The sequence below is a fragment of the Coptis chinensis genome, chromosome 5, assembly GCF_015680905.1.
Source record: "Coptis chinensis isolate HL-2020 chromosome 5, ASM1568090v1, whole genome shotgun sequence".
NCBI lineage: Eukaryota > Viridiplantae > Streptophyta > Magnoliopsida > Ranunculales > Ranunculaceae > Coptis > Coptis chinensis.
In genome coordinates, this window is record NC_141460.1 from 97,399,065 (window position 1) to 97,540,713 (window position 141,649).

The 141,649-nt window shown below is 35.8% G+C and overlaps 15 protein-coding genes and 1 pseudogene across 52 annotated transcripts; 7 read left to right on the forward strand and 9 right to left on the reverse strand.

Moving 5' to 3' along the window:
• Positions 1-15,970: 15,970 nt before the first annotated feature.
• Positions 15,971-17,018, reverse strand: LOC147500674 (germin-like protein subfamily 1 member 18). Its single transcript, XM_086562286.1, has 2 exons — positions 16,860-17,018; positions 15,971-16,700 (listed from the first exon to the last, which is right to left on the reverse strand). Exons 1-2 carry the CDS (start codon positions 16,975-16,977, stop codon positions 16,150-16,152), a joined length of 669 nt encoding a protein of 222 aa, XP_086418412.1. The 5' UTR covers positions 16,978-17,018; the 3' UTR covers positions 15,971-16,149.
• Positions 17,019-35,051: 18,033 nt separating this feature from the next.
• On the reverse strand, positions 35,052-38,405 carry LOC147500675 (chaperone protein dnaJ 20, chloroplastic-like). Its single transcript, XM_086562288.1, is given in 3 exon segments — positions 35,052-35,482; positions 37,896-38,147; positions 38,150-38,405. Coding segments are annotated over 3 exon segments (618 nt in total). The 5' UTR covers positions 38,369-38,405; the 3' UTR covers positions 35,052-35,335.
• Positions 38,406-39,831: 1,426 nt separating this feature from the next.
• On the reverse strand, positions 39,832-47,432 carry LOC147500676 (RNA recognition motif (RRM)-containing protein). 10 transcript variants are annotated; one of them, XR_015196473.1, is made up of 6 exons: positions 46,290-47,432; positions 43,808-44,327; positions 41,564-43,109; positions 41,219-41,342; positions 40,986-41,061; positions 39,832-40,696 (listed from the first exon to the last, which is right to left on the reverse strand). XR_015196473.1 is itself a non-coding variant. In XM_086562287.1 (3 exons), the coding sequence occupies exons 1-3, from the start codon at positions 47,299-47,301 to the stop codon at positions 41,894-41,896; spliced, it is 2,748 nt and encodes a 915-aa protein (XP_086418413.1). In that variant the 5' UTR covers positions 47,302-47,432; the 3' UTR covers positions 39,832-41,893. The 10 variants fall into 10 exon arrangements, 1 of the variants encoding a protein (XP_086418413.1); XR_015196470.1 differs by having other exon boundaries at positions 39,832-40,254; positions 40,555-40,696; positions 41,219-43,109; XR_015196468.1 differs by having other exon boundaries at positions 41,219-43,109.
• An 8,344-nt stretch (positions 47,433-55,776) lies between these two features.
• Positions 55,777-60,169, forward strand: LOC147500677 (importin beta-like SAD2). The gene is made up of 10 exons (XM_086562290.1): positions 55,777-56,014; positions 56,164-56,299; positions 56,390-56,474; positions 57,622-57,771; positions 57,985-58,147; positions 58,231-58,415; positions 58,510-58,683; positions 59,583-59,728; positions 59,817-59,941; positions 60,025-60,169. The coding sequence occupies exons 1-9, from the start codon at positions 55,925-55,927 to the stop codon at positions 59,867-59,869; spliced, it is 1,182 nt and encodes a 393-aa protein (XP_086418416.1). The 5' UTR covers positions 55,777-55,924; the 3' UTR covers positions 59,870-59,941; positions 60,025-60,169.
• On the forward strand, positions 60,025-69,751 carry LOC147500678 (importin beta-like SAD2). Its single transcript, XM_086562289.1, has 13 exons — positions 60,025-60,205; positions 61,134-61,293; positions 61,396-61,437; positions 61,526-61,644; positions 61,747-61,945; positions 63,116-63,247; positions 65,778-65,881; positions 66,668-66,847; positions 67,253-67,392; positions 67,490-67,629; positions 67,754-67,917; positions 68,655-68,781; positions 68,852-69,751. The coding sequence occupies exons 1-13, from the start codon at positions 60,146-60,148 to the stop codon at positions 69,007-69,009; spliced, it is 1,725 nt and encodes a 574-aa protein (XP_086418415.1). The 5' UTR covers positions 60,025-60,145; the 3' UTR covers positions 69,010-69,751.
• A 1,466-nt stretch (positions 69,752-71,217) lies between these two features.
• On the reverse strand, positions 71,218-72,155 carry LOC147500679 (uncharacterized). Its single transcript, XM_086563668.1, has 3 exons — positions 72,053-72,155; positions 71,416-71,870; positions 71,218-71,271 (listed from the first exon to the last, which is right to left on the reverse strand). The coding sequence occupies exons 1-3, from the start codon at positions 72,153-72,155 to the stop codon at positions 71,218-71,220; spliced, it is 612 nt and encodes a 203-aa protein (XP_086419794.1).
• A 5,596-nt stretch (positions 72,156-77,751) lies between these two features.
• On the forward strand, positions 77,752-81,559 carry LOC147500680 (uncharacterized). 2 transcript variants are annotated; one of them, XM_086559406.1, is made up of 4 exons: positions 77,752-78,870; positions 79,267-79,506; positions 80,382-80,534; positions 81,231-81,559. In XM_086559406.1, exons 1-4 carry the CDS (start codon positions 78,862-78,864, stop codon positions 81,387-81,389), a joined length of 561 nt encoding a protein of 186 aa, XP_086415532.1. In that variant the 5' UTR covers positions 77,752-78,861; the 3' UTR covers positions 81,390-81,559. Both variants share the same exon structure in this region; 1 of them encodes a protein (XP_086415532.1).
• Positions 81,560-88,352: 6,793 nt separating this feature from the next.
• On the forward strand, positions 88,353-92,411 carry LOC147500681 (cystinosin homolog). The gene is made up of 8 exons (XM_086562303.1): positions 88,353-88,760; positions 88,850-88,982; positions 90,266-90,355; positions 90,455-90,579; positions 91,083-91,125; positions 91,272-91,389; positions 91,500-91,549; positions 92,131-92,411. The coding sequence occupies exons 1-8, from the start codon at positions 88,642-88,644 to the stop codon at positions 92,275-92,277; spliced, it is 825 nt and encodes a 274-aa protein (XP_086418429.1). The 5' UTR covers positions 88,353-88,641; the 3' UTR covers positions 92,278-92,411.
• Positions 92,412-92,546: 135 nt separating this feature from the next.
• On the forward strand, positions 92,547-97,605 carry LOC147500682 (cystinosin homolog). 11 transcript variants are annotated; one of them, XM_086562295.1, is made up of 9 exons: positions 92,547-93,026; positions 93,117-93,290; positions 93,375-93,507; positions 94,757-94,902; positions 95,211-95,335; positions 96,207-96,249; positions 96,356-96,473; positions 96,626-96,675; positions 97,227-97,605. In XM_086562295.1, the coding sequence occupies exons 4-9, from the start codon at positions 94,813-94,815 to the stop codon at positions 97,377-97,379; spliced, it is 579 nt and encodes a 192-aa protein (XP_086418421.1). In that variant the 5' UTR covers positions 92,547-93,026; positions 93,117-93,290; positions 93,375-93,507; positions 94,757-94,812; the 3' UTR covers positions 97,380-97,605. The 11 variants fall into 11 exon arrangements, with proteins under 11 accessions (XP_086418421.1, XP_086418420.1, XP_086418426.1 ...); XM_086562294.1 differs by having other exon boundaries at positions 94,813-94,902; XM_086562300.1 differs by lacking the exon at positions 95,211-95,335.
• A 256-nt stretch (positions 97,606-97,861) lies between these two features.
• LOC147500683 (uncharacterized) lies at positions 97,862-100,241 on the reverse strand. Of its 2 annotated transcripts, XM_086562305.1 has the most exons (3): positions 99,818-100,241; positions 98,788-99,771; positions 97,862-98,303 (listed from the first exon to the last, which is right to left on the reverse strand). In XM_086562305.1, the coding sequence occupies exons 2-3, from the start codon at positions 99,763-99,765 to the stop codon at positions 98,088-98,090; spliced, it is 1,194 nt and encodes a 397-aa protein (XP_086418431.1). In that variant the 5' UTR covers positions 99,766-99,771; positions 99,818-100,241; the 3' UTR covers positions 97,862-98,087. The 2 variants fall into 2 exon arrangements, with proteins under 2 accessions (XP_086418431.1, XP_086418430.1); XM_086562304.1 differs by having other exon boundaries at positions 98,788-100,226.
• Positions 100,242-103,971: 3,730 nt separating this feature from the next.
• Positions 103,972-109,996, reverse strand: LOC147500684 (SNF2 domain-containing protein CLASSY 4-like). Its single transcript, XM_086562306.1, has 4 exons — positions 109,788-109,996; positions 107,740-109,668; positions 106,503-106,661; positions 103,972-105,986 (listed from the first exon to the last, which is right to left on the reverse strand). Exons 2-4 carry the CDS (start codon positions 109,630-109,632, stop codon positions 104,064-104,066), a joined length of 3,975 nt encoding a protein of 1,324 aa, XP_086418432.1. The 5' UTR covers positions 109,633-109,668; positions 109,788-109,996; the 3' UTR covers positions 103,972-104,063.
• Positions 109,997-112,528: 2,532 nt separating this feature from the next.
• On the forward strand, positions 112,529-114,173 carry LOC147500685 (scoulerine-9-O-methyltransferase 2-like). Its single transcript, XM_086562308.1, has 2 exons — positions 112,529-113,299; positions 113,502-114,173. The coding sequence occupies exons 1-2, from the start codon at positions 112,529-112,531 to the stop codon at positions 113,796-113,798; spliced, it is 1,068 nt and encodes a 355-aa protein (XP_086418434.1). The 3' UTR covers positions 113,799-114,173.
• Positions 114,161-115,360, reverse strand: LOC147500686 (ATP-dependent DNA helicase 2 subunit KU70-like). The gene is made up of 4 exons (XM_086562310.1): positions 115,294-115,360; positions 114,878-114,980; positions 114,613-114,802; positions 114,161-114,521 (listed from the first exon to the last, which is right to left on the reverse strand). The coding sequence occupies exons 2-4, from the start codon at positions 114,925-114,927 to the stop codon at positions 114,489-114,491; spliced, it is 273 nt and encodes a 90-aa protein (XP_086418436.1). The 5' UTR covers positions 114,928-114,980; positions 115,294-115,360; the 3' UTR covers positions 114,161-114,488.
• Positions 115,361-115,368: 8 nt separating this feature from the next.
• LOC147500687 (glyoxylate/succinic semialdehyde reductase 1-like) lies at positions 115,369-120,161 on the reverse strand. 16 transcript variants are annotated; one of them, XR_015196479.1, is made up of 5 exons: positions 118,140-118,857; positions 116,674-116,837; positions 115,909-115,968; positions 115,492-115,584; positions 115,369-115,413 (listed from the first exon to the last, which is right to left on the reverse strand). XR_015196479.1 is itself a non-coding variant. In XM_086562309.1 (5 exons), the coding sequence occupies exons 2-5, from the start codon at positions 119,211-119,213 to the stop codon at positions 115,604-115,606; spliced, it is 312 nt and encodes a 103-aa protein (XP_086418435.1). In that variant the 5' UTR covers positions 119,214-119,262; positions 119,893-119,960; the 3' UTR covers positions 115,492-115,603. The 16 variants fall into 16 exon arrangements, 1 of the variants encoding a protein (XP_086418435.1); XR_015196483.1 differs by having other exon boundaries at positions 116,775-116,837; positions 118,140-118,854; XR_015196481.1 differs by having other exon boundaries at positions 116,674-116,735; positions 118,140-118,850.
• Positions 120,162-123,125: 2,964 nt separating this feature from the next.
• Positions 123,126-124,655, forward strand: LOC147500688 (scoulerine-9-O-methyltransferase 2-like; annotated as a pseudogene). Its single transcript, XR_015196476.1, has 2 exons — positions 123,126-123,990; positions 124,200-124,655. The product of XR_015196476.1 is annotated as a scoulerine-9-O-methyltransferase 2-like (transcript).
• Positions 124,656-124,782: 127 nt separating this feature from the next.
• LOC147500689 (ATP-dependent DNA helicase 2 subunit KU70-like) lies at positions 124,783-132,468 on the reverse strand. The gene is given in 21 exon segments (XM_086562307.1): positions 124,783-125,146; positions 125,256-125,445; positions 125,521-125,623; positions 125,976-126,099; positions 126,178-126,210; positions 126,212-126,271; positions 126,598-126,658; positions 127,847-127,908; positions 129,402-129,549; positions 130,055-130,115; positions 130,118-130,133; positions 130,300-130,343; positions 130,432-130,565; positions 130,653-130,711; positions 130,800-130,883; positions 130,966-131,083; positions 131,174-131,279; positions 131,747-131,861; positions 131,954-132,067; positions 132,159-132,236; positions 132,307-132,468. Coding segments are annotated over 21 exon segments (1,893 nt in total). The 5' UTR covers positions 132,376-132,468; the 3' UTR covers positions 124,783-125,032.
• Between the last annotated feature and the right edge of the window lie 9,181 nt (positions 132,469-141,649).

The following is a 141,649-nucleotide window of genomic DNA, read 5'->3' on the forward strand; positions in this document are numbered from 1 at the left end:
ACATTTAAATGCACCTTATCAATTAACAAAACAAACAATTTGATTAACTAACCTATGCAATTAATAATCTTGTTGTTTACTCTTTAGGAAGTATATTAGGTGTGAGTTACGATTGTTCTTTCAAATTAAAAATTTTTGTTACGTAAATTTTAATATGATTTTGAATTTGAAAATTGACAAACTAAACTAACAGTACAATTGTTTTTCTGCATTAAAAAAAACTAAAAAGAAAAAAAAGAAAATTTGACAAATATTAAACTAAAGCTAAGAAAAAAAGTAAAAAAGATACATGTATACTCTAATTGAATTGTGTTGAAAATTTGTAATGCTAATCAGCTCACCCTGGAATAAATTCCTGGCTTCGCCACTGGGTCGGACCCATATAGTAGTTACTCTACGTAGTAATCACCCGATTGCATTGACATCATATTGACATCATATTCCTAATCACGTTGAATTATACCGGAATTGTTAGGTTAATAGAGTTGAAAAATAATTTTTATTTATTTGGCATTTATATGAATTATTAACAATCAATATTATGGAAGACTGGAACAGTGGAAGGATTAGGTAGTTAGTTTCTTTATTGAAAAACAACTTTCATATCTTTTTGAAAGATGCAGTGTCCAAACGGTAGAAATTAAAGGGTGGGTCAATATGATTGCTGACAAGAATTTGTTTTATTTCAAATTCTTTAATGATGAAGATAGGCAAACTATCCTCAACTATGGCCCTTTGTTCTTAGAAGGCATAATTTTCGTAGTGAGATCTTGGTCACCTGTTGTTGATAGACAAAAAAACAAAATCGAGGCCCTCCCTGTATGGATCAAGATAAACCTCCCAAAGTAATTGTCCATTTGCATAGACAATGCGATGGCCAAAATAACAAGAATCAATTATGCAAGGGGTATGTGTGGTTGTGGATATTTCCCTCTTTTATTTCAGTCAATCTAGGAGAAGGGAACAATGTTGATATAAGTTTGGACTATGACTGGTTCGTGAGCAATGTAAAACTTGTAACAGCTTAGGGCATACATATGAAAATTGCCCAAAAAACAAGGATAAGCAGGATGCCAAGAAGATTAAAACTGTCCAAACAGAAAAACCAGCTAGAGTACTAATAAATACAAATTTACTAAACTAAATATTAATGCATAAACACTAATATCTAATCTAATAAACACGTGTTTACATCAATACTCTACTCTCTCTTTCTCTCTTGATACTATCAAGTAATATAGATATAGTAAATGTTTGATCAACTCTTAAACTATCAAGAATTATAAAATTCAACTAAATAAAATCAAGAGGAAAATAGTGAGAGTAATATTATGTTGAGAGATTTCTATTCTACTATTATACTAATGATTATATTCTTAATATAATTTAAATAAGTAATTAAAATATGATATGAGAATGAAAAGAAACTAGAAAGAATGATAATCCACCTAATAATTAGTTTCATGCAAAATCGAATTACTCATTGAAAAGTAATCATTTTTAGGGTTTCCCGCAATGTTCCAACCTAAAGCCTCAAACTTTATCATCCCTAGTAACAACCTACATCTATATAGTTATTATTATTAGCATGTAGGATAATTACAACTAAACATCTCTGTTATAATCATAATAATCCTTAGTTTAATTCAATATATATTTTATCTCTAAACATGCCTAAGAAACTAAACCTATTAAAACATACACAATGAATAATTCTAATTTAACAATATATTTCTCATTATGCTTCATAATCACTCCCTCTAATGGGAGGATTAGCCTAATATCATTGGAATAACCTCAATAATATGATTAAAAGAAAACATTATGCTATATGAAAGAATAAAGATGGAAGCTTTATTAAAGGTGAAGGAAGAAGATGGTCATGGTGGCTAACCCTAATTCTAACCCTAAAAACTAAACTAAACTAAAGTTGGATAATACAATGGATACCTAAACTTGAAGTTAACCATTACTTTTATAGAGAACAAATAGGGTTTACATGTTGTGGTCGAAATTCTATCTCTCCATAGGCTCATGGGCTTCAAAATCACACTAGGGTCCAATACATAGAATTTAACTTAAGCCAAGTTTGCAGCGTTTTATTGTTTCACCCTTTTTTGTCAACTTTATACTATATCATATGGGTCGAGACCTAAACCATTAGAAAGTTATTTCCAAGACGGTCATTTTGATATAAATAAGGCCTCAATCAGAACTCTAAGTCCAAAGATATGTCAATTTGAAGTTTTGTTGACTTTTCAGCAATTTTCTATAGGGATTGACTTTCGCTTGATTCCTTTGCCTTGGACTTTTTCTTCCTAAATCTTGGCTTTTTTCCATGATTCTCACCTAGTAATTAATTTACCTTCTTTTCACGCATAATTGACATCATTTCAACACTTATTTAACTCAAAAACCTGAAATACGCAAAAACAAATAAATTATAAACTCACATTATTAATAACACAATTGGCTTAAATGAAATACTATTAAGGAGTTTAAACTATAGTTTTGGTGCTTATCAAGTACAGAAGGTACAACAGAGAAAGCAACAACAAAGATATACTCCTAAGAAGAATGCATAACAGGGGCAAACTAGTTGTTTAAGAGATTATTATGGAAGAACATTAATTGATGAAGGTCAGTACAATGATATGATGCACCAGTTATTATAATTAATGACAATGAACAACTTGAAGCTACTGCTCAAGGTGCTAATGTAGTGCAAGAAGCAACTGAAATTAGAGATAAATCCAACTACAATTACAACACAAATTATAGAGGGACAAAATCCAGAAAAAACACGTACATGATGGAATTCAAAAGGAAGCTCAAATCATAGTACATGAGGAACTGCAAGCATTTAAATAGATTTGAGGTGCTGGCTTAACATAATGAAATAGAGTTTGAACACTCAGAGGAAGTCAACAAGCTTGCTTTAATTCCATTCACCGGAATCATAAATGCTGATAATCAAGAAGAAACATTCGAAGAGGTTATGACAGAATTAGAAACATCTAAAATGGTAGTTTACACTAATGAAGGTGATGATGAAATCCTCGAAGGAGATATAGAGGATAGAAGGAACTTTGCGGTGAAGAGAGGGGAATTTCAAGAGGATCGACAACTCCTCTGCTAGTGAAGAGGAGATTGAAAAGGAATACTTCTCAGATCACAACCCACCTTCTGAAGAGGAGCATGATGTTGCCAGAATGTTGAATTTCACACCAATGACTATAGTGAAGTCTAAGAATTTATCAGAGTTACCTGATTCCTCTGGTTTACTAGACAGGAAAAAACTAGCAAGAAAGGAGAAAAATAAGGGCAGGCCTAAGGGGGCAGGTAAAAGTTCCTCTAAAATATTTTCTTAATGATAAATAAAATTGCAGTTTGGAATGTTAGGGGGATTAACTCATCACAAAAGGCAAAAGAAATTAATAAAATAAAAATAGAGAATCATTTAAGTCTTTTTGGTTAGATTGAAACAAAAGTTAAAAATGATAATTTTGAGTTTATCAGAAATATGTGCTGCCCAGGGTGGAAATACACTGAGAACTATGATAGTGATTCTAATAGTAGGGTGTGGATTTGCTGGGATTCAAGTTATTTAGAGGTCACTAAGATTGTATAGAGTAAGCAACATATACATGTTTTAGTGAGAATCCTATCTTCATTAAAAGTGTATGAACTTTCAGTTGTATATGCAAGTAATGATCCCAATGAAAGAAAGGTTATATGGAACAATATCAAAGGAATGCATAACAGGTTAACCATACCATGGTGCCCCATGGGAGATTTCAACAATGCATTGTACTCTAATGAAAGAGTTGGTTGTGAACCAGTTCATTCGAAGGAGATTGAAGAGTTTATGGATTGCATAGTCACCACTGGCCTTGCAGACATGAAATTCTCAGGTTTTTTTTACACATGGTCAAACAACGCAGTAGGATCACACAGGAAGACGTCAAAGATTGATTGAGTTCTCATAAATGATGCTTGGAACAACCACTTCTGTATTGAAGCTATCTTTGCGCCACCTGGAATCTCATACCACTCTATAATGTTCGTACATTGGTATGATTCTAAGAAAGTGCATTTCCCTTTTAGATTTTTGCAATATATGGTTTTTGCACTATAACTTCTAGGAAGTTCTTACATCGGTATGGCAGAAACAATGTTTTCATCTTATATTCCAAGCTAGATGATTTGAAGAAATTAAGTTTTGAAAGTTTGGTTTAAAAGCAAGTTTTCTAAATTTCATGAAAGAGTAAACAAATCAAGAGCAGTCATGTATGCATTACAACAACAGTTGCAAGATGGTCTAGTTAACATTACACTTGCGAATAAAGAGAAAGAGGCAAGGGAAACATATATTGATTTATCAAAGATGGAGCAAGTAGACCTAAAACAGAGAACTGATTGTGATTGGATGGTGTTAATTTGGAGATCGATGTAATGCCTATTTCTTTAACGCCATAAAAGAAAGAAAATGCAAAAATTGTATTTGGTCAGTTGAGAACTCTCAATGATACAAACCAAGTTGCAACAAAAATTTTAAACTTCTATCAAAAGTTACTGGGGCATCAAGATGAAGCAGATATCAATATTTCTCTTAAGAACTCAAAATAACAGGCACTATAAAATAGCATCATAAGGTAGTTCCTAAGTTGAAAGTTTCAAAAGTTGAAATTATTAAAGCACAATTTGATATTGAGGACAATAGTGCACCTGGACCAGATGGATACAATACATTCTTTTTTAAAAAATGTTGAACTATTGTGGGATCTAATTTCATCAAGGCAGTCAAGTACATGTTCATTTTCTATTCCAAAATACAGAACCTTTACTTTCATCTATTTAATCCCTAAAGTGAAGAATCCATCGAAAGTAGGTGATTATAAGCATATCTCTTGTACTAATGTCATTTACAAGTGCTTTACTAAAGTCATAACTAACAGACTTAAGCATGTAATACATGACTTAGTGGCTCCTAGCCAATCTACTTTTGTTCTAGGTCGGAGTATCCAAGACAATCTGCTTTTAGTTTATGAGATGCTCATAAGCTACTTGAGGAAACATGGCACCCCAAGATGCACTATAAAAGTGGACCTTCAGAAGGCTTTTGATTCATTTCACTGGGACTTTATCTCATTCATGCTTGACAAGCTGAACTTCCTCAACAAGCTTAAAACTTGGATCAAAGCATGTTTTACTACTCGTTTTTATTCTCTTATCTTCAATGGATCGAGAACCTCTAGGCTTCTTTCCAGGAAGACGGGTCTTGAAACGGGGTGACCCAATGTCACCTACCTTTTTGTGTTGGTCATGGAATCTCTAAACTCTCTCTTACATACAGGCTTGCCTAGTAGGACTATCAAGCTACATCCATCTTGCAAGAGAACAAAAGTCACTCACTTATGTTTCGTTGATGATGTTCTTATATTCATAAAGGGACATATGGATTCTATATTGGCCTTGAAAGGCATTCTAGTTGCTTTCTCTCAGGCAATAGGGCTGCAACTGAATCTAAACAAATCCACCATTCTCACTGGTGGAATTTCACATGAAGATGGAACTCAATTAGCTAAACTGCTAGGTATGCAACTAGTCATCACTCCTCCCATTAAATACTTGGGATTACCTTTAGTCTCCGCTAGAATCAGTATCAAGGATTGTTTACCCTTGATTGAAAAAATCACTATGAAGGTCGAGAATTGGAAGAATCGATTCCTAAGTCATGCCGGAAGACTACAACTGATTATTTATATCTTAGCCTCCTTCCACATTTATTGGGCAAAGACTTTCATCTTTCAAAAAAGGGTTTTGGTTAAAGTATCTCAGATTTGCGCAAGATTTTTATGGAATGGATCTCAAATAGGGAAGAAGAGGCACCAATCAAGCAGGGAGAATATCCAATATCCTAAACAGGAATGAGCACTTGGAATACATGATCCTATCATTTGGAATCGAGCAGCTTATTATGGTCTTATTTACAAACTTGCATGCAAAGAAACAAGATTGTGGATCGCATGGACTTGGGCTGAACATATTAAAGAAAAGTTTTTTCTAGTCTATGTCAGTGCCTAGGGATTGCTCATCATGTTCTTGGAGATGTATCCTGAACAACAGAAAATATGCTATGAAGCTTTTTCGAGATACCATAGCAACAGGTAATTAGATTCTTCTATGGCATGATCCATGGTGTGGAGAGGAATCATTGATCAACCTCCAAGAAGCAAGAGATAACTGGAATTTTCCTTTGAATGCAAAGGTTAGTATTCTTATTTCAAACAGCCAATGGAATTATCATGTTCTAAATCTCCAGGAAGCAGGCATCAAGAATATTATCTTAGCTACATATATTAACAGTTACTTGAATGAGGACAGGGTGGTATGGCTGAACTCACCTTCTCGAGTTTTTACCTCAAAAGTAGCTTACCAGGCATTAAGAAGAAAACGCGACAAATCAAATTGGGGCTCATTGGTATGGGGAAAGCTAGTTCAGCCAAAATATTCTTTTAATGGGTGGCAACTCTTCTCCGAAAGTCTACCTACACAAGATAGACTTATCCATAAGAAAGTCCTTACTACATATTTATGTTGTCTCTATGACTCTGCAAGGGAAAACACAAAACACGTACTTGTTCTTTGATTGCCAATACTCCAAAGATGTGTGGTCAGCATTAAGCATGAAATTGGCTTAGGAAGGGCAGTGAAGGCCTCTAATGGAGAGTGGTGTGATATCATCAATATTTGCAAGAAACATACACCGTTAGCAAAAATATATAAGGTTTATGTATGCGCCACAATATGTCATATTTAGAAGGAGAGAAATGGTCGAAGGTTCAAAAACTGCTCCAACTCTCAGAGGCATATTACTAGCTCTATTCTCAAAGAAACGAAAGTTTACTTGGGAATAAGGATAGACACGATCATTGATACTGCAGACATCAGGAACTTGTTGGACATACATGATGTTCAAGTTAAATTCAATATAAAGGTCCTTACTCATTGCAAATGGAAGCTACCTCCTCTAGGATATATAAAATTAAGCACAGATTGATCCATGAAACAGGATAGTGTTGGGTATATATGGAGGGTTAACTATTAACAATCTCGGCAATGTTATATTTACTTATGCAGGAGGAGGTCATAAACGATCTGTGTTGTTTCAGGAACTAAAAGCAATTGAAGTGGGACTTCATCTATGTCAGCAACATAGATTACTCAAGGTTAAAGTTTGTACAAACTCTCTACGAGCAATACAAATACTCAATGGCACAGAAGCATCACCATGGTACTACCTGCAGCAACTCAATTGCAGCGATTAGATATGAAAGCTCATGTTTATAGGATATGATGTTATCTTCTCGCATACCAGAGTGCGGATTACTTAGCTAGTAATTGTAACACTTTTAATGATCATTATGTATATCATGGCCCCCCCTCTAGACAATAGATTAACTGAGCTTGTAACAGATGATGTAAGGGGAAATATATTTAAGATCAAAATACAAGTAAGGATCTGCCTAACCCTATTAACTCTTTTTCAAAAAAATAAAAAAATAAATACTCATTATTTTCATTTGTTGGGTAATTCTTTCTAATAAAGTATTGATTATAATGTATAAGCTCTTACTGTTGTTCTTTTTACTAATTTGTCGAAATATCATCACTAGTCACTTCGTCACTAAGCCCTCCTGGAGAAAATTCCCAGCTCCGCCACTGCTCAAAACTCACCAATCCACCACCACCCACTAGCCAAAACGTACTCCATGACTCTTCTCTGATCACTATATATTTGAAAATTCGACAGTAATGGGCTCATTCTTATCTTTTTTTCATTTCTAGTTGATCTCGATCACTTGCTTAAATCAGGTGGCTTTACTATCTAAAATCAAGGATCAAGCTTCTTTCGAATCTTTAAGCATAGCGTTGCTTAGTTCGAATCAAGGAAATTTTTTGCTAGTGATATGGAGGAAGATTGAGGTCAATATGAATTACATGGCTGAATGTTTAGCTATATTGGAAATTAAAGTGTTGAGATGGCTCTCCTTATGAATTGGACGGACTTGTGGATTGAGTCTGACTCAGTGGCTGCAGTGGCATCCTTCAGAACTGGTAAAGTCCCTTGGAAAATTTGGAGAAGATGGGAAAAGTGTCGTGCTAGTGTAAACCAACTTATGATTACTTCAACCTGGCGAGATGCCAACTTCTCAGCAGACCAGGCAGCAAAAAAAACAACCAATATGGAAAATGAAGGTTTGTTTTTGTACTATGCCAAGCCCCCATGGATTTATAGATGGGAGGCAAGCACAAGCACTTATTTTAGGTTCGACTAACAGGGGATGTGCACATGATTGTTGGAATGTAGAAGACCTACCTAGTAGGGATGCTACAACTCCTTAATGATGTAAACCTTCTACTACATGATCACTTGGATTCTATTTTCTTTCCTATTCTTTCATCCTTTCTTCTCTACTCCATGTAACCCTCTTCGATCTTATTCTTTAATACAATTTCTCGGCTCACTTAGCAAAAAAAATACAAAGTTACTTAGTTATAATGCCAACTTTGTAGCTTGATCAACTCACCATTTCCTTTGTAACCAAATTGAGTTCCCTCGTTATTCTAATCACCCACCACCTAGTCTGGCCTGTAAGTCAATCCATGCAAACATATGGGTGCTCTAATGATCTTGATTCTGGAGTACATTATACATTATAGTCCCATCATCAAGTAGCTGGTCATGTAATCGTAAAATATAGAGTGTGACTTATAACCGAGATCAATTTTGTGGGCTAGCATCCATACCACAACACCAAATTCACATGTGATGTTTCCAAATTTCCAAGGAAGATATTTCCTACGTCTTTACCTATGTACTTTAGCATGTGTTTTACATGCTAGTTTGTGCGCGCGTGTGTGTTTCTAACTTTCTATAGAAGTTTAACACAATGACCTAAAAATACAACAAACTTCGGTGTTGTTTTACAATAAATGTAATGTATTTTTTTTTTCTTGCCTAAAAATACATAGTATTTTCAGTTTTTTACTATTGATACAATAAATCTAATTTGAGGGAATGTCAATTGGCAGTTAGAAATGGTCACATGAGTTGCACTCTTCTCTTGTGTTTATCTATTTGACTAAAATACCCTAAAAACAAATTTATTCAAATTTCATATTTGAAGAAATTTTCAGACTCCACAATCTAGCAACAGAAGTCATTCTCAGTAACGTGAACTGAGACTCTGAGAGTAGTGGCCCTTCAACAGTATGATTCTTCAGCACCACTACCTCCATAGCTATACTTAACCCGTATGCACATTAACTCCGTACCAATTACAAAGATCAAAATGAGAAGCAACATTCCAGGACAAGTGTTGGAATTCATCCGACCCCTGACATACGAAATTGTCTGTTCAAACCGGTACGAAACCGAATTCATGTCATTTCATTTTCCGAGCTATGAGCGTACAAGGCGAGAGGTAAAATGCATTCCACATCTCCCAGCAATACTTCCAACTACTGTATCAAAAGCAGCACAACCTATCTAGAACAATTACTACGTAGGAGTGGGAAATAAGTATTGCAATGACTACGGAGATGCCACCATAAATGACTATTTATAGAGGATATACCTTCATTGACCATATCCTGGTCAAATTTATGGTACTGAATTTACTAATTGTTTGATTACATGCTGTTGATAAATAGATTTAAGGTTTACTTTGATGCAATTCGGTGTTAAATGCATTAACTTCATTGAATGAATTTTGTTATTGAGGTTTCGATGAAGGTAATATCTTAGCCGGTTTTCTGGTAGGGATATGATTTACACCGTTCTTTTATATCCACAATAATTAAATTTCGTGTGGGTATCCATAAAGAAATTTGAAAATTTAACCTGTTTTCGAGGGTATTATCATCATATTTGTTAAATGAGATCGGGTGCAACTCACATTACCATTTTTAATGGAAAATTCGCTTGCCATGCATTTTTAGGCAAGAAAAAAAGTATATTGCATTTAACGTAAAAAACACCAAAATACATTGTAGTTTTAGGTCATTATGTCTGAAAGTTTAATCAAAATCTTATATAGATCGTTCCTCGATCTTGTATCTCCTCAATGATGTTAGCCAGTTGTTCATCTAGAGGGGTACAAAAAAACGTAAGTGTCTTAACAGGGACTTTCACAAGTTGGTTATCAAACTAAATTTGTATCTGATTGCAAAATAAAAGCTAATTAACAGTAGTTAATTAATATTAATAGCATAAAACTGTCAGATAAATATTCTGAAAATGAATCGCCCTCCACAGTCTGTACAAGTAGCTGACAAATGAATGGATAGCCCGATTATTTTGAAGTCCTGTTTTCACTGTGTGAGCACGTCTTCTTCGGAGTCCATTTTTGCTGCAATTTACTGTATGGCTAGTTTGCTTCTGGCCAAATAAAACACTGCCATCTGGATGAGAAAACAGACCAAGAGTTTTACTCCGTTTTTCATCACAGTGACTATGCAATTTAATGTCAGTCTTTTGTCCCTAGGCCCACCATAAATCAATTGTTTTGACTTTTGGTAATTCTCATGGAAGAAAACAAAATGTGCTCCTGTGCAACTCTCACGCCCCAAATTTGACCCAAACTGTTAGACTAAACATTTGCCAATTGCTCCACATTAGGACTAAACATTTTTTCAATCATTTTTTTAATAAAACCACAAGTTCACTAATGAAGAGGAATGGGGAATAGAAATTTCCAAAACCAAAACTTAAAAATTTTAGTAATATATTTTTTTTAAGACCATTCAATTTTGATTTGTATTCTCGACATAAATTCACTAATTAAAATTTAAACATACGGTTTAGATGTGTGTGATGGATAGCAATGTTTATACAAAGAGTTGTCTTTTATAAATAAAATAAAATAAAAATCCACGCACTAATGACAATATACTCAATTTTCACCGTTTTGTTTCATTTTATCTCTCGCAATAGTATTACCAAAATCCATCAATTATAAATGGTATTGGGGGTGTCAATGGATCGGTTTGGGTCGGATTTTGAAAAATCCGAACCCGAACCAATAAGAAAATTGGAAACCCAAAACCGAACCGAACTAATAAAATATATTACAAATCGAAACCGAACCGACCCGAATCGAAAACTATAAAATCAATTAAATCTAAAATTAAATCGATTAATTTTAGCCACACAATTGATAAACTTATACAAAATTAATCATAAATATTACTAAAACGTCATCTTATCGGTCCGATGGATGGCAACCCCGAAACCAAACCAATATCTTATCGGGTCGGTTCAGTAGAGGGAAAACCAAATTACCAAAATCCAAACTGTTTTTTATCGATTTGGTTCGGGTCGGTTATCGGGTTATCGAAACCCATTTGACAGCCCTAAGTGATACTACAAAAAAACATTAATAATAATTAAGTATCGGAAATTGAAAATGGAGGCATGGAACTAGTCTCAAACTTTGACTCTCAACTAGGGTTGGTCACTTGGATTAGAATTTTTGGGCTTGGTTTGACTAATTTAACATTTTTTTTTGTTGCATATTTTTTTGCTTTAATTAATATTATATTGATATATAATCAAATTACAACGAGAAAATCGACAAGCGCACTACAAAGTGCATTGCGAGTTCCTTTATTTGCAATTGCAAATCCTACTCTGAAAAACAAACTCATTTGCGAGTGCCCCTTTATTTTAGTTTTTTTTTTAAATAAATAAAAAGTAATATCCAACAAGTATCAATATTATACCGTGTCCGACACAAATATGGTGACCAATGAGAGTTAGGTGTTGTAGTTTTAAAAAAAGTTATCAAATTTGATATGCAATTGTTCATATCAAACTCAAATGAAAAAAGATGGTAAAATTGATTATACAATTTACAATTTTATAAAATTGTTCATAAAATTGACATGTTTACAATTTTATAAAATTGATTATATTATTTGGTTATGCAAATCATGATAAATTATGTTATATAAAATTTTAATTTCATTTTTTTTAATTACTACACACCTCATCTTTAATATATAGAAAAACGAGGGGTCGAGTGAATAGTAAATGTGTGTGGATGTAGGGGTATTTTAGTCATTTCACATTTTTTAAATTATTTTTTAAACTTTTGAGAGATAAAATAATAATTTAACATTTATAAGCTTAAAAAAAAATCTGTAAATCCCACGTGCACAGTAGCTAGTTTCAATAAGTCGCGCACTAAACAGTTTAATCACTTTAAAAAAAAGAAAAAAGAAAAGAGAACGAAGTCTTTATCTATCCAGCTTCAATTTTTGTTTTGTCTTTTGCTAGTTTTGTGTTTTTGTGCACTACTAAGAATAGAAAAATATTGACTTTTCGGTTGAGAAACGGGATTAATTTTGGATCTGTTATTTATTGATACGTGGAATTTTTCTACTGGACCGGAAGCAAACTCAGCATACAAAAAATTGCAGCAAAATGATCCCGTACCCACACATTATGCTTTCTGTTTTTTTACCTTCTACAATACCATTTATAATTGATGGATTTTGGTAATACTATTCGCGAGAGATAAAATGAAACAAAACGGTGAAAATTGAGTATATTGTCATTAGTGCGTGGATTTTTATTTTATTTTATTTATAAAAAGACAACTCTTTGTGGCGAAATATTGCTATCCATCACACACATCTAAACCGTATGTTTAAATTTTAATTAGTGAATTTATGTCGAGAATACAAATCAAAATTGGATGGTCTTAAAAAAAAAATATTACTAAAATTTTTAAGTTTTGGTTTTGGAAATTTCTATTCCCCATTCCTCTTCATTAGTGAATTTGTGGTTTTATTAAAAAAAAATGATTGAAAAAATGTTTAGTCCTAATGTGGAGCAATTGGCAAATGTTTAGTCTAACAGTTTGGGTCAAATTTGGGGCGTGAGAGTTGCACGGGAGCACATTTTGTTTTCTTCCATGAGAATTACCAAAAGTCAAAACAATTGATTTATGGTGGGCCTAGGGACAAAAGACTGACATTAAATTGCATAGTCACTGTGATGAAAAACGGAGTAAAACTCTTTGTCTGTTTTCTCATCTAGATGGCAGTGTTTTATTTGGCCAGAAGCAAACTAGCCATACAGTAAATTGCAGCAAAAATGGGCTCGTCTTCTTCGATCTTTCACAATGTTCTAGAGCTTATGCCAACATTCCGACAATTTACTCACAATAATTTGTACGGAAACAGTAAACCGTTAATGATACACAACTTTTTTAGTGGCAGTTAATAAAGGGTTATTTAGACTTTAGTACCACTTTTTACACCAGGAAATAGTACTAGATTTCAAAAAAATTGGGAAATAGTACCACTTCTGTCAGTTGACCGAAGTTAAACTGTTTGAATATGTTCTGATTTTCATAATGTCCACAATACTTTCAGAATTTTTTAGACTTTGGTACCACTTTTTAGACCGATATTAGGAAATAGTACCAAATTTCAAAAAAATTAGGAAATAGTACCACTTTTGTCAGTTGACCGAAGTCGCACTGTTCACAAAACATGCATACCCTCAGGGTTTTTTAGACTTTGGTACCACTTTTTAGACCAATATTAGAAAATAGTAACAAATTTCAAAATATTAGGAAATAGTACCACTTCTGTCAGTTGACCGAAGTCGCACTGTTCACAAAACATGCATGCCCAAGTTAAATAATTTCACCTCCGGTATTTCGTCCTTTATACTTTCGATATTTACCATGCCAACACTGCCAAATGTTCATTCCGAGAGATCGACATCAAAGCGGTCGATGGACTATGGAAGTTCTCCTGCATCATTGAAGCATGCAAATCCTTTGAAGGTGTTTCCAGCTCCCTCAAGACCACCAACTATGACTTGCCAGGAAAAACTTGAAAAATTAAAATGAAAAGACAAAGACATGAATACTTACATTGCAAAGCAATCAGAGACATCGACAAAACCTTTGAGGAAATAGTAATCACTGCGGTCAACAACAGCATGTAAGCAACCATATCTGTCGTTGACATGAAACTTCAAACAGTGAATATGATAATATTCAACACAATTCACATCATACGAAGAGAAAGTCCCTACAAGCCAGATCATGCATATCACTCCGTTTCCCAAATGAAACATACATGTGTATCCTACTCGACGATCATGAAGATTTATTGACTCGATGACCTTTTCTAAACCATGCACTGGAATGAAGTCTTGCTCTCCCTGGACTAGATCATAGGCATACAATTCCATTTTAGGCAAACAGAACATGTATAGACGGTCATCTACAATAACACTTCTACCCCAGTTCATATAGCAGTCCTTTCTTATAGGCAAGGTTAGATCATATTTCCGTAAATGAGTAGATACATCAAATTAACACTCATAAACGCCATTGCTATACACAAGAATCTCCTTGTTTTTCATAAACTACGGGCATACCAACCTACTCTTTAAAAGGTTGATAACCTTTTCAGAAAGATAAGGTAAACCTTCCTACCTATTCGTAGCCGGATCAAAACCTCTACCCACGGCTCCCCGGTAGAACCGAATACATAAATTTTTCCATCCAAAACAGTCGTTAAAGCCGAAGACTTGCCACTGTACATTGCAGTGCCCACATTCATACTAGTAGTCTTGCCAAAAGTAGAGTGTCAATGACGTGGACAATCGATGACAAAATATGATGATATTCAGGCAACTGAGAATCACAGTCAAGACCTCCAATAATATAAATTTTAGAGTCTACTGAAGCACATCTAAATCCATAAAGAAGGAAGCTCCCATAATAAACAAGGGACATATTTAATTTTACTTTTACTACTACCAGTATCAAAGGTCGGATTTAACTCGTACAAGCGGTAATTACCTTTCATAAACACAACAAAGCACACGGTCATCTCCTCCTCCGCTACGTTGCCAGTTGGGCAGTTAACAACGCGGGGACGACGTTTCTTGGTTTCACTATTTATATTCAATTTTATCTGCTTCATAAACTTTGATCCTATTCTCAACATCCCAAGTTTTGCTCCTAATCTAAACATCTCGTCTCCTTTTGTAACTAAAATGTTTCTTCTTGATTTAAAAATTCAATTCTTTTGGGAAAAATAAATAAATAGTTCAGAAAGCCCGTGTTCCGGTTGTATCAAGGTTTAGGCCCGGCCCAAAATGATAATACGGCATGTCAATTACACATTTACACGACTACCTTGTCTCTCGATGTTCTGGCCTAAATCATTTTGTGAAAATGGCAACAGTAGATTCGGAGTGAACATTTGGCAGTGTTGGCATGGTAAATATCGAAAGTATAAAGGATGAAATACCAGAGGGGAAATTATTTAACTCGGGCATGCATGTTTTGTGAACAGTGCGACTTCGGTTAACTGACAGAAGTGGTACTATTTCCTAATTTTTTTGAAATTTGGTACTATTTCCTAATATTGGTCTAAAAAGTGGTACCAAAGTCTAAAAAACCCTGAGGGTATGCATGTTTTGTGAACAGTGCGACTTTGGTCAACTTGGTCAACTGACAGAAGTGGTGCTATTTCCTAATATCGGTCTAAAAAGTGGTACCAAAGTCTAAAAAACCCTGAGGGTATTGTGGACATTATGAAAATCATAACAGATTGAAACAGTTTGACTTCGAACTTCGGTCAACTGACAGAAGTGGTACTATTTCCTAATTTTTTTGAAATCTGGTACTATTTCCTAATATCGGTGTAAAAAGTGGTCCTAAAGTCTAAATAACCCTTTAATAAATATATATATTAAAATATGAATTTTGGAGATGATGTATATTGGAGGGTTACTATATTCACTTCCAGTTCAACACTGGAAAAATCAGCTCATAGGGGTATATATTTAAGTGTACAAACCAAATCAATGCAAGTAGAGCACTCGGCTCTATTATTGTGACAAAATTATGATATAATCACGTAAACATTATTGAAAAACTCGTGTTTTTTATTTCTGCAGCCAATCAGAAACTATATGGCTACAAGTACAATTTTAGTGACAGGAGACATTACAAGTGGGGGCACTACTGTGCAAATCCCCTCAACAGAATTTAAGAAGATAATCGGAAGTATACAAATTACCTTCAGCAAAAAAAAAGAAAGAGACTATATGGTATCCACCCACCTTTTAGCTTGAAGATTATCAACCACTTTCTTGTCAAGCTGTAATGCATTGGCAAGAACATTATCTAGGATGGGTGGATTGGCTCCAAAGACGCTGTTGGCAATAGTAACCCTACCAGGGTTTTGGCTGCTTAGACTAGCCAACGCAACGGCTTTAGTTTTACCAGTGTTGAACTGGAAGTGAATAAGGCCTTGGGGGAACACAAACGCTTCACCCTGATGAAGTACTTTGGTCATGAGGCGATAATCTGGATTGGAGGTGACAAATCCGACATAAAGTGTACCCTCCGTGCATATTAAGATCTCACTTGCTCGAGGGTGCGTATGTGGTGGGTTAATACCGTTGGGTGCAAAGTCGATACGAACGATAGAGATGCCTAGAGTGTTAAGTCCAGGAAATTCAGCCACAAATCCTGTAGTGACCACTGAACCAACTTGGTTCGATGTGTTCCCCGGTTTACGAAGCCCCCCGAAGAAGAAATCATTGGCTGTAGCAAGCTTTGGGTCCTTGCAAAATTTCCCATTCACAAAAACTGCAAAACGTTTATAAATCAGCGTGCATGAAACCAAAAAGAATTGAAAGAAGTATAACAACTATACATTGCAATCTAATACGACTTTCAAAACGGTGATTTTAACATAGAAATTATATAATATATGAAACCTAAAAGAATCTTAGAGCTTATATATACCTCCATCTTTAGGGTCATTAATACCAATACAAAAATCCTGAAGTGAACTAGGATCAGAGGCAAGAACAAAGGAAGCGAAGGCAAGTAAGGTGAAAGCTACAAAGATTGCAGATCCCATTGTATTAATGCTTTGTTAAGTTTGAGTGATGACTCTAAAGCATGCCTTGCATGGGTATTTATAGAGGTAGGGGGACCGGGGGTGGCTGCAGCCCACCTACTCTCCCAAAAAAATACAGAGAGTAGTAATAAAATTACTATTTAGCCACCAAAACAAGAAAAAAACTAGTGAAGAAATAGTAGTAGCACCCCCCCTTACTTATATAATCTTGAATCCGCCCCTGGCAGCTAGAGACCAATTTTAGAACGGGTCTCATATAGTATGATCATATTCATCGTTCATTCGTCTTGAGGTATTCTTTAGCGAGCTTAAGTGTACCACCTACATGAAGCGAGCTGCTCATGACTCGATCTTAGAGGTCGATGACATGAGTTCGTTACGATCTTTGCTTATGCTTAACGCGTGCTTAATATTCTTTAATGAGAATATTACTCCCTTACACAGCCCCCTCTCAGTAGATTAATTGTGTTGTACATTGAAGCGATCTGGTGAGAGAAAACGGCAGTATGTGGTGAGCATGAGTGGAAGAGCGGGTTGGTGTGAACGGACCCGACTAGCACACCGTAAAGCTCGAGTCGTGTTGTATGACAACTTGACGGGAAATGAAAGTTGGCACGTGGTTGGCATGTGACAGAATCATAGCAGTTGGTAAGGAAACGTGTTGCCGCATTTTCCGGAATCTTGAAAAGACAGGTCCTTGAGACACGTGTGCGGGCTAGAGCGTAGGCTGTAATCATAACTCATTGGTAACTGAACGGGCGGTTGCACAAAATCAAATTTGGGACAACTGAAAAGTTATTTCCTATTTTCTTCTTCAGCAAAACCGCAAGCTAGGGTTTCTCAGGTGAGTGTTTCTGCTGCCGCTGCCTTTCCATTTTCAGTTTTCTGTCTTCTTGTTCAAGTGTTGTGTGTTTAGTAAGTAGGTCGGTGTTAGGTTTTATTGTTTAAGCTTGGGTATTTGATAAGAAGAAAACGTAAAAATGTCTGACTCTGACAATACTCGATCTGAAGAGGTTCGGGAGGTCTCTTTAAGTTGTGGTGAGTATGAGGAAGATAAGGAAGAGTCGGTGAGTCTTGGCAGTCGATCTGAGCATGGTGAGGTTGGAGTTAGGGAAGATGAGGGTAGTATATGATCTGGCTCTGTTGGTGTTGTGGCTAGCACGTCAGGTCGTGATGAGGGGTCGTCTTCAAGTGGGTTACCCCTAGGACGGTGGATCGTCTTGCAGCGAGTGCGTTCCCCAAACTAAGGGCAGCTTACGGGATAGATATACCCAACCTGGAGATATATGAACCAAAGCCGCGTGAAAATGTGCGGAGTGAGGAATATAACCCTCCAAACGGTGGGATTATAATCTGCGAGGGTCAGCTAAGAGCACATATGCGAATACCATTCTCGAAGCTGGTTTGTGATTTTTTAGCTGAATGTTGGAAATCCCCTTGTCAGTTTGTTCGTAACACTTGGCTGCTGTTCAGGGTGTTCGGTTTACTGAATGCTAGTGGTGAGTACCACATAGGGGTATCTGATATTATTTAACATTTTGTTGTAAAGCAATCTCGCAATTTCAACTTTAGCTTGCAAACTTTGACGGGGCATTCTAGTGTGATGGATGGTGTAAGCAATGAGGCTTGGAAGAAGAGGTCGTTGCTATTAGTTGGAAACTACTATGCTAGAGGATGTAGGTTGCAAACTAGGATTTGCAACATCTCCGGTGGGTGGAGTGCATTCATTTATAGTTTTGAATGCGCGGTTATTATTATTCTGACTGACATGTGTTTTTGTTGTGCTTGCAGATTACGCTGCCAAGAAACGAACTGATCGGAAGGAAATAGAGAAGTTTGCGAGGTTGACTCAGTCTGAAAAGCAAGCGAAACTGCCTGAAGTTGTTCATTTCTTCGTGGAAAAAGGAGGCCCGGTGATCAGGGAGATAAGGCGAGTTCAGAAGAAAAAGGCACGGGGTCAAGCTAGTGAAGAAGTGATGGAGAAACGAACGAGCGATCTGATAACTAGGGAAGATAGGGAAGATAGGGTCCCTGGGGCCGGTGATAAAAACCTGAAGTGGGGTCAATTGCGACTCACGGGAACTGGAGAGGGTGGTCTTCAACCCTGCGGCGCTGAAGGGGGGGCTCAGATCGGGACGACCGACGTGGAACTGGAGTTGGTGGTCTTCAACCCTCGCGGGGGAGAGTTCTAGTATGGGGGGCGGTTCTGGTGGTGGTTGATAACCCGTAAAAACTCAATTAGATTACTCTAACATTATTCTTACGGTTTCAATTATTTATTTCCTACTATCACATATAGATTTATACAATATACAGAGTACGGAATCGTTCCACTCCTAAACTACCAAGACATAAAGAAATCAATTAATCAACATAAGGGAACAATGGTGAGAGCAATATTTATAGAGATGAATTTACACTATGAAACTAATTATATGAATTTACTTATAATAATTAACTAAGCAATTGAATATGAATTGAATAAAATATAGAGAAAAGATTAGGGGGATTTGATTTCACTTAAATAAATTCATAATATGCTAGTATAGATTATTGCAATCATAACCAATTAAGATTAATTATGATCCCTAATTATTTATGGCAATCTCTGCCAACTAATAATTAGCATGTGAGGAAGTTCAACCCATTCTCATGGCGAATTAACTAACCTACTAGAGTGAACTCTTAAATGCAATAATTCTAACTAACACATCAAGTTTTCATCCAAGTTTCATCAAACCCCTCTAATAGAGGTTTATCTAGAATTCATTAGACTATCATTAACATATGAATAATAAGAAAACATAATGAAGAACAATAACATGACTTTTATTAATCTAATTTAACAATAGTCTAAGATTCAAAATGGACTACAACTAAAATTAAAACTAATTTAGAACTAAGATTATGAATACTAATTATCAAATTAAAACAACTAACTCTATGAATGCAAGATTGAATTTGAAATTGAATATTGAAATATAACTAAGTATTTTATTCTAAAATTCAAAACTTGTTCTAACAACTAATAAAATTGACAACTAACTCGATTAATTTATATAAACTAATTTAATGAATTAAAACTAATTCTATATTACAAAAATCTAAATTTTATGAACTAGAACTAGGTTTAGATCTAGATAGCTTAAGAGCTAAGCTTTTGTCTCTTGATATAGAAGAACTAGATCCCCAAATTTGTGCATGGGCTGAGGAGTCATGTTTTGGGCCTAAAAATTGAGCCCAAAACCCAATTTGTTGAATCCAAGACTTCTCATTCTGGTCGTGTTACTGTAGCACGAGTTTTCACCAATGTATACTATTCTAATCGAGTCGAGGTCTAGGACCATTGGAAAGAACTTTCTGAGCCGGTCATTTTGATATAAAATGGGCCCAAATCCGAGGTCTGAGTCCAAAGATATAGCCTTTTGAAATTTTGTTGACTTTTCTTCAACTTTCTAATCCGGTTTGACTTTCACTTAACAGCTTTGACTTGGGCTTTTTAAGAGCTTTTTCTCTAGAAAACTTGGGCTTTCTTCATAGAACTTTCATAGCAATCCCTTTAGCTCCTTTTAGCGCCTAATTAGTAACGAATTTACATTTATTCAACTCTAAAGCCTGAAATTATAACGCCCGTATTTAAAATACATAGTTATTTATTTATTTAAAATTTGATTGGATTGGATTTGGGAGAGGTGGGCCTGATTTCTGGGCCCGAGTCTGTATTGGGGTTGGGTTTCAAACCCGAGTATATATTCATATTTTTCTAGAGAATAGGGTTTTGGGAAGATAAAAAAATAAAATAAAAATGGAGGCGGTTTGTTTGCTCGAGCTTTGGAGCACGATGATTCGGACTATGAGGGGTTCGTGGAGTTTTTTTATTAAGGTGAGTAGTTATGTTTTTCTGTTTATCGAAACTAGAGTTTACATCTACGAATAAAAACCTTTACTACCGAGTGCTTCGGATTAGTTTTTCTACTTATTTATTTCGGTCGTAAGCTTTTAGTTTTTATTGAAAACTGTTGAAATCTGTAATTGAACTGTTGGACTGCTCGAACTCCGGAGGCCGTTAGAGGGCGTCGCGAGCCCAAGATAATGGAATCATCCGGCCTTTATTGTTGTTTGAACTCTTTTTGTTTTGGTTTTGTATTTGTTGGGTTATGGGGGATGTCGGGTTTAGAAGTGGTGGATGGTGTTGTCGAAGCTCTGTAAATGTATTCATGGCGGCACCAAGAAATCGCCAATACAATTTTATGTAACTGTTATTGTTGTTTTTGTTTTGTTGTGGACTGATGATGGGTTGTAGACTTGTGGTGAGGGGTTTGAGTGCTGTTGGGGGCGGTTGGGAGCTTGAAGAAATCGTTAATGGCGGCCGACAGGAAATCGCCCAGTTGTATTCAAACTTTGTTGTTGGGTTTTAGTTATGTTTTTGAATGGATTGTTGGTGATGAGGTTATGAGTTTTGATTAAGGGGATGAGGGCTGTCGAATGAGGGCTGTGGGGGAGCTTGAACAGCCGACAATGGCGGTCGAGATCTGTTAGAGAGTGATCTCGACAGTTGCCAAAACCGGTGTTGGTGTGAATTAATGAGGTTGGGTTTTTCGGGAGGAGTCAAACCGATATGATGAAATTGGAGGAGGATGAGAAATACGGTGGTGGCTAGTGGCTGGAAGTGGTGGAGGAGAGAGCTGCTGGAGGGAGAAGACGACCTATTGGGTCAGTTGGGCTTGGGCCTTGGTTGGTTTCTTTGCCCCCGATGTTATGTTGTTTTGGTTGGGCCGGTTTTGATTTAAGTTTTTGGGCCTAAACACTAGTTAGTTGTTGGGGCGGATTAATCTTTTGTTTCGGACCAGTTTAGTTTAAGTTGTGGACCAGTTTTAGTTTAAGTGTTGGGTCGATTTCAGTTTAATTCTCTGGGCTAAACCCATTTGTGTTTTGAGCCAGTTTCAAGTTTGTTTTGGGGGCCGGTCCAGATAACTTAAAATATATCTAATTGGGTCTTTAAATGTTTAGACTTTTGGGGCCGGGTTCTAAGGTTTGGGTTTGGCTAGTTGGGTCCGAACCATTACCTTAGTCATGAGCCCATGAGCCATGCACCTTTGACCTTAGCCATGAACCATGGCTATGACCATGAACTAAATGACGTGTTGACTTTGACTTTGACCGTTGACCATTGACAGTTGACCGTTGACTGTGGAATGTTGACTTTTTCCAGATTTTAACATATTTAAGAATATGAACAAATGTAATAATAAAATATTGTCGAAAATTGTATAACTTTGTTTGTCATTATCTAATTAAGATTTGACGTGAGTAGTGTGTAAAGAATATAAGATTGACACGTAACAAAAGGGAAATTCTTATAAGACTTAGATATATACGTTTATGAGAATTAAACTACATACGGACTTAGATTCATGGACTTTAGTTTTGGGCTTTTGACGGTTGATCAGTTGGACTTGACTTGTGATTTGGACTCGAATAATTATGCGTGATATTTGGACTTGAGTTATTCTTCTTTTTTAAAGTCGTTTCATTCTAACATTTGGTAGAATGGACATATATTTTGGTTATTTATATACTATTTATATTGTGCATGTTTCGACCCCCACCTACGTGGCAAACGTCCATTGGTAGGAGTCTCCACTTTATTCGTTTAATCGACAGGGCTAAAGCCCAAATTGCAATACCACGGATCAATGTATGGCCATTAACTCATGAAGGTGAACCTTAGACATGGCTTTGCCATAATGTACATTGATTTATGTCCGATTCATTTCTTATCAAAGAGATAATTATCGGTTGAGAGTTATATTCTATCACAATGACTCAAACTACAAGAATACTTGATCTACAAGGACTCTCTACTTTACCTAAAAATACCAAACTATTTTTCATTCGAACTACGTTCTTGATACTTGATCCCAATCGATAATTTGGGTGCGTAGGCAACCGGGTCTGATCTCATCATTCCCCGATCACCATCATTTTCTAATTACTTTTCTATCTTAGCCTTTTTCATCAACACTTGGTGTTTTGATCATATTTGGTCGAAACAGTGCACAAATGGAAATAATACGTGCCTTTGAGGGTGACTTGAGTTCACATAAATATATTGAATGAATACATTTCATGATTGATTATTATTATGAGTTGCTACTTAAATGAACTGTAGTATGTATGAAGGCTTGAGATATTTCATAGGGTGTAGTGCAGTATATTATTGGCACGTGAAATAATAAGTTTCGAGATTTGATATAGAGATACTTGGATATCGTGCAATGAATAGTATTAGCACGTGATAATGTGGATTGTATTATAACGAGAAACGTTGAGCTTCAGTACAATTAAGTATACTGGCATGGGATAGAATAAGAATTATTCCGAGATATAAATGTATGACACTTGAATAAATTACGTAACGAAAATCCTATAACCTAACTACCACAACTCATATGATTTGGCCCTTGTGATGGGCGTATGTGATATGATTGGCCCTTCGGCGTTTCAGTGAATTTGAATGGCCCTTTCTGGCATAGCCGAATGGTGGCTTGATTATTCCGTTCGCAAAATTAGAACGAGGCGACGCCGCGATATTTTATGCCGAATAGTGGCGATTTACATAATGACTTTCGTGTGTGGGGGTTACCTGTGTGCGGCATCCCGCTCAGGGTAGTTACACACGGAGTGGTTCATTATGTAAGGGGAGGCATGTGGATGTACATGTTCGGCGTTGGGAAGCGATTGTAGTAGCCAGGGAAACTAAGTAAGACATAGATACGACGTGATTTTAGGGACACGCAAATAAAGCCTTAAATAATATAATTATGGTAATATGTTGGTTAATGATATATCTTTAAATTTATGATTGTATATGGTTTTGCAGAAGGGTGGGTCAAACTAATTACTTGTGTAGAGACGACCCACTCTATAATTGAGCATGAAATGCGGTAAGCATAGAATATGCTTGGCTGGTTATTAGTTTAGTTAGAACCTAAGGCGCCTCGTGGAGGAACTAAATGCCTTTTTATTATGTGAATGGTTTGTTGTGTGGTTAGTGGGAAGTTAAGTCGCCTCAGTGGAGGAACTACCTGCCTTACTTATTGTAGTTAAGAATGTCGTATTAGTTGTTGGGAGTTAAGGCGCCTCGGTGGAGGAACTAACTGCCTTATGGATTGTGTATGTATATGTATAAGTATATGTTGTATTTTTAAAGCTACTTACACCAAAGATTTTTATAATGTTGACCCGATTTGTATGTTTGCTTTATCGGGTGTGTTCATTAAATGAACATAGTTGATAAGTCTTGACAGTTTAGTGTTGAAGAAGGTTGGTTCTTTGCTTGGGTTTTGCGTTAAGCGTTGCATTTCGTGGATATGTTTTGTTTTCCCTTAAGGTGATATAGATTTTCAGTCTAGACAATATTTTTGTATTTTCATTTGTAAATTTAATTAAAGAGTTATTGAAAGGAGAGTTGTAACCTAATCTTATTTGTGAAGTTTTGTAATGAAGAGGATTTTTGTTTAATGTTAAATTCTTATTAGTTTTTAATTATCCGCATATTTAAACTGTTTATGGGTTTTTGGAAGTTGAGAGTGCGTCACACTTCGAAAATCGAAAAGTCGGGAACAAATATTGTTTTTCCAAATTTTGTCAAAATTCGGGGTGTGACAGAAATACTCAAAAGCACGTAATTAGTGATAAACCTATATTATTAATCACATAATTGGTCTAACAGAAATATTGTTAAGGGGTTAAAACTACAGTTTTGGGCTCTTATCAGTGGTCGAACTGACGGTAAAGTCACTCGCAGTACTCGGTCGAGACCGGAACAGGTTATTGACCTGGCAACTTTTGGAGCTAGATCGAACTCGTCCCCTATGCTTGCTAGAGCCGACCCCGCTAGTGAAGGCGAAGGGTCCGAGTAAGGCTAGTGGGAAGTCGGCTATGGCTGCAGATGACTTGGAGTCGCAAATGGTGTACTTGGATGACTAGGGGGTGCAATGTACTATTAGGCGAACTGATTGCAGCTTCAGGTCAAGTAAGGTATCGGCTTGTCTGCTTGAACATATAGCTCTGGATGGCAACTGTAAAGAGCTGGATGCCAAGGGGTTAGCTGATAACCTAAGGCGGATGGAGGTCGCGCAATGTCTGGTACGTGAAATTGTCCAGATTTGGTTTATTTGTTCGCTTATGAAAATTGTTGCGACCTAATTGTTATTATATGTGTGTGATTATAGCTTGTGAGTGGATTTCAGAAGCTGAAAGAGATTGCCCAATTCACTGAGTCAGATAGAGAGACTGTGATGAAGTTGAAAGATGAGCTGAAGGGGGTTCAGGATGCGTATGAGATAGATCGCGGTGAGCTTGAAATGGTGAAGAAGGAGTACCAAGAGCTTAAGTTGGCAAAGCTGCTAAAGGACACTGAGGTGGACAAACTAAAGCTGAAACTATAGGCTGTTGAAGAGAACGTTAACGCAGCTACTGTGGAAATCGGTAGGCTGAATGACTATGCCCTACACTACAAGGGACTAGCTCAGGACGCTACTAAGGCTTATGACATTCTGGATGCTGATTTTGTTGAGCTGGAAGCCAATTATAGAGCTTTGAAAGAGGAGCATGAACGCGGGGCTCCCCGTACCTCAGTGGTACAGGTACAGGGAGATGCAAGTGATGCTCTTACTTTTCGGGCCGTTGCTTTCAAGAGGTCACCGAACCCTCGAACCGATCTTTGGTATGTCAGATGTATTTGTGAACTTAGATGTGGATGGAGTGTCAATTATGATTGAAGGGAGGGATGTTGGAGTGGAAGACTCGCTGGCGGCTGCAAATTTGGTTGTTCTACCTGGGGCTGGCGAGTCATGAAAGTATATTGTTGATGTTGATGTTTGTAATTTGTGATACAATGGAGCTGGTTTCCCAGGGTAACCTGGGGAGTTCGCTTTTCTTGTTTCTGTTTGTTAACATACTAAACGACCTGGGGCCCCATATTGGTCTGGGGTGCCAATATGATGATAAATAGTGGTTAGCCGAGCTGGATTTCCTTAGTAGATTCAGCAGCTCGGCTTAGATGCGAACTGTGGTCTGGGTTTGCCCGACCAGTTCATCTTTTGCTTATATGTTATGTTTGCTGCTTGCTTCTCTGCTTTGTTTACCTCTTGCATGGTTGAATATATGAGTGGCGATATCGTTATATCTATGTGGTTGCATAGACGACTCCTTGTAAAAGTAGGTGAGTTTAAGTAACCTGTGGTCTTGAGTGAGCGTCCTATCCTTAATTTGTCGCTAGCGTTGTGGGTCGCATGTAACGAGAGTTAGCGACTCTATACGATCTGCGGATATAGTAGGACGTATGTCGTGCTCTTCATTCTTGAGAATGGCAGTATTTTCGCACGTGTGTGACACGTGTAGGAAAATGAGCGGTTAGAGATGTGCAATGATGGCGGCCAGGTGGCCTCACGTTTGGCGTCTCGATGTAATTATGGCGTGCCTAGGGAAGATACGATATTTGAGAATAAGTAGAACTGTTCCTAGAATACCAAAGGCATTTGCTCTTCTTCTTGCTGCTTCTCCTCTTCTCCAAACCGTTGTGCGCCATTTTCCTCGCTGCTTACTCAGGTATGTTTGTTTCCATATTTGGCAATACCTTTTGAACAGAAACTTATGTCTTGTTTGCTAACTCGCTCAATGTCAACCTTGCTTGTAGATTTCACTATGGCCAGGTGCCGCAAATACACTAAGGGGGAAGGGAGTTTGAGGGAAACCTCCCCTCTTATAATGGAAGAAATGGAGTTCCATCCTCATGTGCATGGTGACCGTGGTAAGAGAAAAGCTGCTGCTTCAAAAGGTAAGGGCAATAAGCGACCCAGGAATTCAAGTCGCTCGACTGGTGGCATTGTATTAAGGTCTCCTCGGCAGATGAATGAGACTGATCTGGGGCTGATGAGGAACGTAGCGACCAGGGACAAGGCCACCACGTCGCTAGTGAGAATTTGCCCCAGCGTCTCAGGGATGTGGGGAGCGAATTCTTCTATGTGGGGAAGACGGGGAAGAAGCGTGCTGTGAAACGTTCTGACTCCAGCTTTCACTCAGCACCCATAGCGACCAGTCTTCTGAAAGGTATTGTGCTGGATGGTGATAAGGCCGAAGTTGGAGATGAGATATGGAGATATGGAGACGTTGTTGGGGACTATGGACATTGTTTCGACCAAATATGATCAAAACACTAAGTGGTGACGAAAGAGATGAATTATGTAGAAAAGTGATAGTGATTGAAAGAATGATGAGACTGTACCTTTCGGTTTCCTACGTACCCAAATTATCGATGAGATCAAATCTCAAGAACGTAGTTCTTTATGAAAAATAGTTTTGTATTTATATGTGTAGAGTATAGACTTCTTGTAGCTCAAGTAATTGTAATTGAATATGACTCTTAATTGATGATTATCTATTTGTAAGAAACGAATCTGGACATAAATTAATGTACGTAAGTGGCAAGCCATGTGGCTAGAGTTCAACTTTAAACACATGAGTTAATGGGCATGTACATCAATCTATGATATTGCAAATTGGGCCTTAACCCTGTCAATTTAACAAATAAAATGGCGACCCAACACACATCCCGAGGACGATGAGTGAATCTCGAGGCCGACACCATCCCAATTCTAACAAAATTTCGGCAGAGTTTCCTTTGTTTAATCGACGTTTCGTATACTCAAAACCTGTCATAAAACCTGGACATCGCATAATAAATCCATCCAACACCCATATATATACAATCTTAACTTTCTAAACAACAGTAGTGTATCTACCTACATTTCCACAAAATGCTTAAGAGCAACTATTTCCAATACATCGAGTAAATACATCCAAAACGAGCTAGCTCTCAATATATACAACCAAAGAAGGAACTAGACTATCTCTATACAACCCAAAATATGAACTTGACTCTGTCCCTCGTCAAGCATGGGGGAACCCACCCAAATCCCCATAACCATCATCCTCGGTAGTAGGGAAAGTCTCCTCCGCAACGGGCTCGACTGAAATGTTAATATAGGATGAGCAAAACAACTATGCCCAAAGAAACGCGCACATAACCAATAAATAGTCTACTTATAGAAAACATTTAAAACATGCAGGGTTTCCATAATAATATCCAAATATCGTGACTATATAATACATCACTAACTAGTAGAAATCATTTCGACATGCTTCGTTAATATTCAAAATATAGTTTTTCACAATCATCATACAACTATTGTGGCGTGATCCTATTAGAATGGTGAAGGTAATGACCGGTACTTTCGACCCCCACAAGCATATCTCGATTCGATTCAAGATTTTCCAAAGTGAACCATGCACCATTTTTTCCCGATTTTACCGCAGGAGTCTGAAATGCCGTTGTTGTGTTCGTACACACAAAATCCCCAAAGTTTTAGGGCTCAAAGGGCCTCAGAATCCACGACCCTCATACGAAGCCGTCACCTAACTTACGGTGGTCAACCGTTCGACGACTGCAGACTGCTCAGGATCCTAACACACATCCAGGAGTGGACTAAACTCTCACTCCTCGCGTCTAAACCTCATCGAGGTAGCATGTAACCTCACACAAGCTAATTAGCACCATACAGCGTAACACGTACAAACATGGTTATCTAGAAAAGTAGAAAAGGAATTCCCGGACTCCATCCTGTGATGCATCCCTTTAAAGATGGCCCACCACCTCGAAAGGTGTACACCACAGTTGAAATCCTAGAGCGAACTACCGTCTCCAAAAATGCGACAACAGTTCCTTCTTTATAGGAATTCACCAATTCTTTTCCAAATCCCCTCGTGATAAGAATAGTATTATATACTCATATTACCGATTATTTCCAAATACTATAGTTACATATTTAGTTTTTCTTTTAAAACTGTTGGTTCTGTATGTGTGAGTTCCTGGATTTCCAACAATCGAATAATGCAACCTATGACTCCCAAACGGGCCAGTCATAGTAAATGACAACCGATGATTCCCAAACAGCGAATCATCGTAAATAACAACGAACCATCCGTGGAACAATCCAAAACCTCACACATAGTTACAAACAACCGGGTAATCCTTACCAAGCATTACAAAATCCATCTCTCGTCTCCTTACATCGGACAAGAGATGAGAACCCTTCCCAAAACCAGTTTTGCTCTTTTAACAAAGAAAATAAATCCCCGCTACCCAGATTTCGCAAAACCATTTCACACGAAAGCTATTCATATATTTAGTTTATATCGAGTAAATACAATGCAAAACATGAATATCACATATACATGCATGGTTGATACGCAAACTATCTTTCCCAATTTAAAACAATCAAATCATGCATGAAAATAAGCATGCTATATATTGGTATGTAAGTTCCTACCTTAGCAAGCTCCGTTCTCCTCAAGCCCACTTAACCGAATCAAGCCCGCTTAACCGAATCCACTCGTAATTCCTCCTATAACATCATATACATATACGTCGGTTATTAGAATTTATCCACTAACGAGAAATTCTTATCTAACGCAAGTCGAGAAGAAATCTTGACGTTACAAATTTGGTTTCAGGAAATTTTTCATCTAACTACAGTTAACAGAGCTACAGGCCATTTCTAGCACTGTACTTCACGTCAACACCAATCATATCACTTCCAAATTTCAACTACCACAAATTCCACACCCTTCCATTCCCTTAAATCTAATAATAACTAAGTGGGTGTTCTTTCTCATTAACTCATAATGCAACATGATCTTAACAAAGCCTAGAACTAACATCAATTCTCTAAAATAGATCGAATATACTGTAATCCTTACCAAATCGGTAGAATAGCTCCTTAGCTTTCTGCTCCACTAATTTCGATCCACTCTATCTTCCCCAACTAGCTACTGTCAACATTTAAAACACCCCATTCCAATTATTTTTCATCAAACACAACCAATTCCATCGAAATTGAATCTAAAGATGGAATTCCATCGAAATTGAATCTAAAGATGGAATTGAGACGAAATTAACTCACCTTTCGCGGAAATACGACGCAACTCCAAGAAATTTCGAATCCTCACACTTGACTTTAGTGGTTCTAAGGATTGGGTGTTTGAGTTTTGGGTTTGAATCGATGAAATTTGGGAGAATTTGGTGTTCTCTCTCCTAGGTTTTAAATAGTTGCGAAATTGGGTTTGTGCGATTTTGTTTGGTGCGATTTTTTTTTTTTTTTTTTTTATTATAAGTGGAAATTTTATTGATATTGATGATGAATTTTACAAATAATTAGGACAAGCGTGCAACAAGCTGCGCCGCAAGTCCTTTTTGAATAGCAAATCCTATTCTTCTAAAAACAAACTCGTTAGACCCCAAATCATAACGCTATCGTCCATAACTTTCAAATCTCTTGAGAAGCTCAATAGCCCGTTGTTCCAAGAAACCGAAAGTGTCGAAACTAAACGGAATGAAACAATGCCGGTTAGCCATGCAAGCTTCCTCATGCTTCTCCATCTTCCCCTCGCCGCTTTGCTCTTAGTCGCTTCTCCCACCTCAAAGACTCCATTCCCAATCCCTACCAACGGAGAGGCTTACATCAACACGCATATGCATGTCTCCCCTCGGACCAAACCAGATATCAATACATCCGCAGGGGCGAAGTGTCGATCTGCCCTCATCCGGATCAGTGAGAAAGTTAACATGAGCCTCTTTCTTCACTTGTACCCCAGCCCTCCAAAATGCATCACACAAAATGTCTCTAACATGATCATGTCTGTATTTAAAACCCGAAAAATGTCTACAATGTGTTGCATGGTCCCCAAAAGCATCTAATCTACTTTTTTTGCATACAGGACAAAGACCCCCGTCAAAGTACAGAGGAATCATAAGACGGTACTTGAGAATGGCACGATACGCCACCTGTGACATACGTTGTCCCAGTCCCTCCATCGGAATAGCAAGTAGAAAATCTTTTGCATGTTCCGATTGCAAGCATCCAATGACCCGGAAAATCTTTTTTTTTTTTTAAAGTTATTAAGGCCCAAGCCCAATATCCCCAAATTAGGCTTAAAGCATAATTAGACTCCTAACCACTAACTAATTTGACTTAGCGTCGTGATTATTTTTCAGCCCATCCAGCTTAATTTAATCTCCTACATTCTATCCCACGGTTCCCACCACAGGCTATAACGATAACCCACTCATGCGTGTAAGCTATTAACTCGTGCCAGCTTCGAACGCAGAAAACCACTAACCGACATTTTTGTCAAATTTTCGTATGTGAGTTGCTTACCTAACGTGGTTTATGAGCCGGAGTTAAGTTTCATTAAGTTATGTAACCCCGACCGACCAATTACATAAATGTCTCTAGGTTTGCTATGAAATTTATGAAAATACCCTTAACGAGAATTTGAGTCTTTACAGAACGACCTAAGGTAGAACGCTTCGAATAAAGACATTATCCTTAATCCAGATGTAATCATCACCAGAGCCTTACCTGTACTTCCAATCATCATGAAATATGAACTACTGCACCCACTCTCAATAATCACACAATTCCTACCAAAACCAACCTAACACACATTCATAATCGCCAACCTACATATGTACATGTCAGTACACGTGTCTCATGGATCAACTCCCCCTTGTGCCTACAAATACCACCTACATGAACTACGTGATACCTGATTCTTCTCCCCCCCCAGAATCAAGAAAAGATACGTAGGCAGCTCGCTCATCAGCAAACTCAGTCTCTCCTAAATCCAATCCCATTCTCTTTCCCCCCTCCCTCGTATGTAAAGGAAAACTAAACACACCTTTACATTGATTACTTTAAAAGAGATTGGAACTGTTACAACTTGCAAGGCTGTTTGAGCTACTCATAATTTGTTCAACCATCTGTGTTCATAACATGAGTGAAGTACAATAGATGGTGACCATCTAAAGGTAGTGGCAGAACTTCCTATTACAGTAGTTAGTATCTGCATCCACTAAAATCAACCATACTCAGAAATCCCTCACAGAGTTTCCAACTAAGTGTTGTAGATGCAGCTTTGTACTATCACAAATTCACAGTAAAGCAAACTATGCAAATATACGCAACAGTATCGCGGTTTGGCTGCTAACATAGAATGAATTGAGTACCAGAGTTATAACCAATCCGGTAAGCTCATTAACTTCAAGCGATGCAAGAAATTTCCTTGACATTTTTCTAAGATAAATTTGTTAAAAAAACAAGTCAAAGTCTACATTCTTCCAACAGTTAATACCCAAAGTGGAGACCCACAAGTCCACAACACCATGACTCCATGAGCGATACTAGAAGTCTAGAATAGAGACCATGATTAAAATAAGTTCTGGAAAACTGATCTAGAGCAACATAGATGTGGTCAAATAAGCAAGGTCAGTGTCACAGAATTGAGTGAGAACCATTTACATGGTAACCATCGATTCCTATGACGAATTGCAGAAAAAACATCGTAAATCATGGCCAGGAAACACACCATAGATACCACCCGCTGCTATGTAGAGGCCAGTTACCGGCACAGGAGAAGAATACTTGGCAGTTGGCACCAGCCAACACTATTTTGAGGCACACATGCATGTTTTGTCATTGATTCTTTTCGTTCAGTCTCACTGTCGCAATCTAGAGACCTTATCGACTTATATTGCCATTTTAATTGAGATTCACTAATATATTATAGAGTGAAGCAAGGGCAAGACTTCTGAAAAGTGCACGGTCGCATTGCTGGTCGTTATCATATTGTTATACTCACCGAGCACAAATGAATTATATTTGATCTTTGGATTCTTTCTGGATCAATGTCACCACTCACATCACATCTATATATAATATGATGGTGGAATCAACGTCATGGTTAACTGCATAATCATGGTTAAGAATTGAGCCGCCTAGCAACTAGAGGATGAAATAATACAGATTCAAAAGATTGCCTTCAAAGATTTAGCTAATTCCACATGAAACCATAGTACAAAATATCTCGATATATATATATATATATCGAGATTTCAGCAAAAGATAAGTAAATATCGCAATATGTTTAGAGATATTTACAATTGCTAATATCAGTGATATTTTGATAGTATTATCAATATTTTAAAATATATTATGATATTTGGCGATATTTTGTATATGTAACAATTTTATTTAATATTTACTATTATATTTCCTATACTATCACTATCGAATTAATCGGCCAATTAATCGCGTATCGCTCGTAAACCGATTAGTTTTTACCTATTTTTTTACTTTTTATCACCAAACCGATTTAATCACTGAATTGACCAATTAATCGGCCGAGATGACTAATTTCTCGCTAAACCGAGAAAAAAAATTATTGAAAATATTAGTTTCCCATCCAAAAAAATACGTAAAATTAACAAATTAGATTCTTAAACCGTATTAATAATAATAGAACTCAATCAATACACAAAGCTAAGAGTTTACTTATTTTCTCCTCCTTAACGAAAATTAAATATACAAATTATTGTATTATATCTCTAATAAATATTATCGCTTCTCAATCCTCTTATTCCTCTAAATATTTAACGTAATTTTTGTGTTTGACATATCTGTAATACTCCAAAATTGAACTAGTTAGATGTGATTATGAGAATTTGATATTTTTTGTTTTATCTCGGATCACTGTTTAGAAATATTTTATATGATTATACTAATATATATTTTGAAAACATCAAATATATACATCCGATATAACCGATTAATCGCATATCGCTCCGATTAGTTTCGAAAACCGATTTTAACTGGTTAGTATATTTCAAATAAATATAAATTATATATCATGATATATCAAAAAATATCTACGATATCTATGATATTTGTCAATATTTTAAATATATCCACGATATTTGCATATAAAATAATGTCAAATATCTTCAAAGAAGGAAAATATATCCACGATACATATCCATAAATTAGGAATCAATATTTTGCCATATCCTGATATTTTGTTTTGTACTATGCTTGAAACAACCGAACAGACAAGTAACTGTCAGGTCCACCAAGCGTCGACTTGCCTAGTTGCCTCAAATTGCAATCCGACCTGCTTCTGAAAAGGACTTTATTGATGTTAATCAATAGTGGGGAACGAAAGAACAAAAAAATATCGGTTGTTGACTTGTTGCCTTACGCTAAAAACAAGCAGTAGAGTAATTGACGGATAAAGAATAATGCAGAAAATCTATTTTGTTTAAAACGAAATGACACTTTGTAGGTGTGGGATTAGACTTCACATGCTCATGGAACATTTGCAAGTTGCAACTAAACTTTAGTAACGAATTTCTCTTATTAAGAAAAAAGAAAGAGAACGCATGAACCATGGCTTGTAGCCCATGGTATGGTATACGTACAATAACATGTACCGACTCAGGTTGTGTGCCAATTTGCCATGTACTAATTACTCGGAAGCAGCTGTGCTTTGGGACTGGCATTGACATTCGCCGAAACGTGAAATACAGAATCTTAGATCTGGGACTATACTTTGCAGGAGAAGATGGGGGCTGCTCCTGCAATATAGTATTCGATTACAGGGCTATTATGAGTAAGTTCAGATGGAACGAGAAATTAAGAATGATAAAAACGAAACCAAAAAAATTAAACGGAAAACAACAGCTCCATTATAGGTACAAAAGCGATCCCCACCACGATGGAGTTGAAATGCAAATTGCGCAAGACAGCACCAAGTGCAATTTTTCTACGCTGGAAACAGGCTCCTAGAGGCATTACAACCAACTTAACCAAATAATTGACATTCAGACAGCGACAGACAACCGTGCTACAATGCGATAACCTAATAGATCTGGTGAAACACTCTACTACAGCACAAGGAGTCAAAGACATTTCTATTCTAAGGATGTCTTCTGATCTAGTATCATTTAGCTGATCGTATCAAACAAAAAGAACTGTCAAATAGCTTGCTAGTTAAGCACCCCAAACAAGTTTGGGATAACTTGTTTCATAATTGTGAACTCCTTTTCTTCGCCAATAATTTGGCTTGAAAGTGATATTCTCAAGCAGGACCATACCATAAAGGACATCCAGCTAGAATACTCAAACATCAATTCGAATTATTATAGCAAGCAAAAAGGTAAGCTCAAATGTCATTATTTTCTCTGTACAATGTTCTTCTATTTCTACCAAGTATTGTCATATAGTACAGCTTTCTCCTATTCATACCAAGTATAGTCATAGGATCGAGCATAAAAACTAGAGGAAAAGAGAGGTTGCCTGATCATGTGGTACTTGTTATTGTGCTTGCGCATCTGGATGGATGGAGGAACCAGGAGGGATTGTCGCATATCTACATAAGCTGTAACTAAAACAAGAGCTTAGCCTTTCCCATCTGACTCAAACCTTTTCCGGCGCATCTGTGCACCCCACGACACTTTGTTGCTTGACTCCTTTTTCACGCCTTTCTTCTTCAACTCTGCAACTTGAGCTTGCCAATGGTTCTTCCACTCATTTCTTTCCAGTCCCTATCAGAAAGAGTTCAAAAATCAGCACAAAGATGGTAAAATAGAAATGAGAATTACTAGGAAGAATATTCTTCTACTAAGAAACTACCCCGAGTATCCGATAAGGACAGTTTTGTCCTGCCACTTTAAACACGTATTTAAATCCTAACAAATCTGCTTTAAGCTGGAATTGACTGGTGGAGGGGAGTCTCCATCTAAGTCACCATCCCCTGGATGGCATCAAATTGTTTATACATTGCATTCACTAAAACATCAAGTTTAGGACTGAGTTTCCACCAAGCATGACTAGCAGTCTAGCAATGACATAACAAAGAGATTGAGTCCACAACCCCACCAAAAATATGCAGGACCTTATACTTCAAATTTTATTGGACTGAGGCATCCTTCTTCAAAAAATAAAAGAAGAAAATATATTATTGGATGGGTAAATTCTTTTGATGCTATAGAATTATCCAGTCTTGTTTTTCATCGTCACAATTAACAGCAGGTGAGTATACCCATTCTACCCTATTAGTTTCCAAAAACTCATTATCAGGGTTTGAAGATTACACTATACGATACGAAATTGGATAACAGCACCTTGCTACTATTTATTTATGTGGTTCCATAAACTTTGGTTGCTGTTTTGCGTAGGTCTTTGGAAAAAGGCTTCAGAAATAACCTCTCTGAGCTCTCCGAATTATAATGCATTCTACAACTCACAACTTAAAATCTTCTGTAGCACCACAGTGAAATGTGTGTCAAGCAAACTTTTTTCCTTGGGTAGGTTGCTCCCAAAGGACTCTGCCCAAAAATTAACAAATTGTTTTGAAGTTTTGCGGCAGAAATTGTTTTTGAAGTAGATTATTGAGAACTTGTACATCTTTATACCCTCTTATAACCATTTCTATTAGCGCAGCTGTACACTTTTGCAGTAGGAGTCGAAGACATTTTTGTTAATTATTGAGAAAGTTGCAAAATCTAACAGTAGAAAGGGAATATTGTCAGATTCAACCAACTATATAAAATAAGGGGTGTGGTATATCTAGTGGGTGAGTTGATGATTACAGCAGACAATTCGTCTTTTGCTAATGAGATTACCCAACTGTCCAATATGTAATTGTCATTACTGAATAAAAAATTTTCACCACTCCTATTCAAAGCAACAAAGTCGTCAACACCATCTACTGAATATATTAATGCCTAAACTAATATATAAATGATAATAAATTAACTATCAGCAATGGTTGGAACATGTGGAAGGAAAAGCTAACATATATGGTGAAAAGGACTGCCTAGGTGCAATAACAAGGCTATAAAAGGACGATAATAGGCTGAAAAACCGGTGGATGAATGTAATCAGAGAAGATCTGCCCTTTGAACATTATATAGAACTGTTATTAAACATTTAGGGTCGTTCTATCATTAATCAAACCTACCTGGTAAGCACTCAATACAGAACCAGTCTGTGAAGAGTGTTGGACGGAAAAATAGAAGAATCATTGTTTTTTCCAACACTTTGGTAAGGCATAGATAAGCATCACGGCAGTGATGAAGAAAGGGGAATCCAACACAAACATTGTGTAAAGTAATGGGAAGGCAAGGACATCATTTTGAGATGTTCACCTTATGATTATTCCAAATTAATCCATGGAGGAAAAAGATACTTCTCCTTTGAATTAATAATGTTGACTTACATGTTACAACTTATGACAAGAGAATTGACACCAAAACTAATACAAAGGTAACTAACAAAACATGAATATGAACTCAGAATGAGAACGCCAGGTTCTAATTGAAAAAGATACATAGGGATACTAAACCCAAGTAACACCCAACTAAAAACCCATATGGCGTGTCAAGTAATTCTCAGAAATCAATCTCAGATATTACAATACTATGACCAGTGATCATAAGATGCAGAATGAGCAGTACATATCAAAACACTCAAAGCACATCTCTCTGTTACTCAACCAATTCCCACTGCTAGGACCAAATATCTCCACATTTCACTAACTAAGAATAAAAGAAGAAACTCAAAGACTAGAGCAAAACCTATAGATGATAGAACATTAAATCCCTAAACCTAATCAGTACTTTATTGGGTGATGATACCAGAGGTCTGGGGGTCGAACCCCGCCAGCATCAAAGAGTTACTGATCTCATTTAAAACAGGCTTGCCAATAAAAAAAAAAAAGTACTTTATAGATATCTTTGCCCTGCTATTCTCTATTACTCTTCTATCTATCTATATATCTATCAAGCTAGCTAGCTATCAACATGGCAACACCATCATCAATATTAGTCTACTTTTCCACTAGACCAAAATGAACCCACATATAATAACTTAACATAAAGAAACATAAATTCTAACAAAAACAAAAGGTTCAACTCTTAAAATTGCAATAAACAGAAAAAAGAAAAAAGAGGGTACCTCATCATAGGCTTTCCTAGCAGAAAAAGCAAGATGTAAACCTCTAGCCATATCATGATCATACATAGCTCTTCTACTTGGATCAGATAAAGTTTCATAAGCTTCTTGAACAAGAATAAATCTTTTTGTATATTCTTCAGTTCTCTCTGGGGGTGAAACATCTGGGTGATACTTTCTAGCTAACTGTTTATAAGCATGTTTAATATCAGAATAACTCCCACTTTCTGATATATCAAGTAGTTCATAAAACTCATCCTAGCTTCACTTTCTGTCACCATAACTTGATCATTCACAGTAGCTTTAGTTCTAAATCTTGTATACTTTGAGCTAGAAACTTGGTTTTGTATCAGTGTAGGTGACTTTGGGTGATGAGTATTGTTATAAATGCATAGAAAGTTTGATTCTTTTCTTGAATTTAAGTAAAGGGGATTTGAGTTTATGCATAGATGATTAGTTATTACTCCTGACATCATTTTTTTTTTTCTTCTTTCTTGTTTTTCTTGTTTCTGTTTCTGTGTTTATATATACTTTATACTACTTTAACGTGTAACCTGGATGTTGTTAAGTGAAATGACGATAAAGGCCAAGTTGGATCCGTGGATATATGATTCTGGTTATGTGGACCTGGTGGGTCAGCTACCGAACTTGTTTAGGTTGAGTTTGAAAAAGCCTTCCGTTATCCTAATAACGTTGTCATCGAACTACTACCACCCAATTTGAAAAGGACCTGGGCTACCACCAGAATATCCTCATGGGGATGAGGGTTCCGAGACTGTTGGATGTATAATCCAACCGTCCAAAAATTAAAAACAAAATTTTGGATAGTTGGATCACACATCCAACGGATCTCGTTTATATGAGAATATTCTCGGGTAGACGAACTCTTTGAAAATATTTTGATTGGTTTGAAGATTAAATTTTTTTCGAGTCGGTGTAGATTAAGGGTCACGTTCTATTGAATTTCGATACCTCTTCGTGTAGCTTAAACCACGAGTTTAAAGAAATACTTTAGTTTATAGGTTAATGTCTATCTCTAAGTTCTGACTTATGACAATGATGTGTTTTGTAAATTGAAGATTAAAGAATTTTAGCTGGTTCATATTATCCAAAATTTGTGGTATAACGTATATTTGTTCCGCTACTGAATGCTGATTCTTGGTTCCGAAGCGTTTTGAAACGTTATAGGATACATGATGAACTATTGTTTGACGTGGGAGAATGCCCTAGTGCACGTTGCCTACTGTGAGAATCGAAAGCACAACTAAAACAAACTTTTTAAGTTTCTTTTTTTCCGATAATCAAACATACTTTAAGCTGCGTTAAGCTATCTCGCGTTTTTTTTTTTGAAGAATGCAACAACGTGCTATGGGTATCCTTGTCGATGGCAGAAACCTGTTGTCACTTGGTGTTATTCTATTGAACAAGTTGACTTAGAAAATTAATTGACATTCTAATTTGTATTAAACAATGGGCATTCCAACCCCCACCCCCCCCATGTGTGAGAATCCCCGGTACATGTATACAACCAACTCACAAGTGTTTACCAGTTGTTCAGTGGCACCAGCAACAGATTATTTATTTACAACCAACCACGTTGAAAAGCATAATAAATTATTCAACAAATTACTGCTGGAAAGAAAATTTTCTTAAATTTACTCACGCAATTCCCCAAATTGCAGCCTATGGTCAGAATGATCAATCTCAGTAAGTTCTACACAATATCACAACGTATAGTGAACAGTTAAAAAGTGTGTATCAGTGTGTGCACAAAGGATGCGGGACCACAGGTTGTGTGATTGAATTTTCATCTACCAAAGGCAAATCCACTACTAATTCAACTTGTTATTATGATACAACTTCAGTGAAGCAGTATATATATCCAGTATCAGAGAACAGTCACAGTAAACAAACACAGCATAGATTCATCTCTCTGGGATGTAAAAGTGATACGCTTCCATTTATATCAACCAGTATCACATTCACACATTAATAATGTCAAACAATCATCCACTCCCCTTTACAAAATATTATATCCTAGTTTTCAAGGGGGAAGGAATTTCTTAATATGTGGTACAAAAAGAAAACCATGTTCAGAACAGTGCACAGAACGTCTGAGTGAATGGTTTATATACTAAAGAGAGAAAGGGTTGTGGAGGCAGATATCGGTCATTGACACAAAAAGAAAGAAACAGACTACTCAAAATCTTAGAATTCTATTACCCAACTCCAACACATCCTCAACTCCTCATTAGACGCATCTTGAAGAAACACAATGGTTTAGGACATCCACTAGCAGCAGAGAGTTTTAGAACCAGGGTTCTGGACTTCAGCACTCAAGCCACTTCATCAAAAGCTCACCCTAACCACAAGATTGAGAGGGAAAAAAGGAACCCCAAAAAAAAAAAAAAAAAAAAAAAAAGAGGAAAAAGAAGAGAGCAAGATTTAAGATGATGCACCATGACAATAACTAAATCTTCTATTTAAATCAACTCAAATATAAGTTAGAAACAAGTGTCACTTCTACAATGTTATTTTCCAATTTCTCAAGTGTTGTCCTAAATAATAAGTCAATATTTCCACCATGCATTAACAATTTAAATAACCCTTCGAAAAAGTTGCCCACCAACCAGACTACAGCCAGTAAAATCATTTAAGTTACCTGTTAATCGTATCACACAGCCAGTAAAATCATGACCTTTAAGTACAAGCATTTAGCCAATCTGCTCATACCGCACTGAGTGTGGTTGCATGCTAAATTCAACCCAGCAGCACCAGTTTTGCACGACCTTAATGTATGCTTCCTACCCAATAGTCAAAGTAGGGAAAGAAAAAATAAAGGGAAAGAAAAGAAGAGGGGGGAGAAAAGGGGGAAAAAACAAAAAAAAAAAAAAGGTAAAAAATAAGGGAAGAAGAAAAAACAACATTTAGGACAAAAGGTATATGACTATGCAAAGATTCATAGTAGATGCTTAAACATGACAGAGATTAGCTAAAGCTGCTCTGCTGATGGCTCCTCCAAAATATTGCAGTTGGCTTGACAATTGAAGGAGGGGCATAAATCTTAAATCTTAACCAAATAGGTTAGCATACCTTAATCTACAATCCAAAAGGAAGAATACTGCCAACTTCCAGCGAGAAAACTCCAATATAATCCAACATATGACACCTGCACATGGTTCAGACATGACAGGGACCAATGTACCATTAAAGCCAATTTATGGGATCGAAATTAAAACCCCATGGCTTATGAATTTAGACATACTTCAAACAAAATACCCTAGTGAAAATGAACAGATGTAGCAAGTAAAGTAGCCTTATCATACACTCGGATAACAATTTGCAAGCATTGCAGATAACAATCTTAGTTCACATTCGCCTTATCAGGCTCAACCACTCTTATCTTTTCGATGAAAGACCATTTATGCAGCAACTTACATCGTACCGCCCCTGCAACAATCAAGATGTAAATACCTAACTCTAAAGATCTAGGCCGGTAAAGCTTAGAAAGGTTCTGACATGTTCTATATAAAATGAAATCTGAATAAACACAACGTCAAGAAAAATTTCATAACTGCTTGTGACATGCACTTTCATCAGAAATTTAATACCAAATAATTGGGTATAACAGGCAAACATATATTAGGTGGTAAAACAAGTTCATTACAGACATTGCAGGATGCGTCCAAGGCGCAAGAGTACACTTGTAAAGATGTTCTTCATCAAACACCCATTTTCCATTTAGTTCTCCATGGACCTGCAAAAGATACACAAACAGAGGTCTATTTTTAAGAAACAGATGGTTGCAGCAAACCGAAATAGATTGTTTAATAGAACAAGCACGGATAGGCCTGTCTAGATACACAGGCTCATCCAAGCTCAAACTGTCCTTCAGAACTCCAGCTCGCCAGATTGATAATATAAATTCTGCCGTGTTCCTCTTCAGAGAAATCTCCTGCAGAAGAAACTCCTCAATCACAGATTCGTCTTTCAAATTAATATTACGTGGACATGTCACTGGAACTCCTAGGGGAACCATGAATCATATCCAGCTCAGGTGACACTGAACTCTTCTTGTGAGCCCTTGGCAAAGGGGAACTTGATATTTTAAAGTTTCTTTGATCTTCATCATCTGGCATGGTCTCCTTCTCCAATAACAATGAATTCTTCCTCTTAGTAAGGATTGAAGAAACAGAAATTGCATTTTCATTCCTGGAGTCCTTTGAACTGCGGTATCGTTTCTCATTGGCACCATCTGTTCCGTCTTTTGCACTGCAGTGTCGTTTCTCAATGGCATTATCTGAGTCTTTTGCACGGCGATGCCGTTTCTCAGAGGCATCATCAGCTGACTCTTTTGAACTGCGATATCGTTTTTCTTTGACATCGTCAGTTGAGTCTTTTGCACGGCGATGTCGTTTCTCACTGGCATCATCAGTTGACTCTTTTGCATTGAGGTATCGTTTCTCCTTAGTTTCAGCAATTGGATCCTTTGCACTGTGGTTTCGTTTCTCAGTTGCATCTTCAGTAGAGTCTTTTGCACTGCGATCTCGTTTCTCACTGGCATCACCAATTGAGTCCTTTGAACTGTGGTGTCGTTTATCAATCGCATCATCAGTTGAGTCTTTTGAACTGCGCCGTCTTTTCTCGTTGCTCCTACCAGTTTTCTCCGGATTCCTTTCATCAAGTTTTGACCTTTCAGATCTACTTCTATCTTTTCTACCATCTGAATGGGGCCTAGCTTCTACAGATTTAGACCTGGAGCGCCTTCTGTTGTAGGAGGCGCTCTCATGAGTACGTCTAGGGGACAATCTACTTCCATGATGACCCTTAGGTGACCTTGAACTAGCCCGAGGTGACAATCTTCTTCTGGGGCTTAAGCTTTCCCTACGGTGTTTGGGGGAGGTTGAGCTAACCCGAGATGTTTTTTTTGTCCAAGGACTTCTACTCCTGCTCCTCTCTCTCTTTGAAACCGAGGAATAATAATCGTGTGATCTATCCTTTTCTCGCCTTCCAACTCTGTCATAATCTCTAATCTCCCTGCGAAACCGTCGGTCATTGCCATAGTCTGTGCGATGGCGAGATCTAAATGGTGACCTAGACCTCCGGTCTCTTGCATAGCGAGTGGGAGGTGAGTAAGAGCGGGACCTGCGGTTTCTCCGATACATCACAGGGGATCTAGACCTGGACTTTGATCTCTTGCGGGAAGGGGATGGCGACCTGTGACATATAAAGTTAATCAGTTGTACATTGAAAAACAGGTAAAGGCCGTCAATTTATATCATTTATAAGATGTAACATTTTCTGTTGGCCATCTTTTATGCACAGAAAGTTTCTCACTTGACGAAGGAAAACGTTTAAAAGGCGAAGATGCAAATAATAGTTCTAAAAAATTAAAAATATAGCAAACTAAAATCCGAGGGAGTTCAAACAAGGAGGGGTGATTACAAATTAACCATGGACCAAGACATCCCAACTAGATGCCATCTCTTAACCCACTGACCCTTTGACATCCCACCTCAGGAGAAAGAGCCGAGAGTGAAGAGATCTTCATTCAAGGCATCAAAGAAACACTACGTAAATGAGAAGAAATACAAGAGGACACCACCCCATATTCTAGTGACTTTTCAGGGCCAATGGTCAGGCCACTTCTAGAAGTTAGAAATATCAAATAAGAGTAGAGATCCCTGGTTCTTGAATCATCAAATGGGAACCCAAAGTTCCTTACACTAAGGTTTGCCTCAAATGAATCAATCTTCTTTCACGGTAAAATATTAACGCAATAGTTTGACCTAGTTTTCCACGGAGATTCTGTGTTCTAGTTATCTTTATGATACTACAATTACATGTAATATTTTACTATTACTAAAAAAAAGTTATTTTTACTCGACACAAAATAAAACAAACGCATTAAGCACCTGGATTTTCTGTTTGGTTCAGTCTCTTCAGTTACCACTCCATCAGCCTTCAACTTTTTACTTATTTCTGCAGCTCTAGCAGATGCCAAATCTGTGGCAGACTTCATTGTTGCAGCTCGTTGGGCAGCTTGCTGTGTGTTCATTGTCTGCTGCATGAGCAGAGCCTGCTGAAACTGCATCTGTTGCATCGCAACCGCTTGTTGCATCACCATGGGCAAAGAGTTCTGGCTCAAGGGAGAGTTCAAAATAGCAGGTTTTGGAGGAAGAGACTTCGCCATCTCAACGTTCAATGGACGTCCACCAACATCCATATTGTTCAGTGCAAGAGCTGCGGCTGCTTCTTCTGGTTTTGAGTATTCTACATACGCGGAGTGCTTAGATTCGGTGATACTGCATTCAACCACAGTACCACAGAAGGCAAATAGTTGTTTCAGCTGGTCTGCGGAAAGAAGTGGGCTAAGATTACTGACTTGTAGTGTTTTTTTCAGAGCATCAGCCTTCCCTGCTTTGTCATCTGAGCCTGATAATAAAGTAACTTTTTAGAAAGACCATAAAGAGAAAGGGCAACGCTTTTGAAACAAAACAGACGTACAGAACCGAACAAACAACTCAAACATCAATTTAACACTTGTAGAAGTCTTGATAAATGCAGTTATATCAAGCCAAGAAACAACTACTTACACTTGTTAAAGCACAAAAAGGTAAAATGATATCAAATAGCAAGTGTGGTTGGATAAACTGATTAACTGAGATCTTACTGGCTGTGCTACTGAGGACTGACTGATTAACTAAGATTATACTGACTGGCTCAAATTTGAACAAGGTAACTGGCGATGGTAGCTAACCATCCTGGGGAACCTTCAGCATATTTTACCAAATTGCCATAGAGATTTCACAAATGGGAAGAATTTGTATGTCTATGAATTAAGCCAGGCAGATCCCCTTGTTGTGAGAAGTTGCATTGTTTTATCAAGTTATCGCAAATTCCACTGTCTGGTTAACTTTTACGAGCAAAAATAATGAAAAACAAATACTTGAAACAGATCATTGTACAAAACAAATTAACAGTAGGATAAACGAAATAGTTGCAATTATATAATCCAGTGAAAAAGGATAAATAAACATAAGAAGCCATGTGAAAAAGGTCAGCAAAACTTAAAAACTAAAAAGTTTAGTGGTGTAACCAGATGAAGGCACTCTCCATGAGAAAAAATAAAGGGTGAAGCTATTGAATACAATAGACAGAACCAAGAACAACTCAGATGTGACTTCAACATTTGTAAAAGGCATGATACATTCTGTCATATGAGGGCTACAAAAAATCCACTTAGTGGTAATAGATCAGGATAGCTTCCCATCATGAGCAAACCTAAAAAAAATTTACCAAGTTATTATAGAGATTTCATTCTTTGGAAAAAATTGTGCATATATGGGCATATGGTAACAATATACGCCAGGGAAATCATATCATTGTGACAAAGCACAGGGTTTCCTCAAGCGATCTTCACAAATTTCACTTTTTCGTAAGCTTTTATGAGCATAAAGATAAAGAATTTCTAACATATTACGCGAAACCTATCCTCAAATTGTAAACAATAATTGGTACTTCTAACAAAATAGCAACACTTTTATAATCCAGTGCAACAGGTCAAATAAAACTAAAAAGCAGTGTTAAAGGTCAGACCAGATGCATCTTTTGCCAGTTGGTTTTGTGTTTCCCACAAAGAAATTTAAAGATATTGCAGAAAAAAAAATGTGTTGTGATTAGGTTGCTGATTTTTCAATGAAGTTTACAGAAAAAAGCTCAAAATCCAGCTCGAATTGAAGAAAATTCGGAGAAGATTTCGAGGTTTTACCCAAAGACCATATAGCCTACAAAACCTTATCAGCGATGAAGATTAAGTGACAGGAAACACTGAGAGGGATAGGTGGGAGATACGAAGAGGAGAAAGAAGGCAATAAAAGAGAGAGTGAGAGATGTGTTTCTTTACTTCTCGGTACTTCATTGTTTTGGCCACGCTGGCTCCTAACAGCCAATGTGCTGCGATTTCCTAAGTTTGAATGTGCTGGGCCATGTGGGGAGGCGCCCTAAATTGATTAACTAAGATCTTACTGGATGTGCTACTGAGTAATTAACAAAATGATACTGACTGGCTACCAGTTTTACAAGGTAAGTGTAACCATCCTGGGCACACCCTCACTACTTTTTACCAAGTTATCATAGAGAATTTACTCTTTGGTAGAACTACTTGTTTGTGTATATATTTGATAACAAATTGTATATTTGTTTACTCTTTGTTAGTGAACTTCGCATGGTTTTACCAAGCTATCATCGCAGATTCCACTACTTGGTAAGTTTTTGTGAGTATAGCAATTATGCAAAGCCAATCAAAGCAATGAGTACTTTTAACAGAATAACTGCAACTGAATAATCTAATGCAACAAGTCAAATATATGTAACGTGGTATGCTAGAGGTCATACCAGACGCATCTTTAGCCGCTTGGTTTTGTGCTTGCTGCATTTGAGCAGCATGAGCTTGAAGTGCTTGAGCAGCAACAATTGCTTGAGCAGCAGCCATAGCAGCAGCAGAAGGTGCCATAGGAACTTGACTCAAAGTCCCCATAGAACTACTCGCCGCCAACGCAGTCATCAACAAATTCTGCGGTGGGTGATTAAACTTACAATCAGTTTTCGCACACCTCCCATTCAAATACTCCCTACAAATCTCACCCAACGTAGCTCCAACACCCGGTAAAACAACACCACCCGCCGCACCACTAACCGCACCAGGAATCATCCCGAGTAATCCAGAATACGCCCCCGACACCGACCCAGTATAATTTGGCATATTAGGCATTGTCTGATTAGCATGACTATTCATATACTGACTAGTCGGAGGCGGCATTCCAAGTAATCCACCATTAACATTACCAGCACTAAAAAATACAGGAAATGGACTATTCATAATACCTCTCCCATTACATTCAACATGCACCATATAATTCCCTCTTTTAGGAACAACATAAGTAACAGTATAAGAGCCATCATTAGAATCTTTAACAATACCTTCTTGATCAGTTCCACCAACACCAACAGCAGGACTAATCTTAACTTTCAATAAAGCACCACCAGTAATCAATTTCCTCCCATCAGAATCTTTAGTTACAACATTAAATGACGTGGCAACACATGCCTCACCACCTGAAACACCAGGGCCAGCAGCAGTACACTTTGTTGGGTCAATTGGACCTAAAGGTTTATTCTTTATGTATTTTTCTTCAACTTCTAACTCATTATCACTATCATTGTCACTAAATTGTTGTTGTTCTGTTTTATTAGGATTGTTTTCTATGTCTTTGAATGTTGCTTCGAATGCTGCTTTTGCTGCTGCGTCTTTTTCAGCTTCACTTTTTATTTTTGCTTCTTCTGCTTGTATCATCCATATGGGTCGATTTGGGACTGTTGGGACAATTGTTATGCTTCGATCAGACATGGTTTGGTTTTAATTGAATCCCCAAATTGATTAATTTTTATTCCGGTTGGGAAATTGAGGATGCCTAATTTGGAATTGTGGAAACCCTAGGTTCTGTTTGGTATTGTGGTGGGTAATAACTGGATATGGTAAGAAGGTAAGGACGGCAAGGGCACAATGGTCTTTTTCCTAATTTTATTTATGGTCAAAGGCACAAGGAAGATATTTAGACCGACGAAAGATAGTCACATACTGGTCTCGTTTGGCGGATTTTGGACCAAGGCTAGAATCTTTACCCTTTTTAGAAATATCTCAAATTAATTTGGGAGATATTATTGGATTGAAACAGGTTATTGGGGTATGACAAAAACTTAGTTAGTTATGAAATACTGGAACATCTTTATAGGTGTGTCTAAGATCACCCAATATTAAAAGTCTTATTATAAGACTTTTTTTTTTTTTTTTTTTTTTTTTTTCCAATAGTCCTCTTATTATAAGGCTAGATTCTTCATTGTGGTCAAGATACATAAGTAAGTAACTAAGGAATAAAACCCACTTGTGTTCAAATAAAATTGATGTTTTTCATTATTTATTAAAAGTGTAAATACGAACTCTACACATCAATTTATCGCATTGGAAAAATATGATTGCGAAAATTCAATATTGGTAAAAGTTGAAATTTAGGTTTAGAGGAGCAAACATAAAATCAAGTTTTATTAAATCAAAATTGTAGTCAGTCAACTAGCGTATGGGCAAAAAGGTTGTGTTGTGAAAGGTTTTGAGTATGCATTTTTATAAAAATGTTAGTTCCTCATCTATATTAGTAACTTGTACTAGGGGTGGGAATTTGGCCCTAACGACCCTAATCCGACCCTGCCTCGACCCAATTCTAAGTCTTATAAAGCCCTTACAACTAAAGTCCTCACAAAGTTTAGGCGCAAATCTCGACCCTAAGGCCTTGTAGGGGTTCAAAAAGAAAACCCTAATTCAACCCTAACCAAGCCCTAGTTATAGTTTCACATTTTCACTATAAATACACGTACCATAATTGTCCAACTCTTTGTTAAAAATTTTAAATTAAAATAACATTGTCATTTGTAATTTATCACTTACACCCAATGGTACTTTCAATAACTTATCTTATATAACAAAAAATTGTCAACCTATCTAGCAGCCATGAAGAACAATGAGCACTAGCTAATAAAAAAATATGACTTTATTCCTTTGATCATCAAATCAAAGTCTATAACTTATTATTCTCAATTTATTTTCCCACTTATTTTTTATAAATTATATTTTTATTCACATTCAAGCCAAGTCTATAACTAAAGGTTTCCGTCCACACCATTAAAGCGAAATACAGAGCAGAAATTTGTAACACAAAAACAAAAAAAATAACTTTTGTCTGAAAAATGGCATTTGTAAAACAAATAAAATATATATGCCCGAACCTAAAAACCGACCATAAAACCCGGCCCTAAAGCCTTTAAAGATAGCTTAGGGTAGGGTCAGGGATTGAGATTTAGACTTGTGACCCGACCCGACTCGACTCTATGTTGACTTTAGGGCCGGGCCGACCCAACCTTAATATCTAAAGGACTTTTAAATATTTTTGGTTGGGTTAGTCAGACCCAGCCCATTGCCCACCCCTAACTTGTACAACTATTATTGTTTATCCCTTTTATAATATTAACTGGAACTCGACAAATATTTGGAATGATATCGAAAATAAGTTGAGGGCACAAGGACTCGGGTCAATTTGGGAAGGAGTCATTGGAAAAGGTTTTCGAGCGTTCTCTCAAAATTGTATTTCATTGTTTTCGTGAATTTTATATGAGCTTATATTGATCATCGCCATTCATAAATGGTGGTGTGCTGGGGTGTCTGTTATAGTTATTAAAGTTGTCTACCACGGTAGGAAATTATATAAAATATCTATTGCGAATGAATATTTAAGATATTTTGGTAAGTATATATGATGATCGCATGATACTTTTGTAAGTTGTCTACTTTTGCTTTATATTTTTTAAGTATTATATTATATCTTGATTCACTGGTATTACTAGTGTTATTATTTTCCATCACTACGAAGGTTGTCTATAGGTTGAGAAAGTAGTTTGTTTATACACTTATCATTGTTTCTCCTATTTGTGTTTTTTACCGAACACATAACTTTTTGCTATTATTATGTAGTTTATTTTTTGTTAAGTATATATTACATGTTTTATTTATTGATTTGTTTTCCCTGATTTCATATTTTGATTTGAATGAATGGTATTTCAAAATCCAGTTGCTTTTGATTCAATACTTTTGTTGTTTGTATTTTTTCTGTTATTATTATTTTCGTTGCCTATAAAAAAAAACAAAAACAAAAACAATAAACTGTACTATTTGACTGTGTATATTATTTTGATTTGGAGGTCATAATAAAGGCTATTCTTAAATACACTCTCCATTTCTAAGAGGGGACTCTCCGACCCGGAATTTGTTATTACATTTGTGTCCACTTTACTAAGCTTTGAACAATAAATACAATGTCTTCAATTTAGAATCCCATATGGTGCGGTGGTGCCTTTGCAAGTCATAATTGCAATCTTACAGATAGTGCAAAACTCAGAGTAGCATTTTGGCGCATAAATAAACAGAGTTATATACATAGATCTCAAGCTTAAAACCTCCAAACACAACAATATAAAATTAAACAACTGAAACCCTAAATTCCAAACCATTAATCAAGTTAATTAATTGGTTTTTATATCAAGTTGTTCTTTAATGGGAATGAAGTTCGAACCATTAGCAAACAAATTACTTGAGAAGGCGGGTTTGGTGATTGGTGATGTGAAAGAGAATAAAGTTTTGAGCCTTTTTTTTTCAGAGAGAGTTTTTTGCTTTTGTTTGAAAATGAGTTAAACTGTTGGTAACGAATCACCAGTTTTCTTAGCGCGTGCTCTAATTTTTAGTGAACGGATATATTTTTTTTGTAACAGAACCTAAAGAGTGCCCTCTTAGGAATCCCTCTGTATTTAACAGACCCCATAATAAATTGTTCAGACTTGTAGTTTATTTTGGTAATTTTCAATATATAAAGGGTCCCTGTTAAATATACACTTGTTCCTAAGAGGGCACTTCTCCAACCCTTAACCGTTCCTTTTTAAATTTAAAAATATATCCGTTCACTAAAAATTAGAGGGGCACGCCCTTGTAATCGGGCTTACTTCTTTCCTCGGTTACCAACAGTTCTAACTCATCTAGAGCAACGCCAAGAAAAAAAACAAATGTGAATCGCAAAACAAACTCGCAAAAAAAGTAACCTCTCTAAAAAAAAGGCGCTTACTTTATTCTTTTTCACATCACCAATCACCAAACCCGCTTTCTCAAGTAATTTGTTTGCTAATGGTTCGAACTTCATTCCCATTAAAATTTCGAACTTGATATAAAAAACCAATTAATTAACTTGATTAATGGTTTGGAATTTAGGGTTTCAAATTGTTTAATTTTATATTGTTGTGTTTGAGGTTTTAAGCTTGAGATCTATGTATATAACTCGCTTTTATTTATGCCCAAAAATGCTACTCTCGAAGTTTTGCACTATCCGTAAAGATTGCAATTATGACTTGCAAAGGCACCACCGCACCATATGGGATTCTAAATTGAAGACATTGTATTTATTGTTCAAAAGCTTAAAAGTGGTATTTAGTTGTCGACAATTACTCAAAATGTTGGTATTTAGTTGCTGAAAAATGTTGGTATCTAGTTGCTGAAACTTGTAAGTAAAATGGTAACTAGTTACCGAAATTAAAACTCAATTTCGGTATCTAGTTGCTAATTTGATAAATGGTATCTAGTTGCTAAAAATTTCTCAAACTTTTGGTGTTCAGTTGCTGAAAATTGTATTTGTAAAACGGCAACCAGTTACTAAAACTCAATTTCGGTCTTCCTAATTTGAGAAAATTACTCAAAAGTTTGGTGTTCAATTGTAAAATTGTAATAGTAAAATGGTAACCGCCATCAAATTAAAACTCAATTTCGCATCCAAATTCTTAATTTGACAAATGGTATCTAGTTGCTGAAAATTGCTCAAAAGTTTGGTGTTCAATTGTTTGAAAATTGTAATAGTAAAATGGTAACTAGTTACCAAAATTAAAACTCAATTTCGGTATCCAAATGCTAATTTGACAAATGGTATCTAGTTCTTTGAAAATTGCTCAAAATTTTGGTGTTCAATTTCTTTGAAAATTGTATTTGTAAAACGGTAACCAGTTACTAAAACTCAATTTCGGTATCCCTAATTTGAAAAAATTGCTCAAAATTTTGGTGTTCAATTGCTGAAACTTGTAATAGTGAAGTGGTAACCAGTTACCAAAATTAAAACTCAATTTCAGTATCGAGTTGCTAATTTGATAAATGGTATATAGTTGCTGAAAATTACTCAAACTTTTGGTGTTTAGTTGCTGAAAATTGTATTTATAAAGTAGTAATCAGTTACCGAAATTAACATACGATTGGAAAGATTACAACATTCTACATTCTACAATTCCTCTTTTTTTCCCTTCCCTTTAACAATAACTTTTGTCCCAAACCCATGACATATGTTGTCAACTTCCACTTCCACTTCCAATTCCAATGTAAGCTTTCAATGTGCTTAAATTAGACTTAAATTCAACAAAAAGGAAATAGTTAGACATATACCCAACTTAAATAAAGTAATTGAAGTGGATAAGAGAAGTCCTTGTAAGTGTGTGGATTGTGTGAGTTTTCTCCTATAGTTTTGAATTTTTGTAAGTTTCTATATTAGGAATGGAGAAGAAGTGTTTAAAGAGAAGTAGATTTGAGGGTGGGGAAAAGAAAAGAGAGTAGAAAAAAAGGCTAAAATTTGGGTTTGAATTTGAGTTTGAATTTGAGGGGGAAGCAAAAAAAGTTGAAAATGAGTTTTGAGTTTGATTTTGAGAGGGAAATTCAAATCAACCTAAAAAGAGAATAAATTGATTTCAAATTTCATAAAAAAACAATTGGGCAAAATATTGAAATAGTATTGAATTATTGAATAATTGGTTTTTGAAATATTGAAATAATTGGTAAATTAAAACTCAATTTCGGATGTTGAGATATCGAAATAATTGAAATATTAAAATATCGAGATGTATAACCTTAAACCCTAAACCCTAAACTCTAAATTGGGAATATCGAGGAATCTCAAATTTTGATACTATTACAAATTGAAAAAATAATAATAAAATAGGTGTTAGATTAGATAATGAATATTAACTTCCAAATGTATTAGATATTAAATACTATATTCAAAATATAGTTAGAACTGTATTGATTTTTTTTTTTTTTTTGAAATATAGTTTTATTATTGTTAGAATTGTATTAGCTAAACCACAAACATATGTACAGTTGCTACATATCAATTCTGAAATCATAAATAATAACCAAAATGTTTTTATTATGGAATGGAAAATAGGTTTAAATTATATTATTTAATCAAACTTTAATTTGTTGGTAAAAATTTAGATGTTAAATCGATTCAAATAAAGTCTAGTTAGAACTAGGGGTGATGTTTGTACCACGACACTGCTAACCCGACCACCTAATCCGACCACCTAAATTAGCGGGTTTGGATTAGGAAAAAAAGGCTTTTGGTCATTTAAGGGTTGACCAAGATAACCCGCCAAATAAATGGGTTTCACATATGTTAACCCAAGTTACCCGTTGGTAAACCCAATTAGTTCTCGGGTCTAATGAGTCGGGTCATTAACCAGTGATATGTATAACCTGTTTTAAGACAAGTGAATTATTTTTTAAAATCTCACTATCCCAACAACTTAAAATAAACGACTAAAATGAGAAGGATTAGTCTGTCATATTGATTCATTCGATAAATACATGTTTCGTTATTCAATTTTCATTGATATATAATTGAATTATGAATGATTCTTGAGAATTAATATATATATATTTTTTTATATATTTTTTTGATAAATAAAATCGTGAAATACTAAATATTTTGCATATAGGTTGTCTTGAATCCGATCCGAAAATGATTTGAAATTGACCCGTTTTAGCTGGTCACCTTCAAAGTAACCCATTATATAGGTGGGTTGGGTTTGGGATTAACAAACTCGACACGATTAATAATTGGGTGATTTGGGTTTGCTCTCCTAACACGCGTGACCCAGATATGACACAACACGAATCCGACCCAACACGTACGACCAATTGCCACCCCTAGTTAAAAATGTACTATTTCAAACCTTAAATCCTAAACATAAGTAAAGTTGCTACTAATTATGAAATAAAAATTACAACTCAAACGTTTTATTAGAGATTGGATAACGGGTTAATTTAAATAATTATATCGCCTAATCCAATTTTAATATGTAGGTAAAGTTTTAAAAGTGTAGTTAGAACTGTACTAATTCAAACATTTTCCAAAATAAAAATTATAATCTAAACGCTTTTATTATAGATTGGAGAATGGGTTTAAATTATATTATATAATTCAATTTTAATTTGTTGATAAAAATTTAGATGTTAGATTCAAAGTCTAGTTAGAACTATATTTATTCAAACCCTAGAGACATGTACAATTGCTACCAATTCAAAATAAAAATTATAACATAAATGTTTTATACTAAGTTATCACCTTACAAATAAGTTAAAATATGCTAATTATTAATCAAATTATTATCAAATAGATGATGAAATATTTAAATATTATAATTTGACAACACAACAACAAGATACCGAATGGTTTAAGAATTTTCGTGTCTATTTGTTGTATCTTTTTACTGGTAAATGGTAACCCGACATTGTAATTTATGGTTATGTTTCAAAGAACCCGTAAACCGTGGTTTATAATATTTTACGACAATGTGTTACCGTTCATCAAAATAGCACATACATCAAGATTACACAAAATTTATTTTGAAATCTAAGATTCAAACTATCATAATTCATTTAGTTTCAATTCCATTAGGCAATTTCAATTACATTAATCTCCAATTTATTTATTTTTCATGTTCAATTGATTCTTCTAACATCATATGATCTTCAATTTATTCGACATTGAGATGTGGGTATTTGTAGTGCGATAAATCGTTCATTTGAGAGTTGGATAATGATACATACTTCATTTTAGAGTTAAAATATAGTAGGTATTGAGAGGTTGCATTAGTTGAGTTAGTCAAGGAAAATTGAATTGGATGTAGATAATTGGAGAAAGAGAGTGTATTTTGATAGTGTATAGAGTTCAATGATCAAATTAGTTAGTTAAGGGCAATAGGAGGTTACCACTATTTTTGATGGAGAGTGCCCTCTTAGAAAACATGGGTTTTAAGTTGGGACACAAATGTAATAACAAATTCCGGGTTGGAGAGTCCCCTCTTAGAAATGGAGAGTGTATTTAAGAATAGCCTATATAAATTGTAATTTAGATATATATTTTCATGCCAAAATATGCGATGGTATAACAAATCAAGGTCATATGAAAATTTGTAGGGGTTCTAAAACACATTGTAGAATTTTTGTATTATAATATGCAATTTTTTTTAGTTGAAGTTATTATATACCATATGTTTCTAAAATATTTAAGATTTTTGTTGTTGTTGTCGTCATGATTTGTTTTTTTTTTTAAATTAATTATAATTTATATGCATATAACTGTAAGGGCAAGAGGAGTAAAAGATTTGATTCATTGTTGGAGTCTGTGATTATTAAACAAACACCTGATGCTTTTGAGGTGACTATGTACTCTTATAACAACAAATCAGTTGAGTCATAATTGATAAACTAATTACAAATAGAAATGAGACTGAATAAATTTTTGCATTCATTCACTCGAGGTTTATGTGTTACAATCATTACATATTTATAATGAGAATTAGAGACCACTAGTTAGTTACAATTACAAACAGATGCCGACTTATCATTGGTTAATAATATAATGTAATTCTATTGTACACAATTACATTACAATAATAAGAAGCTTAAACATATGGATGCAAAACAATTTTTTTTGCAAGTTTATAATTTGCAGAGTGGCGTTGCGTAAAATGACCTTAAAAAGTAAGTACCACATCTAAAACAATTTACAACTTCACACATACTCTTCACATATAATATGTTTTTACAAAAAAAACAATTTGTGTGTAAATATGATCTACTAACCATAAAAATTTCCTATACAAAATTTAAACTCGTTTGATAATTTTAATTTAGAGGAGCAAAAATAAAATCTAATTAGTAAAAAGAGCCAAAAGTCTATTTCCCCTTTTTCCATAGCCAACAGTATATTCCCCACACGTTGGCTGACACACACACGTGCAAGTTGCCAAACCAAATAATAATTACTACAGTAACTACAATAATCTAGTTAACCCTGGACACATAACGGCGTTTTTTTTTTTTTTTTTTTTTTTTTGTGATGAGTCACAGTGTCTAATTGAACCCCCAACAGAACCCTAGTCCTTAAATACCTCGTCTTATGTTTTTTTTTTTGTTTTTCCCTGTTCTATTTTTTCAACTCAACAAAACACAGTCCACTTCAAGTTTCGAGAGTGCGTCTCTCTTAAAACCCTAATTTTGATTATAAAGGTTCGATCAGATTATTAAATTTGATCGAATCTAATTAATATAAATTATAATGGATCTTCCTAGTCTTGCTATTGTTCTCCAAGCTGCACTTAGTCCTAATCCTGATGAACGCAAAGCTGGTGAACATAGCCTCAATCAGGTAACTGTTTTATCGTTTTTTTTTTTTTTTTTTTTTAATATTTATTGTTTCAGTTCTGATGAGTGATGTGAATTTTCCTTATATTTGGATTGAACTTTATATTTTTGGATAAATAAGATGAACTGTTTTTGACATTGGGATATTTTCAGTTCCAGTACACTCCGCAACATTTGGTGAGACTGTTGCAGATCATTGTAGATGGTAACTGTGACATGGGTGTGAGGCAAGTTGCCAGTATTCATTTTAAGAATTTCGTGGCGAAAAACTGGTCACCACTCGAGCTCGGTATGACTTTGTTATAAAACATAACTATGAGTATAGTGCTTCGTATAGAGAGTGCTTATTTAATTTCAATTATTTATTTGCTATTTGTAGATGAGCAAAAAATTTTGCCAAGTGATAAAGATATGGTGAGACAGAATATTCTTCCTTTTGTCGGTCAAGTTCCTCCTTTGTTGAGGTAAATTTTTCTGGTTGTATTCTTTATATTACTTGTAAACTTATAGGTTGTAGATTTCAGTAAAGATTATCGACAAAAGTTATTTTGGTAGAAGCAGTTCCTTTGCGATGGTTGGATCTCTTGGGACCAGTTTTTACTATATATATGTTGATAAGTTTGTCTGTGGTTGTGATTACCATATGCGTGATTTGAAATTCTTCCTTCCAACTTCTTTAATGAATAGTAAGACTCCCTTGAAAAACTCTTCTGTTATCACTGTACCTATATATCAGTAACATTTTGCGTTCAAGTGTTTGCTATAGGTTCTATCAGTAAAACACAATATTTAGTATCTGCTCAACTTTAATTATGATTTAAAGTCTCATGGCAAGGTTTTGAGACGTGCTTTATATTACACGGACTTGCACTATACCTATACATAGTTATCAAATCACATATATTTTTGTTATCGATTTTCATTCTTTATATATCCAGTATCATATCGTATGTTGTGTCATTTTGATAGGCTTAAAATATATTTCTTTGGTTTTTATGTGTTGTGTGCATGTGTATGTAGGTTTCAGCCATAAACAAACATAAATATAGTCTTATCATGTACATTACTAGTTTACTACTAGTGTATGGTGAAATTGTCATCATTTTCAACTATAGGCCCCAATTTAGGATTATACACAGAAGGGCTTAGTTGTCTGTTGGATGAGTAAGAAGGTTGTTTCGGGTTAGGGTGGCTGTATATCACAACTAGAACCTAAGATGGTTTTACAAAACTTAGAAAAGAGAAGAAAAAACTAAATAAATCTCAAAATATCATTTTTGAAGTGAATTTTCACGGTTTCATGCGTTTGAAGTGTATCACCAGATACATGTATCAAGTTGTATGGTATGCTTCTGTATTATGCGATATATATAAGTTTTATTTATATATATTTTTTCCGACACAGTATTGTGATACACGTGTCGTTTTGCGGTATTATCATATGACATATTGATAAATATGCAATTACATATCCTTAACATTTAGCATTGAAGTTCTTGCTATTGGTTCTGTCTGTCTAACGAGGAACATCAGGTTTCATATCTACTCAAATTAATTACGATTTTAAAGTCCTATGTCAAGGCTTCTGAGACGTGCTTTATGGTTACACAGGGTACAACTGGGAGAGTGCCTCAAAACCATAATCCATGCAGATTACCCCGAGCAGTGGCCTGGTCTTCTTCACTGGGTGAAGCATAGCCTTCAAGATCAGCAAATATATGGAGCTTTATTTGTGTTGAGAATCCTTTCTAGGAAATACGAGTGAGTAAATTGATATTTTCTTTTATGATTCTATACTTAATTGTTTGCTTATTGCTTCTGGTAAAAAACAGTAGTTATGCTGTAGTTAAACAAATAACACTTTAGTTGGGAATTCATTTTAAAAAAAGAAGTTAATATATGCCTACAAATTCCCAAGCATTAATTATTATAATTGTTTATTGTCTTGACCTTGTTACGTTTCTTTTGCTGAAGATTCAAGTCAGATGAGGAACGGACACCAGTATATCTCATTGTTGAAGAAACATTTCCTAATCTTCTCACCATATTTAGTAGACTTGTCCAAATTGTGAACCCCTCACATGAAGTCGCAGAGCTGATCAAACTCATCTGCAAGATTTTCTGGTCATCTATATATGTAAGTCGAATGTGAAAGTTTGTAGGTCTTTAACTTTACCATGTCAAGGTTACCTAAAACCTTAATCTTTTCTTCTTTGCCAGTTAGAGATTCCGAAGCAGCTGTTTGATCCAGAAGTTTTTAATGCCTGGATGGTGCTGTTCTTAAATATATTGGAAAGACCCGTTCCTTTAGAAGGCCAGCCGACAGATCCAGATCTGAGAAAAACGTGGGGATGGTGGAAAGTGAAAAAGTGGACGGTTCACATTTTAAACCGCCTGTACACTCGGTCTGTATTGGATTGAAACGTGGCTTTCTGAAATTAGATTATAAATTTTGGAGTGTTTCTGTCATTTATCGTTGTTTACATGGTTACCTCATAGGTTTGGAGACCTGAAGGTTCAAAAGCCAGAAAGCAAAGCTTTTGCTCAAATGTACCAGAAGAATTATGCTGGAAAGATTTTGGAATATCACTTAAATTTGTTGAATGTGATCCGGGCAGGTGGCTATCTACCTGATAGAGTTACAAACCTTATTCTTCAGTACCTAAGCAATAGGTTTGTGTTTTTTTTTACCCCTAATCCTTTTCATCTAACAGTAGTTGTTTGATTGTTTGACATTGATGCTCCGACGGTTCTAGCTATTTGCAGAAAGATACATTATTATTTAGTGAAATGATTTGTATATTGATAATTCTTTGTTCTTTGAAGAGGGTAATCTGTAGATGTAGGTTCTAGAAGCAACTACTATTGAAACCTAAAGTGAAGTGCCACTGAAGGAGGTTTTCCTTCCCGTCTTGGTTTACATCATCACTCCACGTTCTCTGTGTTGCAGCCTGCAGGGAAGCGGGTTGGGTATACCAACAGGCCAATACAATGAAATTAATTTAACAAATTTCGTTTTAAGATTTAAGGGCACACTCACTTATAATCTTGGAGGCTTGAGTATCATCCACTTTTTTTTTTAGCAATATCGTTCCAATACATATATCTTTAAGCATATAGTCTCTCATTTAGGAGGAAAGAAAATCCTTGAAATTATTTTCAAACAATGTGCTTCGTTGATATCCCTATGAACCCTGATACAACCTTTACACAATTGTATGTAAAGTTTTTGTGTGTGTGTGTGTGTGTGTGTGTGTGTTATGTTTATATCGATGATAAATAAATAACTGTGGGCTCCACACTGTGTGTGGAGATCAACCCTCTATCGCGTGGCTGAAAGGCACAATCTACCACTGAGCTAAGATAGCTTGTCTGTGAAACTTTGCAAGTAAATTGCAATTACTTATTCTTATTATTTATTATTTTATTATTATTTTTCATTAGCACATTAATTGCACATACAAGTTTAAGTAGAAAGCATGTTTTTGGTTCTAAACTCTAAGATGTTTTGTTTGGTAAATAATTTAAAAGACATGAAACTTTTCTAATTTGTTAATTTGGAAATTCTGCAGTATTTCAAAGAATACTATGTATCAGTTGCTGCAGCCACGTCTCAACGTTCTTCTTTTTGAGATAATTTTCCCACTTATGTGCTTTAATGACAATGATCAAAAGCTATGGGAGGAAGACCCACATGAGTATGTAAGGAAGGGTTATGGTGAGTGTTCATTTTTACTGTTCTAAATGCTTGGATAATTATATAGGAGCTGATTTTGATGTCTTAAGTCTCACATGTTTCTCTGCAGATATCATTGAAGATTTATATAGTCCTAGGAACCGCTTCCATGGATTTTGTTAGTGAGTTGGTTAGGAAACGAGGAAAAGAGAACCTTCAGAAGTTCATTCTATTTATTGTGGAGGTTTTTAAGAAGTAATCATTAATTTCTAACCCTACATTGCATTCAGTCTGTTGTCTCGTTATAAGAGTGTTGCTAATATTGTTGGTTTTTCCAGATATGATGAAGCACCAGTGGAATATAAACCTTACCGACAGAAAGATGGCGCTCTTCTTGCTATTGGAGCGTTATGTGATAAGTTGAAACAAACTGAACCGTACAAGTCTGAGCTTGAGCATATGTTAGTGCAACATGTTTTTCCTGAGTTTAGAAGTCCTGTTGGACACCTCAGAGCAAAGGTTTACTGTTTTACATTCCTCTTCAGTTTATTCATTTGTTAAAATGGTGTCTTGGTTTAGTTCTGGTTGCTGCTTTGCAGGGATAATTGTTAATTTTAATTGTGCTTATATAAAAAGCACAGTTTCTTCCTCAGAGGGTGACAAGCCTGCGTTTACACTTGTGTTATCTATGTAGCATCGACACTTCATACTTTACAAAAAAAAAAAAATGTCAGATACTATCAACGAGGCAACGACTCACGACATATTAAAGGTTATGTACCTGAGTTTTCGGAATATTGCCGTGTCGGATACTGATACACGGACCCATGTCAATGCCTCTGGTTTGCTAATGAAACAAGTACTAGTGCTTTGGATTGTTCTTTAAAATAGAAGTCATGGCTGTATTAATCAGTTGTGAAGTGGGTTACTAAGCTTGCTTTGGGTTTGAAGATTAAAATGATTATTGCGTTTGTTAGTTTACATCGTTGTCCACTTGCATTTAAAAATGTGTTCGACTATCAGACTAAGCCATATCTTAGTTCAAGTCTTGTTAGGACTTAGTGGTTGGATGATGAATGTATTTGGTAATAGTAGCGGTCAGTTCTTTTCAGCCCTTCAGTGGATGAGCTTTCTCCCTCTGAACCATACTGGTGTTGCTTGATGTAATAAATTATCATCTTTAAAAGGTGTGTGAATACAAACAAGAAAATTACATTATAATTCCTAAACAAGATATTACAGTTCTATAAGCCTTGTAGCATCTTCAAGAGCAAATCCTCACCAAGTGTGCATACACTATCTCGGTTCTGTTTCGATAAAAGTTTTATTTAGAATATATATATATATATATATATATATATATATATATATATACCATCAGCTTTCTTTCTGTAATTTTTGCTGTCCTATCACACCTAAAATTTAGATTTTTTATTGGTAATATTAGGCAGCATGGGTTGCCGGCCAGTATGCACATATCAACTTCTCAGATCCAAATAATTTTCTTAAAGCCTTCCACAGCGTTGTAGCTGGGTTGCGTGATCCAGATCTTCCAGTCCGTGTAGATTCCGTTTTTGCCTTGCGCTCTTTTGTAGAAGCTTCCAAAGGTACATGTGTCCTCGTTTCTTGAATTATTTTTGATTCCTTGAATATCGAGAACCCTATCTTGGAGATGTCTATTTACAGAAGACTTTTATTTCTTCTTGCAGATTTGAGTGAAATCCGCCCAATCCTTCCCAATTTACTCGATGGTTGGAACTTTATGAGATTCATGTTTGTATTTATAACAGTATCTGACCTAAATTATCCATAGTGAAATCATTTCTTTTTCCCTTGCAGAATTCTTCAAACTAATGAACGAGGTTGAGAACGAGGACCTTGTATTCACCTTAGAGACTATTGTTGACAAATTCGGGGAAGAGATGGCACCGTATGCCTTTGGATTATGCCAAAATCTGGTATATTAATGGGACAACTTCACAAATGCTTGTATATGTGTTCTTATTTTCTTCTTATTGGGATTTTCATTTTATTTATTTATTTTTTTAACCCTTCTGTAGGCTGCTGCATTTTGGAAGTGCATGAATGCTGCTGAAGCGGATGACGATGTCGATGATCCCGGCGCTCTAGCTACAGTTGGATGTTTGCGTGCCATCAGCACTATTCTTGAATCTGTGAGCAAGCTTCCGAGTCTTTTCATTGAAATCGAGCCAACTTTATTACCTATTATGCGTCGGATGTTGACTACGGATGGGCAAGGTATGCTAATCTACTTCTTTCTTGTAAACTATGGTTACTATATAGTTTGATCTTGCCATTTATATCAAAATGATTGCTCTAACATCTCCCAACTTGGAATTATTATCTAATCAAGTATTTTTTTTAAACGGGTGAATGACTGTTTTTATTTACTATTTTATTATTTCTAGTTTCATTCTTAGGAGGTACTCAACAACTATTTGGTATTCCTTTCTATTTTCTTTATAATGTTTTTCAATCCATTTTCCAAATAATGTTTTGGTAACTAAAATGTTAGTTTCTCCTGGTTTTTTCTGTTTTAGTTTCTTTTGGCCCACATTCTAGATTGTTGTATCCAAGTGTAGTTTTGCAGCGGACGGTTGAAGACGGATTAGTAGTATTTTCTAGTTAGAAAACTTGGGAAAGTGATTATGAAATTTTTGTATGTATCGTTGAAAGAAATGAAAGGAGTGTATTTAGGAAATTTATTGTACAGGAGAAAAAATTGCGTGGATGACAGAGAGCAATAGGCATTGGTCATGGTTTATGTTGTGAGGATGTCGTGAGATATGAAACCGTTTAAGAATTGGCCAAAGTTACATCAACAAATGAAATGCATAAAGATTGTACACGAGTCTCAGTAGCTGATGGGGAGATGTGAAAGACAAAAGTACATACATATGTTGTAGTAAATTTACAATGTTGAAATCATCTCTCGTAAGGCCATAATGGTTAGAGATGGGAATTTCTTAAGACTAAATGGTATGCCTGTAGAAACTTGGAACTGTATTGGATGTTATTGCTTTGTCTTGGCTATCTTGAGCTGTCCAGTAATAATTGAAGACCAAGGAAGATACGTCAAAACTTTTCGTAAGAAGAAAGCAGACACAAATTGCTAGTGATTGAGGCATTTCCTTAAGATTAGAAACTTGGAATATGGAACTGTGAGAGTGACGCCATTTCATAAAATTAATCTGCTAATTGGATGACTTAAACAGTTTGTTAAAGATGATATTCCTTTCATGTTACCACTGTGTGCTATTTTAGCATGTTACTTGCAATGTTTTCCCGCTGTGTGAAACATCTATTAAGTTAAGTTTAAATCAATTACAACATATGCTTGCTTGCTATTGAGAAAAAAGTTACTTTTTCACGTTTCATACTCCTCTCACCCGCCTTATATTTCTGCAGAGGTTTTTGAGGAAGTTTTGGAAATAGTGTCATATATGACGTTCTTCTCTCCGACAATATCTGTTGATATGTGGAGTCTTTGGCCTCTGATGATGGAAGCTTTAGGTGATTGGGCTATAGATTTCTTTCCAAGTAAGTAGCATCCACTTATATACTTGCAGTGGTCACTGCATTTCAGTTATAATTTCATGCATGTGTTTTTTTTTTTCCCGAAATGTTCAAGTTGTAGGAAAAGGACACCGTGTCGGAAAAGGATACCATTGACATTGTTTCTCTTTAAAGTACTTGCAGCAGATTTTAATTTGGTTGGAATCAGTATTGGCAAAATCATATGATTCCCGTTTTGAATCGTATGATTTGAGTCGAGTCCTAATCAGGAAGATTATAATCGTTCGGCCAAGTCGGAGCGTGGTGGAGTCGCGAGGAAACGCGGGTTAAATCGCCTGACTCGTATGGAATTGGATTATTTTGCGATTCCACGATCCAAAAAAAACCCCCATTGAATCTGCTGATATTTTCTGTAAGGAAAGAAAGAGAGAAAGAAAGGAGAGATCGTGTATAGCCAATCTGTAGAAGTAATACTTAATCTTCTTCGATCTGCTCTCATCTTCTGTGGTACTTCCTATTTTTTCTTTCTCGATCTCTCTTTCTTCTTATAGCAGTGTGTGTTCTGGGCAAGACGGCGGCTTTAGGGTTTCACATAAGAGTTGAGTGTGATCTTCTTTTCAAAAGAGAATGTGGGTCAACCTAACTAATGTAAGGCCAATTTATAGAAAGACTTGAGTACTTGACTACTTAGGGCGCATCTAAAGTAAACTTCAGTATTTCACTGAAGGCATGAGGCCATCCTATAAGACCAACTAAATACTCCACAACTGACCTGTGTCATCATACCCCCTTGCTTTGTTCTAACCATGCGACTTACTATGTAATCACTTTTAATTCCTCCAAAGTTCTGACTTGGATTAAGTTGTGTAAATATTAAATAATATGTATAAGTAATATTTGTTGTTTATTTATAACAATTTCTTGAATGTGACGATTCGCGACTTGATAAGATTCACGATTCGCAAAATATAGGAAACGATTCGTGAGTTGACAACTATGATTGGAATTAGGTTAAACTTAAACTTATAATCGTTGCTTTTAGTCGTGAATAATATGTATTAAAACTTGAACTTATATTCTAACAAGTCATCTGAAAAAGAAAAAAAAATGACGATGCTTACAACTCAAGATCCTTCAGGATTGTGCCTCACCTGAATTATCCTTCGATATTGTAAAGCATTGTGGGGGGACTGAGCATGACTGAGCAATGTGTTACTCGCCGTAATTAACGGCGAGATAGGTTGCCTCGGTGGTGCTCATAAGTAGGGGACCGAGATTAGGATTCAAGATCTAACGAAAAAGGTTGCCCATTAGTCAAGGTCACTCTTCTCTCTCTCTCTCTCTCTCAACCCATATCTGGTATTCTATCCTTTGGTATTTGATTTCCTTTGGAAGATTTTACTTGTTTTTTACTCCTTTATTTCTACACTCTTGTTACTTGTTTTATGGTTCAATCTGAAAGTGAGGTGTACGGATCTGGCGTTTTTCTTTTAGAACAAGGTGGAGAAACCCATTGTTCACGTCTTCTTCTCTCTCGTTATTCTCTTCCGATCTTGAGTGTCACTAGGTGCTCGGCTTCTATTTGTGCTAGATCTGGTTCTGACTTGAGTAGATCTAGTTTGTAATTGTGGGGTTGAACAGATTTGGAATTTTAGCTCTAGACCTGGTGCTGAGGTCTGATCTTCCTAGATCCAACTGTGTACCCACAAACTGAAGATTCCAAGTAGAAGTTGTCCTTTGAGCTACACTGGAATGGAGTTGTACTTTTGTTTGATATGGAGGGGGAGATCGGCGTGCTGGGGAAGACAGGAGTCGGTTGCGAAGACAGAAGGGGCAAATGTGATCTGGAATGAGGAGCTCCATGTGTCAGGGTTAGAGTGGCTAATGTGGGGCGGGAGATTGACAGTTAGATTGTAGGTATTTTGTTGTAATTGGGTCTTTGGGCAGGGTATGTTTGTAACAATGGTGTACATGTAATTTCTTTGTACTTGGGTCATTGCAAGTACCCAGACCAGTACTTGGGTGGTCTCGGGTCTTTGGAGAATCAGCCACTTGCTGATCATCCATATGTAATCTTCTTGATGTTATTGCTAAATTATATAAATGAAACCTTTATATAAAACTTAATTTCTAACATGTTATCTGAAAATTTAATGAACTGTCGTTGCATCATTTTCTATTCTAGACTCTAGAGTAGGCAGATATAATCTGATACACTTATTAAATATGTCCTTTCTGTCTTCTTAGAGAATATAGATCAATGATAATGTTGTATTAGGCTTCTGACTGTCGAGGTCTTGTTAGTTTTGCCAAGGGTTTTAGCCTTTTAGGTTCAATAAGACAATAATACCTAGGATACTGGATCACCTTACTCTACATCACTATGAGTCCAGAAGCTGACATTTTTCTCTTGCTCATTTTAATCGTGGCAAATAGTTGCCATTGGCAATACGTTCAGCAGTTAGTTTATCCTTGATATATATATATAATATGAAGTACTTCACCTACTCTTCTTTGTGCAGTTTGTGATCTTTTGCTGTTATCTTCTTTGTAGATATTTTAGTTCCGCTGGACAACTATATATCCAGGAGTACAGCACATTTCCTAACGTGCAAAGATCCAGACTACCAGAGAAGCCTCTGGAATATGCTCTCATCTGTAAGCTGTTCATGTCCAATAACTCTTGTTAACTGAAACATGTGTTAAGTGCAAATATATGGCTCGTGATACGCAGTAGATGGATCCTCTAGGGAGCCTAGGTGCTAGGTGATACTAAAGGGTCTTGATCTAGGCTCACCTACTCCTGTGCAGACCTGTCATTAGGTGGATGGCGATAGACAATAAGATTGGTTCCCCCATTCTAAAACCTTTGATTTTTACTGTCTTTTTTCACCATGGAATGGACTGCCGCCTTAGGCGCCGTGGTGCATTGGCAGCCTTAAGCCACCTCAGCGCTGTCTTGGGCTGCTGTCTTTAGCAACATAGCAAATTAGGAATTTATTGTTTGCAAGGAACTGTTCATTTTGAGAAACAACAAAGTGTCTTAAAGGTTAAATTCCTTCATTTAAGTCTTGTTGAATGGTTAATTTGTTCAAGTAACTGGATGGCGATGTTGTTAACACATACTTGATATATTTATCTTCTGTGTTTGATATTGATTGCAGAAGATAATGCATGTTTAGATGTATTTTTGTACTATTTTTACCCATTATTTACTGTATTAACATGTATGAAACCATTTGTGGGTGTGGTGTGTGTGGGGGGGGATTAGGTAATTGCCTAGACTCCACGCTCAGCGCTGGCACCTAGCTCGCTTCTTTACCCATGAGCATAGGGTGCATGCAAAAAAATAAACTATTGTATTTTCCAGCAATTAGATGGCTTAGTATTCCTTAGTTTCTTTTTGTTTCTACTCTTGTTACAAGCACTTGTTTTGGTATGCAGATCATGGCGGATAAAAATATGGAGGACAGTGATATAGAGCCTGCTCCTAAGCTTATTCAAGTAGTTTTTCAGAATTGCAGAGGCCAAGTCGATCAGTGGATTGAGCCATATCTCAGAATCACAATTGAGAGATTGCGTCGAACAGAAAAGCCTTATTTGAAATGTCTCATGATGCAAGTGGTAAGAATAGTTTTGTATACGGTATTTACTGATAGCAAAATATAAACATGGTAGTAGAATCCCTTCCTGCATGAGCTATTTACAGAAAGATTAGTCTCTTCTAGTTATGTAACGACGCTCCGAAGGGTTATATGGTTATATCATTCACATTCTGCTGAGCCATTCCTTAAAATCAACGAGTACTTTTTTCCCCTTACTTTCAAGTCATTCACTGAAATATTGGCCCAATCCATGTTAATGGGACAGTACCTGGATTGATATTTCTAAACAATTTTCCCAATTGCAAAAAGTTGGCGATGATGATGTTTGACATTTTCTTCATTATATTTTACTGGCCATTTTCACGTAGACAGTGAGGTTATTTGGAGGTGAAGGTTTCAATTAATACCTTTTTTCTTTTGGCAGATTTCTGATGCTCTTTACTATAATGCGACTTTGACGCTTAGCATACTTCAAAAGCTTGGGGTCGCAACAGAGGTTTTTAACCTGTGGTTTCAGATGTTGCAACAAGTGAAAAAGAGTGGCATGCGTGCACATTTTAGAAGGTAGCTCCAATAACTCTGATCCTTATTTTGTGGTTTGTCTATTATTTATTGTCAACCTTTTATTAGATAGCTGTTACTAATATGTTTTCAATTCCAGGGTACAGGATAAGAAAATTTGCTGCTTGGGCTTGACATCACTTTTTGTGCTTCCTGGAGATCAGTTGCCAGGGGAGGCTTTGGGGCGAGTTTTTAAGGCAACATTGGATCTGCTTGTCGCTTACAAGGATCAAGTGGCAGGTGGTTCATTGAACTCTGTATTTCTAAAGTGATATTATTATTACTGGTTCTTTTTTGTATTCGAGTTATGTGTATTGTGTGATGCTGCATCTTCTCCTTATCTGCTTCATCTTTATATGGACAGAAGCAGCAAAGCAGGAAGACGACGATGCTGATGATAATGAAATGGACGGTTTCCAAACTGAGGATGAAGATGATGATGAGGAAGGGTCTGACCGGGAAATGGGAGATGAAGCTGAGGATGGTGATGAAGCTGATAGTGTTAGACTGCAGAAATTAGCTGCTCAGGTGTGTCCGATTTTGGCTTTTAAAACGTTTTCAGATTTCAGTATTGCACAACTGGTTGAAGTCTTTTTAATGACTTGTAACTTCAGTCCAGTGGCATCAGATGGAAATTTGGTTATTACAAATAAGTCAAATAATGTAACTAATGTGCAAGGGAAATATAAGCTGCCAAAGCTGAGTAGTAAGTATTAACGGAGGCATGAAATGAGCACTTGCCTGAGTAAATGCAATAAGTTATAGATGTTGATGAATGTACCCAAATGGCCAAATCTTTCTACTATGCTGTTGTTCTCAACTCCTGGTTACACATGAAGTCAACCCGATGTTAAATGACACAATCCTCTATCTTGCCTTGTCAGAAATGTTCTACTACTCGGATAAGCTGGTTTGCCACTAATCAGGAATAGCCTCCGGCTTTGGCATTTCTGAATATATCTTTGAACCCTTGTTTGTGCTCTTTATTGCTTTTGGATAAAGGACATTAAATACACATGTAAAAATGCAAATAGGAGAACTAGGAGTTGAGCTGTTTTCTTTTCCCTGCTTTTGTTTAAGTGACATGCAATGATTTGCATAGGAGAAGTCCTAGCATTAAATTGTTTAATTTTCCATCCTCTAGGAAAGAAAAAAGAAAATTAATTTTAATTTGATATTTTTCTAATGTATTCGCACCGTCTTCAAAATTTTTTTTTTTTCGATTATAAATGTTGATCCTCATCACTGGTGATTCCATATTACAGGCAAAAGCTTTTCGTTCAATCGAGGATGACGATGATTACAGTGACGAAGATTACAGTGATGATGAGGAGTTGCAATCACCAATTGATGAAGTGGATCCCTTTATCTTCTTTGTGGATGCCATCAAAGGTAATTTAGACTCAAACTTCGATTTCTCTTCAATTGTGTTTTCAATACCTGACAATGTATTTGCTTAAAGCCCTGCAAGGTATGGACCCAGGAAGATTCCAAAGCCTTATGCAGATGCTTGACTTTCACTATCAGGCGCTAGCTAGTGGTGTGGCTCAGCACGCTGAACAGAGAAGAGCAGAAATTGAGAAAGATAAAGTGAATAAGGCAGAGTTGGCTGCCTCATGATTTAAGTTGTGTTCAACGTGTTGTCAATTCAGTTTTGATTGTCTCCCCATTCTTGCTGGATCCATCTAACCTGTGCTAAAGCAGAGAGCAGTACAAGACAAGTGGAATTTGGTTGCTGCATTAAGTGTCGTCTGATGCGGTCTGATGCGGTTCGGAAACAGTATGAGTGGAGTAGGGAACCTCTGCTGTCTTCATTATCATGCAGACAGCTTGAAGGTAGTTGGATAAGCTCGATTGTTCTGGCCTTTTATGCGGCTCCGAGTTACCTCTGGTTTTACTCATTTTTTGCCCCTTTCTTTAAGTTGCACCTATTCATATTTGTTCGGGAATTTTTTTTCCCTTTTTTTTACAATTGGTTCCAGCTTAGTTCCGGCAAAGTTTATTGGTCAAGCCCATGATCCGTTCCTCTGGCTGAAAGCAGAGGAGGGTCTCAAAAGTATAGAGTGTATATTTGGTTTGGTTAGAGCAGGATACCATCCTGTGAGGTGGTCGTGGTTGTATTATCGTCATACATATTTTGGATAATGGTATGGGTTATGTATCTGTTGTGCCCCAATTTGGGTGGGCTGAAGCTCAACGTAAAGAAGATTTGTTATTCTTTATGTTATGCTTGAATTGGAAGTTCATGCGTTATCTAAAAACATCACCGACTCAGTAAACGAGATTTATTTTCTTTTGTAAGAAGATATTGGGTTCACAGTGAAATATTATAAAAGTTGAAGAAAGATTCTGTATCAACAAACTCACTTTTCCAAAACTTGTGTATATTTGTACTCGTTCTTGTTTTGGTTATCAATTTACATATGCCGTGAAGAAACTTCCTAGAGAGAGAGATTGAAGGTTCACAGTACTCCTAAATACTATGGCCGCCCAAACAAGATTGAATTGCAACGGTGCTGACCCAAGCTATTAAGTATATCCATTCTTCTGCAACAACTTATATTTTCATTTGTTTTTAGTAGTCTCTTTCTTCAAAACCCAATTTTTCCAAATTCCGTCCGATCCGATATTTTTCCGAATTTGGCAATGATATTTGTGTTCCGATATCCGATTTTTCTGAAAAATAATTGGATTGGAATTAGATGTGTTTTCAAAATCCGATCCAATTTTCAATTAATTGCCAAATTTTTAACATATAGAGGTCTATTTCATATAGTTACTAAATTAAGGGGGTGTTTGGATCCGATTATTTATTGCTAAAAAGTGTTTATTAGTGAAAAAATATTTTTTGAAAAAATAAATGTGTTTGGTCTCTATTTAAAAAAAAATAGTTTTTCATCCAATTGGTCCCAAAAACTAGTTTTATGATAATTAGGTAAAACTTGTTTTTCAAGTTAAAAAACTATTTTTCTTTGAGGGAAATACTTTTGGGGCAAGGCAAATGAATTGCCAGGATGTTTTAGACTTTAGTATTTTATGCCGTGATATGCCAAAATATATTGAGAAATGTAGCGTGAAATCTAATTTGATAAAATAACTTGTAAGAAAAATCACAACCAAACATGTTTATTCAAAAACTGTTTTTATAATACGTATTTTTTCATAAAAATATTTTTTAAGAAAAAAATGATTTTTTGAAAAAATGAGACCCAAACACCCGCTAAAACTACATATAGTTTACAAACCAAATAAAAACCCTAGAGAAGTAGAACATTGTCTCTCTCATAACTTCAAGAAATCAATATTGTCATTCTAGTACATGTCTCAATTTATCTCATATTCCTATTTAGTGAATTAATGCATTAACATGAAGAAAAAATTTGTTGAATAAACGTGTTAAAAGGTCTAAGTTGTTTACTGAATTAATATATTTCAAAATGATTGCTAAATGAATGTATTAACTGGATAAAAAATGGTTATTCTAAAAGTGAATCATATAATTCAAATTTCTGATTTATTTTTATATTTTGCGGATTCCAATATTTTCAAAAAAATTCAAAAAAAAATTGCCATCTAAAAAATAATTAGATAAGATTTGGAAAGGATATTGTCATCGTTTCGAAAGCGCTTATCGAAGTCACCCCTAGTTTTTAGGATTGGCCAACTTCTAAACTTATCCCGTATTAGCTTTCTTCTACAATTCTAAAACTCGTAAATTGGGCTTTGTTCAGTTGTTGAACACTTGAGCCAACATCTAAATGTTGTTCAATGGCATAGTATTACGCGAACATCTGCATGGACTTGGTTAAAAGTGACTGTTGGAAAACATCATTTTGGTCTCCAATTGGGAGTACCATCATTCTCATCAATTCCAGGCTCCAGCTACATGGAACGTAACTTCAGTACAAAGCACACTCTCCCTGAGCAACTTTTCATATTCAAGTGCCATGCAAGCCAACAAGTTAAACATGCCCCAAATGTCAGGTGATCGAAGAAGGAAAAACGAATTTGGGAAGTTAAACATACCACAAGCGTCGTGTGAAGTGCAAGTGTCCCATCGTGAACAATGATCTTTTTGTCTCTCCTATTTGGTATCCGATTACTATCACCCTCAATAAAGCGTTCAAAACTTTCCCCTTCTATAAAATTCTCTACCAACACACCCTGCACAAAAGGATATAGAGGCTCTGGGAAATCTACATCCGTAGACGTTTCAAACATATGGCTGGGAAAGATCACTTCCGACCCCATGACAACTGCAAACTGTTGTAAAGTTTCATCAAATCTGGACGACTTAAATGTAGTAGGGAATAATGAACTCAAAACATTGGCATAAAACCGAACAATCGACAAATCTTTCATAACTGATTCGTCGACACCAGGATGCCTAACTTTTACAGCAACCACGCGGGTCTTTTCTGCTTTGTCTGGATTATCACATCTCAAAGTAGCTCGATGTATTTGGGTAACCTGTCCAGATCCTACAGGTGCCTTTTCAAAATTTTCAAAAATTTCCAGAAGTTGGCGCCCGAATGCATGCCTCCTCAACAGTTTTTTTTAGTGTAGTAGAAATAATGCTCTGGCGCTTTGATAGTTTGAAGCTTTGAGAGCTGAAAGCATAGATAAGTATGGAAGAGATCTCGTCTTGTAGCAGCCCACCGACCCCATTTTATGAATGCAGGATCTGCTTTCTCCCGAGCAACATAGACAAAGTGAATCCATTTTTCCCTAAACAGAGGACCAAAATAATTTGCAAAAGGCATCATTGCTACCGCTGGCATAAACAGAATGGAGAGGTAGAAAGAACATTCTAGCAAGCAGTTTAATAACATCTAAAAGTGAAGACAGTCAGGAGACTAATAAGTAGGAAACTAGGAATCCTTCCCGATTGATAGCGCAAGCAGTCCTAGTCCTCAGAAAATGAAAACCCGTGACCCTTCCTTTCCATTTCCAGACTAGACCTCCTCCAACCAAAGTTGTACAGTAAAGCATCTTTGCAGGCATCGAGCTCAAGAATGGCCAGGAATAAGCATCAATTAGAGAGCGCTTGGAAACAAACTGAGAAGGATGATTCGTGGTCACCAAAAAGAAGTATTATTATTGCGCTGCAGGAGATGAGAGGAGAAATTGCCTGCAGCATATAGATTTCCACTTGTTGTTGCCTTATTACGGATCATCATCAGCAAAGGCCTTAACAAAGACATTCTGCAAATTAGAAGAAAAAAAACGATAAATAGTTTAATGCAAGTAAGTTAGACGACAGTCCTATAGTTTGTTAATTCATCAAAGAAACAAAAAAAAACTTACAATGAATAAAACTAACATGAAGGGTTTTAGTGCAACTAATAATTACAGTTGTCATGAAACTAGGACTTTACCTTTACTAGAGATTAGAAAAAGGTTCTAGGTTAGGTTTTTTTTCCTCGATAGGAATTCAAGGTTAGGTTTTTTAAGTGTTACTTGGACAACAATTTCTGTCGTGGTTGGTTTTCTAATTCGAAATTCTAATGCTTTACTTTGGTGACACGTTTTAGAAATTAGTATTCTCGGACATCGTCTTAATGTGCGTGCATCGTGATGCGCATTATTAAATATATTGGTGGATGAAGGCGTTTGGACTTTGGACCCCATATACCCGGTGGTGATAGAATGGATTTGGGATGGAATGTGGATCTTTTATGGAAACTATTTTTAAAACTAATGGGCCCAGTCCAAAGACCTTATGGTTCTTTATACCAAGAGTCCAAGACTCCAACATATGAAAGGAAGGTGTGTTGTGTAAAAAATGTTAACTATTGGTAAGGATGTTATGAAATCTGTGGGCTGATATAGATGCCCACCATTGAGTCCATATGGGACAACCTCTTTATATGTGTTTGTCCTGGTAATCTTTTATTTTGGTGTTTATCCTGATAATCATTTATCTTAGAAAGGAGATTATCTAGTTATATATAAATGTAACCTCTTTCCATTCAGACTTATCTCAATGAATAAGATTTCTCTCTATTTCATTTTCTCAATGTTTCAATCTACTTAAGTTAGTGTAGTGTTCTCTTTAAGTCTGTTTAATTATAACAAATTAAGTACTAAATATTTGTGTTGGTGTGTGTATCAGTATATGATACTCGGTTTGCATCTTGGGCCTTATTATGGGTTTAAGATACTAAGAAATCTACACTTCCATGCGCCATTTGCATAATTATACGCCTACACCAGTTTTCATCTACCGTCATTTTGCATAGAGATGCGCACTCCAACAATTTTCATCTATCGTCACTCTGAATTCTAAATAGTAGTGCTACAATCTTGGAGAGAGACTTATTTCTATATAAGTTCAACCAAGCTCTAGATGATTATATTTAAAAAAAAAAAAAGATAAAAAGATAAATAAAAATAAAACTTCGATCTACTTTATTTTGAGCTTGTACATTTTATATGTATAGTCTATTTTAGAAACTCATTCAAAGTATCAATGATTGCCAATTTGTAAGCTTTCGGGTTAGAGTCTTTCAATGTAACCGGTGTGGGTTTGCCTTCTAAATATTTAAAAAAAAAAAAAAATGATTGCCAATTAGTATCTTTAATCTTTCGTGCAAACTTTCTAAGATTTTTTTTTTAACAAGTGAAAATTTTGTTGATAATGATAACTAGTTTTACAAATAATTAAGACAAACGTGCAACAAATGGGGCCGCAAGTCCTTTATGAGTAACAAATCCTATAATACCCTTCTAAAAACAAACTCGTTAGAAAGTTTTTTTTTTCAAGTCACATCTTAGTAGTGTGTTCCTAAATTTCATAAACTCATCAAGAGTATCCAATCCAAGTAGCCAATCAATATTTTTAATCTTTCGACCAACCTTTACCAAAATAAAAAATCATACCAACATTTTTTTGTGTTTTTTTTAATCAAGTGCCAATCAATATATTTAATCTTTCACACAAAACTCTATAAGATTATTAGTTATTAGTAGAGTTTGCATGAAAGATTAAATATATTGATTGGCACTTGATTAAAAAAAAACAATATCGTTTGTAGCACGTCTGTAAAAGAAGAAATGAAAATATAGCTACTTTTGTATTCTTTATTACAAATTAAAACTGATGACATATTACAATCCGTGATTCAAGGCAAGGTAATATAAGAACCAAAAGAAACAAATTGAAACTTCAATGAAATGAAAACCGCTAGTTATAATACGATATATCACTAATGCTAAAACGCCAAAATAAACTTACTGTTATTGATTGGCTCATTGCCCTCGCAATTACAGGCCTAATCAAAATTGTTGAAATGTTAAAATTGTGATATCAAATTTATAGTATTTTCTACATGGTAAAGAAAATCTTGAAATGAACTTACAGTCATTGGCTCATTGCCCTCACAATTACATCTTGAAATGAACTTATAGTCATTGGCTCATTGCCCTCATAATTACAGGCCTAATCAAAATTGTTGAAATTTTAAAATTGTGATATCAAATTTATGGTATTTTTCTACATTGTAAATAAAATCTTTAACTAGTGGAACACCTTCATTGAATATTACTGATCTTCTATATGCACCCATCTTTGCTAATATATCAACCAAATACATTTCAGGATCCTCTCAGGAACTAGTGTAAATAGCGTATGTCAGGGGGCAAATAGTGTAAATAGTATATTTTTGTATTACTAAAACGTGTTTAATCTTTTGTCATTTGCAGGTTGAAGAGGGTACTTGGATTCCCCAATCTACTCTTATGGAGTTGTTTCCGTTCTTCTGCATCAGTCTGGCTTCAATGGCATCCCTGCCCTTTAATTGTATCAAGCGGAGGCGCCTTGAGAATCTAGAAGTTGGAATGTCAATGAAACAAGTGATTGGTTTGATCTACCGGGAGAAAGGCTTCCGAGGATTTTTCTTGGGGTGGAGGATAAGTTTGATGTTAAATGTGGGTACGCCAATTCTCTTAGTGTCTTGTCAATCTATTGTCAATCAATTATAGATAAGTTTTGATAGTTGATGAGTTGAGAACTCAGGAGTTTTTGTAATGTACAAATTTTAAAATTTTGAAATTTTAAAGAGGATATGAGTTTATAGTTGAATCTCTGTACAAAATATTGATCCTTGATTGATAGATATGTACTGTGGATATATCTCCTATTTGATATTGTTTCATATGTAAATATTGTGGATATATCTAAAATATTGTCAAATATCGTAGATATTTTTTGATATATCATGATATATAATTTATATTTATTTAAAATATAATAGTAAATATTAAATAAAATTGTTATATACACAAAATATTGTCAAATATCGTAATATATCTTAAAATATTAATAATATCAATAATATCATTAAAATATTTGTTGTTGTAAATATTTCTAAATATATTGTGATATTTATTTATCTTTTACTGAAATCTCGATATATTTTGTACTATGTCTGTATGCACTATGTCAAGAAGGATACAAACGCGGTATTGTATTCAAAGAAAAAAATGACCGTAGTATTGTGGAATGAACCCCATCTTGTTCTTTCTTCTTCATGCGTATTCCATTTCTTCTGATCAATCTCGAAGAATGCATTAGATTGCAGATTGCTAGTTAAGACTCCAACTTTAGCCTAAAAGAGTGATGGTAGTAAAAGTGTAAAACTAACACTCTGCAATCCTTATAATAACAACAGTTTTATATGGACTTGTTTGTTTTCTTTAAAATATTTTGGAACATGTTTTCGTTTTCCACTACCACCACCACCATTATATCTACCATGTCTTATATAAGACCACTACCACCTATAAGTACCAAAATAGATATCTTAAAATCGATATTCTTATTATCAAAAAAATGATTTGAAACCCCGTCAAACTATAATGCTTGTTTCAAATTAATCTATTTTTCCTTTAAATTTTCTGTTCCATTGCCCTAGTTATATTTGTCAAATAACCATCTATAGAATGTTATGTATTTGTTTTTTTTATTTTTACAAGTGATTATAAGAGGAACTTAAAATGAAAAACAAACCACTTTATAATACCATCTTATAATACCCTCTTACAATAACAACATTTTTATATGGACCCACTTGTTTGTTTTCTTTAAAAATATACACGGAGGGAACATGTACATCGATTTCCTGTGAGTCCGTATATTATCAATTTAGAAATCAATGCAAGCGTGATAGCTGGTAATTTATTTGGTATCACACATAGGAACAATACCATAGTACAAAATATCCCGATATATCACGATATTTGGGGATATCTATCCATATTTCAGAAAAAGATATTTAAATATCAATGATATGTTTAGAGATATATTCCTAAAATCGATATTCTAATTATCAAAATAGATTTGAAATAATATTTAACTATATTTGTGATATTTAATGATTCATTTTAAATGTGATTTTGCGATTATTTTGTATATATAACCATTTTATTTAATATTTACTATTTATTTTTTATTTTATAAATAATGTATCATAATATATTAAAAATATCCACAATATCCACGATATTTGTCTTATATTTTAGATATATCTAACAGTTTTATTTGAACCCATGTGAAACAATGTAAAATATCCCGGAAGAGAACATGTATATCCACGATTTCATATCCATATATTAATAATTTAGAAATGATAGCTGGTAATTTATTTGGTATCACACATAGGAACAATATAACCCAATTATATTTTCCACGTCAAGTCTTTAAAATTGAACATAATCAATGCATCATTAATTAGCATGTGCTGTATGCCTGTGTGAAGCCATCTAATTGAAAGCAGGTGTCACGCTAACACCCTCTAAAATTATACCGATTGTAATAAATCTTTAGAACGAAGTAAAATGGGTAGTGGTGCAATTGCTTGATATTCACTACACTAACTAGGTAACTGTTCCTGCCGTGGAGGTAACAATGTTGCATTGGAAGAGTAGTAACTATTAAACATACTGCGTGTCTGATTAGATTTCTGGTGATGATTGGCACATTCATGTCTTTAGTTGTCTACTGAATTTCGGACGCGGCGAAAAGATGTGGGCCTAATAAAACAACCCAACTCATCTAATGCCTCGCCTTATTTTTTTATTATTTTTATCTTTTTAGATTCTGTATAAGTTGGCTAGCTGTGATTGATCATCGATATAACAGAATGCATAAATTAACAATATATAATTTCTGAATAATAAGTAATATTATTAAGCTTGAATTTGATTATGTGTATTTATTATTATTATTATCGCTTCTTATATTTTACTATTGTTATTGTAAAACAACTGTGTTTTGTATTAGTTTCGATGAATGAATTCAAAATGTAGTGAACTTGCATTCAACTATTTGTTTTTCCTTTGCAGAATGTCCCTTTTTAGACCTTTGTTTACGCTGCGTAATAAGGTAGCAACAAGTGGGAATGTATATGCTGCCCGCGATTTTTCCTCTCATCTCCTGAGACAACGTGTTAAAACTGCTTTCACACCAACGAATCATCTTTCTAAGTTTGAGGTCTCCGACTGCCAAGTTGGACTACACAGCCATGGCTGGAGGAGGTCTAGCCTGGACATGGATGGGAGAAGGAGGTGCCCGGCAGCATTTCCATCCTAAAGGGGACTATAAGCTTCCAAAAATGTTTGGGAGGGATTTCTACTTAACCTCCTTGCTGTATTCAGTTTTGGATGGTCTTAAAATGCTTGCTAGAGCTATTTACCTCTCCATTTTGTTTACACCAGCGATAGCAATGCCGCTGTTTGCACATTATTTTGGTCCTAAATACAGGGAAAAATGGATTCACTTTGTCTATATTGCTTTGGAGAAAGCAGGGCCTGCATTCATTAAATGGGGTCAGTGGGCAGCTACAAGACGAGATCTCTTCCTTACTGATCTATGCATTGAGCTTTCAAAGCTTCAAACTATTAAAGCGCCGGAGCATAGTTTTGACTACACTAAAGAAACTGTTGAAAAGGCATTTGGGCGTAACCTTCTTGACATTTTTGTTGATTTTGAAGAGGCACCTGTAGGATCTGGACAGCTTACCCAAGTGCATCGAGCTACTTTAAGATGTGATAATCCAGACGAAGAAAAAATTAGGCATCCTAGTGTTAAAGAATCACTTGAGAGGGATTTATCGATTGTTTGCTTTTTCTCCAAACTTTTGAGTTTGATAATTCCTACTACTACATATAAGTGGTCTAGGTTTGATGAAACTTTAGAAGAGTTTGCAGTTTTCATGGGTTCTCAAGTTGATCTTACCAGGAAAGCTGTGCTTTTGAGCTGTTTCAATCATATTCTGACAGCTGCTGGTGTGAGCAAATGGTGGTATTTGGCTTGCCCTGAGCCTCTTCATCCTTTGGTTCATCCTGAGGTCTTGGTTGAGAATTTTGAGGAAGGGGAAAGTATTGCACGCATTATACAGGGTGATGGCAATCTGAATCCAAGTCGTAGAGTGGGGTAATATTGTTCGTGATGGGACACATGCAAGTTTGAACATGTTGCTGGTACACTATACTTATACTATACTCTGAATTAGCTGTACATACACATCTTATTATTTTCTTGTGTCAAATATATCAATTGGCATGATTGAACATGCTTCTTCACCTAACAATGAACAAGGAGTGGGGTTTAGCAAATTCATATACTGTATATATTGAAATCGTCTTGAAAATATTGGACTGCAATGAAGGGGCAGATACTCAAAAAGTGTGTTGGACTAGTTATCACATTTCTATGTTCTTTGATCTCAAATATTATGCATAATTTTTAAGTTACAAATTTGAAACTTCATGTTGATGATGCATTTAACTTAGGAGATGTAAATAGTTCTTATTTATGTGTGCGACTCTCTTAGGGCTGTCTGTCGCTAAAAATATCTCTTTATATTTATTTTACAGACTTACAGGTTTGTCAATGCAGACATGAGTCCTAGAAACATCCTGGTTTCGTCAGATAGGGGGAAGCCTCATTTCATCATCCTTGACGTAGGGATGGCAACTAATATTTCAAAGACTGACAAGTATAATGTAGTGCGCATCCTCCGGGCTGTTGGCCGACGGGATGGCCGCACTGCTGCAGAACAAATTCTGAAATTTTCTAAGAAACAGGAGTGCCCCTGTCCTGATGCCTTCATTGAGGTATGATTATTCATTATAGCTTGGGTTAAATTGTGGCAAGTAATAGACTATGTACTTTATGTAGCTATATTGCGCTGAAAGATTTATGTGCCTCCACCTGGGGTGTTTGCTTTATGTGGACCTTTAGCTAATCTGTTGTTTCTTAACTGATTTAAAGTTGAATTAATGACATATATTTAGAAATATTTTTGCTGAACTTATTTAGACATGATCCTTCGTTCAATAGAATGTTGAAATACATTGATGAGAGTCAAAGGCACATAGGGAAGAGACACTTCGTTCACTGATACTAGTATAAAATATTATGTGATACAATTGTGAACATGAGAAAAAGATGCTTGACCACCTTTGTTTGCCGGAGCACCCACCTTGTTCTTGTTATTATGCAATTCCCTCTGCATCTTAATAAATCTTTTCAACCAAACTATTGGTTATATTGTTCGTATTGAAGTTTTGATAGGCAATTTTTTTTCCTGTCATTTTTCCAGTGTACTTTAATGTATACCTAATTTGTCTTGAATAACTGATTAGGACTAACTCCATAAGCTGATCAAGAACTGGTGACTTTCCTTTGTTGTCCTTGGTATCAACTGTGTTTTGCCTTTCCCTACTTGGGAGATTCAGTAGTTAGGACTTTAATTGACTCAGTCAGCTTCCACACTTCGCCTCTGTTCTTCAACGTTTCTATGTGTATCTCGTGGATCTTTATTATCATGCTTTTGGAATTTGGAAAGATAAAACTGTGTATGCTAGTGTACTTTTGCTTCTTAATTTTTTGTTCTTCCCTTATTAGTGCCATATGTGTGTTGAAGTTATTCATTTCTGTAAGCTGTCATGTATCATTAGATTTGTCGAATTATTTTGCTGTTTATTAGGATGTGAGCGAGTCATTTACTCTATGGGACACTACCGGAGCTCTGGCACGTCCGACAAAATTCTTGCAGCGCCTGCTTGAGAAAGCTCGGGACTATGACGTGAATATCAGTGGCAGTGCTTGCTCTGTGTTAAGACATTATCTGGATCTCGAGGTATCGTACTCTTTACCCGGTGTCATTTATTCTTGTTGAGTGTTTCTACAACAACACACACTTTGAACCGAATTTGTGAACACAATGACATAAAGATTTGCAGTTTGTGAAACAGGCACTTTGAGAAATACACACGCACCCCCTGCCTGATGAGTGCCACGTCATTGTGTTCACAAGTTTCGGTTCATTTTGTGTGTTGCACAAGAATCTTTGATTCTTGTTGAAGCCTGAATAAAGGAGCTCGCCACAGTGGTTGTGTAGATATATCTATACTGATTTTATTCCACGTGGGTATTTGACCTTGTACTTCTGGGCGCTTGACCTCCCACGCTTTCACAAGTTTCTGTCAAGCTTTGCCAAGATTCTCTTTCTTCCATGCTGACTATTATACCAGGGAAATTTCAACCAAACGTATCTGACATCAAGTGGCCTGCACTAGTTTATAGTGCCCCTGTGTCTCATGCATTGCAGAAAATTGAATTTCTGCCACCCTTCTTCTCATCTGTCTTCAAAATATATTCAAACACAATAATGTTGTTTCATTTCTTTTCGAATGATTTGTGAAACAGGCACTTCTACACTTTTCTTTTACTTGTTTACCCTATAATAGGCTGAAGAGAATGGGGGATGTCATTTTGCTTTCTTTTCATCCATTCCCTCAGGTAATTCATTATGATTCTTGTTTCTTTTTTGCAGGGTTGGCAGCAGATTGTTTGTCTTCAATCTGTGAAAAGAACAATTCCAACTCTGCAATTCCTTTACCCAACAGAGTCGGGTTTGCCTCTTGTTTCTGAGTATCGGAATGAGAGGGGGGAAAGGTCCTTTAGGGGTACCGACAAGGGGCTATTCTACTGAGGTAGCTTAGTTATCAATCAATGCCAGCCAGCCGTTACATTCTTTAGGATTATTGGGTTGGACAGTGATGCTACTGCTATGATTTATATTTTGTTCTATAATTTATAAAGATTAGCTATTGTTATTATATATACTAGCATATGTGCACGCCCTATGGGCGTCAAATTGAATCAGTGATACACCGCCAATTCTTCCAAAATTTTGTCCCATAAAAGAGGTAAAGAACTTCAACTTTGACATATTTAAGTGAAATATATCCAAAATGAAAATTGACAATAAAAGAAAATCGACATGCCCTCTCACGTAAATCAAAATTCAACAAAAAAAATTATCGCAGGTTGACATGTGCTCGTATAGTGCTAGAAATCATGAAATGTGAGGGATCAGTGGATCACATAGAGAACACAAACTGGTTTATAATGTTGTGTATGTATAATCGTACATTATTGTACACTACACTGGTCAACAGAGTTTGAAAATTTTCGTGTGTTCTAGTTTTGCCTATACTTTGGGAGATTATTCTCGTTTTACCAAACTTGAGACATTTGTTAACTACTGCATACTTCTCACGATGCTTGATGTACAAGCATGTATAGCGAGGGATACATCTCAATTTCTCTATCTTGTTGTTCTCCTAGTGCATAAATTCATTCATAAACTTTTGACTATTCACTCCCTGTTCTGTTAAGATATCTTATTGACTGTATGCCTCCAAACATTTCATCCATAGGCTTGTAGTCTGTCTCAGCAGTCCTATCTAATTGAATATATAAGAACTGGGTGGGCTTGTGCAACTCTAAACCTGATGAAATGCGAACCTATTGATGGAGTCTAGAAGGAATTATCATGACAGTTTTTTCCTTCAAAAATCAATCAGTCGAATACAGGGATTTTACCTCCTAACTATGCGAGATTGAAGATTAGCTTGGGTATGTGTCTTGGTAAGTAAGTGAGCTAACTTAGGGTATAGTTTAGGGATTAGGGATTAGGAATGTAGGAGAAGACAAGAGAAAGGCTAAACAGGTTGGCTCAAGGTTATCTCGATTTAGTTGGGGTGCCCGATTTTTTAGATCAATGGCAAATTTGTAATAATTTTTTTTTGGATCCGCCCAACACAAAATGGGAGGTGCCCATAGGGAGTACCTTTAAAAATATTTAAACGTGATCAAACAAAAGTTAACATATGGGTTAATGGGTTTTCATAAAGACACCACTTATTTTACCAAGGGCTGCCCACACCCAAAACAAAACCAAACGGATCCTAAAACTAAATGAGCACCATTTGAAAATTAAATAGACACCACTTAAATTTTTTTTATTTTTATTTTTATATATATATAAAAAAAATTGTTTAATTTTGATCAGTTTGGTTTTATTTTATGTTCCATTAAATCAATGTGTATTTTATTTTCAATGTTAACAAAATTCAAAATTTTAATCATCTTCCATAAAATTGAACGAATGGGTATATTCAAATGCGTGATTGAATAATTTTATTAAAAGTTTTGCTTTGATTTCAATTGTAATAATGTAGAGAAAAGATTATGGATTTGATTCGTAAATTATTATGAGAATGCTTAGTTGTTTTCATGTTGGGGTTCTTTCAAACTTTGATAAATTTTATAATTCAATCATTTTTTTAATAAAATAAATAAATTAATGAGTATCTTCAATTAGTGATAAATTTTTTAAATTATTATTGTTTGATTTTGAATATTAGAAAGTTTCATAAAAGAAAATTTGTGTTTTGATTATTAATAGGGTGATATTGGACACACCATAAAAACACTCCCGTATCCCAATTTTAAAATAAATAAATAAAATAATTTTAGATACATTTAGATTTCTAAATTACCATATTTTTTTTATTAGGACTCTATACGTACTAAACCCTAGATACTCTACGTTCTTCACTTGTAACTGAAAAAGAACGTGTTCATTTTCTTTTCTTTTTTCTTCTTCTTTGTATTAATCAAAAGAAAAAAAGTTCTCTTGATTTTTTCTTTCGATCAAAAGAATGAGTACCCAAAAAACGTGTTGTTATTTTTCTTTTTTTTTAATCATTTGCTCCTATTAGAAATATCCCAAATTAATTTGAAAAATATTATTGCATTGAAGCGGTTATTGGGGTATGACAAAAATTTAACGGGAGTGTTTTTTTTGGTGTGTCCAAAATCACCCTATTAATAAACTATTTTCAAATATCATTCTTTTCATTCCTAATTTTAGGACAGTTTGTTTTGTAGGTAGTGTGTGGTGCCCTGACATATTTGAGTGTTTTCAAATCTCTATCTTTTCAAGCTAATTAGAAAGTTTCAACTTGTGAAATAAATCAGTCAACATGCTTATGATTTGGATGAACCGATGAACCAATCTACACTGCAAAAACCTACTATATACTGCCCAGAATTCCCAAAAGTTCTAATTTTATAAATCTAGGATTCTAGGCTAAAAATTAATAGTTACCTTATTTGATCGCCTCCCATAACATAGGCCATATATAGGGTGGCTCAAGATCAAAATGGAAATTACAGATTTATAAATTAATGAAAAAAGTGATACCTGAAACTTTTTTATTTCTTTTGGCTATTAATACAATTACCTTCTTATAAAAACAAAATTATCCTCCCAAAACACCATAAAAATTGCTTTGGCTTTGGAAAATTGCAGGACAAAGAAGTCTTCCTCATAAATCTACTCCTCAACATAAATTTGATTTTATATATTCCTAAATTGGTCCATGAATGCTTTTTAAGAAAACCACCCTCCTGTGAATTTCATGAGAATATTCCAATGTGTATGTTGAAATGTTGAATTAGTAATTTGAACATTTGCATTAAAACATTTGTTGTTATTACATGGTAAGTTTAAACTTTGAACACTATAAATTCAGGCATTGTGGTCTTAGGGGCTTATTAGGCATTAGCTCATCTTTTAGTCATTGGAAGTTTGCAAGATTAAAAAATTTCTTGTCTTTGAAAATCAAGAGGAGATGGAAGGAAAAGGTGTAATAGCAATTGCTGTGATGTTTATGGTAATGATGATAGGTATGGTGGCAGAACAAACATATGCAACCTCTACGAACTCCATTTTCGATTTTCCGGTCTGCTTTGCCAAGTGTTCTTGGTATTGCAACATTCCCTTTCTAAATGTACCATTTTGTGCTAGGGAGTGCTTGGCAAGGTGCCTTCCGAGCTCTATTTCAGATGTGAATCACTACTGCAACTTTGGTTGTGCATCTTCCAAATGCACAAATATCAGCACTCTATTTAACCATCGTAAGTTCTCTTCATTCTTTCGTATGTTTGTTAATTATATAAAACTGACAATATGCTAACAAGCTAGAGTTGATTTTGGCGGGATGCAGGTGCAGAGGCTGTGGGGAATTGTGTTAAATCATGCAATGGTATATGCGCAAAACATTATTAATCACTGCGTCCTAGAATTGCGTGTTCAAGTGAAGAATATATATATATATATATATATATATATATTATATATATATATATATTTTTTTTTTCGCTAATCAAGAATATTTTTTTCTTTATTCCCTTGTTACGTTTATTTGTACTTAATTGCATTAAGAATAATAAAATGAGCACACCATAAACAGAATTTTGTCTCATTCATCTAGAGAATTCTTCCCCTTTTTACGTTATATATGATTATATGAACATTGGTTGCACATTTTGCGGGCTTTAATTATCACACACAGAACTGACAGAAGTAAGACAACAGCTTCCCCACGCTTTTTTTCTAGGAGAGTTTGGCCGTTTGGGGGTGTGGGTGTGTTTCTTTCCCTTTACTATAATTTAAATTTTCTCAGGTTTTTCATGCATAATCTGGGCTAACTTACTAATTGAATGGATTTTTATGCATAATCTGGAGTTACGCCATCCAATAAACATTGTGGCAATACTATTATAAGGATTCACTAAGCTGCTAGATATGCTCCACACACTAATTTCGTAGAATATCAGGCCATATTCGAAAGAAGCATTCTCCTTCAAAGAGCTTCCTGATAGAGCTAGAGTTCAACTATAAGTGAATGATAACTACTCACTTAAGGCTTTAGGAAGGAAAAAAAAAGTGTCTGTGTCTGGAAGGGAAACTAGTGGTACTAGAAGTGATACCATCCAGTGGTGTACGTTAACGGTACGTGTATAATAAGTACTCTAAATCCATCTCTAAGGTGTAGTGCTTAGTTGGGATGTTCTTGGTGTCAACAATCTTATTGGAGGAAGGGCTAAGGAGCATTGATTTGTTACATAATGTAAGGCCATCTGAAGCGGGATGGGATTACTTTTGGAGGGTGTCGTATAAAGTAGGAGTTTTCAGCAGATATAATCATCTGGTGTTTGGCCAAAGGTTTCAACGTGGTAAAGTTCTCATGTTACTGCAAGGTATTTTTTACATGTATGTTTTGTCGGAACTCATAAACCTGCATAATCTTATTGATCTGCATTCCTCAGTGGCATGTTCAAATTGTCCAATTTGGTGTGTCGCTCTACAAGTGTTTGGCGGATGGACTTTTCTTACCTCTAACGGGTGCCATGTTTACTGTCTTACACAAATACGATTTACATTGAACATTTACACTTGTCAATGAGTAATCATGAACGAAACACAAGTATACAATCCAATATTAAACAAAACAACAAGTAAGAAATTACGAGACCTACATGTTCTTACCTCCCTCTCATTGCGCATTGGTATCTGTATAAGCACCATTGGGTAGTCCTCAACATTCCCACTCTCAATATCCTTATCAAGTTCCACCACAGGAACCGGCTTAATCCTTCGAAATTTAAATCCAAAACACCCAAGTAACAAAACTATCCGATCCACAGATTGAATCAAGAACAAAACAATACAAACATTTGTAATAATCTGCAACGGTGGGGATAAATAATTGGCGCGAATAAATAACCAATTCGCGTAAACCAGCTCAACAAATCCCAACGCATCAGAAGAATGCAATGTAGGAGGACTAAAATGCCATCCTTTAAAATAAGCTAACAGCTCAAATAACAACAACAATATAACTAGTCCTAAAAAAAGTTTAATAATTCGATACAGTCTATACTCAGACCATGAAACTGAACCATCTGGATCAGAATTGGATGAATAAATTCTCCGTTTCGCTGTCCGTAAAATCGATAGTAGCCCATTTGAGGCCCAAGATAGGAAATGTGTACACTGTTGGAATTTTAATAAACAGACCCAAGACAATTGCAGAAAATCTTGAAATGAACTTACAGTAATTGGCTCATTGCCCTCACAATTACAGGCCTAATCAAAATTGTTGAAATTCTAAAACTGTGATATCAAATTTATGGTATTTTCTACATTGTAAATAAAATCTTTAACTGGTGGGACACCTTCATTGAATATTACTGATCTTCTATAAGCACCCATATTTGCTAATATATTAACCAAATACATTTCAGGATCCTCTCGACTTACCCAATCTGCTTTTAAATCTGTTTAGATCATTCTTAACCATAATAGCGATTCTTTCCAGAGAGGCGCTTAGAATATAATTAAGACAACAAAGGCCTTAATAAAGACATTCTGCAAATTAGAAAAAAAAAAAACTTATATATAATAACTTACAGTGAATAAAACTAACGTGAAGGGTTTTAGTGCAACTAATTACAGTGTCATGAAAGTAGGGCTTTACCTTTACAACTTGTTGAGGGAATCCCGGCCTATTCGTCTTCTAAGGCTTCCACAATGAATTCTAAGAGTGATCCATTGGAGATTAGAAAACAAGTGTGATCGAGAAAAAAGGTTCTAGGTTAGTTTTTTTTTCTCTTGATAGGAATTCAAGGTTAGGTTTTTTTGGACAACTGTTTCTGGCGTGGTTGGTTTTCTAATTCTAATACATGCCACTTTTCCCTACATGGCTACATGTTAGGGAAACTATTACTAAACGTAATCCCATAGTTCGTGATTCCGAACGAAACTCTGGAATTCCGTTCGGAATTTCAAATATAGAGTCGAAATATTTGAAATTTCAAATGAATTTGAAATTCCGAATGTAATAGAGTTGAAATTTAATGGATTTCAGTTTTTGGATTTATCGGAATTCCGAAATCCCGAACTATGAATGGCCCCTACCGGTCAAAATCTGCTAGTGGATTGAATGTGAAAATGATCTAACGCCCTCCCTTACTAGTTGGGCTATCATGGTGGGTGTTTAAATATTTTGTGTTAATGTGTACTTGTATGACCTCAATTTTATACGCCGGCCTTGGTGGGCATGCTTCCATAGGCTAAATCATAGGGGTGGCAATGGGGCGTGTTCGGTCAGGTTCGTGGTCGTGTCATAGTCGGATTATGTGTTAGGAGAGCAAACCCAAACCCGTCCAATTACTAATCGTATTGAGTTTGTCAAATCCAAACCCAACCCGCCTATATAACGGGTTATCCAATAGATGACCAGCTAAGCCAGCGGGTCAATTTCGGATCGGATTCACATATAATATGTATGTAAAATATCTAGTATTTCACGATTGTATTTATCAAATATATGTATTAATTTTCAAAAATCATCTACAATTCAATTACATATCATTGAAAATTGAATAAAGAAACATATATTTATTAAATGAATCAATTGGACGGCTAATCTTTTTCTTTTTAGTCGTTTATTTTAGGAAGTCGAAATAATGAGATTTTAAAAAATAAAAAAACTTATCTTAAAACATGTTATACAGCTCACGAGTTGATGACCCAACCCATTAGACTTGAGAACAAATTGGATCGATTAACATATGTGACTCTAACTTAACCCATTTATTTGACCGCGGGTCAACTCTTAAATGACCCAAAAACATTTTTTTTTCCAATCCGAACCTGCTAATTTCATGTAATTAATTGATAACTAGAAGAAAAAAATTGCATCGACTGAAAATTCAACTCTTTTATTTGGGGTTGAGTAACAACCACAACTCCTTTAGAAATCATATTGGAAACTTACAAAATTATGTATGAAATCACATAAGCAGACTAGATTCATTTTATATATAAGATATATATTAATAATTTAGTAGGACATGAGATTTCAACCTCGAGTGTAACTAAAACTGAGAAATAAACCCGTGATACTCGGTTGCAGAGAATAAATCCCTACAATCGTTTTATCCACCGTTGATCGTCAATACAATCTCGAGATTAACAAAAACAGTTAAAGTTAGTTAACTATTTTTCTCCTTCTGCTTCCCTTGGTTGAAAACTAGAAAAAAAGATGTCATCTTGGAACTCAATCCCACTTGAAATATCATACCAAGTGTTGGGTTGGATTGCTTTCTTCTCTTGGTCATTTAGTTTCTACCCTCAAGCTGTTCTCAATTTCAGAAGAAAAAGGTAGCCAACCATCTCTCTCTTTTTTTTTTCATTGGCTCATTTTTTTGCAATTTGCTAACTTGCCCCATTGCTTTTATGTCTTTTTCAAGTGTGGTGGGACTGAATTTCGATTTCTTGGTTCTGAATTTGACAAAACACTCATCATATCTCATCTACAATGCTGTTCTATTCTTTAGTCCTACTGTTCAGAAGCAGTACCATGAAAAATATGGATTCAATGAGGTTGGCCCGCTTCCTTCTCTTTTATATGTTTGTGTTTTTATATTTGTGCATTTTTATATACATCACACTAAAATGAATGAGCTGGATAATGGATTGAATAGAGGTTGTGTGTTGAAATAAGTTAATAATACTTATGGAAGGAAGAGAGGATACTGGTTGAGATGGACTAAGTCTGGAACATCTAAAGGCCTTGGTTAAAAGTGACTGTTGAAGAACAATATTTGTTCAAGGGGACTAGCTCATAAGTTCTGCAAACACTTAAGTAGCCATTTTGGAATGTTGCATTTGGAAACTTGTTATTTTATTTCTGATTTTCGTTATTGGAAAATCTATCTAACTAGAATACAGTGAGGCAGTCTGGTTGATCTTATATTCGTGGAAGATGACCAAAAATTTTTCCTGACTTCGCAATCAAATACTGCCAAGAGGAGATGCTTGAGAACGAGAGGATGGGGAGAGTGAGGAGGTGTGCAAGAACGAGAAAGGGTGGGGGGAAGAGAGAATGATGAAGCTTCAGCTCTATAGATGTAATTTGAGTGTTTAAGTTGAGGATAAAGTGAGAAAGGACACAGACGAAGACAGTATTTTTTAAAAAATTCTATCCTGACTAAAACAACCTTTCAATGGTTGGTCTGATTATGAACTAAACTTGTTTTCTGTTGTTTCTCACCTGTTTCCTCGCTTGAATTCCTGGTCTCTTTTTGCTTTACCATGCTTAACTTGCTCCCCATTTTTATTTATTCTTTCATTTCCCAAAGTTGTTTTTCCTTCTTGGATCACCAGACATTTGGGGTATGTTTAATTTGTTGGTTCCATGGTTGGCACTTGAATATGAAAATATGCTGGGGGAGAGTGTGCTTTGGGCTAGAGTTACATTCCATGTAGCTGGAGCCTGGAATTGATGAGAGTGATGGTACTCCCAAATGGAGACCAGTACAATGTTTTCCAGTTTTTTTAAGTTGTCTTGATTTACGTTTAGTTTTTAGGTCATTTGTTACACGAGTCCCCACCTCAACCAGTATCCTCACTGCCAAAAGACAAGCTACTTCATATGCTTTATGATGTGGTAAATTTATCTTTCTGGCCAGATTATTGTTTGTCAAACATAGTTATGCTCTGTGTCAAGGATATCATGTTCTCAAAGGTTTTTGTTTTGGGAGTTTATACTGTACTCCATTTCTCAGAATGCATGGGAACAAATTATTCGTTTTGCTATAAACACTTATGGTAATTTTGCATCAGTTTTGTTGAGAGATTCTGACAGAGTTGTGTGTGCGCTGCAGATGATTCCAGTAGCTCCAAATGACGTAGCTTTCTCAATACATGCAGTTCTTCTCACAGGAATCACCCTTATTCAAGTTCTCATATACGATGTAAGTATTGCTATCTTCATCATCTATATTAAACTTCTCATTTTCGGTTCAAATTTGATTGAGTTTCTTATATGATGAAGTTTCATTTCAATTGCTTAGCGCGGAAGCCAGCGGGTCTCAAGGACTTGTATTGCAATCTCTTGTGTTGTGTGGATTTCTGCCTCAGTCTGTGTGTTCGTGGCCTTGCCAAGCCAATCTTGGCTTTGGCTAATTTCTGTGTTTAAGTAAGTTTTCATGATATTGAGTTTCTCATCACAGGTTAGCCAATGGGGAGAGTAGTTAGTAACAAGAAATATTGAAAACTGTAAAAGAATATAGTTTGTGTTGTTATGTGATATGCAGAACCACAAATATCTCAACTTACTTTTCCTGTTTGACAAAGTGAGGCTAGATAGTTATTGCAGACCTGTACGATTTCAATACTGGAAAATCTTTTCATGTGAGATGTTGCAAAGATGAGTGTTTCACTCACTGTTTTTAGCACTTGCCTTTTTTTTGGCCTCTCAATAAAATGGGAAAAGTCGATCTAAAATCTATTTAGCATTAGATATAGTAATATTATATTATATTATTGAATAAGAGAAACAAGAAGAAAGAAAAAACTATACGGCCTTAGTTAGTTTCAGCTTCTCTCACACAAATATAAGAAAATACTAGGCTTTAAATGCTAACATATTCATTTTTTTGTGACGTCCTTATAGCATATTCATTTTTATGATCATTGCAGTACAATACAAGTCTTCATGACAGTCATCAAATACATTCCCCAGGTTCGAGACGATTCTAGCTTCTTTTCTCTCTTTAAATTTAATTTGGCAAAATGCTGTACTATTATTACCTTCTTTGGCCAGATCTTCCAACCTTTTCACATAGTTGACATGTTGTCTGTTCTTTACATATCGGTGCATACATCTAGGCCATCATGAACTTTTCCCGAAAGAGCACCGTAGGATGGAGCATTGGTAACATATTACTTGATTTACTTGGAGGTGTGACAAACTATGGACAGATGGCTATGCAGTCCATAGACCAAGGTGTGCTTCGCAATGTTATTTTAAGAAGAATCACAGTTTGGAACTGTTATGATGCTCATGCACTATATAGCACTATAATGCTTGTTTGTTTGTTTTTTTTTTGTTTGCAGGTTCATGGGTAAACTTTTATGGAAATATTGGGAAAACTCTGCTTTCTTTGGTATGCATCATTTTCTATTTACACTCACTGGATTGCAATGTATCTATCTAACTTTTCACAAACGAGTTCTAATATGGTTTGTTGTGTGGTAAACACAAATCAATTTTATATCCCACCCCCTCCATATCATAAGTGGAATGTTTGCTACTAATTGCCTAATTCTCATCTGCGTGAGAGTTAGTTTCGACATCATCTGTGGTCAGTTTTTAACCTAAAAATAGCATTCAATTGGTGAAGCTAGGAAAGAACTGGTGGATAAAAGAAAACTATTTTTTGTGAATTGAAGTTGGTGAAACTGAATTCCATGTTGTAAAGAAACAGCTGATCGAGTCCACACTGTTGCTTAGTAATTTTGTGTATACTCTTTCCTATTGAACGTAGTTACACATCCTTCCAAAAATGTTGCTTTGGCTCACCTGATTTGACAAATTGAGGAAGTGTTTTACCATCTATTTCTATGTAAGAAGGGTTCTTTTAATATTGAAGAAAATATATAAAAAATATAAAATTTGTGAAAAAAGAGGAAAAGGAAATGTCATCTCAAGCTTATACTGTTTGCCTGTGTGATGATCTTTTTGCAGGTGTCTATCTTCTTTGACCTTCTATTCATTGTCCAACATTATTTGCTGTATCCATCCAAGAAAGAGAAGGTTTCTCCTGAGGCCGATGAGGAAAGCACAGCTCCACTCATCAAGTCCTCCCAACCCTTGCAATCCGAAAATGTATGAGGCTTAATCAGGCTTACCGTCTGTTTGCAGAAACTACAAATAATGTAATACAATGGCCTGAATTTGACCTACTCATTTGTTCCCTCCTTATGTATATTTGATATAACTTGTAAATAAATCAGAATTCATGTCCATTCCTTGCATATATCACCATCATATATATATGTATATTCTAGAGTCCCAAATATATTTCTCCCAGAGCATTTTTGTTCTTTTTGTTTTCTCCAGCAAGGAGCTACTTCTTTAATTAACCAGAACTGCTGCAAATACCAATCAACTGGGACTGACTATGTTTCAGTCGAAGGACTCTCAACCTACTTGTAAACTTCGAAAGATTCCTTAATTGCATGTGGTTTTGACCTCTGTCAGAGTGCTGGTGGTAACTGGTAACATTTTCTTGACGCCCAAATAACAGGTTGGATAGTGAGACTGACAGAGTACTCCCCAGCTACAGGATGATGAGCTCATTGCCAGGGGACTTCTCCTCTCCAGAAGACGCATACCTGTAATAAAATTGTGCCGAAGAAGGCTATCACGCACGAACACAAACAGCGGCTCACTATCACTTTCTGTGCAACCCATTGCATGGGAAAAACCGCTATGAATTTTTTTGAGTTCAATGATAATACCAACATGTTTGCAAGTCTTTCTGGAAACAGGAAAATTGATCAAAACCAACTTGGCTAGTCCTCAAAAGATTGCACGGAGCCACACATGGCTCTATGCCTCTACTTGATATTCAAGCCCCCGTAAGGACAGATTTAGTTAATTTAGTTAATTCAGTGCAGTTATATTCTGTTTGGTTATTTTTTTGTCATCATTTCTAATTGCCCTCTCAGGTGAAAGTTGGTGCTGTTTCCAAGTTATCAAACTGGGTGTGAGTGAACAAGAAGAATGTCATCTTGGAACTCAGTTCCACTTGAAATCTCGTACCAAGTGTTGGGTTGGCTCGCTTTCTTTGCTTGATCTTTTAGTTGTTACCCTCAACCCATCCTAAATTTTAGAAGAAAGAGGTACAATTTCCCAGTTTCACCAGTCGTATTATGTGTTCTTTTTTAGTTGTTAAAAAGCATGCTTCATTTGCCTGTTTCTTCAAGTGTGGTGGGACTGAGCTTCAATTACTTGGTTTTGAATGTGACGAAACACTCATCATATCTCATCTACAATACTGTTCTCTTCTTTAGTCCAACTGTTCAGAAGCAATACCATGAAAAATATGGATTCAATGAGGTTGGTTGGTTGCTAGCTTCTCTGCTTTATTTGTGTGATTTTGGTAATTTATACATTTCAGTATAAATGCATGTTGTAATAAGGCAAAGGGCGAGGAAGACCTGAGAGGATATGGACTATGACATGACATGGCAAACGAAGAGTGAGCCAATGAGGCAATGAGTAGATTGGAACAATTACATGCATGGCCTTGGTTATAATTGACTGTTTGAAAGAACAATATTGTTCATCACTTGAGCTAATACTTGCCAGTTGCCGCAAAACTTAGATAGCCATGTTCTAGGAGGTTTTATAAGTGGAACTTGTTACGAGCAATTCTTGTTGAAAATCTGTCTAATAACTAAACTGACATTGTTTTTTTATGGTTCTTGACCTTGCCTCACTTGAATAAGTTGACCTCTAGTTCCACTTAACCCACATCAAGTACAAAACTTATCAGTCATTCCCTGTTTTCATTCCTTGTTTCACTTCACAAACCAATTCACCTTCTGGGAACTATGGTTCAGCTGGACATTTATTTTGGGGTTGCATAGTTGGCTCTCGAAGAAACGAATGGTCAAGGGGACTTTTCACTTTGTCTTTCAGTTAATGGTCCATGTAGCTGGAGCATCTAACTGATGAAGATGATGTTACTCATAGTTGTAGATGTAATGATGCTTTTCGGTTTCTTGAAGTTATCTTGATTTATGTGTAGGAATCAAATCATTTGGGCGAGTTCCCCACCTTCAACTTCTATCCTAGTTGCCAAAAACAATCTTTAATACTTCAACTCAACATAGGGCAGTACTTCCTTTTGCCAACTTTATTCCATGTCAAGGATACTGTCTTTTCTAAGAAATTTTCATGGTAGAGTTTAAATCGTACTCCTAGTTGCATAGCACATGAAACAAATTATATTATGGTTTCATTATTTCACTATACTCTATGAGCATATTGTCAATGCTTTCTGCACATAGTTCCTGTGTAACTTAGGTGTCTGATTATATATGCTTTGAAGATAACACAAAAATTAACCAGGACTCATAACCTAGCTAGTCAGAATTTGAACTATCATCACAAGGTCATGAGAAGCTTTTCATGTGGAAATCAGAGTTTCTGCTTTAAATCGATCTACAGGATAGGCTGTTAATCTGTTATGCTAAGGTCAAACTACCACACAAAAGGGGAATACAAAAGAATTTTATTTGGAAGCTTCTTATAAAATGCTTTTCAGAAACAAAATGTTTATTTGTGTTTACTGTAAATATAGGTGAAATTACGCAACAATCGGATTGAGAAATTCTGACAGCATTATGGGTGCTGCAGATGATTCCCGTCGCGGCAAATGACGTAGCGTTGTCAATACATGCAGTTCTCTTTACAGCAGTCTCCCTGTTCCAAGTTCTCATATATGATGTAAGTAGTATTATCCTTCATCAGCTATTAAGTTGCTTTCATTTAGATATGATTGAGTTAGTTAGGTGATGAAGGCCCTTCTTGAAAAAAGAAGAAGAAGAAGAAAGGTTTAGAAAGAAAATTATGTCAATGCTAGATTGAATTACAATGGGCCATTCAGAGGCTTAAATAGACAACTACAATACATAACATAGAAACATTTGTGAATAATACTACTTACATCATATTCTAATTCTAGATAATTCTATACATACTAATTTAGTGCTCTCTAATGCACTTTATTATCTGAACACCTTTCAATTGCTTAGCGTGGAAGTCAGAGGGTCTCAAGGACTTGTATTACGATCTCTTGTGCTGTGTGGATTTCTGCTGCTGTGTGTGTAGTTGTGGCTTGGTCAAACCAATCTTGGCTTTGGTTAATTTCCGTCTTTAAGTAAGTTTTCATTTATCATCATAAGCTAGCAAATGGGAACAGTAGTTAGTAACAAGAAGATCCAACCTTTGGTGCTATGATTTTTAAGATGAAAAATAGTAAAAGAATGTAGTGTTTGGCTTCAAAGACGTGCAGAACTACCAGTCTCAAGTTACTTTTCTATTTGGCAAAGGTAGAGTAGATAGTCATTGTGGACTTGTTCCATTCCAATAAAGGAACATCTTGCCATGTGAGACGTTGCAAATGAAGGAAAATGCTTGTTAAAGCCTACTGTTTTTAGCACTTGCCCTATCACTTAAGATGCCCTTCAAATGGGAAAAAGAAATCTAGAATAGTTATTTATTGAAGTATTTAAAATCTGTAATAGCAGTTGCGCTCATGAATAGGGAATAAAGTGATGTAAGAGATGCACCCCCTTTGTGTTGCGACCTGGCTTTCATTGCTGATGACGCTACCTGTTTGTTTACCAGTTGAGTCTTGTCTGTTGATGTGGATAGCACACTTCATTTTTTTGTAAAACTTGCATTATCAAACTATCTACAACATTATTTCACTTCATTTCTTGTTTGAAGTGTGCATTTTAATTGATCTAGTCTTTTCTTTTCATCATTCTTATTTAGGTCTCCAGGTTGACTAGGATTTTTTATTATACAGTTATGTTTCAAACATAATCCCATATTAGTTCTCTATTCACAAAGACCAAGTTCTGTTAGAGACACAGGTGAAAAGACCAACTGTTAATTTCTAGGGTTTTAATAGGTCCAATGGAATTTCAGCCCTGAGTCTACTAGTCCATTTAGAATCTATAAGCTGTAGTATTGTGTCATTGTGTGGCTTCATTATAACATATTTGTTGCTATGAGCATTGCAGTACAATTCAAGTTGTCATGACAGTCATCAAGTACATTCCCCAGGTTTGAGGTTTCAGATACTTCTAGCCTTTTTATTGGTGTTTGTTGTTGTTGTTGTATGCAGTTTGCCGAGTTTTATGATTGACCTTGAATTTGTGCTGAAATTTAGGCCTTCATGAATTTTTCTCGAAAGAGCACCGTAGGATGGAGCATTGGTAACATTTTACTCAATTTATTTGGAGGTGTGGCAACTTATGTGCAGATGGCTATGCAGTCCATTGATCAAGGTATGTAATGCTGAAGGATACATATGTAATATATGCTATGTATATATCCTTCACATGCATGCTACACCAATGTTATTTTACCAAGAATTACAGTTGGAACTGTTAGTCTGTTACCAAGTTTCTGCACTAAACTATCATCCTTGTTTTTGCAGGCTCATGGGTAAACTATTATGGTAATATTGGGAAAACCCTGCTTTCCTTGGTACGCTCTGCTTTTAATTTAGAATTACCTTTTCATTAGAAAAGCACTTCTCTGCCTCTCTTTTTAAACGAATTCTAATATAAGTGATGGTCATATCTACGTGTACTCATATGGTACCATAATTCAATTTTCTATCGTCATTCCATTTCAAATTGGGGAATGCTTGCTTTCGATTCTCATTTGCATGAGATTTGCTCTCGACGTTTTGTGGGGTCAGTAATGAAGCTAAAGTTAAAATTTAGTAAATAATAAATCAAAGTTATCAAGTAAATCGAAGTTTTAGAAAATGAACATTTCATGTTAAATAGACACGTTAACTAAAATCTTTAAGGCTGGAATGCCCGAACTCCATGTGCCCCATGGTTTACATAATGTTATGTTCCCAATTATTTACACTAACCTGGGACACTTTCGAAGTTGCCAACTCTTCAGTACATATAGAACTGCAGAACTGCTTAGATCCACCTGATTTGACATAACAAATTACCAGCAGTGCATCATGATCAGGAGGTGTTTAAAGTTTTAACATCAGTTGAACTGATATTTTGCAGGTATCTATTTTCTTTGACCTTCTCTTCATTGTCCAACATTATTTTCTGTATCCTTCCAAGAAAGAAAAGAGTTCTCTCGAGGACTGTGAGGAAATCACTGCACCACTTGTTAAGTTCCCCCACACATTGCAAACAGGAACAGATGAAGCTTAGTCCCCCACACATTGCAAACAGGAGGATGAAGCTTAGTCCCCCACACATTGCAAACAGGAGGATGAAGCTTAGTCTGGCTTGTCACTGTAAAAATCATCTGACGCCCTTCCAGTCTGGGTTCATGTAAAAACTTAAGCATATTAGATTACCAGTTCCGTGTGTAATAGTAATTTGTTCTCCTTACAACATAAAAGTTCTGTTAAATGAATAAAATATTCAGTAATCATGTGCATTGCCACTGCAATCTAGAGATACTGGCAATAAATTGTGTCCGATACAAAACACACACACACACACGGTACCTGTTCGAGTAGCACTAATTGTTGGATCCATTCATTAGAAATAACAATTTTAAGTTACATTAGTACCACACTACCACAATATGTGAATTCATCAAAACCAAGTCGGACATTCAGAAGGATAGCTTTCATTTTAACCTAAAAATCCTCAGCTTGCACAAAATTTGACGACATGAGCACAACTTTCAGAAGAAATACGCATGACCTTTCATTTTAACCTAAAAAATCCTTACAGTTTGCACAAAATTTGACGACATGAGCACAGCATTCAGAAGAAATATGCATACATACGCATAAAACTTGATATTCAGAGAGTCCAAGGTGACATGCTCCCTTGAAGTTATACAAGTAGAATACAACAGTATAATTGCTCAAACTCTGACTGACAATCCATAAGATTAAACAACATTTATTTTACTCCTATTATTGCCATAAGAAGCCGAAGTTTATCATCGACTTCGGACAGATCCAATGGGTCCTTGAATCCCATTGGTGCTTCCACACCAGTGAAGATGTAAAGAGCTTTGAGTTCCTCTGCAACATTAGGCTGGATATCAGCTTTGTAACCCACTATCTTTCGCATTGCAAAGATCATTTCCCATATCTTTTCCTCGCTGTAGATAACCTACCAACAGAAACATGCACACAGTCACATATATATATTCACATAATGATTGTTATAAGATTTTGGTACAAGGAGGATAACAAGCAATTGAGCACAAAGCTTCCATTCAATCCATTGTAATGATGTAAAAGAGTGATTGGATATAAGTACTTTCGTCAACGGTCAACCTATTTAACGACCTTCACTGGCACCACCATCATGCCTTTCTTTAAAATTGGTCACATATAAGGTTCACTACAGGTAGAATATAAACTAGGATCTATATACTATATTGTAAAATGGGCTGGCTGGAACGCAATTGAGATCCTCTAGCCATAAAGTAGAACTCGATCAGTCGGGCGAAGGACCTACTTCTACAAAGAAAGATTTCTGGAACCGACATTTTACATTTCCACTCCATCACATAGACTACCTAAGCACTTTCATAAACTGACTACCAGTGAAATATTATTCATTAAGTAAATTAAAAATTAATTGTCCTGACCTCTTTGGAAGGAATGGTGGTATTTACTTCAGAGACCGCAGGTTTGATCTCACTCCTTTCTGATGGAACTGGATGCAGCACAGAGTCTGCACTTTCCTCGCCAAGTACATCTGAAGGGCGCTCCTCAGTTACACATAATGATGAGGGCTTTGAGCTTACTTCTTGAGGTTCGATACCAGCACCGATGGCTGGAGCAACCCTGTTTTCACAAATTTCAACCCCCTCATAATTGTATTGCTGAAGAGATGGAGTTTCTTTATCATATAAATCTAGTCCACTTTCATCAGCAATTTCCCTGGAATTATCTTTGTTTATGGTGATCCTCACCCTTTTTTTCTTCATCCGTTTTTTCTTCATTACAGGTTTCTCTACCTCAATTGGGACATCGTTAGCTTTCCCAATTCTTCTTTCCTCCACCATTTGCTTTGTCTCAACAATTGGTTTCATCTCTTCTACCATGTCATCTAACTTTTCATCATCTCTCCTTCCTTCAACCATTCCTTGCACTTCAATTGTTACCATTTTCTCATCCAGGACTCCATTATTTTCCTTATATCCATTTTCTTCAACACCCTTTACTACCTCTTCAACTGTTCTCTCCTCTCGTGTAGGAATATCATCATTCACCCCAAAATATAACACACCTTCTTTCATTGGCCTTTCTTCTTTTCCTTTAGACTTTTCTAATACGCAGTCCTCATTTGTTACTTCTTCACCTCCATCAGCTTCTCCCAAGACTAAATTTTCCTCTTCAATCTTTTTAACGATCTCTTTCACTGGTATCTGCGCCTCTTCGACGACAACTACCCTGTTCTGTTTTACCACCAGATACTTCTCTTCTTCAATGTTATCAAAGTAATCTTTTTCCTCTTCCATTGGTTTCCCGTCCTCTTCATAGTAATTAGAGCTCTCTTCAACTGGCCATCCTCCTTCTTTTTCCCCTCTCATTTCCCTTTTCATCTTCTTCAACCGATCCATTCACATCTTCATCCTCAATCCTCTGAGTTCTCATTTCTAGTGTCTTCTTCACATCTTCTTCAAACTCTTCCTCCTCCATATCCATTCCACCCACCCCTTCTTCACCATATTCACTTGGGGATGATGGTAATGGAAGCAACTTACTCATAATCTTTTCAGTACAAGCATAACTAGCCAAAACAAGACCAAAAGGTACAGCAAAAGCAAAACCAACTGTAGAAACTAATAAAACTGGTGGAAGAACAAACGGGGCAGATGTAATAACAATACCTGAAATCACAATCTTCTTCCCTACCCTCCATATCACACTACTCATTTTACTATTTCCACCATCACTTTCATACTCATCTGCCTTCCATTCTTCACTTGTTTCTTCTTCCATTATCACAACAAACCCCTCAAAATTCTTAAAATTTAAAGAAGTTCATCACAAAGTGTAGACCCTATCAAGACTGAACCTTATTTTTTTGAGTTTCTGAGCTTTGTAAATGACGTTTTTAAGTTCAGTTACATGCAACTTCAGGTTGGACACGTGTAAAGAGTTGGGGAGGAGAGAGTGTTTCCATGCATGCAAAAGTTACGCATTTCAACGTGGCGAGGAACGAGGTGACCAGCTGCCCATTTGTTTTACAGCCTTGCTTTTCTTGTCCTTTTTTGGTTGGGAATAAAACCTACTGGGCCTAAATCACTGGGCCGGAGGCCTTAGGCAGACACAATTTACATACAAAAACGAACTTTGTACAACCATACACGTCTACACGAGGACTTGAGCAATAGGAGTTCAGTATACATACATAAACATTTGGGCTTTCTACTAACTACTAATCTACTGGAAATGTCTAAAATTATTTTATTGAATTATTAGGACATTACACCAAGTTAAAACTTAGCTCTCAAATACGTGATCTATATCTATTTATTCCTACACCTTTTCTTTTTCTCCATAACTTTTTTTTATCAGATTTAGCAGGTATTACTAGTATATAATTTTCTTCCACCATTATGAGATCGTATCATGGGTTAGGAAAACTCTTACATATTTTGTTGATTTAATATTTTTCCTCTTAGAAGCATATATACACGCATCTAAAGGGTTTTGTGGATTTTATATGTTTTTTGGGATTTGTTCGATATCAACTTTTCTCAAATGGGGCACCCAGTTTGGTTTGATCTAGTATTTGATCAAGTAAAATATCCCTCTCCTCATCCTGGATTACAAATAAAAAATAAACACGGCAGTTTAATTTTTAGAAATAAGATATAAACACGACAAAAAACACACAATTAAAATATGTAAAGTACAATTACCTACAAATATCAATAAGTATTATCCATCAAATATTTGATCAAACCAAACTGGGTGCCCCATCTGAGAAAAGTTGATATCAAGCAAATCCCAAAAAACGTATAAAATCCACAAAACCCTCTAGACATGCATATATGTGCACATATGCTTCTAAGAGGGAAAATCTTAAATCAACATAATATGTAAGAGTTTTTCTAACCCGTGATATGATCTCATAATGGTGGAAGAAAATTATACTAGTAATATCTGCTAAACCTGATAAAAAAAAGTTCTGGAAAAGAGAAGGTGTAGGGATAGGTAGGTATAGATCTAGTATTTGATGGATAATACTTATTGGTATTTGTAGGTAATTGTACTTTACATATTTTAATTGTGGTTTTTGTCGTGTTTATATCTTATTTCTGAAAATTAAAATGTCGTGTTTATTTCTTATTTGTAATCCAGGATGAGGAGAGGGATATTTTACTTGATCCCATTGATATTGGACCGCATTTATGGTTTGTCATTTTTGTGTTCGGAAGTACCCTTTCATGGTTTTGCTCTTACTTTTCCATTCAATGTTCTCAAAAAGATGTTATTTGCTTCTCTAGAGACTCCTCATCCATATACAAGTGTTAACGAAGTTATACTAGAAGTATATAAGCAGGGTGGGTTGAAGGGATTCCTTTTTGGTTGGAAACCTTTGTTGCTTCGTGGCTTTTGAGTGGTGTGGGTTGTTTCGTTGTGTATCTCAATTTTGAGTGCAACATTCTAGAGAAGGTTGATTTGGCATTCAAAAAATTGTTTCGTGCCTTTTGATCAGTGGTGTGGGCTGTTTCGTTGTGTATCTCATTTTTTAGTGCAATATTCTGAAGAATGTTGATTTTGGCATTCAAAAAATTGTTGTGTTTAATGAAGTTTAAGACTTGGAACTAAATGGAAAATGGGTGCAGTCAAATCTTATTTTGATGATGAACATCTTTACTAGTGTAAATGTGCCTTGGACGTAGGGATGGAGCTAGAATTCTAAGCCAAGGGGTCCGAAATTATGTGCACGCCCCACCCCACCCCAAACAAAAAAAGTATGCAATTTTTTTTTTTTTTTTGTTAGAAAGCCTAAACAATAAATATCAACAAAATTATATATTTATTTCAATTCACAAAACTAGAGTGTTAAGAATTTAATATGGACTGACGAAATTAACTACTTAAGCACTTAAGCCATTAATTGATATACTATGTCTATATATATCTACTTAATCTAGTCCACAAGTCTACAACAATTCACTAAATTGTTAATTTTCTATAATGTTATAAGTCTATATAACCCTATTATCATGTGAAGAAAACTATAAAAGATTAACATTGAAAGTAAAAAAATTATCTTGTTTTTTTGTTTTTTTTTTAAGTGGGAATTTTATTGATAATGATAACGAGTTTTACAAATAATTAAGACAAACGTGCAACAAACTGCACTGCAAGTCCTTTATGAATTTATTTTTTTGTTTTTTTTGGTAGAGTTATGACGCTTGTTTAAGAATTGAGAATGAAAGAAAGGAGACAGAACTTACGAGTTTGTTATAGGTGATTAAAATTATACAAACGGACCGGTTGGGCATTAGGCATTTGGCTTTTAATCTCATTAACCCATCAAACATTTAAAAACACATTTGTTTATTTTTAATGGTTTTGGACTCAAAATAAATGATAATTGATAATTTTGTATGGACAAAAAGAGAAGTTAAAAAAACGTTAGTTTATTGGAATGTTTTTTATTAGTTTTAATTTTAAATTTTTAAATTTTTTTATTTTATTATATTCTCAATATAGTTGTAAACATATAATTTTGGGGTAATGGTTTGAAAGTTTGCTAAAAAAAGTGCGACTACCTCCACTTTATATCTTTGAAGATTTTTCTAGTCAACTTGTTTTACTACCTAATATATATTTGCCTGTTATACCCAGTTATTTGGTACCAGTGGAGAAACCAAAGTTAGGCATTGATGAAAGAAGTTTAAGAGCTAAAAAACATACATTCACTGATTCACAGATCAATTTCCAGACACAAGAAAACAAGTTGAAGCACACTTGGTTCGGGAAGTAATTTTCCGTGTGTCAAACTTCCAAGCACAAGGGCCTATACATTTTGGGCTTTTCGCTAGCGTCCAATTTCGTTTGGGCTTATAACTAACATCCACATGTTTTGGGCTTTTTAAGTCTCATCTCTCGTCTATGGGTTTCACCATTCATTAAAAACAGAAAAAATCATGTTAAGAACCCCCCAACAAGTTTCATTAGCCAAATTACAGATTACAAACCTCCCTAAGTGTGTGATCGTTGCAGGAGACACAAAATTCATATAAATGTATCTAACCAAAAGGAGTTCTAACAAAAGCTTCAAGGAACATACATACTAATCTTCTACTGGCGAGCCTCGAACAACAAACATAGGCTATAGTGCTATACAATGACCAGTCCCCTAGATTAAAAACCTTTTCTACAGCTATAAAATCCACTGTAAGACTATGGAGCCCCATAGGTATCGAATTGGATGTGAAGAGATTGTGTATACAGTATACTGCTCTCTTGCGCATAGCAATTTGCAAAAGGTGATCCACCTTATTAACAAACACAACCTCCAGAGGGCGCACACATTTAGTTGAGAAGGTGGTGAGGTTGAATTACATGCATAACCATCTGAGCTCCAACTCGAACTACTTACAGTTCTAGATGGATACCAACAATCTGAAGGTGGTTTCAGCTAATGCAAAGATTGTCAGAATTTACCTGTGGGCAGTTTGGAAGAAGAGTTTCTAGGATCGGACCAGGCATATATACTGTGAGACACATCTGTAACTACCTTCCTGACTATGGATATTGTCCATTCATATTAACCAGCACCGCAGATTAGAACACAATAATTCGTGAAAATACTTACTATACTGCATCAAAAAATGAAGCACAAGTTTGTATAGAGACTTAATGGAGAATATACAGAACAAATAAGCAGCCTTCAGAAGTATGTATCAACCAAATTGGACTCTTTAGGCTGGTATATAATCTCCTTGAACATGTGTTTGAGTTTTGTGTTTGCAACCATTTCTTGCAAAATTGCATCATCCTCAGTAGTCAATGAACCATTCAGTTTATCATCATGACTGTGTGTAGAAGCAAAAACCAACTCCGACAAACGATCCTTTAAATCTTGTCTACGATACTTATCTCCTTCCATTGTCCCAGATGTGATGAGATGGTAGGCAAACACAACCTTCTTCTGCCCAATTCGATATGCTCGACTTATGGCTTGTCTCTCAACAGAAGGGTTCCAGACAACGTCAAGAAGAACTATGCGAGAAGCCCCAACTAGATTTATTCCCTCACGACAAGCCTTAGTAGAAGCAAGCAATACTTTCACTTTGCTAGATGGGTCATTGAAATTATTGATAATAGATTGACGAAGCTTCGCTTTACATTTCCCTTCCATCTGTAGAACCTCCTCACCCTCCGTCCAATTAAAAAGATCTTTCAACTGTTCTTTTATCAAGGAGAACGGCTGAAGATATTGACTGAAAACCAAAACCTTCTCCTGCTTTGCTTCGCTCAGCCGGATAAGTTCCAAAAGAAAACTTGTTTTCACTCCTTCATAAGGATCCAATTTGAATTTATTTGATGTAATCTTGTGAATGAAACTGATATCATCCCTGGAACGACTACATTTTATCCACAAGGATGGATGGACAGAGACCAAACAAAGTGCGTGTTCTAACTCAACTTGGTTCTTTATATCTCCAACTTGCTTAAGAAGTTTCATTTGTAAAGGAGGCGGCTTTAAAACGATCACACAGTCCCTCAATCCAGGCAGGTTTTCCTTCAGTACACTGCCTCTGTGGACATGAACAAATGGGGAAATGACAGTTCTGATTTGCTTCAGTAAGCGACAATTATCGTCTTTGCCAATAGAGCTGGTCAGTGAAGCCCATTTCTCTCTTGCATCTTTCCTTGCATTACCGGATGTTGATCGAGAGATCTTCTGGGTTCTGGAGGATGAGAAGCTGTCCGCAAACTTTGGCTTCACCAGCCACAAGGTATTGTAGAGCTCCTTAAAATTGTTTTGAAAAGGCGTTCCAGACAGAATGATACGCCTCTCTGTTTTGCTCTTCTCCAAAGCCTTCCAGATACGAGTCCGCTTATTCCTTGGTGTATGACCTTCATCAAGGACCAACAAACTTGGCTTCCCAAGCAGAATCCTACTCATCTCCTCGACTTCATCTGCACGTAGGATTTCCCTTCGTTTCTTCTTGTCTTCATCTCTGATATTTCTTCTACCAACAAGCGTCTCAAACAATCTGTAACTAATACCTAGGATGCTCTTCCCCTTACTCCATGATAACAACTTTACCATGCGGTTCCATTTGATTTGCTGGGTTTTTCCATGTATTAATTGACGGGCCATCTCATCTTCCTTGCCAGAAAAGTCCCGTGAGTTGAGATTGTGAAATGGAATTTTGGCATTCCACTTTTTGAACTCTTCTTCCCAGGTAAGTAGCATGCTGCAGGGAGCAATGATCATTGGCCTGCACTCCTCGAACATTTTCATGTATGATTGGAGGAAGACAATGGTCAACCGAGTCTTCCCAGTTCCAGGGGCATGGGATATCACACACCCACCAGTGCCATCAGAAGGAGCAAAATTCTTTAACTTGTCAATTTCGATCCCTCCAGCTATGTTTTTCCACAAAAACTCGAAACCTTCTTGCTGATGAGGATACAAGGTCTCTCTGATTTGTGGAACTATGTCCCACACTGTACGTTTACCATGGAAATGTGAAAAGTGAGAATGACCACCTGCACCTTGTAAGTCGAATTCTTCCCACAAGGAAAACTCCCCTACATCAGAACTGTTCTTTGTGGTTGATCTTTCAGAACGGCGTTTCTCCTACAATGTGCAGCAATCAAGTTGATAAGTGACATGTTCATGAGGAACAAACTAGAACTGTAGTATGATCACATAATTCAGTGGTTGTCAAAAAAAAAAAAAAGCAAGAGCAGAAAATTCTCCAAAAATCTGGTCAGAAAAAGAGAAGAAAAATTAGCAACAGCTGATCTGTTCCATCTATCTCCAACATGAAAAACTGAGATGCACAGGACAGAAGAATTATCATTCAGCTGAGATGGCATTATGGCAATCCCACAACCATGACTTTGTTACATCTTCCAGGGGTGGTCTGTTTCACTTTTGAATTGAGTAAGCGATTTCCAACTTACACTAAGCTCAAGCCACTTCTAAGTTCTATTCAATTTTTTAATTGGGAAAATCTTAAAATGAACAAAAAAGAACCCTATAATGACAATGATTTTTGCTGGAAAGATTTAGGGTTTTCTCCATATTTCTAGTAAACTCAAAAGAATATCAAACTGGAAAACATGTTAAAATTGGACAGAGAAAACTTACAAGAGGTGGTAAAATATATTTGATCTCCGTCTGCACAAAGGAACAAAATCTGCATCTAATTCCAATTTCTTCATCAAGGATATAGTCATGCTTCCCTTGGGAACAAAGGGCAGATGGATCTGTCTCAACATTTGGTTTATTAGGGTATTCACTGTCAACCTACACAAGATCAAGAGCCCTTTTTATTTACTTGAGCAGAATTTAGTTGTACAAACTTCAAAGGCATAAACGAAGACAAACCAGACATATACAATGATTATAATGCAATATGCCAAAACAATACTCTCAACAAAAGACATCACAAGGAAAAAGAAAACATCAGAAGGAATGTGCACTGATCCTCGTTTTTATTTGATATCTTGGGTACTCGTGGAACCGTACAACTTCAAAGCAGGTACAGTGGCTAAAATTGTTCGCATGGGTACGACTGTATGAGTAATCTCCAGGCCTCATGCTGTAACAATATCCCGAGTATAAGGTTTCATTAATATTGTCAGTGTTATCAAGGGAAACTGGGACAAAGAAAATAGAAGAGTGATTGCTAAGATTGATACAACTCGCAGTTTTACCAACGCTACCAACAAATTAGAGCCTAACAGTATGTAAAGAACTAAATAAAATAAAATCTGCAGGTGCCAACTAGCAAAGTTAATAAAACCTTTGGGTGATGATACCAGAGGTCTGGGGTTCCGAAAAAAAAACTAAAAATGATATGCTCTAAAAGAAACATGCATCAGCCTTAATAAGGATATTGAAAGGACTTTATATTTACATGTGATGTCAATGTTAATTCACTCCCCTAAAGTGTTTCAATTCCTTATTCGATAATATGGAATGAGCTTGGCCAAGTATAAGGGTTCTATACTTGGCTCACAAAAACGCAAAATGAACTAACAGAAATCAACACAGAATGCTAGGTCCCATAGCATCCATTTACGCTAAACATAGCTGGGGTAGGCGGGTAAGGAACTTACTAGAAGGCTAGGCATTAGAGCTTCACCCATTACACCATAAAGTTTTGATGTATTATCAAAATAATATAAGGAAATACGAACTGGACATTATGAAAATATAGTTAATATGATAGGAATTGTAACCAAGCACAGAAATAGTCGACAGGCAACAATACTGGCTAATAACATCATACACTAAATAACAACAGAAATAATTGTGCCATCCAGCTAACAATACTACTTTGTCCTGTTGCTTCTATTTCGCAAATCAATACTAAACTTACCTGAGAAGAAACAAAGGAACCAAGCTCACAAGATCTGAGTGCAAAATCAAATTCAACCCACAACATATCCCGATATTTCTCATCATCTGACTTTTCCACAGGCTTGGGAGTTTCAACGCCAAAGTTAAACTTCACTGGACGCGGTTTGTCAACATCAACAGGTGAAACTGCTTCTTGCTGCTGGAGACTTCCACCTTTTTCCCAAATGGTACTCACAAATAGCTTGAAGAGGGGTGAATCTTTTGGCGCGTGAACGCGCTTTCTTTTTGCAGCTCCTCCAAAAACCCCTTCCTTCTTTTTAAGTATCTCCTCCTGGTCACCAGAACCGCCCTTTTGGTTCACTTTACCAATGTCTTCATTCTTACCATAATTCTCATTGTAATCACCAGTCTCTCTGCTATCCTCATCACCATCATCATTGACATCATCAAAATCATCTTCACCACTATTAGTCGAACGATCAACCTCTTTTTCATTAAAAGATATTGGGCAACTAGAAGTCTCAAGATTTTTCTTCAAGAAAGAACTTGAGCTAAGATGCGACCTGGTTCGCCGTGCTACACTGCTTTTCTCATTAGAGGTCTTTCGGAGTTTAACATCCTTTTTGGCAGGTTTAACAACATTCAATTCAGCATCACCATTATCTTCAACACTGTCATTCCCTGATGACCTATCAGTATCCATCTCATCCAAAGTAATTGGGTGACTAAATGTCCCGTCCTTTTTATTAAAGGAAGAGTGTGAAGAATAAGTTGATCGGGTCCTCCGTGCCACACAATCTCTCCCATTAGAGGTACTTGAAACTTTTGAGCCCGTTTTGGCAGGAATCAAGACATCCAATCCATCCACTTTTCTTCTCTTAAGTCTATTCTCAATACCTTCATCAATATCTTCAATTACACAGTCCTTTACAACTTCAGTATCATCCTCACTGTCTTCACTAGATTCCTCCTCTACACTAGCACAACAATGTGCTTCATCCAATCCACCTACTTTTCTTCTCTTAAAATTTTTATCATTACTTTCATCACTATCTCCATCTGAACTTACTTCTGCATTTTCAGTATCAGCCTCATTCTCCTCATCTCCATCTGAACTTACTTCTGCATTTTCAGTATCAGCCTCATTCTCCTCATCTCCATCTGAACTTACTTCTGCATTTTCAGTATCAGCCTCATTCTCCTCATCTCCATCTGAACTTACTTCTGCATTTTCAGTATCAGCCTCATTCTCCTCATCTCCATCTGAACTTTCTTCTGCATTTTCAGTATCAGCCTCATTTGCCTCATCTCCATCCTCACTAACAACTTTAGATACCTCCTCTTCATCACCAGAAAAATATAATTTATCCTTTTCCTCCTCTCCATCATCCGAACTCGATGAAGATGGAATTGCTATAACCTCAATCCCATCTTTCGGAACCCCAAGATCCTCATCGTCATCATCTTCTTCTTCCTCTTCTTCCTCCCTCTCAACACCAACATCAGATTTTGTACTACTTTTCTTTACCAACTTACAATCTTTATCACTTAAAGAATCATCAGAACTCTTCTCTCCACCCTCATCATCATCATCATCATCGTCATCATCACTATATTCTTCTTCTTCATCACTAGTATCTCCTTCTTCTACATCATCACTATCATCAGTCAAGTACTTAACTTTTTTAACTTTTTTAACTACATTAACTTTTTTCTTCTTAGAATTCTCAAAATCCACAGCCCCATCTTTATTTTTCCCATTATTAAACTGTTGGCTACTTTTTCTAACACTTGATTCAGCCTTGTTATCGCCACCTCCTTCTCTACTTTTCTTCCTTCTCTCGCACTCTTCTTTTAGAAACAAATTAAACTGTGCACGTGTTCTTCTTGCTACTGGTTTTGAAGAATCCATTCAAAGATTCAATCTTTCAATACTACTTAACTGTTTCTGTTAATAAACAATGCATATAGATTAACAACATGAAAACTAAACAATGTAAGAAGTGTCTCTGTGTGTGTGCATGGACAGTGAAGAGAGATAGAGACAGTGTGAGAAGGGAGAGAAACCTGCCCCTGGTCACGTCATTAATGGCGGCAAGGTTTGGGGAAGAGTTGCAGTGAGAGAGATGGCGCGAAAGGGCAGCCTGGCCAGTTCAGTCTGACTTTTACTTTTTTTTTTCCCTTTTTTTTTTTTTGGCTTGTCCTGTTTTTTTGAACTTGTTGGAGAACGTAAAAGACAAGTTCTGAAAGAGTTGCCTATGCCTCAAAACTTTGAAATTTTTATACTATTTTGGTTTGAGTCGTGATAAGGAGAGATCATTCTCTCTAAATTTTGGAGATATCAAGATAAATAGCCGTTGGATGGAGAAATTTTTTCTCGAGATCGAGATTGTTACATGACTCACAACTGACAAACCACACCAAACCATATAATTATGTTATCCAACCGCCGATATAAAGTGCATACTAAATTTAGAGAGAATAATCTCTCCTTATCATTTGCCTTTTGGTTTTTGATTTGTCAAGAATTTAACAGTTTTGATTAGTAATATAATAATATATGCCTATGCCTCACAATTTAATGAAACAAGAAATTGGGGTGAGTATTAGCCCTAGGTCTTGTTAAACATTTGTTAATAAAAAAAAAATTGGTATGCTGGCAAAAATAGAAGGGAATATTGGAAATTTGGATGCACCTTAAAATTAGGAAAAATTTGTAATATATGATTTTGGAAGACAAATATATATGAAATAAAGAGTTGCATTGTGCAAACTAAGTAAAAACTTTTTCGTTCTTTTCCTATAATTGAGACATATGGTTGATAGTAGTATAGTACACATACTTTGATTCTCGATTCTTAAAGGAATTGATTCTCAAGATTATTTTATTACAGATTGGCAGTTGAAAAAGAATTTATGGCTATTGAAAAAATAAAACTGGTTGAAAACATTTATGAAGACCAACCATTACTGCACAATACATTAGTTTAGTTAAACTGAACGTTACATCAGCCTTTTCAGTCTTTCAGTGACTAAAAGTTTGTTAGGTGAGAATCTAGAAAATCTCCTATAAAAAGATAAGTAAAGAGGTTCAGACTTCAGAGAGAAAGGTTTCAGTAAGCAAATCTCCTAAATAAGTAAAGAGGTTCTGAGGGAAAGTTGAGTGAGAAAATCTTTTTACAAACCTAGTATCATATATTTTCCTGCCATTTCAGTTAGAAACTTTATGAGAACTTATTTTGTGCAATCTATCAAACACATTTGACATTTCTCTGGTGCCCTTTCCATATAAGCTAACTTCTGTCCTATTTGAGTTATCTGGAAAATATTGTGTTTGCTAGCAAAAGACACTCATGACACTCATGCAGTCCATACTGTCATTCTGTCATATTGCGGGTGAAGTGGGTCAACTATATAACTGAAGTGCGCTTTAATTCTCTAAACAAAGCCATTATGCCAAAGTCCTAGTGCACCTATAAAACGCCAGTTTGCTTTTCAAATAAGTGGTTTTATTCCACATTTATTCCAACTCTAGTGGGGATTTGCATGTATATTGGTGAGGTTTAAACAGCCCCGTCGCACAGTGGCCTGGATAAGTGGATTTGGAGAGCGGTGGGTGAAACCACCTTCAAGCAAGAAAAGGTTACTTGGGGTGTGGGCAGAACTACCTTGAAATTACACTGTGAATAGCAATCAGGAAGACATCCATCACCTGTCCACATTACTAAGTCCATAATAAAACTTTTTGTTTCGATGAACAGCCCATATTTCAATTGGCATGTATGTCAATCTGTTTTTAAATTGTTTAGAAGAGAAATAGGTATGTTGAATATATCATTTGTCACTACAGCTATTTTGGGTCAAATTGGAACGTACGTTGTCCAAAATTAAGCTAAAAGTTGGAGTTGTTTACATTTTAGTGATGGGCCTAACAGAAACGAGTCTCACCCGTTCCAATTTGGCCCAGATGATTTAGTGTGTATCCATATTAATCTGTTATGACGTTTATCGGATATATATATATATATATAGAGAGGAGGGATCCGTTTATTATAGTTTTTTATACTATGGTTTATACCACGCCTTTTACACAAGATGAATTAAAAACTAATATTTTATCAATATGATCTCTTAACTATGGATAGATTTTTCACAAAAAATTGGCTCATTTGGAAATCTCTAACCTATTTAAAAATTGTTGACAACTTTAAAAAAAATTTAACAGCCCAAATTTTTCGATTTTGCAATCATATTTTGACATTGTTAAGCATCATCAAATGAGCTGAAATTTTGTAGAGGTGATCTTCATGATTTGTTGGACATATCCGTAAAAAATTAGATTCTAGTTCGTCATGTGGGTGAAATTGTGAGCCTAAAACCATGATATATTGATATATATATCCGTCGTGACGCCCAACTTGTAAGGGTGCACCTGAAAGGCTGAAACCACCACAAAAGCAAACATTAAGATCAAAATCAAACAGCTCCCACTCCAACACCAGCGAATCATAGCAAGATCAGAACAATACTATAATATTATAAAAAAAAACGAAATAAAAAAAATAACAATTAACAAATTTCAAGAAAATTCACATGTTTAACATTTTTAATTTACCTTTTTATCTTGCGTCAGTACACCACATGAGAATTATCATGATTCATGGAATCATGGTTGCTCCCACGAGCATCTCGTGCCATGTCCTAATATATGAAATTGGGAGACGTACAAACAACTTTCACAGGGCAGAGGAAAATTTTGGTTGTGTGCTAAAAAAATTTCATCTAATTCTCTTACTTGCAAGGAGATAATGCAGATCCAAAATGAAGAACAAGAGCAAGATATGAAAAGCCATGCTCAAATATTGAACCATATGTGTGGCATTGTAGATTCAGTAGTCCTCAAATGTGCTGTTGAACTAAATCTCTTTGATGTCATTAGCAACAACAAAGATAGCAAACCTATAGCTCTCTCTTCATTAGCAACATCTCCAACCTTAGTGTCCATTAAGCCCAATAACTTGTATCGTTTGCTTAGATACTTAGTTCACATGAACCTCTTAACCATTCATGTTGAAGGAAATGATGAGACATTTTCTTTAACAGAATTGTCCAAGTTACTTCTTAGAGATCAGAATAGGAGCTTAGTAGATTGGGCATTGGCAATCATCGATGAGACGGTTATTGATGGTTGGCATGAATTAAGCGGTTGTTGTACTTCGCCAACTGGTGGTCCGACACCTTTTGAAAGAGTTCATGGGAAGAGTGTATGGGAGTTAGCTGGGGAGAATGCTGGAATGAACCAAGTTATCAATGATGCCATGGTGTCTGATACAATACTGGTCATGCCAGTATTTGTTCAATGCTGTGATAAACTCTTGAATGGAATTACGTCTATGGTCGACATTGGTGGTGGTGTCGGCATGACCATGAGCTATATTGTCAAGGCTTTTCCTCACATAAAGTGTACTGTCTTTGATCTACCCCATGTCATTGCTTCCTCCGCGCAATTGCCAGGAGTGGAAATGGTCGGAGGTGACATGTTCAAATTCATTCCCCCAGCGGATGCCATTTTTCTGAAGGTATTTATGTTATCATTTCAAGATGTTCTTGTTTTCTGAGGACTATTTTCCATCTAAAAGAACTCATCTTTTCCAATTTCCAATTCCTTTTTAATGTTAATAGAGAGAAACTGCCACGGAAGTTGTCTAGATCAATCATCTTTACTTTTAATATTGGTTTAGAACAATTTTTAACTTCTTAGGCTTTCCCATGCTATTGCAGTTTATGCTCCATAATTGGCACGATAAAGAATGCATCACGATTCTTAAGAAATGTAAAGAAGTCATTCCCCAAGACAAAGGGAAGGTGATCATACTGGACATCGTGACAGATCAAAACGAACAGGATGACGATTTAACAAGAGCAAAGATGAACCTTGATATTGACATGATGGTAACTTCAGGAGGGAGGGAGAGAACCGAGAATGAATGGGAAGTTCTCCTGAAGCTTGCTGGTTTTAGCAGGCATGAAATAATTCCCATCATGGCTGTACAATCAGTAATTGTAGCGTACCCTTGATTAGGTAACTGCTTAATCGACAAGCCCTCTTGAGTCAACTGCTTGAAAATTTTCACACGTTTCAATGTGACGACTGAAGAAGACGCATGGATCAAAGGAATGCAAGAGAAATTGCCAATATAAGAAGAGAAGACAATTTATCTACTGACCAAGAGTAGCAACAAAAGTTTGCTCATTCATGTAGTACCAAGCCACCATGTACAAAGCAAATATTGAATTTAGATTATCCTTTTTTCACAACTAAAATTTCATTCTGCACTCACATGGTCCTTGAGAAAGAAAAACTGTAGTTTGCATCAAATGTAAGTTGTAATGGTGACTGTAAGAAATTTCTGTAAATATATTCCAGGAAGCAAAAGGTCTTCAGAGCAAAAATATGTATCTATTAAAAGTTTAAAACAATACCCCATCTTTCTGAGCAAAACGTGCCATGTGATGATGGACTGATGGCTACTGATATAGACTAGAGGTTTTGCTGTGCACGATGTATCTATTAAAACACTACACCATCTGTCAGACACCGAAACATACAGAAATAATGCAACTGCAAAACATTCCTACCAGCGTCCAGTATCTACATTATATATGATTTTTCAATTCGGGATACGTTTACTTGCCCAAGTGAGTTAAAATTCTGCTGATCAAGATTTCCTTTTTACCAGTAAGAGGTAGACTATGTGCTGTTAGATACTACTTCAACTCCACCACAGTCAAGTCCTTCAGCTGCAACCATGCATCCACAAAAACCATTAAGTAGGTGGATAAATAAGTAAATCCCCAAATAGAACAGAAAAAAGGCCATATCTGACATTACCTTTCCACTGTCAGCAAGTTCGGCCCAGTCATACTGTTCAGACTCCTTAGCTGCATTCTCATGGATTGCCTTGCGCTTTTTGGCAGCATCACTTTCGGTTTTTGATGAGAGAGCATCTGCTCCCTCCTGATCATAATTTTCACCAAACACTGAAACCTTAAATTCCTCCAGTGCATTAACCACCCCTGATCTGCAAGCACTCCAACAGATTATTTTTGTCACATGCAAACAAACCGAAGTAATGATACATATATTTTGCTTCTACTTCGCCATTCCTTGTTCATCTGGAAGAGTTTCATCTTTCAGCTCTGGCATCTCATCTTCATCAAGAGCCAAGGCCTGTAATACTGCATAGTGTCTCTGCAAGGCTGAAACAAGACGTGTCGGTTGGTCATCACTGTGCTCAAACCACAGATTTTATTTTCAATGACTAGTATCACATAGACCTTCACATAATAATAACACCTTTCTACATATTTATAGTCTAAATATCTTGGCACTTGGAAGATGTTGGTTAGTCACTATTTGCACTTCAAGAGGAAATAGTATGAAACGACAAATTTCACAGGATGAAATGACTTCACAAGCTTAAACATGCATATACAAGTTATGAAAAAAAAAATGGTTCTGTACATCCACTCCAGATAGGGTGTTTCCATGCATCAGTTAGAGATTAATTACCAGGATTGGCAAACTGAGAATTCCTTTAAGTCTACACGTTTCATTATTCATTAATGCAGTAGCTTTCTGAATTTGATCTTCTGTAGCTCAGGGTGCTGCAGAACCAACAGCAGCATGGACCTAAACAAATTAAAAAGTTCTTGAGAATTAATTAACCATGACAGAGTTGACCTCCATCCAAACCAAAAATCTTCTTACCTCTTCAATGTGCCTAACATCGTCAGAATACGGGAGATATATCATGTGCATTCCAGGAGGTTCAACTTGACCACTGGAACTACTTATTTCATCCTGTTATGTTGAAGTAGGATCAGCAACTTCTATCCAACACAAAGCATATTTAGAGGTGTTCAATCTAAAATAAAAGATAATCTCTATGGACTTGCTGAAGACAGTCGTACCATATTGTTGTTTTACAAACATTGTGTAAGTAAGAAAAACGAGAAGATTCATCTCGGCTGATTATATATTTATATGATATGTTCAAATAGTTAGTTAAAGACTGCCAGGTTGAAGCGTTATGTTTTGTCAAACTTGATTCATCTTGTAGGGTGAAGCCAGTGGTTTTGTATTCATACAGCTATAAATAAAAACCTAGTATATATAGGAGCTTACCTGGGCAACAAGGACGACCAATTGAGTATGGCTTGAACTACCAAAAAGGCCAGCGCAAACCTGAAATTTCCATCAAGTATTTACTACAATTTACATCAGCTGATGAGATGCACAAAGTAAGAGATGCTAAAATGGTACTGCTGATATATGATATAAAGCCAAAAAGTATTTTCATTGTTCAATCGTTATCACTAAATTTTTTTGTGTCCCTGAGCTCTATTATGTTTTACACTTTAAATTAAATACGTCTGGCAAGATCAATTCTGTTCTCCTAGACTAACTTCTTAACCCACACCCAAGTGTACTCAAAACTGCAGAAACAAATTATTGCTGCTCGTTGTTGCGAAGTACGCCTCAGCCAATCATCCCTCGTTCTTTACAAAGGAGAGCTTTTGCAGCACATTGTGCTGGAGGAGACTAAACAATGAGGCTATTGAAAAAAAATCAAACCAATGAAAGCTCAACTTAAGCCTTCAAGATGATACATTCTCTATAACTATATATAGCTAAAATTTTACAGAAAATCATATAGCATGAACACACAAGAAGATGGAAATGATCTCTAGTACGGACTTCTATCCCGAGGATTTACCCCCTTATGTCTGCAATTACAAACTAACAATGCCCAATTCAACATGAAACTACAGAGGTTACAATCCCCACACATAGGTTTTCCTACATCTCAAACATACACTGGTTCAACTGCACAAGAACTTTACTTGAAACTCTCAAATCGACAATTTAAATGAATAGTAAAAAACCCACCGTTCAAGTCATACCATCGACCTATGTAGAGCAATAAATATGGAAATACTTCCAAATATCTCCTGCATTTAATAGCCACACAGAAAGTAAGGGAGAATTACCATGGGTAGGCCCAAACATGCTTCCAAACTTACTCTGAACAAGTCAAAACCTTTGACATGTACCTATGACACAATCACAGATAAAAACAATGGAATTGAGACCAGTGTAGCTTAATGCTGTTCTAGGATCATGGAAGAACTTAGTATTTCTGAATTTTATTTACTAGCTTCATGTGTTCGTGGTTAGCACCCAACCAGTATGAGAGAAAGATCTAAGATTCGGTAATACATGGTGACACAGACTCTTAACAGTTTTTAGCATATAAAAATGTCATTAGAATCATTTATTTTTCTCATTTTAAATAGTTGTTTAAAGCAATATAAATAGAAGTAGCCAACTCCATACAAAAAAATTTGTCCATTATTTTTCACGCTTATGTATCTGTCTACCCAATCATCAAGTTTCAATACCAAATACCTAATGCAGCATCTAAACATCTAAACATGTTGGATGCGGATACATGTACCATGTCAATGTAATTCAGGTTCTTTTCTTTCTTTTATTTTTTTCTTTAGGTAAACATAGAATAGTATTATATGCTCAAACAAAAGAAAGAAAGGAGTAACAGGAAGATATCCTAAGTTACATTGACACGGATACGAAGTGTCCAACATGACGAAATACCAAAAGTAGAGATATATAACATACAATATGTGTGTGTCTCGTGTTTGACACAGATACGTGGACATGTATTGGACACGGGCATGTCCACGGATTATTTTCAAAATAGAGTGTGTCCGTGTAACATAATACGATACAAATACCGCGCAAGATACAAAGAGAAAACAGCAAAGAGAACAGCTACAAACCACTCAAAGACTCTCACTACACCACTGCCTAAAAATGAGTCACATCTGATCGCGAAAGATCCAAAAATACCTTTTGTTACAATATATCTAACGTTTTCCGCAAGGCCTTTTTTCTAATTGAAGTATCCAATCCTACATTCACTTTTTTTTTTACCATTGCAACCCTGAACGTTGTCAAAACATTATAAACCTGAATATTCTCAAACCATTAAATGATACTACTGCTGGTGCAATATGTAACTTCATATAACTAAGATAAACCAACTCTTCCAAATTTTTCCAATTTGTCATTCTGCAACGATCATAAACCAAGCCATAACCATGCAACTTAGATCACCACTACTATCAGAAACTGAGATAACTATAAACCAGCATACAATTAGCGAAACTGAGTAGTCAAATGGCCAAAAAAAAAAAGTTAATCTGATGATCAACTAATAATACAAATGAGTAAGCAACGTCTAAAACGTAGATTGTCATGAAACATGGACACAAAATTTGATCTATCACTATGAACTGATTAATATTGTGCAATATAATTACAAAACAACTAACAACATCACTAGGGGAAATAAACGTTGATGGCTTCAAATTATAGTAATCCTTTAAGCAACTTAATGGCTTGAATCCCAAAAGCCGAAGGTGCCCCGTCGAAACTCTTTTTATTTGAGTTAGCTCCTCTGTTTGATCAAGTTTCCCAGAGAAGCTTTTTATTAGCTATTGCGACTTCCAATTAAGATATGTTTTCTTATTTTTTTAGATCTCATCGTTCCAACAACCTAAAATAAACGACTAAAGGAAAATGATCAGCCGTCATATTGATTCATCTGATAAAAATATGTTTCATTATTTTATTTTCATAGATATGTAATTGAATTATGGGTATTTTTTTAGAATTAATATATTTTTTTTAGATATATATTTTTGGTAAATAAAATTGTGAAATATTAAATATTTTGTATACAGTTTATGTGTAAACCCAATCCGAAACTGATCCGAAATTGACTCACTAGCTTAGCAGGTCACCCGTTGGGTAACCCGTTATACATACGGGTTGGGTTTGGATTTGATAAACTCGACACGATTAGTAATTGGGTCGAGTTTGGGTTTGCTCTCCTAACACGTGACCCGAATATAACACGACACGAACCTGACCCAACTCGACCCATTTACACCCCTATTAATGATGGAATATCACTAATCCATAATCTACGTACAAATCCAACCAAAGAGTATGCTACTCGCTAGCTTCTATGTAATAGTCACAATATGTTTTGTTTTGAAGAGAAACATTACCTGCCCATGATCATATTCACGAGTTTCATTTTTGCTCCATTCCCAACTTCCCCTAAATAGAAAGACTTCTTTCCCATGACATCAAAAGCAGGGATTGCTTCCTCGTACAGTGACTGCAGTAGCACCAGGTAAGAAGAGAACACTACAGGATATCATATCCTAGAAATGTAATGCAAGTGAAACTTTAGGCCTGTATTGACTTCCCTTCTCCCCAGCAGCAAGAATAACAAGTTGTCCATCTTCAGTAGGTTTTTTGCTACCGGAAACTGGAGCTTCAAGGAAGTATCCACCTTTTTTGCTAATTGCCTGTGGATAGCATATAAAATACTGCATGCTCACTATTCGTTTTCATACTAGCTGAACCCATAAGTTGTCTTGGATGCTACGCAAGAAAATGGTAGATTATTACACGAGGGTGCCAATTACTAGGTAAACTTCTGTCTTGGAACTGGCGTTCATTCACTGGTTAACCTTTCAATTGCCTTAACAAATTCTAGGAGCCCTATTTAGCTATCAGAAGTTTGTTGTCAGGGACGAGGCAAGGAGCAAAGCGTTAGGTTTCTCATCTAACGCCTTGGGGCCGCCTTTGAGAACGACAACTTGCCACTGTTTTCACTATGATTAGTCTCCAGGAGCCACCTCATTTTAGCCACTATAATCAGAAGTACACCTTGGTCTCGGTGGCTCCTTGCACCCTTTCTAACAGCATATTCACAACCTTATTCAGTTATAATGTGCAAAAGGAGCACTTGAGATTCAGTTTAAATAGATGGTAATTTATAGATCATAAGTAAACGTCGTATGAACTCTGATTATCCAATCTGTATGCAACTGAAATGAGTTAATCCTTCACACAAATAATCAGACATATCAGCTTTCAAAATGAAACCTCGTTTTAGCCATTTTTAGAAAGTTGGAATTTTGGAATCAAATTAATATATAAGAGCAAGTTGAATTAAAAACTTTAAAAAATCAGACCAAATTAGGATTGCCATTGGCATGCAAGTCTTACCTCACTGATCTTTAACAAGTATCAGCATCAATCTAGCACCAACGAGCTTGGTGTTAAGAAAAAAGCTCGTTGACTAGATATTTATTGTAAAAACGCTAGCCCCCCTCAGTTTATAATGAGAATATTTCATTTTAATTCCTTTAATTCCATGGATTATTATCATTATGCACAGAAAGGAAAGGAGCCGTATGAGGTGAAAATCGTTAAACACAACTTTCATGAAGAACATAGAATCTTAATTTCATAGCAATCTATATAGTAAATGCTATTTTATTTGAATACGTGTTTTTATTGGCATAGATTTATGTAACTGTTTAAACGCTAAGATGAGAAATTTATTAATGGTTGGGACATACACGTGATATTTCTTGCCATTCTTGGTGTGTTACCTAGTAATCGTTTTACACGTTACTCTTCAGACAATTATGTTATATTGTTTGTTAAATGTCGTAAATGTGTTATTTGAAATGCTACTAGATAACTGCAAGCAAGGTTCAAAATATCGATATCGATAAATATATCGGTGTACCCAAAAACCGATATATATCGGATATATCGGAAATATCGGATATATATTTTTTTTTTGGTGATCAGTCCAAACTATTTAAAATATCGGAAATATCGGATATATCGGAAATATTCGAAATATCGGAAATATATCGAAAAAAATTTATCGTTTATATTAAAAAATAGTCAAAAAGTCAAACGATATATATCGTAAATATCGATATATCGATTATATCGTTAAACTTTTATATCGATATATATCGGAAAAATAAGGGTACTATATTCGGTGGATATATATGAAATATCACCAAAATATTCTATAATATATATTTTGTGGGTTTGTGGTGGGAGAGAGAGAGTTGGGTTTGGTTGAGAAAGAAAGGAGGTTGTAAATGAGACGTTCCAACCAAAATATTTTTTTTCGCCACATACCTCCCTCACTATAATTTGATAATTTGTTATGCAACATATTCTAACTATTTTTGTGATGTTTCGGTAAAAATTCTTTCAATAAATGTTATAATTGTTGTTTTGAATGTTATTATAAAATATTAAGTAGAAACTCTCAAATCAACTAAAGTAATTGTCGAAAATAAAATATGTTATGTGTGGTGTTGTTATTTGATATGTAGCAATATAGCATTTTTTAGAAATAACAACATAAGTAAATGTTTCACTATATTTGTTAAGTAAATGTCCCGTTATATTTTTCAGTGTGAGCATTCTAGTTTGTTATGTTTTACAAAAAATGTTTAGTTCCGATTCAAAAACCATCTTTTTTAAGAATGTTGGCGATTCCACTTCTAAATGTGACACAATCAAATCCGAGTCACAGTAGAAATGCTGAGGTCTTCAGAAAATCCTTGAACACAGCTTTTATGAAGAAGACTGAATCATCAGTTGTAGTATCTGGTATGTTTACTTTTATCCTAACTCCATTTAATAATATAAAGGAGAATGATGGAGATAGTATTTTCAAAGATTTAAAGAGATCATTTAATATGAGAAAAAGTCTGTGGAAAGGAGGAGTCCGAACGGGGTTTTGGATATTTAGTTCCGAGTGTTTAGTTTATTGTATCCGTGATCTATACCTACCTATCCCTACACCTTTTGTTCTCCATAACTTTTTTTTTATCAGGTTTAGCAGGAATTACTAGTATAATTTTCTTCCACCATTAATTATGATATCGTATTACGGGTTAGGAAAACTCTTATATATTATGGTTTTTATTTTTCTTTTGATATATTTGTATATCAAAATGAATCCGTTTTTATAAAATAAAAAATCAGTGAATTTTAGAGAAAAAGTTAGGGTTTGAAAAAATGTTTTACAAAATAAATGTTTTACCGATTCAAAAACCTCTTTCGATTCTAATACTAATTTTACAAAATCTAATCTGGATGATACTAGTCGTAGTAGAAAGGTTGAGGTTTTCAAAAAATCGTTAAACACAATTTTCATGAAGAACATAGAATCTTAATTTCATAGCAATCTATATAGTAAATGCTATTTTATTTGAATACGATTAATTTATGTTTTTATTGGCATAGATTTATGTAACTGTTTAAACGTTAAGATGAGAAATTTATTAATGATTGGGACATGCACTTGATATTTCTTGGTGTGTTACCTAGTATTGTTAAAGGCTAACGATTACAAGTTACTCTTCAGACAATTATGTTATATTGTTTGTTAAATGTCGTAATTGTGTTATTTGAAATGCTATAATTTGTTATGCAACATTTTCTTATTATTTTTGTGATATTTCGATAAAGATTCATTCGATAAATGCTATAATTGTTGTTTTGAATGTTATTATAAAATATTAAGTAGAACTCTCGGATCAGCTAAAGTATTTGTCGAAAATAAAATATATTATCTGTGGTGTTGTTATTTGATATGTAGAAATGTAGCATTTCTGATAAATAACAATATAAGTAAATGTCTCACTATCTTTGTTAAGTAAATGTCCCGTTATATTTTTGAGATGCTACCGAGAGATATTGTTGCCTTTATGAAAATGTTTGATAGTGGTTTTCTAAATATGATTAGAAAAGTTGTATAAATGAATCTTTATCACTTTTTTTGAATTTTTGAATTTGGCTAAGAATGTTCGTCCAACACTCAGCGCATAGTGTTTCAAAATGGATTGGGCCGGGCTTTCCAACTGGATTGGGCTGGTGTTTCACATTCAAGCCCTCACTTTCAATGGAGCATGTGCAAAATTACAATGTGAGAGAGTTGTCCGTCTATAGTTTTATACACATTGACTTGCATAGTATCAATGTATGCATAATGAGGATTCTTCCATTTTGTGGTCAACTTTTATTTATGACTTGTTACGTAGTAAAGATATATACTCTAGAGCACTCAAAGCTCATTCATTCCGTCCCCCTGTCTCTCTCCACATCCCATGGCTGTAGAAGAAGAAAGCACTCTTAACAACCATGAAAACCGCATCACCAAGTCATGAAAGAGCTCATTTTTCCAAAGAGCTAGAAAAAGAAAAGTATAAGTAAAAGCAATACCTTTAGGGCGGTAAGAAGAAAAATAATGGATTTTACATAGTGAGGATTTTGAAGTTAAAGTGGTTGAGGCTGAAGTATGCGTGCATGTTGAAGAAACTAAAGAGCTATTATGATTCAGTGGTGAAAGATCTTATTGAAGCTGGTGCTACGCTGGAAACTTTACAACAACGGATCATGATGCAGGCTTATTTTACTGTCCCAGTTATGAGCGTGTCTGCTGCTGGTATTCCTTCTCATATGATCAATTCTCGTTCTGGTCCATATCAGGTCCGGTCCATTTGATAAAAATGTGCTGTTGTGTGCTAAAAATTTTCATCTAATTCTCTTACTTGCAAGGAGATAATGCAGATCCAAAAGGAAGAACAAACGCAAGATATGAAAAGCCATGCTCAAATATTGAACCATATGTGTCGCATTGTAGACTCAGTAGTCCTCAAATGTGCTGCTGAACTAAATCTCTTTGATGTCATTTTAGCAACAACAAAGATAGCAAACCTATAGCTCTCTCAATATTAGCAACATCTCCAACCTTAGTGTAGTGTCCATTAAGTCCAATAACTTGTATCGTTTGCTTAGATACTTAGTTCACATGAACCTCTTAACCATTTATGTTGTTGAAGGAAATGATGAGACATTTTCTTTAACAGAATTGTCCAAGTTACTGATGGTTGGCTGCATGAATTAAGCGGTTGTTGTACTTCGCCCGCTGGTGGTCCAACACCTTTTGAAAGAGTTCATGGGAAGAGTGTATGGGAATTAGCTGGGGAGAATGCTGGAATGAGCCAAGTTATCAATGATGCCATGGTGTCTGATACAATACTGGTGATGCCAGTATTTGTTCAATGCTGTGATAAACTCTTGAATGGTAATACGTCTATGGTCGACATTGGTGGTGGTGTCGGCATGACCATGAGCTATATTGTCAAGGTTTTTCCTCACATAAAGTGTACTGTCTTTGATCTACCCCATGTCATTGCTGCCTCGGCGCAATTGCCAGGAGTGGAAATGGTCGGAGGTGACATGTTCAAATTCATTCCCCCAGCGGATGCCATTTTTCTGAAGGTATTTATGTTATCATTTCAAGATGTTCTTGTTTTCTGAGGACTATTTTCCATCTAAAAGAACTCATCTTTTCCAATTCCCAATTCCTTTTTAATGTTAATAGAGAGAAACTGTCACGGAAGTTGTCTAGATCAATCATCTTTACCTTTAATATTGGTTTAGAACAATTTTTAACTTCTTAGGCAGTAGGCTTTCCCATGCTATTGCAGTTTATGCTCCATAATTGGCACGATAAAGAATGCATCACGATTCTTAAGAAATGTAAAGAAGTCATTCCCCAAGACAAAGGGAAGGTGGTCATACTGGACATCGTGACAGATCAAAACGAACAGGATGACGATTTAACAAGAGCAAAGATGAACCTCTCCTGAAGCTTGCTGGTTTTAGTAGTCATGACTGTACAATCAGTAATTGTAGCGTACCTTGATTAGGCAAACTGCTTAATCGACAAGCCCTCTTGAGTCAACTGCTTGAAAATTTTCACACGTTTCAATGTGACAACTGAAGAAGACGCATGGATCAAAGGAATGCAAGAGAAATTGCCAATATAAGAGAAGACAATTTATCTACTGAGCAAGAGAAGCAACAAAAGTTTGCTATTTCATGTAGTACCAAGCCACCATGTACTCCTCAAAGCAAATAATGAATTTAGATTATCCTTTTTTCACAACTAAAATTTCATTCTGCACTCACATGGTCCTTGAGAAAGAAAAACTGTAGTTTGCATCAAATGGAATTTATAATGCTGACTGTAAGTAATTTCAGTAAATATATTCCAGGAAGCAAAAGGTCTTCAGAGCAAAAATATGTATCTATTAAAAGTTTAAAACAAACAATACCCATCTTTCAGAGCAAAACGTGCCATGTGTTGATGGACTGATGGCTACTGATATAGACTAGAGGTTTTGCTGTGCACGATGTATCTATTAAAACACTACCCCATCTGTCAGACACTGAAACATACAGAAATAATGCAACTGCAAAACATTCCTACTAGCTTACAGTATCTACATTATATATGATTTTTCAATTCGGGATACGTTTACTTGCCCAAGTGAGTTAAAATTCTGCTGATCAAGATTTCCTTTTTACCAGTAAGAGGTAGACTATGTGCTGTTAGATAATACTTCAACTCCACCACAGTCAAGTCCTTCAGCTGCAACCATGCATCCACAAAGACCATTAATGTTCACTGAATAATTAAGTAGGTGGATAAATACGTAAATCCCCAAATAGAACAGAAAAAAGGCTATATCTGACATTACCTTTCCACTGTCAGCAAGTTCGGCCCAGTCATACTGTTCAGACTCCTTGGCTGCATTCTCATGGATTGCCTTGCGCTTTTTGGCAGCATCACTTTCGGTTTTTGATGAGAGAGCATCCGCTTCCTCCTGATCATAATTTTCACCAAACACTGAAACCTTAAATTCCTCCAGTGCATTAACCACCCCTGATCTGCAAGCACTCCAACAGATTATTTTTGTCACATGCAAACAAACCGAAGTAATGATACATATATTTTGCTTCTACCTCGCCATTCCTTGTTCATCTGGAAGAGTTTCATCTTTCAGCTCTGGCATCTCATCTTCATCAAGAGCCAAGGCCTGTAATACTGCATAGTGTCTCTGCAAGGCTGAAACAAGACGTGTCGGTTGGTCATCACTGTGCTCAAACCACAGATTTTATTTTCAATGATTCCCAGTTCCTTTAGCAGGACTAGTATCACATAGACCTTCACATAATAATAACACCTTTCTACTTATTTATATTGTCTAAATATCTTGGCACTAGGAAGATGTTGGTTAGTCACTATTTGCACTTCAAGAGGAAATAGTATGAAATGACAAATTTCACAGGATGAAACGACTTCACAAGCTTAAACATGCATATACAAGTAATGAAAAAAAAAATGGTTCTGTACATCCACTCAAGATAGGGTGTTTCCATGACAGAGTAAAGAGTTGCATCAGTTAGAGATAAATTACCAGGATTGGCAAACTGGCAAACTGAGAATTCCTTTAAGTCTACATCGCGTTTCATTAATGCAGTAGCTTTCTGAATTTGATCTTCTGTAGCTCGAGGTGCTGCAGAACCAACAGCAGCATGGACCTAAACAAATTAAAAATTTCTTGAGAATTAATTAACCATGACAGAGTTGACCTCCATCCAAACCAAAAATCTTCTTACCTCTTCAATGTGCCTAACATCGTCAGAATACGGGGAGATATATCATGTTCATTCCAGGAGGTTCAACTTGACCACTGGAACTACTTATTTCATCCTGTTATGTTTAAGTAGGATCAGCAACTTCTATCCAACACAAAGCATATTTAGAGGTGTTCAATCTAAAATAAAAGATAATCTCTATGGACTTGCTGAAGACAGTCGCATTACCATATTGTTGTTTTACAAACACTGTGTAAGTAAGAAAAAAAGAAGATTCATCTCGGCTGATTTTATATTTACATGAAATGTTCAAATTATTAGTTAAAGACTGTCAGGTTGAAGCATTATGTTTTGTCAAACTTGATTCATCTTGTAGGGTGAAGCCAGTGGTTTTGTATTCATATAGCTATAAATAAAAAACTAGTATATATAGGAGCTTACCTGGGCAACAAGGGCGACCAATTGAGGATGGCTTGAACTACCAAAAAAGGCCAGCGCAAACCTGAAATTTCCATCAAGTATTTATTACAATTTACATCAGCTGGTGAGATGCTAAAATGGTACTGGTGATATATGATATAATTAGGGGTGGAATTCGAGCTAATCGAGCCGAGTTTCACTAAGCTCGGCTCAACTCGTTTATTTAAACGAGCTTTAATATAGGCTCAAGCTTAGCTCATATATTATATGAACGAGTCCAAGCTGAGCTTAAATGAGCCGAGTCTGAGCCAATCCCGAGTAGCTCGGCTATTTTACACTGTGATGATGGTATTTGAGCTTATTGAGCCGAGCTTCACCCTGCTCGTTTATTAAGCGAGCTATAATATGGGCTCAAGCTTGGCTCATTTAGTTAACTGAACGAGCTTGAGCCAAGCCCGAACCGAGCCCAAGCTACTCGGCTCAAATTCCACCCCTAGATATAAAGCGAAAAAGTATTTACGTTCACATAAAAGTGATAAAACCCATAAATTCATCGTTCAATCTTTATCACTAAATTTTTTTGTGTCCCTAAGCTCTATTATGTTTTACACTTTAAATTAAATACGTCTGGCAAGATCAATTCTGTTCTCCTAGACTAACTTCTTAACCCACACCCATGCGTACTCGAAACTGCAGAAACAAATTATTGCTGCTCGTTGTTGCGAAGTACGCCTCAGCCAATCATCCCTCGTTCTTTACAAAGGGGAGCTTTTGCAGCTCATTGTGCTGGAGGAGACTAAACATTGAGACTATTGAAAAATAATCAAACCAATGAAAGCTGAACTTAAGCCTTCAAGATGATACATTCTCTATAACTATATATGAAAATCATATAGCATGAACACACAAGAAGATGGAGATGATCTCTAGTACGGACTTCTATCCCGAGGCTTTACCCCCCTTATGTCTGCAATTACAAACTAACAATGTGCAATCCAACATGAAACTACAGAGGTTACAATCCCCACACATAGGTTTTCCTACATCTCAAACATACTGGTTCAACTGCACAAGAACTTTACTTGAAACTCTCAAATCGACAATTTTGGATCACATACTCACCCGTCATCCCTAAGCCAAAACGGTAAAAAGAAAAACAAACAGAAAGTGATACATCAATTAGGAATCAAACACTTGATACAAACAGAAAAGAGAAGAGATATACTTCCAGCTGACAGATAAATAAATAAATGAAGAGTGAAAAACCCACCGTTCAAGTCGTACCATCGACCTATGTAGAGCAATAAATATGGAAGTACTTCCAAATATCTCCTGCATTTAATAGCCAAACAGAAAGTAAGGGAGAATTAACCATGGGTAGGCCAAAACATGCTTTCAAACTTGCTCTGAACAAGTCAAAACCTTTTATATGTGCCTATGACACAATCACAGATAAAAACAATGGAATTGAGACCAGTGTAGCTTAACGTTGTTCTAGGCTCATGGAAGAATTTAGTATTTCTGAATTTTATTTACTAGCATCATGTGTTCATGGTTACCACCCAACCAGTATGAGAGAAAGATCTAAGATTCGGTAATACATGGTGACACAGACTCTTAACAGTTTTTAGCATATAAAAATGATATTAGAATCATTTATTTTTCTCATTTTGAATAGTTGTTTAAAGAAATATAAATAGAAGTAGCCAACTACATACAAAAAATTTTGTCCATTATTTATTTTCATGCTTATGTATCTGTCTACCCAATCATCTAGTTTCGATACCAAATACCTAATGCAGCATCTAAACATCTAAACATGTTGGATGCAGATACACGTACCATGTCAATGTAATTCAGGTTCTTTTCTTTCTTTTATTTTTTTCTTTAGGTAAACATAGAATAGTATTATATGCTCAAACAAAAGAAAGAAGGGAGTAGCAGGAAGATATCCTAAGTTACATTGACACAGATACGAAGTGTCCAACATGGCGAAATACCAAAAGTAGAGATATATAACATACAATATGTGTGTGTCTTGTGTTTGACACAGATACGTGGACATGTATTGGACACGGATTATTTTCAAAATAGGGTGTGTCCATGTAACATAATACGATACAAATACCGCACAAGATACAAAGAGAAAACAGCAAAGAGAACAGCTACAAACCACTCAAAGACTCTCACTACACCACTGCCTAAAAATGAGTCACATCTGATCGCGAAAGATCCAAAAATACCTTTTGTTACAATATATCTAACGTTTTCCGCAGGGCCTTTTTTTCTAATTGAAGTATCCAATCCTACGTTCACTTTTTTTTTTACCATTGCAACCATGAACGTTGTCAAAAAATTATAAACCTGAATATTCTCAAACCATTAAATGATACTACTGCTGGTGCAATACGTAACTTCATATAACTAAGATAAACCAACTCTTCCAAATTTTTCCAATTTGTCGGTCTGCAACGCTCATAGCCATAACCATGCAACTTAGATCACCACTACTATCAGAAACTGAGATAACTATAAACCAGCATACAATTAGCGAAACTGAGTAGTCAAATGGCCAAAAAAAAAATTAATCTGATGATCAAGTAATAATACAAATGAGTCAGCAATGTCTAAAACGTAGATGACCATAGTCATGAGTGAATAGTAGTTTACCTCCCAACTAAACAAAAGAAGTTTGGTAAAGAAATTGACAAGTAATGACCATATTAAAGGAACTTAAATAACATAAGATTGTCATGAAACATGGACACAAAATTTGATCTATCACTACGAACTGATTAATATTGTGCAATTACAAAACAACTTACATCATCACTAGGGAAAATAAACGTTGATGGCTTCAAATTATAGTAATCCTTTAAGCAACTTAATGGCTTGAATCCCAAAAGCCGAAGGTGCCCCGTCGAAACTCTTTTTATTTGAGTTAGCTCCTCTGTCGAAAATTTAATGTTCTCCCTGAAATAAAATAAGTCGCACTAATCAGACTTAAAGTAAGCAAGAGGGGAAAATGGGTCATAGAAGGAATCAAAGTAACATAGTGTGAAAGTAGCTTTTAGACTGTTTTGTGGTAACAAAATTGGCCAGTTGGGCAACAATAGGATTCAATGCTAGGTTTGGGGATTGGAGAGTATATATGAGGGATCCAGTAGTTAAAAAAAATTGATAACTTTTGGTGATGAGATTGATATTTCATAGCTAATTACTGGTAAAGTAAAGGAGTTTTCGAATTTATGGGAGGTTGAGCAATGGCTTCCCGCCACCTTGTTCCCTCAATGATTATAAAAGCAGTGGTTACTAACAAAAACAAAATAATATCCTGGGTCAAATATTTTACTGCTAAACTTTATCCAAGATATAACTAAATAAAAGAAGGATGAGATTGAAAAGAACAAATAGAGAGACAAACATAGTGTAGCTAAAATGAGAAAAGGGGAAGCTCAATCAACACAAATGTATATACCCTTTATAAATTTGAAATCTTGTTTTCGGTTCCTCCATTAACACTCCAGTGTCCGCATTCAAATGAAAGACCTTTCAGTCTGCAGACAACCAATCCAACACTTGAGTAGAAATGCAATACAATTTTAACAAGGTTGTCACAATTAGGTTTTGCAAGTGTTGTGGCCTATTACAGGATGATTCGTTTAATAACCAAAGAAAGCACAAGTAATTATTCAGTGTGAAGAAAGACTAAGAGATACTAACCTTTAAAGGAAGATTAGTAACAGAATCAAGCCACGTAACTGCACCTGCAAGGACAAAATACATATTTATGAATGACTCGGAGATCAACCAAAATCATGGAGAGCTTTAAGAAAATTATGGTGATGCATATACCAGGAAGTGTTGGACGAATCAAAGCATATGTATTCACTTCTATCGATACACCATTAACCAATGAGAAAGTGATTCTTCTGACTTTACGCTTCTTGAACATTCGCTTTCTCAACTGATCTTTCATATCTTCCAATCTGAAAACAGTATAAATCATAACTCACTTGTACAGAAGCAGTGAAACAGTCATATGAGAAATGACCCACTTGTACAGAAACGGTCACCTTTCTCCGGCTGAAGGAATGAATAGAGCGAGGTCTTCACCCTCCAATCCAATTAAGTCCTGAAATAGATAAATTTAAGAGTAAATGATGGTTCGTAGATATCTAAACCCCAAGTTAAAAAACACATTTGAGATGGTTTAGACATACTGCATAGAATGTAGATACACCAAACTCCTCGTCAGGCCGACTTAGTGGAAGAAGTTCAACTGATATGCCAAGATCTTGTGCATCCTAAAAACAAAACAGTTGTAACAACAATATAAATGTCATAATTTTTAAATCGGAAGCTAAAACAATGGTATGTATCAACTACTTTTGCCCGTTGCAGTGTTGTCCTAATCATATCTGCTTTAGTCCCCCCTCTAATACTCCCAAAAGGATCGTCCTCATTTGTGAACAGGAGCATCCGTTTATCTGAGGTTTTTGCAGACCTGGAACCAAAAGTATCAGTCATAACTCACAAGTTAAACTCCAACTCATACACATGTAACCTCATATGTAGATGATAACTGAACCATTACCCCTTTCTTAAAAGTGCTTGTGCCGCCCAAAGAGCATTGTAAAGGGAATTCTCACGAGACCCAGATATAATTCCATATTGACTCCCAATTGCCTTCATAAAAGTTTCTGCCACATGCAAACATCTGAATTATCAGACGCGTTTCATATTGATTAAGCAGCATTATCTTCTCATCTAAGTCACATCAACACGTGTATGTGTATCCGAATCCGACACATTAAAGACTTAAAAGTACTAAAATATCGCATACAATATATCCGTGTGTCGTGTGTCCAACACAGATTACTTTAAAAATATGGTGTATCCAAGTTATTTAGCTTCTCATCGAGTATGTACAAGGAGGATTTGGAAAAGTTTAAAATGTGACACAACAAAATGTTATCCATAGTTATTTTGCTAAAATTACAGCAGTGACTGACCAGGTCCAAGTATACATCAGATAAAAACGTCAGTAAAACTGCTCTCTTAAATCAGAGAACCACCAGTTTGTTATCTACTGAACTTCAGAAGCAAAATTACAGCATCTTCCTATAGTGTAAAAGCATAAGAGTACAAAAGACACATTACAACTTACCCTCTATCGAATCAAACTCTTTAATAAGCCTTGCTGTCGGATTGTCAAGATCCTCTCTTTCTGCAACATTAAACACATACACACCACTCAAATCTTGCAAATTTTTCTTCTCCCTCTGCAAATGTGTAATAACAAACATACAACATTTAAACCATTTGGAAGTTTTACAGTAACAAACTTACACAAAAGATTAAAAAAAAAACTTACAGTGTTATAAAAACATATTGCCACCTCATCATAAGATCTACCAATAATTTGTGTCTTCAATGACTGACAAATACAATTAACAGCAATACTAAAATGATTCTCTTCTTGTCCATCCTAGAAACAATAAAAACAAGTGATCTTTAAGTAAAATTTAAATTAATGGTAAAGAGTGTGTAGTAAAAGAGTGAAGAAGAGTAAACTGAACTGATTTAGGAATGAGAGTGAACATTTTAGGAGAAGCATCGATCAAGTAAACTATCATCTCTTTATTATAATCTCTTCCCTGTAAAAAAAAATTTTAAAAAAATATAATAAATGTAAAGATGGAAATGAGGAAGGTGATAGAAAACAACCTGAAGAAGAAATTGGTTTTCTGGGTCGTCTTCGTCGTCACGGAAAAGATCTTCTGGGTCGATTTCCATTTTATCGGAAACTGTTTGATCAAGTTTCTCAGAGAAGCTTTTGCGAATTTTTTCGCGGCTGTTTTCTTATTTAAGGGAATTTTAGTTACCAATTTATCCTTCTGTCTGTAGTAAAGGATTAAAATTTAAAAATAGGGCTGTCAATGGTCGGGCCTGGCCGAAGCCCGATTGAATCCGAACCGATAAGATAGAGACTTAGAGCATCTCTAGGTGGACGTATCTATGGTCGCATTCTTCAAATTTGAAGAAATGCGTCGGAATTTCCCGGAATTCCAACTCTAGGTGGTCGCATTCGTGGTCGCATCACCGCTCCGGCATTCTTGTTCGCAAATTTGGCAATTTGGATCGCGGATGCGAAAAATAATAATGTCGTCGCGCCATTACTAATGTCAGCCAACTCTTTATTGACTTTGACCATTAACCAAGCGCCGCCATTACCACACCGTCGCCGCCACTACTCTTCGCCGCCACTCTAATGTCGCGTGCTCCAACGGGCAAAAAAGGGGCAAAAAACGGCCTGATTTCTACCTTCTATATCTACACTCATCTCCTTCTTCATTTTACACACACTCAACTCAAACATTTGTATCAAACAACTCAACCATTTCACATCAATCCTTAACAAACAACACACACATTATCAAAAAATGGATCATGAAGTATATGAGATATTTCCGCTTAAGTCTTCATCTTCATCTTCATCTTCATCGTCGTTTCTTCTTCATCTCCTCCAAATGAAGAAGATAGTCTTGATGAAGAATTTGTTAATGCCATGCCTCTTATGAAACACACTTTGGCTGTACTTGCACAAGCACAAAGACATGCTCGAAAGGCACCACATGGTGGTTCAAAGAAGGGTCGAAAAATTAAACATAGAAAATATGCTCGACTTTGGAAATCTTGAAGAACAACTACTTCGTCGATCGTCCCCGGCTTTCCGAAGAGGATTTCAAACGGCCAGATGAAAAATCTTTATTTGTTCACATCTTCAACGATATTCAAACTCATTTTAAGTTTTTCAAAATTTAAAGTTAACAATGCCGGGTAAACCCGGTATAGATCCTCCGTCAAGGTGGTCGCAATTCGCGTATTCTTGGTTATGGCACGGTGTCCGATCAACTTGACGATCAATTATACATTTCCGAGCAAAGTGGAAACCAGGCGTTGATGCATTTCGTGATGCAATTATCAAATTATACGGTTCGGTCTTACTTCGAAGGCCAAATATTGCGGATCTGAACGCTTTGCTTTTGCTTGACATTCTACCACACGTGGATGGCGGGTATGTTGGGAAGCATTGATTGTATGCATTGGGAATGGCATAATTGTCCAACTGATGGCAAGGTGCTTACGATTGGTCGATTCGAAAACCATCTATTATTCCCGGAGCATTGCAACCGAAGACTTGTGGATATGGCATTCTTTCTTTGGGATGCCGATCATCAAAATGACATCAACGTGTTGGACAACTTCGCCGATATTTGAGCATGTGATCAATGGTACTTCTCCACCTATTTCTTTTGATGTAAATCAGCATAACTATAATATGGGTTATTATTTAGGCGATGGTATCTATCCCGACTATCGCGGCATTTATACAAACAATTTCAAACCCTAATGCTCTTAAAGACGAAGTGGTTCAACGATGCAAAGAAGCTGCAAGAAAAGATATTGAAAGAGCTTTTGGGGTTTTGCAAAGCTAAATTTAGTATTTTGGCAAAAGCTTGCAAATTATGGCATGTGGAGACAATGGGTATGCTTTATGAGAGCATGTATCATATTGCACAATATGGTAATCGGAGCTAAGAATAAAAATTATGAAATGAGGAGGTACATTCCCGATCCGTATGGGCAACCACAGATTCCACCTACTTTCGAACACTACATTGAAGGGACTCCTACGAGTTCAATCAAAGACTATGCATGATAGACTTAAAAGCGACCTTGTCGAGCATCTATGGAGCATTAGGGGGTGACCGACATTGATTGTTGTAATCTTTTATTTATTTATTATATAATTAGAGTAACTCTAGTAGTATGTAATAAAGGGGTGATATGTAATAGTTATATTTTATTTATTTATTTTTATTTTATGTGTTTGCAATCATGTATTAGTTGTCGTTCTATTAATAAAAATTGTAATTCATTTGCTAAATCAAATGAAGTAAACACATATGAATCACACAACATAATAATAACCACACAACATATCACACAACATAATAATAATGACACAACATATCAAAATGATCAAATGAACAATTCTAAATCACACAACATAATAATAATCGTTATACAACAACCTCCTAGACTATCCTACATACGCCTCCTCTGCCGTGAACTCCTCCTCGACTGTCCTTGTGCTGAACTCTCCGATGCATTCCATGCCGTGATGAACTCACCCATGCGATCAATCAGAGCTCAGAACTCATCAATCTGGTTGCAAAACGTCATAATCCACATGAGCACAGGAAAGAAGTCTCTCTCTCTCTCAACATCAGAAGCGAATACCGAGGAGCCGCAAAGCCATCATTTACACAAATGCTTGTCTCATATCTCATGCGTAGGTCATCCCCGAAATAATTATTCATTAATAATTTTTGACATTTTCATAATAAACCAAAATAATAAAACAAAACCAATAAAAATAATTACCGAGAGATAGATGTCCAAGGTCGCTCTAACCTGTTATCGCCGTTTAGAAGAAATGGGTCGGTAAATCGCCCCGCCACTCGGATCGCTCAAACTGAAAACCCAAGGCCACTCGGTAGGGGGGATCCGGTTTGGAACAAATGTGTGCACGTCCATGCTGAAACGCGGCCGTGACGATCTTTCAATCTGGAATTCACGCCCGACACCCAAATTGCTAACCGATGAATGTTGCTGTACGACCTACAAGCAAATGACCAATAGACACACCCGAACCAAGAACGGTAGTACCGCTCATAAGTCTGCAAATGTAACTAGGTCGGGAACAGCAAGTCCAATGCACGTTACTCTCGATGACTTGCTCTAAGGTCATGTCCTTAGCCTCGATACATGGGTAGCGGATCGGAGGGATACCAAAGTATGGTGTGGTACATGCCGTAACATCTATCCCCTAAATACCACTCCATATCACTCCCACAAGTGAATACCATCCTCCTATGAGAAATGAACAATGCATATCTACGTCATTCAGCGCCGATGTGCGCGGATGTCCTCCAGGCCTCCAAACAATAGGAAAGCCCGTGGTAAGCTCAATGCTGGGTTCGGACGGGTTATGTTATGGCCCGATCTCACAACGGTCGACGGCCGACAAGGTCCGTGCCAAGCCGAGCCTAGGCCTCTCATCGGTATACTCGTGAGGATAGGATTTGCGACGAAAATACTCATAAAACCATACCTCTAAAGAGAATGACAAACCCTCCCATCCGGGGACTCCAACACCAAGATGTCGAGGCGCCCTATCTAAACAACAACGCAACAAATGACAATATATGGCTCCACCAAAATCAATACCGCCCACTCATACAAGTGCTCAAAGTTAGCTAGATATCCCAAATTAATCGTGGAATGACCGAAGGAAAAAAGAAGACACCCATCAAATACATACGAGAAAGCTCTTACATACTCATCAACATGTGTTTGACCATCATCTAATCAAGTGACAAATAATCTATCAAAACCGCAATCTCAATCAAGTAGTCAACGGAGTAATGTATGCAGCCTTGATACCGAAATCCAACACCCGACCAAACTCCTCGGTCGGAAAAGGGAAGAAAAGTCATCATTTGGGCACAACTCGGAATTGATTCTGATCTCAACGGATTACCTAATCCTATACTCAAACCAGATATCATGCAAAAATCTAATGGAGTGAAGCCCAACTCTCCCCGAGGGAAGTGAAAAGTATGTGTACTATCCCACCATCTCTCAACTAAACCATTAATAACTCCCGAATGTCTTATTGTAAGGGATGTCAACTAGATGAGCAAAAGGAGTCGCTAAAATTGCATCTCTAACATGGTCAAGTGCACCCGACTTTCTTAATATCATCCCACCACGCCCTAAAAGCGCGTGGAGTGCACCGAACCCCCGATACATAACACATCCTCGATGTAATGCAAAAATGAAACTAAAATTAAAAAATAAAAATAAAAAATATCGTGTTGTTTGAACTACTAAAATTAACTACTACTACTAAATTTATGAAATTAAAATACATACACTGTTGTTCAAGAACAACTCTTGAGACATGCCTTTCATGAAACCTCTTAGACACTACCTAAGATGGTCGAATCAATAGCCTCCGGTAGAAATTCAAAATCGACTTTTCGATATTGAAGCGACAATGGATCGTCGACCTCGGCTCCTTGATTTCCAGCTTCAGGAAGTGGTTGGTTCATCATCTAGATCACCAGCGGGATTATCCCAAATGTATGCACTTTTTCTTCTTCCTCACCGCCACCACTCCATCGTGTTTTGGTTATTATAGACGGATTCGTCTCATTTTTTCCTACTAACTAGAGTGAATCGTTGAAAAAAATTGTAAAATGACAAAAGTCCCATCGTCGTAGACATTAAATAAAACACAAAGACGACATTATTGAAATCGCTTGGCCAAGGATGGGTCCCCAATAAATTTTCGCGACCCGCGAATTTGGACCACCTAGAGTTGGTTCAAATTTTGTGGTAGCATTCTTCAAATTTGAAGAGTATGCTACCACCACCTAGAGATGCTCTTAGAATTTAAATATCAAGAAATTGGTCCCAATGCCCAATTTTAGGGAAAATGAAATCTAGAGGACACGGGTTTTTGTGAGTAACTCACAAGGACAAATTTTGGAGAAAAGTAACTCACGAACCCATTATTTCAAAATTAGTAACCTTCAAGGACAAAATAAGTTAGCCCGCCTTTTTATATTTTTTAAAATACCAGCCTATACCTTTCGTGAAAATAACCCTTTAAGGACAAATGACCCGTTTAAAATGAAATATTTCCGATTTTATCCTTTTGTCATTTTCTTGTGAACAATGAGTGCTCATACCTTCTCACGGTGTATAAACAATGATTGTTCATATCCAAATAAGTGAATGTACCTTATATAATGTATGAACATTAAATGTTCATACAAAAGGACTATGAACATTGAATGTTCATACCCAAAAGACCGAAGATTTGTGAACATCGAATGTTCATACCTAAAGGACTATAAACATTGAATGTTCATACCTAATCAATGTTCATACCAGGACTATGAACATTGAATGTTCATGTATGAACACCCAAATTTTTTAATATTCATACCAAGGACTATAAACATTCAATGTTCATACTAAATACACCTTCATACTAAATACCTTGGGTCGTTTTTGTCCGGGGTAGGGACGTTAATTATTTTCGCGATAGGGGTATACTTGACATTTTATTTACCCGTTTTGTTTTTTATTTCGCGTTAAGGGTATACTTGACTTTTCACCTACCGGATCCTTGTGAGTTACAAAAATAAAAAGATGTCCTTGAGAGTTACTTTTTCGGCATTTTTGTCTTTGAGAGTCACTCTCTGTTTAAATATTGTCTGAAACTATTGGGCCAATTATGGACATACCCCCGTCCAACCCGATAAAGGTTAGATCCAAAATTAAGGTTATTTTTAAGTTTTCCAAATAAGTACTATTAAATTTGTAACTACTAGTCTTTATATATATATAATAGAAGTCCCTTTTGCTTTCTGTTATGAGGGTGTCCACGTTTGCAAATTTTAAGTACCCTGTTTACTCACGAAAAAAACGAAAAAAAAACTGGCGAACAACTTATAAAACTTAGGTGTCCCACTTAAAATCGAAAACAACATTAACCCCCAAACTACTTAAGAATTGGAAACCCAAAAGTTAGAAACTCTGATCAAAGCTAAACCTAAAAAACACTACGATTTAAACCAAAAAAAAAAAAACTTTGATACAGAAAAATCCTTTGTACGCTCCGGCCTCCCAACTTCTCTCTCTCTCTCATCTCTCCTCTCCCAACTAGACAAGAGAACACATTCTACGTGTACAACAATTCATGATCAAAGTGCTCCAAGTAGCTAGCGGGTCTTGCTGGGTGCCATGGCGTGCTCTGAAGGGTGCCACATGTAGATTGGGGTCTTAAGAATTCCTTGATTATTGTTTGAAGGTGCTTGGTGGGAAGGTCTTGGATGACGGAAGGATGGTTCTTTCGAGGTTTTATGGATTAGTGTTGTAGTGCCACATATAAGACTTGGGTTTGAGTCTTACTACACTCTATTTGGGTTCTTCAAAGGAAACTTGAAGCAGAATCCAAAGAATGTCTACTCCATACAATGCCAAATTGCCAACTTTAATTAATTTAAGCCAAAAGAACAAAGGAATTAACCAATGAACAAAGGAAAAACTTGTAAGAGGAAGGAAGAAATCATATTTTTAAGAGAATGCAGGGGAATCATGTAAGAACTCACAATAATAAATCCATTATATATGTTGGTGTTAGCTTGAAAAGGCACGATTATAGTTGCTTAAAATTGTTTGATGGTTTTAAGTTTCAAGAATTATTGTTAAGGCACGGTGGATGGAGACTTTTGTAGTGTAAGTTTCTCAAGCAATCAATAAAAACTGTAAAAGAGCAAAAGATCTCACCTGAAAAATTCCTCACCAAACCCCTAGAGTCTAATGAGGTTGAAGAGAGAAATTTGAAGTTCAAAGTAACCGGCGAAGATTGAGAGAGTTCCGGTGTAGGGTTTAACCGAACGGTTTTTTTTTCAAGGCTCAAAAGGAATATGTTTTAGAGAAGTAAGTTAGTAATATTCTTTTTTTTCTCTTAATTTTTCGTGAGTAAAAAACTAACGTGGACACCCTAAGAGAGCTACCCTACACCCACCCCCGAGTATATACTTCAACAGGAATCACATAGGGGTAGATTGATACAATAGAAACCTCTGGTAAAATGCCCGCTTGTAACCCTACAGATAAAGTACATTACATAGTCCGTTTTAGGGACCATTTGATATCTTCGTACCCGAGAATCAACAAATTCGACTCCACATTGTTCACAAAATTTAGGGTCTTCTTTTTCATCTCCAATTACTCGATAATTTCCACTTACAGATGTATCATTGTCTAAAAACAGAGTCATAATTAAAAAATCCTAAAATATTTAAATTAAAATCATGCATCTATATGAAAAGCATTTCATCCTCATTGCACCATGTCTCCTCAACCAATTCTTTAGTACCTTCGGAAAAAAAAACAAATAAAATATTTAATGATATTTCAAGGACCTATTACCTTTATATGTTATATGACTTCAAACTTGGCTTTATAGGCTTGTACCATGTACTCCTTGATGAGACTTTGCTCTTGCAGAATGATGCCTTCCTCTGTCTTAATCTCCTCAATAAAATATTTGGATTGTCGGATTCTTTTTTTTGCATGGAAATAAGTAGAGTTTCGATCACCTTCTAGCTCCTCTTCGATGCATGCTCTTTTTTTTCCTTACAGATGTATCATTGTCTAAAAACATAGTCATAATTAAAAAATCCTAAAAAATTTATATTAAAATCATGCATCTATATGAAAAAACATTTCATCCTCATTGCACCATGTCTCCTCAACCAATTCTTTAGTACCTTCGAAAAAAAAAACAATAAAATATTTAATGAGATTTCAAGGACCTATTACCTTATATGTTATATGACTTCAAACTTGGCTATATAGGCTTGTACCATGTACTCCTTGATGAGGCTTTGCTTTTGTAGAATGATGCCTTCCTCTGTCTTAATCTCCTCAATAAAATATTTGGATTGTTGGATTCTTGCTTTTGCATAGAAATAAGCAGAGTTTCGATCACCTTCTAGCTCCTCTTCGATGCATGCTCTTTTTCCTTACAGATGTATCATTGTCTAAAAACATAGTCATAATTAAAAAATCCTAAAACATTTATATTAAAATCATGCATCTATATGAAAAGCATTTCATCCTCATTGCACCATGTCTCCTCAACCAATTCTTTAGTACCTTCGGAAAAAGAAAACAAATAAAATATTTAATGAGATTTCAAGAACCTATTACCTTATATGTTATATATGCATACAACTTTTCACTAAGAAGCTCTTGGAGGTGTGACAAATTAAAGTTCTCCTATAAAGTTATTCATATTAACATTTGATACTCAAGTTTCTTCAACCTTTCTGGTTTTAAGACAAACGTTTCAGGTGTTAGAATATAATACGGACCTCTCAACACCAAACATCAAAGAAATAGAAAATCATTGAGACATAATGATGTCCAACATACCTTTAAGGGTGAATTCTTGTAAATCAATCCTCATAGAAGGAACTATTCAAGAAAAAATGGTTTACTCGGCCATTGGAAGTTTTTTTACCAAAATTCCTTGCACATCAAAAGATATACAAACTTGAATACTCTAAAGTGGTATCAACATAGCAAAAACAAAAAGTATATCAACTATACATAGTCTAATGCTTTGCGGTTAAAAAAATAGCCACGCATCACCGAATATGGGTAAAGCATAGATAATGATCAACTCTATGTGAATCTTCATGTCAAAATGTCATTTATAATTAAACCAAACCCATAATAAATTATTTTACCAATACAAACTTAATCGTATATGTACAAATATCAAATAAATGTCCACAAATAAGTTAATGCAAAACCACAAGTCAACTAGCAAATCAAATAAATTACTACCATTCTTGTTAAATTAGTAATTGGTGGTAATAAATTAACACACCATCATTAACGATAAGTGCACCTAGTCTTCTTCATTCCTAGTACATAGTACTGCTTCTTGACATTGTATATTGATATTGTTTCATTGCTTGCCTTGATTCTTTGGAGTTGTCATGACCTGTACATCCTTGGCGGGGTCAGGTTTTCCTTTGATTGTTAAAAAAACCCATGAGCTCATGTTTTCATGGGAAAATATCTTGTTGTTATACTTTATGGTAGGCACCATGCATGTAGTGTGCCTACTTTCAATAGCACTAAATGCTATATAACATAACATTGTAAATTGGAAGCAATTGCTATAAGGGGAAAAATTGAAAGTATAAATTAAAATTAGTCTTTAAGGGATTTTTGGGACTTATTATAGAGCCACCTGAAGCAATATCCAATCAAAACATGCTGCTCCCATAACGTTACAAAGTTTTGAAAATTTTGACATTTTTTTATGATTTTGGTGTGTAATTTATACTATGACATATCAACATTTAACTCCTTAACACTTAACTTTTCAACGTTCAAGATATAA

Excerpts from the sequence above, each read along its gene's own strand:
- LOC147500676 (XM_086562287.1), bottom strand. The coding sequence starts at position 47,301 with ATGTCTGATCGAAGCATAACAATTGTCCCAACAGTCCCAAATCGACCC. Across the intron at positions 44,328-46,289 it reads AGCGGCTAAAGATGCGTCTG|GCTCAGATGACAAAGCAGGG; the intron begins GTATGACCTCTA and ends CTTTATTATCAG. Across the intron at positions 43,110-43,807 it reads GAACCAAACAGAAAATCCAG|GTCGCCATCCCCTTCCCGCA; the intron begins GTGCTTAATGCG and ends TATATGTCACAG.
- LOC147500677 (XM_086562290.1), top strand. The coding sequence starts at position 55,925 with ATGGATCTTCCTAGTCTTGCTATTGTTCTCCAAGCTGCACTTAGTCCT. Across the intron at positions 58,148-58,230 it reads TTTTCTGGTCATCTATATAT|TTAGAGATTCCGAAGCAGCT; the intron begins GTAAGTCGAATG and ends CTTCTTTGCCAG. Across the intron at positions 58,416-58,509 it reads TTAAACCGCCTGTACACTCG|GTTTGGAGACCTGAAGGTTC; the intron begins GTCTGTATTGGA and ends GTTACCTCATAG.
- LOC147500685 (XM_086562308.1), top strand. The coding sequence starts at position 112,529 with ATGCAGATCCAAAATGAAGAACAAGAGCAAGATATGAAAAGCCATGCT. Across the intron at positions 113,300-113,501 it reads CGGATGCCATTTTTCTGAAG|TTTATGCTCCATAATTGGCA; the intron begins GTATTTATGTTA and ends ATGCTATTGCAG.
- LOC147500674 (XM_086562286.1), bottom strand. The coding sequence starts at position 16,977 with ATGGGATCTGCAATCTTTGTAGCTTTCACCTTACTTGCCTTCGCTTCC. Across the intron at positions 16,701-16,859 it reads TAATGACCCTAAAGATGGAG|TTTTTGTGAATGGGAAATTT; the intron begins GTATATATAAGC and ends AACGTTTTGCAG.
- LOC147500679 (XM_086563668.1), bottom strand. The coding sequence starts at position 72,155 with ATGATGCCTTTTGCAAATTATTTTGGTCCTCTGTTTAGGGAAAAATGG. Across the intron at positions 71,871-72,052 it reads TCCTGCATTCATAAAATGGG|GATCTGGACAGGTTACCCAA; the intron begins GTCGGTGGGCTG and ends AGGCACCTGTAG. Across the intron at positions 71,272-71,415 it reads CACTTCACACGACGCTTGTG|CTGGAGCCTGGAATTGATGA; the intron begins GTATGTTTAACT and ends CGTTCCATGTAG.
- LOC147500681 (XM_086562303.1), top strand. The coding sequence starts at position 88,642 with ATGTCATCTTGGAACTCAATCCCACTTGAAATATCATACCAAGTGTTG. Across the intron at positions 88,761-88,849 it reads CTCAATTTCAGAAGAAAAAG|TGTGGTGGGACTGAATTTCG; the intron begins GTAGCCAACCAT and ends GTCTTTTTCAAG. Across the intron at positions 91,550-92,130 it reads GGAAAACTCTGCTTTCTTTG|GTGTCTATCTTCTTTGACCT; the intron begins GTATGCATCATT and ends ATCTTTTTGCAG.
- LOC147500683 (XM_086562305.1), bottom strand. The coding sequence starts at position 99,765 with ATGGATCGGTTGAAGAAGATGAAAAGGGAAATGAGAGGGGAAAAAGAA. Across the intron at positions 98,304-98,787 it reads CCACCATTCCTTCCAAAGAG|GTTATCTACAGCGAGGAAAA; the intron begins GTCAGGACAATT and ends TTCTGTTGGTAG.
- LOC147500682 (XM_086562293.1), top strand. The coding sequence starts at position 94,125 with ATGAAGATGATGTTACTCATAGTTGTAGAT. Across the intron at positions 95,336-96,206 it reads TGGTTAATTTCCGTCTTTAA|TACAATTCAAGTTGTCATGA; the intron begins GTAAGTTTTCAT and ends TGAGCATTGCAG. Across the intron at positions 96,676-97,226 it reads GGAAAACCCTGCTTTCCTTG|GTATCTATTTTCTTTGACCT; the intron begins GTACGCTCTGCT and ends GATATTTTGCAG.
- LOC147500684 (XM_086562306.1), bottom strand. The coding sequence starts at position 109,632 with ATGGATTCTTCAAAACCAGTAGCAAGAAGAACACGTGCACAGTTTAAT. Across the intron at positions 106,662-107,739 it reads GTTCCTTTGTTTCTTCTCAG|GTTGACAGTGAATACCCTAA; the intron begins GTAAGTTTAGTA and ends GATCTTGTGTAG. Across the intron at positions 105,987-106,502 it reads AATATATTTTACCACCTCTT|GAGAAACGCCGTTCTGAAAG; the intron begins GTAAGTTTTCTC and ends TGCACATTGTAG.
- LOC147500680 (XM_086559406.1), top strand. Across the intron at positions 79,507-80,381 it reads GTCCTGATGCCTTCATTGAG|GATGTGAGCGAGTCATTTAC; the intron begins GTATGATTATTC and ends GCTGTTTATTAG. Across the intron at positions 80,535-81,230 it reads GACATTATCTGGATCTCGAG|GGTTGGCAGCAGATTGTTTG; the intron begins GTATCGTACTCT and ends TCTTTTTTGCAG.
- LOC147500687 (XM_086562309.1), bottom strand. The coding sequence starts at position 119,213 with ATGCAGTATTTTATATGCTATCCACAGGCAATTAGCAAAAAAGGTGGA. Across the intron at positions 118,994-119,084 it reads TTCTTGCTGCTGGGGAGAAG|TCACTGTACGAGGAAGCAAT; the intron begins GGAAGTCAATAC and ends GTGCTACTGCAG. Across the intron at positions 115,969-118,880 it reads GTGAATATGATCATGGGCAG|GTTTGCGCTGGCCTTTTTGG; the intron begins GTAATGTTTCTC and ends TGGAAATTTCAG.
- LOC147500686 (XM_086562310.1), bottom strand. The coding sequence starts at position 114,927 with ATGCCAGAGCTGAAAGATGAAACTCTTCCAGATGAACAAGGAATGGCG. Across the intron at positions 114,803-114,877 it reads GATGAACAAGGAATGGCGAA|ATCAGGGGTGGTTAATGCAC; the intron begins GTAGAAGCAAAA and ends GAGTGCTTGCAG. Across the intron at positions 114,522-114,612 it reads AACTTGCTGACAGTGGAAAG|CTGAAGGACTTGACTGTGGT; the intron begins GTAATGTCAGAT and ends GCATGGTTGCAG.
- LOC147500678 (XM_086562289.1), top strand. The coding sequence starts at position 60,146 with ATGTTAGTGCAACATGTTTTTCCTGAGTTTAGAAGTCCTGTTGGACAC. Across the intron at positions 67,393-67,489 it reads ATGCGTGCACATTTTAGAAG|GGTACAGGATAAGAAAATTT; the intron begins GTAGCTCCAATA and ends TTTCAATTCCAG. Across the intron at positions 67,918-68,654 it reads TGCAGAAATTAGCTGCTCAG|GCAAAAGCTTTTCGTTCAAT; the intron begins GTGTGTCCGATT and ends TCCATATTACAG.